The 144,179-nt window shown below is 33.2% G+C and overlaps 2 protein-coding genes, 1 long non-coding RNA gene and 1 other non-coding gene across 5 annotated transcripts in view; 2 read left to right on the top strand and 2 right to left on the bottom strand.

The window, feature by feature from the left end:
• The window catches only part of LOC128546099 (ficolin-1-A-like), a 6,283-nt gene extending 6,166 nt beyond the window's left edge, over window positions 1–117 (top strand). The window contains exon 2 of the mRNA XM_053525543.1: window positions 1–117. This exon is cut by the window's left edge and continues 137 nt beyond it. Within this exon, the coding sequence (XP_053381518.1) occupies window positions 1–117 (117 nt within the window).
• Window positions 118–75,553: 75,436 nt separating this feature from the next.
• Window positions 75,554–87,004, bottom strand: LOC123562165 (mucolipin-3-like). Of its 2 annotated transcripts, none has more exons than XM_053536495.1 (15): window positions 86,825–87,003; window positions 86,644–86,717; window positions 85,796–86,008; window positions 85,276–85,372; window positions 84,714–84,808; window positions 82,101–82,230; window positions 81,524–81,641; window positions 80,389–80,479; window positions 79,890–79,989; window positions 79,589–79,701; window positions 79,161–79,337; window positions 78,791–78,904; window positions 78,377–78,499; window positions 77,648–77,863; window positions 75,554–76,376 (listed from the first exon to the last, which is right to left on the bottom strand). In XM_053536495.1, exons 1-15 carry the CDS (start codon window positions 86,844–86,846, stop codon window positions 76,050–76,052), a joined length of 2,010 nt encoding a protein of 669 aa, XP_053392470.1. In that variant the 5' UTR covers window positions 86,847–87,003; the 3' UTR covers window positions 75,554–76,049. The 2 variants fall into 2 exon arrangements, with proteins under 2 accessions (XP_053392470.1, XP_053392471.1); XM_053536496.1 differs by having other exon boundaries at window positions 76,104–76,376; window positions 77,748–77,863; window positions 86,825–87,004.
• An 11,149-nt stretch (window positions 87,005–98,153) lies between these two features.
• On the top strand, window positions 98,154–100,408 carry LOC128548478 (uncharacterized). Its single transcript, XR_008367073.1, has 3 exons — window positions 98,154–98,752; window positions 99,612–99,719; window positions 100,077–100,408. It is a non-coding gene; the product is annotated as an uncharacterized LOC128548478 (long non-coding RNA).
• An 18,138-nt stretch (window positions 100,409–118,546) lies between these two features.
• Trnag-ucc (transfer RNA glycine (anticodon UCC)) lies at window positions 118,547–118,618 on the bottom strand. Its single transcript has one exon. It is a non-coding gene; the product is annotated as a tRNA-Gly (tRNA).
• Between the last annotated feature and the right edge of the window lie 25,561 nt (window positions 118,619–144,179).

The raw sequence follows: 144,179 nt of genomic DNA, 5'->3' as shown, positions 1-144,179 counted from the left end.
TATGGCACTCCTGGACATATTTCGAGTTACAGTAATGGTGAAGGTGGCTTTACCTACCGTGAGTTTCAGTTATTACGAATGTTGCGAGAATCTTTCATGATGTTCAGAAGAGTGTAAAAGTATCAGTGCCGTCGGTAATCGTTTAAATGAAAAATATAATCAAATAAATGTAAACAGTTTGAAATGGTGTGATAAAATTCCACCCGTTCTATTTTAATACAACCTAGAAATTATTGTTTGTTTTTGTATTGAATCTTAAATTTAGTGTAACAATAATAGACATGTTTATCAACAACTGTATGATTGAATCGTTCAACATTTTTTTACAAGACGCCTTATTAGAGTGTTGGAATCTGAAAAGATATAATAAGACAGAGAGCAAAAATGAATATAGATCAGGTAAATATTTTACTAAGGCTAGCCACATTGGCAGTTGGAATAGGCTTGACACAACTTTTCAAAAGTATTTCAACACTGTAAATAAATAGTAAAATGGTCATTGAGAACCCCAGCCGGTCCGCATCAAAGTCTTTATGAAAACACAAGAGCTTCCTGACCGTGCACTAAGCATTAAGAACACAGCTTTAGTACGGATAAGCCTGGTTAATCAAGTGACTTGATAGCATGTATCGGCGGGGTGTTATTTTAATGAGGCAGCACAATAAATTTGAACAGTGTTCTCACTGCTACAATGAAAAATGTTCGTTAAATGATTGAACAAAATTCTACAAAATAAATAAATAAATAAATAAATAAATAAACCGGGAAACACTTGCACACACGTAAACACTATAATGTTAACTGTGGGTAATTTCTGCATTCAAGATAAAAAAAATAAATTGCATTAAGTCACTATAATCAAGATAGGTTAAAAACTCACATCCTTAAAAAGTTAAGTCATTTTACGTATACTTTTAATTGTAGAATCAATACCCTCAGATGGATCGCACGTGATGTATGATGAGTTTTTAAAGCCTCTCGCTAAACGTTTACATGGATTCATTAATCCTTATGACTCTAAAATTGAACAAAATACAAATATCTTTATTACAATTTTAGATTAAGAGCGTCAAGGTGCAACACTTCTTTGGTCGTTTATTCCACTAACGACCCATACTAGTAGCACAATAGCATGGCAATCAGCACATGATCTTCGTTCTATAACTGCAATCCAGATAACACAGCTTTAGACCATGTAAAATAATTTGAAATCATAGTATCGTACACACAAATGTCAATATAAGTACGTATATGATGTTGGTGTCAATATGTAAATACGATGCCCACCTATGAAGGCACAGACGACCGAAGATTTATCCATGGCAAAGGAACAATTTCGAAACTTTATCTCCGGTAGTTCAAGCTGGTATTTTCCATCGAAGAAATAACAGAGGCTGACTCATGTCCAGACTTTCAACTGAAAGTCGCATTTGTTTCAACGGAGGTCACTCTCTTGATAAAAGATCTTGAAGTACTTCAGCCTGCTCAATTCCAATTTTCATACATTAATTTGATGGCCGTTTAAAACCACGTTGTCAACCTCGGTAGCTTAATGCCTATATCACGTCCAGGGCCAGAAGGTCAGTTTCAGGATCAATTCATAGTCTTAAAAGTAGATCCACTGCGGTGGTCCCCAAACCATTCAAGACCAATATTCTTTTTCAATGTTACACATAATGTAAAATGTACTTGTGTTTGCGAAGAACGACAACTCTATATGATAAACTTGAACTTTGAAATATTTTAGTAGCTATAACTCGATCCGAAATATTCTTATGTAGTGTTGTTCTTGACGACACTGCTTGCACAAATGTTAAAAAATAAAGCTTTCAACTTTTCTTTAACGTTGAAAAGCTTTGACTGTTGAGTATAACGGTGTGTGGCGAGGAGGTTTCAAATTGTAAGATTATGTTACTTCCAATGTTTTGACTTCTTTTAAAAAGCTTTAGATTATAAGATTCCTTCACTGGTTGTAGGTTTATATAGGAATATTTAGCTTTGTGCGACAGTTTATGGGGAAACGAGGTTGTACAGTTCAATTTACCCGCCACATTCAGACAATTTAGACTTTTGATGTAATATGTTAGGATGTATTGCACTTGATCAATGCATTACATAAAATAATAAAAATTATAACTCTACCTGTTTCAATTATATGCATAAATATAAAATACAGCATGAATGCATTTAAACATAACGTGCATGCCGTTCTTATTTGCAGCAACATCTGATTGTAATTGAGGCACACTTAATTTCTGTGAAACTTCTTAATTAAGTGTGACATATGCATGATCTCAATGGTATCATTCGTTCCAGGAAACTGTGTACGGTTGATAATAAACACTTTTTGAATGGCTTGCCTGTCAATAGTCAGAACTTTTACCCCTTAGTCCGACCGGCAAGCAGCACCATTTCAGTGTTTCACTGCATGGTTTTAGTAGCATTTTCTTAAGGTTTGAGCCTATGTTGAACTCCAGACTCGTCAAAAGCACAAACTATTTGTTTGTTTGTTTTGGGTTTTTAACAGTATTTCTACTATGTAACGGCAGACATTTAAGGTAGTTCTGCACGTTCAGATCGAAATTTTTTCTACAATGTAGAATTTGATGAAAACCTAATTTTTAAAACTTCAGAATATATTTAGAAAACTCAGCAAATAAAAAGAGGTCGTGTGCTTGATTTTTAGCTCACCTGAGCAATGCTCAGGTGAGTTTTTCTGATCGCTCGATGTCCGGCGTCCGTCGTCTGTCTGTCGTCTATCAACATTTAGCTTGTGTATGCGATAGAGGCTGCATTTTTCAACTGATCTTCATGAAATTTGGTCAGAATAATTACCTTGATGAAATCTAGGCCGAGTTTGAAAATGGATTATCTGGAGTTAAAAACTAGGTCACTAGGTCAAATCAAAGAAAAACATTGTGTATGCGATAGAGGCTGTATTTTTCAATTAGTCTTCATGAAGTTTGGTCAGAATAATTACCTTGATGAAGTCTAGGCCAAGTTTGCAAATGGGTCATCTGGGGTTAAAAGTAGGTCACTAGGTCAACTCAAAGTAAAACCTTGTGTATGCGATAGAGGCTGTATTTTTCAGTTAGTCTTCATGAATTTTAGTCAGAATGATAACTTTGATAAAATCTAGGTCGCTTTTGAAAATTGGCAACTGGGGTAAAAAACTAGGTCACTAGGTCAATTAAAAGAAAAACGCTGTGTATGCGACAGAGGCTGTATTTTTCAATTAATCTTTATGAATTTTGGTCGGAATGATTGCCTTGGTGAAATCTAGGCCGTGTTTGAATATTGGTCATCTGGGGTTAAAAAGTAGGTCACTAGGTCAAATCAAAGGAAAACCTTGTGTATGCGATATAGGCTGTATTTTTCAATTGATCTTCATGAAATTAAGTCAGAATGATAACCTTAATAAAATCTAGGTCAAGTTTGAAAATGTGTCATCTGAAGTCAAAAAGTAGGTCACTAGGTCAAAATCAAAGAAAATCATTGTGTATGCGACAGAAGCTGTACTTTTCAATTGATTGTCATGAAATTTGGTAAGAATGATTGCATTGGTGATGGGTAGGTCACTAGGTCAAATCAAAGAAAAACCTTGTATATGCGATAGAGGCTATTTTTTTGTCAATTGATCTTCATGAAATTTGGTCAGAATTATTGCCTTGATGAAATCTAGGTCAAGTTTGAATATGGGTTATCTTGGGTAAAAACGTAGGTCACTATGTCAAATCAAAAAAAAACTTTGTGTATGCGATTGAGGCTGTATTATTCAAATGATCTTCATGAAATTTGGTCAGAATGATTGCCTTGATAAAATCTAGATTGTGTTTGACTATGTGTCATCTGAGGTCAAAAAACGGGTCACTAGGTCAAATCAGAGAAAAACATGTGTATGACATAGAGACTGTATTGTTTAACTGATTTTCATGAAATTTTGTCAGAATGATAGCCTTGATGAAATCTTGGTCAAGTTTGAATATGGGTCATGTTTCTTCAAAAAGTAGGTTACTAGGTCAAATCAAGGAAAAAACGATGATGAAATCTAGGTCAACTTCGAATATGGGTAGTCTGGGGTGTTTCTCAGGTGAGCGACCTAGGGCCATCTTGGCCCTCTTGTTTGCTAGACTGATCTGAAAAACGTCACGCATTGTTTCATAACGAGAGTCTATGGGAAAATCACAAATTTCGTAACATAACGCGAATAGAAATTTTTCTGCAGTGTAGATTTTAATGAAACTTCTCACAGTTGTAAATAAAGGTATGGTCTATAATGTGGTGAAATAAAATGTATAGGCCCGTGTGCTTATTTTAAGGTAATTTTCAGATATTATATTGAATTGTTTAACGTATCAGATGTTTTAATATCATATTTTATCTTTAGAAAAATAGTAACACTGCCATTGTAATAAATGCCATTGAATCATAAAATGATTTCATTTCCGTAAGCCGAATCCATGCTTTATTCTACGTTTTCCGGATAAATGACGTTACGCCATCACTTCCGGTTTATCAAATGTGCAGAACTGTCTTAACCAGTGTTCCTGGATTCTGTACTGGTCAGTACTCTGCAGCAAATCGTCACGAAGAACATACGACTCGTCCGGGGATTTAACTCATTTCCCGTCATCTAAATTTTTACTTTTGAGCTACGCGGGCGGGCATAGCACAAACTATGAAGCGGCGATTTATATATTTATGAGCTTTTTAATTATTACAACTGTAAGCTATTAAATTCGTGATAAAACCCGCGTTAACACGTGCAGTTTTAACGGGTTTTATTAGTTACGTGGTACATTTAGTAGAACTGATACAGACACTGATGTTTCAATGCCGCGTCCTTCATACATAAACATTCACTTACAGAGTTATAACGATCAGTATAAATATTTGCTTTGAAAGAAATGACAAGAATAAATTATGAGTTACTGTGTTCAGACAGTGTAATTGCATTCTCCAAATTGGTATCGAAAATAATACTACAGTATATGATAATTCAGTTCATATCCATTTAGCACATTTCTTAATTTCTAAATGAGACGTCTGTCAAGTTAGACTGAAACATTGAAGAAATCCCCTATTAATACTCTTAAAACTCTCTTTGTGACGCAAATACAATTAAACATATTTAAACCACAATAAGATCGTTATAATTTTAAACCATTTCTTAAAAAGTGCTTGAAGAGGTTTTAACAACGAAATTGTACATAAGTTGATTATTTAATTGCATTTTGATTTATAGAGTAAATTGAAATAATTCTTTGACATTTATAAAATAAAAGAAACGGCATATAGGTGTATACATGCGTACCAGATATATGTTATAAATGTAAATATTTATATACATATCTAATTAATACTTAATGATTAACATCAGCATGTTGTCTTTTTAGCTCATCTGAGCACAAAGTGGTCAGGGTAAGCTCTTGTGATCAATCACTGTCCGGCGTCTGTCCGTCCGTCGTCAGTCCGTCCACACTTTCCTTTAAACAATATCTTCTCCTAAACCACCTGGTCAATTATGATGAAACTTCACAGGGATATTCCTTGGATAGTCTTCTTTCAAAATTGTTCAAAGCACTGAATTCCATACAGGACTCTTGTTGCCATGGCAACCGCAAAGAAAACTTTAAAAATATTCTCGTCCCAAAACCACACGTCCTAAGGCTTTGATATTTGGTTTGTAGCTTCATCTAGTGGTTCCCTACCAAGATTGTTAAAATTATCCCCTATGGTCAAATATGCTCCTGCCCAGGGGGTCACTTTTTATTGACTTATATAGGAAAAATCTTTGAAAACCTTCTTGTCTAAAACCACAAGGCTTAGGGCTTTGATATCTAGTATGTAGCATTATCTAGTGGGCTTCTACCACGAATGTTCAAATTTTGCCCCTATGGCCAAATATGGCCCCTTGGGGTCACATGGTTAATATAGACTTATGTAGGGAAAATCTTTTTGTCCAAAACCAAAGGACCCTTGGCTTTGATATTTAAAATGCAGCATCATCTAGTGGTTCTTTACCTAGATTATTCCCTAGGATAAAATATGGCCTCGCCCTAGGGGTCACATGGTTTATATACACCTACATAGAGGAAAACTTTGAAAATTGTATTGTCCAATTCCATATGGTATAAGGCTTTGATATTTGGTATGTAGCATCATCTGGTGGGCCTGTAGCAAGATTGTTAAAATTATATCACTAGGGTTAAATAGTCACTTATTCAAGTCCGAATAACACTTTGTTGTTAAAAATAAGTTAGAAATTTGAACAGACGTATCAGTATACCGTATTTTCCGGACAATAGGCCGCTGCACCGTATTGGCCGCAGCCGTATATTTTAACTATATCAGAAATAAAATTTAACGTATAGGCCGCTTCGGCATATTGACCTATACACCACTAAGCGGCGAAGATAACCATGCCATATAAAAACTGTCCTCGATAAATAGTCGTTGAAATAGGTTGTATTTTTAGGTAATTACACGTTTTAATCTGTCAGATGCATTGAACTGTTAAGTCCGAATGTAAGTTTCTTGAGCTGTTTATAAAGGCCCTCTCGGCAAAATTGTCCATTCTGTACATTTAACATGATTCGATAGGCTTTCCAAATGCAAATGAAAAATTAAAACTGTTGCATAGGCCGCATGAAAGACCCAATACAGAAAAAAATAAACTGACGTATAGGCCGCTTCGACGCATAGGCCGAACCCCTGAAAATTTCTATTGTCCGGAAAATACGGTAAGAAATTTAAACCTACGTCCCCTATAATTGCGAAATATACTTTTTACCATTATTTTCTCAAATATGTCAAACTCCTCTTCATAACAAAAGTTCATAACACTAGTTTTACAATTTGTACTCTGAATTCTTAAGCACTCCTCAATAGATACTTGAAAATGTCATTTCTCCCCTGCAGCAGAGCATAAGGATAAAGAAAATTTGTTTATGAAGTTTGAAACAGAAAAAAGAATTGCAAAGACATGAAATACTTCTTGACATTTCCTTTCATTACATTTTATGGGTAGTTTATTCAATTTTGGAACGATATCGCCCGACCAAGAAGACATATTGTCTGTCCACAAGGAATACGAAAACCATTTAGAAGTTACAAACATTAATATCTGATTATGATATCACAGCTTGGAGGTAAATTACATAATTAGTTATCAAATTCAAATTACGATAATGAACCCTTTTAGGCAAATATTTTCCTCTTTGAACTGCGGGTTATGTCATACTTTGCTTTCAATACTCTTTAAGTTGCCAAACTTGGAATAAAAGCAAAGCAAATACAACAAAATAGTCCTCCAGATATGTGTTCAGTAGGAAAGGGCACGTAACAGTTTGCTTTAGTCCCAGCAGGTTAAGGAGTCACAACTTTCAAAATGATAGCAGGTTATTAATTTATTTGGTAGATGTGTTATAAAAGTCAATTAGTCTTAATCTGAAACTGAAACTGAATAATTTGATTAAACGCCTATTTCTATACAATGACATATTCAATGGCGTTGTACATAAAAATAATAATAACAGTACTGTAATAATAACGACAGTAATATTAATAACAATCATAACAGCCTTATTTAAACAAAAAGGCATGACCGCACCCTTCCCCCTGAGGTTATTGTACCCCTATTGCGAATAACAGTGCTTAAAGCCTTACATGGTAGACGGGCTGCATATAGAGGTTCAAACCCCAAGTCGAGGCCTTGTTGCTTATTTGTAACAATTTTATAAACTTCAATTTTATTTTTAAATCTTTTCAAAGCGTAAACATCACAGTGTGCGGCATTTTATAAACTTTCGTTAAAAAATAACTTCACAAACAGTACAATCACTATCATTTCTTTTAATAACTCCTATCTAACGGTCAACAATGACTTCAAAGTACAACAAGTTCGGCATACAAACGACAAAATCTAATGTCTGTTCATGTATATACAGTGTACTGTATGCATTTTATAGTCAATTTTCAACTAACGAAAATTCAAGTGTGGACAGAAGTTAATACTTACCCCAATGGGGCATCAGTCAGTTTTTGAAAATGAAATGTAAGGGTACTCTGGAAACACTGAGCACAGCCAGAGTCACACAACGCAAAGTAGACCAATCACAAATACAAACTATAACGGAAAGATATAGCAGACGGGCTGGTTCAAATAGAAGTCAACAAGTACCTTTTATTTATACAAAAAATATAAAAAGGGCATTGGGTAAAAGGAAAGGGGAGGGGAAAGGGTAAGGAAAAAGTCGGCATATAGGATATAGATTGAAGGAAAGACCACCTACATACGAGACAATATACAATAGCATATACAACGAAACAAACAAACTGTTAGTTGAAAACATGGGCACCACAGCTGAAGGTCAGTAAGCTATAAAAAGGAAACTGGATGTCTAAACGCGTTTGGTGCATGCCAACTAACATTTAAATCTCAAACTTAAACGAAAGTATGTTTTTTTTTTTAATTGGATGCAATTCAGATGTGGCAATTGTTTGTAATACAACAATCAATAACTTGAAATGCCAAGACTTGGGGTACAATGTGCCACTTCCCATTTTTCAAATATTTGTAAGAGAGTAACATTAATTTGACAGAATAAAATTGCCGATACACCGATTTTTTCTTGGTTCCCTGTGCTTATCCGTTTTGTTGCTGTATACCATCAACTTTGCAACAAGGTGCCATATGACGTACTAGAAAGATGTTCTTAGTCGGCACATTTTTGTTACGTAAAATCACGACGAATTACTTCTCCAATTCTCCAATGATGTATACTTTGTCACCTTCATTTCGGTTGACATTTATTGCCTCACAGATTGTAATAATGCCGGGTTTTGCTATAAATTTCACAATTAAATGCATTTATGGAAAACGCTACCGGACAGAATTTCAAATAAATTTTAGTAAATATTGAACACTCCGTTGTGTCTGGATATATAAGAATAAATTAGAATTTCGGCTATACTTCTTGCGGCTTTTCCCCAACAGCACACTGAAAAACTACGTTTTTGTCCGTATATCTGCGTTATAACTCGGCATATAAATGAATTGATTTAAGTATCCAGTGGCCTTTTTCCACATAAGAAGAAATTGGAACAATTTAATAAATGTGATAGTTCTTTTCACGCGTAAACTGAAGCAGAATTAAAGAGAATAGTTTATCCTATAGTTTTTTTCCTATCATAGAATTTTTTCAAATTCATATATATGATAGGAAAATTTGTGCTGAAAACAATGAACAAATAAAAACAATGGGTCACCAGGCTTGTTTTTGTGAAAAATTGTTTTGAACACACCCACTGTTGCTGAAACTGCCAGCGATTTTTCAACATTTTCATAATCTTCTGCTTTTTTATAAATACCAACTAAATATACATCAAGACAGCACAATAAGGTTTATTCTTTTTACAGATTTTAGTATATACTTATTTGATATCATAGTCATATTTGTAATACTATATCCTTACAATAATGGGTACAAATGAAAAAAAGTGTTGTTTCATATTCACTTTTGTGAATTTTTTTCAATGAAAAATATCCATAGTAAAGAATATTTTTTTAAATTTTGAAAAAACTGTTTCATAGAATTTTTTCCTGTTTTTCTTGTGTATAAATAATTGTATTGTGAGCATAAAAATGGCTAAAAATGTATGGGTCACCAGGCTAAATTTTATGTTAAGACCGCTTGAATACAACACCTGTTCGGACAAAAATGGCGCGAACCTGACCAAATTGATTACATGTATATCTGCTAGAAGTTAAAAAAAGTTTTAAAAATTCTTAATTCTTTCTATGATTGAATACTTAATAATCTGAAAGGTGATATTGTTTTATCATTACTAAGTCAATTGTCTTCCATTATATGAACAACAGTGTCTTTGTACTAAAATGCGATGTGAAAACACAACCACAAAAATGGCAAGATACCTGTCAGGAATGATACTTGTCAATACAATATAAACCATTATCTCGCCTCCTACAAGTTTCTTGCATTTCTATTGGTCAACAGGCGTCACGTGGTGACAGGATATATTCCATATCCTGCTAGTACATTACAGATATGAATTTTGATTAAAAACAAAATGGCTGCCGCATCGCTAGGGTAATTAAAAACAAGTCAGATTATAAGCCCAAGCTATAGATATCATTTCCGAGATAAAAAAAAAATTAGTGTTTTCTTGCCGCTCTTCTCTAATTTAGGCTCGTGAAGTGAGTGGAAATTATATAGAAGAACAGTAACTCTGTATGGCACGGCCGCAATTGACCTTGACCGTTGACAGGTTGAAATGTTGTTTTAGTAAACTCATCGAAAAGCAAAGGAATTAACACATTTGTAAGACAACAGTTTGTTGTAGGATCATTTAATCTACCTGCAAGATAAAGGATTTAACAGGAAACGGGACTAAACTTTCTAAAGCGGAAGTTTTAAGACATTCTGACATCGTCTAATCTGATGATTTTTCGAAAGGATGGAACGTAAAAATTTTTCAAAACAAGTTCATTACCTGTATAAATGAGCTTCTGTGTTTTGTGATTCTGTCAAAATACAGTTCATTTTTCATTTTATGGCTGGTGTTAATCAACTATAATCAAAGCATGAAAACCAGGGAAGATTTCAGGATTCCAGTCTGCACTGTAAGTCGCTTTATTAATATAAAAATTGTGTCAATCAGTACAGCGAGGATGTAAAAGGTAGTCGACAAGATAAAATCGTTACACTGCTTGTTGGTGACTGGATACGGGATATACGCTGTCTCAAAAATCCATATCAGACTCCAGCTTCGCTCTCGCCTGATATGGATTTCCTCGACAGCGTATATCCCGTATCCTGTCACCAACAAGCAGTGTAACTAATAGTCAGTGTTTTTGTTGCGACCAAGAAAGAGCGCTACTATATTTTATCTACTGTTTTAGATTAAGGGCATATTAGAATCGAAATAACTTATAGCAAAAGAGTATTTTAACACTATTTATACACTCGGGCGGTAATACGTCGTATAAATTATTACGCCCGACGTATATCCACCAATCGTGCATAAATAGTGTTAAAACACTCTTTTGCTATAAATTATTTCTTAAATAAATCATACTTGTGTAAAATGTCATTGTTTTAAATCTCTACAAGCAGTATACAACACAGTTAAGGCCTGTGTAAGAAACGGTTCTCGTTTTCAAATGTATTTAACTGCCCTGTTAGATCAAGGATGTAGCTGAGTCCGGATTTGTTTTGCTTATTTGTCAAAGAAGTAGCATCAGTTGTAGAAAACTGTGACAGGGTCCTTTATAACAATTTAAGAATTTATAAAAATATTTGTAGATAATGTTTCAGACACAGTTTTAGAATTACTGTACAAAATTCGTTACAATTAATGTAAAACAATACTGTATAGATTTTCTTTTTTAACGAGACAAAAATAGCTGTTTTTTTTTAGTTTAAAAAAAAGACTGTGGTCAGTTGAATGAACACGCGAAAACTAGTTTTATGATGACACCCGTGTTGAAACGCTGAATCCTTTTATGCACGCTATCGGTTTGAAGGTCTCATGTCGTATGTCATTGTTTAATATGGGATAATGCATGGCTTTAAAAGCTAAAGGGGTTATTGTTTTTACATTTGAAAGGTTTGAATGATATATATGCCTCTGCCATTCGAAATATTCGATACTAATGTTGTACCTATTTTAATTTATGGGTCTGAATTATGGGGATGCTATAAAATGGAAACTATTGAAAATGTACATGTGCAAGCATGTAAACGAGTTTCAAAGACTACATTTAAGTCTTGTGATAAACAGTCGTGATCCGTTGTATATACAGCTCAAAAAGATGAATCAATTATTTGATAAAGACTTTGAAAACAATCGGAATAATTTATCAAAATGTTAAACAGTTAAGATTTCTTATCGCGCATTTAATGCAGATGAACTGAAGCAAATGTTATTGAATGACACGCGATCATCGTTTGATTAGAGCTATTTTCTTTACTTGGAAACCAGTTTGAATTAGACGCAATCTAATTGAAGAATTCAACGCCCCGATTGAGCCCCAAACCCGCATCGGGGAGGGGCAAGTATGATTTTACAAACTTATTTTAGTTTGATGAAATTTCATTTTTTTATGTTTTGGATGGTAAATAATTAAGTTCATCATAGTCTTTACTGATGTAATTGTTAACAAGATATTCCACCTATAATTTATTAAACTTTTATTGCATTTAACCTTTTAGAATTCGAGTTTTGTTCAGTACCAGCATCCTAGTTGTCTAACTCTTTGAAATAGTGATATTTACAATTCTAACACGATCCGATTCATTTTCCTATTAAACAAAGAAGGCTGAAAACAGTGAATTATTATACAACGATTCACTGTTCTGACGTCACAATTATTACGTCAAAGCGTCAAACGGCATAGCGGCGCGCTGGAAAAGAAACCGATTGAAAACGGGCAAATATTTAATGAATACCGTCAAGGATGTACTTTAAAGTCCTTGGTAACATGTTAGAATCGAAATCATATATCTCATTTTGCTCTTGAATAAAATCATTGTTTGTCGTTCAGAGGCGTATTATTATATCACTCGGGCTGCGCCCTCGTGATATAATTCCTTTGCAACTCCATACAATGATTAATTCAGCGACAACTCACTAAATGAGATATATTATTTCTTAAACACAATACCCTGATAAATTTAAATAAATTACTAAGACCATTAAATCTAGTGTGATACACAAAATGCAGGATTTCAATTTTCAAATGAACAACTGAAAATTACTCTTATTGTAAGATACCACCAAAGTAAGGTAATATATGTATAGATTTAAGTGTTTCAGGCAAAAATGTGATAACTCTAGAAGAAATAATTTAGCTGTAAAATCCATTTTAACGTTAAAGCAATGTCGTGTCATGCACACATAAACATTATCTTACAAAGCAATGACTGTCATTATACAAATTGTTTTGAAAGAAATGACATCTACGAATAATGCTTTGTTACATGCAGACAATGTTAATGCATTCTCCAGACTTAAACGAGAAAAAATAATTTCATATCTTTTCAGTACATATTTCTAGAATTTCTAAATGACTCATCTGGCTAATAATAATGGAATTTGATTTTGATAATACTGAAAACAACTACCAAAATATTACGATGAACCTGGTCATATACTGTTGTTTTGATTTAAGATAATGCTTAAAATATATATTAGGTTTTTGATAATATTACATCATATGCTTTTATAACGGCCTTGCTATTGTCCCGTACTGGTCGAAGGCATAGGAAAAATAATAAGGCTACATATGTATTATAAAATCACTTGGTTATATCATATGAGTAGGAGATCACCTTAACTTTTTTCCTAGGGAAAATACAAGAAAGACCACCTTAAAAGAGTGAAAATAGGCAATACGTGTGCATACGGACGTCGTAAATTCATGTTATGACGTCATAGTCTATAAACGATTTTTAAATTATAATATCTTTAAAACTGTTGCAATTATATCAACGGTAGGCAAGAAAATTTATCTAATATGACTGCTTGAATAAGGGAGTTGTTTCCAAACCCTCGGGACACAGTGGATAAAAAATCGTTAGCTCTCGGTTTTTCTATTACACGATGCCCCTCGGGTTTGGGAAAATCCTGTTTTACACAGGCAGTCATATAAGATTCTTATGCTCTCATACTGGCTCAGATGAAATCTATACTGCTTCAATCATCTGTTTCAAATGATATTCACAGTTTATTTTATATTTTATCCAAAATTGCATACATGAATAATAACAAACTAGATAGCCAGCTTAAAATTTTCAATGTCAAAACAAATGCCAACAAATAAGATCAAATGTTTTGTGTCTAGCCTTTCGGTCCCGCCATTTGAATATTTCATGAATACCAATTAGTTTTCATCATTTCCAAAACATAGTGTTGGAGGTGAAAGAAAGGCTTTTTGAATTTTAAATATGTGTCAGTGGTATTAGATTGAAAGTTTTGCGATTTATCTCAGCTTTATTCCATTGCCATAAACATAAATGAGAATAAGGAGACAACTATTAGAAAGCTGTTCGCTTGTTCTGGTTGGGAAAGAGGATTTCTAATTTTCCATAAAAAGGGATAGGAACAAATAAGCCCCCATTTGTTAAGTCAAACTTAAGGCTGAAGTAAGTTTCATAGCTATTAGTGATGAATTATCTAGCTTCTATACCAGAAATGTTATCTGCAAATCTTCAAATAATATATATATATATATATATATATATATATATATATATATATATAGATAGATAGATAGATCACATTTAAATAAGAAGTCAATTTTAAAAAAGATCAATCGTTTCAAGACTACACTGGGGTTCTAATTATAAACCATTATAGCGGCTTTCAAATTAAAGTAAATATAGCATGCTATAAATTTAGAACGTATCTTGTGAACCATATCTTAATTAATTATGGTGAATGATATTGTTAAGGCCTATAAATGATCAGAATTACAGGATTAAAAGGAAACTGTATAGCCTGTTTCAAATTAAGACTTTCTTAAATTTCGGTTTACCTTTTCCCAGTTTACGTTGTTCTTTTGCAAATTTTGCAGGAAAGGTTTATACCTATTTGAAATGTTACTGATCGTCTTAGAAACATCTGAAGACAAAGAAACTTTATTTATGATGTAAGTAGCACATAATATAATTGTAGAGACATAAACATTTCTCAACATTTTCGTTATTACATCAAATGGTATGTTAGTCCCTTTGGGTACAAAGTTAACCTTATCAGAAGACAGTTTGTCTGTCCACATGGAATAAAATATCCATTTAGGTGTTATTAACAGTAATTTGTAATTATAATATTCGAAGCTCGGAGGGGAATAACATAATTTCTACATCATAAATCAATTGTAAGATTTCTGATTTAATACATGCATTGGGGCTACTAATTCTTGTTTGGCAACTCCTATAAATCATTCATTGTCGTTGATATATTAAGAAATGTATCTTTCAGTAACACTAGTATTATGTCTTTGCAATTTTATCTATTAAAATCTAACTCAGACAAAACCTTTTTATTGTTCCAATCTGGAGCGACGCTTAGAAAATCAGAGGGCGTTGGATGTGGTGGAGAATGCACTTTACACCATGATGTACTTACTTATAATAAATTTTTCCGTAGTTTTTATTTACTTTGAAACTAAGGTCAGGAAGTCAATAATAAAGTTTACTATCATCATAAATAGTGTACAACCTCCAGTGAACAGTATTCGTATACAAATGAAAGTAAATATGCAGGGATAGCTCTTTTAGCTTCTATATATCGGATGTACAGAACAATAAGCAAATGTTGGTGAAATAGAAGTGTGCATTGCGGCGACGAAAAAAGAATTAATAATGGTGATGAAAAAGGAAAATGGCCGACAAACACACATCATGCAATGGACGACTACTTATTTTTAAACTGGAACATCGGCGCGGAGTTAACATGCATAAGCGTTTCCTTCCTTACTAGGAGGCGAACTAATCATTTTAATAACCGATTATAGCTGGAACATATTCTCGGTGAATCTTCATAAATACTAAGATAAGTTTAAATGAAAAAACGGTATTTGTTAGCATTTAATGAATGACCTCATCTTTTGTGTAACCTTTCAAGTTTTAAACTACTGACTTCTTCCGTTTTCGTTCTTGCCACTAGTTGTAAAGTTTTGCGACATTTTACTCCATTTTAGAACGCAGAACATTTTCTAAGCGTTCTAACACCAGTTCGTCACTGTGAACGTGTTCTCTTTCCGAGTCGAGGCCGATATGGAAAGGAGGAATAAATATTGCCCCATTTGTTAAGTAAAACTTAAGTTTGGTCCAAGTTTCATAGCTATTGATAATGAATAATCTAGCTTCTATTCCAAAAATATTATCTTCAAATTTTCAAATAAAAGATTAAAAGCACATCCGAGGCCGGTTGGATAAGGTCGATAACGTCGAATCACTTGTCACCTCTGTAGGCCTGTAGCTATGTATTAATTATCACATTTAGTTGTAAACTTTTGTGACATTTTACTCCATTTAGAACGCAGACATTTTCTAATCGTTCTAACACCAGTTCGTCACGGTGAACGTGTTCTCTTTTCGTGTCGAGGCCGCCATAATGGTTATTGTGACACATTTAAATCAAACAACTACATTCCATCTTAACTGGCCAAAGAAGACCCTATCGCGTTATTTAGTAAGACAGGGAAGTACCACAATCCTTTCACAATTACTCTAAATACATCCATTAAAATGGAAAGGGTGAGCCAAAGTGAACCACAGGCCTGCAGTCATATATCCTCAAAATAGTACAACGATAAAGACATCGTAATTTCAATGTACTGTAAAGTATTGTATTTGTCGCCAATCTATATTTAAAATATTCAGGGTGGCCGGCGCATGTGACTTTTCGATATCGTACACACAGGGAATGTAGCTCTCTTCATGTAACACTTCTCGTTGTAATTTCCTTGTTACCGGAATAATTTTAATAACGTAACAAATGTCGAAGACAGAAAAAAGAGTGTTTTACTCTACACAAGCACACAACTTCTACCAGACTTTATCAATACTGTCCTAAACAGTCCGCCCAAACTCCAGCTGCATTGTGAGGTACTCTCACACGTATGCTCCGTGAAAAACATTTGGGCGAAGTAATTGAGAAAAGTAATCATAAGTTTTTGGCGGACACTTTGTGGGGAGGAAAGCATCCATTTTGCAGTTTTCGGTGCTTTTCATTATGTTAAAATCTGTCAAGTATTAATGAAATGATAAGCAAAACAATTAACCTGAATCGGGCGATTATCCCCGTGTGTACGATACTGAAAAGTCACGTGGGTTGGCTGCCCTGATATTGGCTGAAATAACAATCATTACCTAATACTTTGAATATCAAGCTGAAAAAAGAAATTGTTGTCATTGCAAGATCTGTCTATAGGACCTGTTTCTGTTTGATTAGCAATATATGTTTTGTAACAAACCCCTAGTTGAAAGGCACATTAATGAATTATGTAGAATCATTATCATCATGTATTCTTAGACTAATAACAGGACACGCTTTCAAATTCCCAATCTAGATATATAATGAGGATTTCCCAATAGTTTATGAATATAGATTGAAAAATCAGGGCAGCAGATGATTGCTATTTGCAATAGCTTATACTTAGATGGCTTCCGACAAATGGCGCGTATACAATGACCGATCAAACATTTCGTGAACGTTTGCTTTATAAAGTATATTTGTGTATACATATGTATCAAACTTTCTGAATAGTGACTCGAGGAAGTTTAAGGTATATTCACTGAAATAATACATTACAATAAATAATGATGGCGATACACGTCGAAATTAGGTGTTATTCTTCATGTAAAGAGCTGTCTATTTTGGAATAAAAGTTTAGACATTAAAACAACCAAACTGGCATCGTCATATCAATGTTCTTCATGAGTGCCGCGATGCTCCATCATGTCATAACATAATATAGTGGACGCAACTTGACCCCTATGGTTGACCTTTGCATTATAATATATAATAAGGCACAACCTACTATTGAAAAGGAGTGTACGTAAAACACGAGCTGCACGAGAAAAGGGAAACATAAATTTGTGTAAATATAAATTAGTGTATTGGAAAGTTTTAACTGATCAAATGTAAGTATATATACTTTGATACTGCACTGTATATAAACTAATTCCATATAAATATACATGGTTGCCCTAAGCACCCTTGATTTCTACAATGAAATAATCGATATGAATAATCAGCCTAAGGTCAACCATCGCGGTCAAGTTGCGACTATTATATTTTCGAACAAAACCTTGTGCAACTTTCCACAGCGAGAAAGGGAATAACTGAGTAGTCGGTTAACAACGGTTAAACAAAATTTGCTTATTATATGAGTTGCCATATTTCTGCTTTAACAAATGTACATGTTACATTTGATCCGCACTCGCATATGGTCTTGACAAGTCTAGTCGGAACTACTTATTTTGGGAGAAACTGTTCCGCATAACCCCTTTAATGAAAGGCAAGTCTTATTTTTATGCATTATGTATACTCACTTGGATTATATTTACATTTAGGGAGAAAAAAAAAACAGTCCAGAAAGTTTAACGTTTCCATAAATAATCACTTTGCTTTATAACATGATAAAGTAACATAATTTCGTACATATGTAGATTTCTTGTGTAAGATTTAAATATATTTCACATAAATGTCAATGATTTTGTCGCAGTTGTTACAAATCAGATGCCAAAACCGTTTCCGAGATAGTTAAGACCAGAATTAGTTACAAAACGTTAACAATATAGATATTGTACTACATCAAAATACAGGATACAACAATTCATAAATAGAAAAAAATTACACCTTCTAAGCCCAGTATTTGATTTTAAGTTATGAACATCGTTTAGTATTTTCTTAAATATCAGGCACACTAACCTAGTAACAAAAGTCATTCCAAAGATATCATTGTGCACTGAAATGCATCAGCAATGAAAAGTTTGTACATTGCATTAGAATTTCAATAATGTGTAGGATTTTGATAACCCGATCCGTAAGCATAGTTCGGTGAGTAGTCACCATTTGGAACTCTGGGCAAGTCGAATACTATCCTTGACCATTTGAAACAAAAATGATGTTATTTTCCTTCTGCCTGTGCTACATTTACGAAAGGCAAAATATGTCTAAGGAGAACAAGTCAATACTGGTTTAGAAACTTTACGTCAGGTTATAAAATTCAAAATAGTCTTTGTTCAAACATGGTTTTTATTTTTAATTTATTTCAGTCAAAAATATACTTAAGGTTTATGCATTGGTTAACATTCAGGGTAATTATGTCGCGTACAGAATACTATTTCATATAAAACACAAAAATGACATTTGATCTGCAGAAATGAAAACTCAAATCCCCGGATAAGATTACTGAGATATATTATAGCTAAAAAACATTGTGTCTGATACAGAACAGAACGAACACTTATTCATGATTTATAGTGGTACGCATCAAACAACGTCCATATGTCGTTTCTCTGTTTCCTAAAAGCACAAACAACTCTCATTTGTGTTTTGCGGCTATAAATCATATTTTGGCGTAGCCATTTGATACAGACTTTCCTGTCACATTACATGAAACAAATTGCGCAGTGAAATGGCATAAACATGCATTATTTATCAATTAGCGTAGATGACACAATGCAGATATTTTTAATAAAGTGGATGCTTGTGAATAAAAAATATAAGTGATGTTCATTGTCTCAACAGTTTTCTGTTTGTCTCAACAGCTTTTTCTGATTGTCATTGGTTTGTTGGGGTCTTGGATTTTCTGTGCTTGCAAATGGACTTTTTTATAAATTTGATTAACCTATACAATTTTCTGTAAATCCATTGTAGCGGCCGTAAAAGTCATATACAAACACAGGTCACTCGTTTGCGATAAAACTGCTGCTGGAATTCACAGTAATTATTTTCCCATTGTAATTTATTCTGAAACATTTTTCAGGGTGTGAAACATACATACATCAAGTGGCCTTTAACGCCTAAGTGTGCGGTATGGGTATTAATCAGTTTAATTTTCACATTTAATACATGTAGTGTTATCAATTAGTGTGAAGCTTGACAGATCCTAGTATTGACGTGCATTAATTTGATTCCATCTGGTGACAAAAGTTCCAGAATTGCCGTTAGCTTTTCATAGCAAGCTGTAGCATTGATTAAATTTCTTTCGTTTTCATTTTTATATAACTCAGAGCCTGTGTATACCATAACAGCGTCATTTTTGATTGTCAGTACATTTTCAAATTTAGTTAGATTATAGGCAATTATTTCTGAACCCTTAAACATTTGATTGTGATAGTAAGCTAAACCCATCGTAAACTAGAAAACTCCTTTAACATTGATAAGGGGGCCTCCGTGGCCGAGTGGTTAAGGTCACTGGCCTCAAATCACTTGCGCCTCATTTTTGAGGCTTTTAATTCGTCATGTGAGGAAGCCAGGAAGATCGGTGGTTTTACCCAGGTACCCGCTCGTGATGAAATAATGCACGGAGAGCCACACTGGATCTTCCTCCACCATCAAAGCTTGAAAGTCGCCATATAACCTATAATTGTGTCGGTGCGACGTTAAACCCAACAAAAACAAAAAACATTAATAAGCTAGGAATAATGAATTGAAATAAATAGATATTAACTTATTGCTGACTATCGTTACCGAACACTACATTTGTCTTTTTCAAAGTAATTATTAATATATTAAGTTTATGTTTAAAGCTGAATAGTTGAAGAAATTTTGAATTTACCAAAAAAATAGTTTGTATCGGTAAAACATTCAGTTTCGAAATTTAAGGCATAACTTAGCTTATTCTCGTAAAAAAAGAGAGTCATTACTAAAGTACTGGTCATCCGTCGATTTGTGTTTGACGAGCAGCCTTTCAACTTAGTATTTTGTTTTCTAGAAAGCGGATCTGAGATGTGTTTAAATAAGGACTAAGCTTATATTGCAGTCGAGCTAAAATCATTAAATCTAAATTCAAGAAATTTTTATATGGAAATAAATGATATGAAAAAAATGAACAAAGCTTAACAAAGAAGCTCAATTAATTTATATTTGAATGGGTTTTGACTTACCTGTTTACTGAAAAAAATCACACAAGTTTTCATACATGTAATGGGCGTCTTTGGTAAAATTACAATTTCGATACAATTGTCATTAATAACTGAGATTTTTCTGCAATGAAGAATTTGATGGAACTTCATATAGTCGTAAATAAACATATAGTCTATACTTTGGTGAAATAAAATATATAGGTCCCTTTGCTTGCTTTTTTAGATATTTACCTAAGATTGAAGAGATCCGCGGTAAAATGACTCTCTGTACTTGGATTCAGTACTGTTTTATTTTCTGGTCCTTTAGGATCATGGAGTCGATTTCAGTATCAATTTAATAAAATTTCGCTTAAGACAGTAAAAAATGCACTTTCCGTTAGCTCTCATGAACAGACTCAGTAAAACCGATTCAGTTTTTATTTTACACGGTTGCATTGTATTCATCCAAATGATCTTCTTAGAAATTGTATTCATAATCCTTCACGCAATCAACGGCGTACCACTGCAGGCAGTGAATGTCTTGACAATATATTATTAGTGAGAGAATCCCAGTAACAAAGTTCCTCACGAAATGATATTGTTCGTCATTCTAAAACATTTAAAACATTGAAATACAACATCTAATTTAAGAAATAGTTATACGTAGTAGCATTGTTTTGCGATTTTAAGTTTCATGGACAAATATATGTCATAATATCGGTTGGAGACGTTATTCAAAAATGGTTTAACATCGTCGGAATTATAGAAGCATAGATGAAAATGTTCATTGTTATAAAATATAAGTAAATATTTCCTGTTGTGATCGTTTTGGTAGCTTCCAAGGGTAAACTATCGTATCTCATTACAGTAACAATAATTTTGATGACAATTTAAGCAAGATTTTTGCACGGATAATTTATTTTATGCACCGACCATTTCGACTACAGGTTACGTTTATTATCGCTATACGTGCCGACGGTCTGTTTAATTGGTAGATTTATAGGAACCCTTAATCGTGTGTATACTGTCACATAAACTGAATATAACGATTTATGTTGCATATCACGAAAAAGTTTAAATCATGTCTCAAATGTTTGTTCGAACAAGGATTGGTGTGAATGTGAATGTATTAATGGAGTAGTTCAGTGTTTGTTTATCAATCATTGTATTGACCTGTCTGTGTTACCAGATGCTTGAGTAAGTATCTCCATATAAGCTTTATAAATACTTTGATTTAAGGTCCAAAATATTGAATCACTGCGCAATTTGTATTCTTGGAAATATTCGCAACTTCATACTTTACCATAATTAGCTGATTGCAAAGCACTTATTTCATATTTTATACTTTCAGTTAAGTATGAAACAAACAATTTAAAAACAAATTAAGTATATGGGTCGATCCGAAAACTGCAAAACTGATTAAGACTTAGCCTTACATTTTGAGAAAAATAAACAAGACCAGAAAGGTTGTTTCACATGAAAATTGAACAGCATGTAAAACATGTATAGTAATCTACACAACAACTGTCAATTTACTGATATATACTTTGAATTCCGGAAAAGGGCGACAGAATTTCAGATAGTTAAGCGCCTTTAAAACTCACCATTTCAAAATCTGTTACATATCTTCGTTTGGATGCGTTTGCAATAATTTCCCAGTGCTGAAATTTCACATAACTAGGTTGAACGTAGTTTTCGGCAATTGTTTATTTAATATTTCTTTACAAATTGTAATCGTTTTCAAAGGGGGCACCTTTTCGAGAATATTTGAGCCGCGCCATGAGAAAACCAACATCGTGGGTGTGCGACCAGCATGGATCCAGACCAGCCTGCGCATCCGCGCAGTCTGGTCAGGCTCCATGCTGTTCGCTAACAGTTTCTCCAATTCCAATAGGCTTTAAAAGCGAACAGCATGGATCTTGACAAGACTGCGCGGATGCGCAGGCTTGTCTGGATCCATGCTGGTCGCAAAACCACTATGTTGGTTTTCTTATGGCGTGGCTCATTTCAAGTATCCATCAAACAGGACAATACGGCAGAAAATGCAATGGTCAAGTAGATTGTTGGTAAAGATCTTGTTCGTTTCTCTAATATTGCTGTGCTTTGAAGATATACACATAAACCATAATATTCAAATGCAGGTCCATTTTAGATGGATAAATGAAGGAAATGAAATCATAGATTGAATAAAACATACCATATTAATTTTACATTAATATGTAAGATTCCTTTCAGAACAAAAGTATACATAAGAAAACATATATACAATGTTATTTGCAATTTTATGTTATTAGAATATCAATTTTCACTCCTAAATATAAAAAACTACATTTTGTTAAAAAAAGATACAGTTATACAATCAGTTTATTCTAATATTAATACTTTGAAATAGTACTGGTTTACTGAGCTTTCAAAGTTTTAATTAAATTTATTATACATTGATGTAAAAAAGGTATAAAATCATGTATAAGAAAGATATGTCAATATGTCTTACATACAAATAATATAACATACATAGATGCTGTTTAATAACCTTGGAGTTTCTTTTTATAATAATCTTAAGATCGCATGAATTTATATATGAACTAATATTTTCAACTCAATATGTTGAGATAACGGCGATTTACAATATCTAAATGGTTACACTTGTCCCTTGTCAAAGACTTTGTTTGAGTGAAAAATAAAAACTTCCTTGATTCTGCAGATGAATGTTTAATATGAACTTTGATGAATTACAGTATAACATGAAAGCAAATTCATTCCGCAGATATTGCGGGATCAAACTAACTGTATCCGTCTTCGCCTACGGTATAAATATTAAGGCCATTAATTTCTCAAGTAACATTTTGGAAATCATTTAAGAAGTTTTATTGCAAGCATACAGAAAGTAAGCTTATTGATTCAAATTTGAAAGAATGTTGTGACAACACGCAAACAACTGTAGTGCCTATTTTTTCATGGCTATTAAAGTTTCACCGCCGCAAAATAATGTACATAGCACAAATGTTTTCTCACACATTCTTTTCCACGGAAAAGAATTTAATCTCTATCAGTGTAAAAAAAGTTTGGATTTTTTTCTGCCTATATTACTGAAACTAAATATGAATTTTAAGTATAGCAAGGATAAAATAAATACGTTCTCTCTAATACGAAGGCCATTCTGAAAATAATGACAGTCGTGATGAAATATTGTTAACATTATGTGTACAGATTTCAAATGTAGTTTATCCCTACAAAGTTGCCTTTGACTTCAACGAAAAAATCCAAGCGGTGGACACTGCAGAGTAGTCTCCCCTCGGTATGGTCTAACGTATATGTAACTGAAAAATACCAGCCAGTGTGCTTTATTTAATAAATATTTGTACCCAGTCAGCAGGAAATAGAAAACAGTCACAAGAACTTAGATCATGCGAATTAGTGGGATGATTGATTTGCACTACATTTTCATCTCTCAGAAACTTTTGAACGATGGCACTTTTGAGAGCGCAGCTGGAGACACTGAAAACTTGTCTTTGCATGCATCTCGTTTAAATTTTCCTTTAACAGCTTTCAGTACTTTGTCTCTTTAACTGACTTTCCTTACCGTATAGATATTAGTACAACGGCACCCCATGAGTAAAAGAAGATGGAAGATAAACCTTTTTGACACTTTTTGTACTTTTTACAATAACTGGCCAACGTCACCATTTTGCAGTCACCGTCTGCTGCTAACCCAACGCTTTTAGGAGCTGTGACATTTGAAATTATCTATATCTGAGAATTTGTTCAGCCTTTTTAAGCACATCTGACATTTTGACTTTTTGTTTCTCGATTAACATGTGAGGCACCAATTTGGCACAAACCTTTCTTAAACCCAAGTGCGTATTGAGAAGCTCACGAGTTATCCCCTTTGACATGCAAAGAAAAGACAGTTTAATCGTATTTTATTTGCTCTTTACATATTTACAATAACAAAATATATGCCCAGCACAAAGATATAAAGCAAAAGTTCTTCCAGCATTGATTAATGTCCTCACCTAACAAAAATAAACATATAAAAGTTGATCGGCTGACAAATAACCTAAAGCAGCAAAAGACAATGTGAGTGAGCAACAGTTATGTTTTGATTGTTTTAAAACCTAATAAGAAAAGTAGAAAATGGCTTGAAGAGGATGAAGAAGTTGATGTCAGTTTCTACAAGGATAAAGAACAAGTATTAGAGCCACAAATGATAAAATTGAGGACTATCAATGAAGCTCTAATTTCAGTTTTTTGTACGATTTTCATAGCTGCATGTTTTTACATACTATATATGATTATACCTGATACAAAATTAAATATCTCTGAAACGTTTTCAATTTTACTTTGCAGATAATAAAGGAATTATTTATGTACGAGTGTCTTTATTTTTCAAGCTTCTACGAAAACGCGATTTTTATAGATTTTGACGATAATAACAAATACAAAATGAATTAATAAAGTCCCATATAAGCTGACTGCTACACAGATTAATGTAAGTGTAGTTGTTAATACAACATTCTACTTGTTCATTACATTCTGAGATAAAGATTTTCTTAAACTGCATTATCAATTAATTACGTTTATACAACTTGTCTGACCCCGATTTTTTAATTGAATGACAGCAGTTTTGTGCAACACGTGGAAACAGAGTAATGAAAAGTATGGTCACCGTGAAGAATTTAAGGACACATTTTAAATGGCATAAAAGTGAGGATAATTGTATTTTTGTCGGGTTTTGGTAATTGACAAATTTCATTTCATATTTTAAAGATGTTAAAGAAAATACATTTTCAAAACTTTGTTAAAATTAATAATGAAATCATTTCTAGGCCCTGATTGCAAGCAACTCGACTCTGTTACCATAATCGTTTAATGTATTAAAGGGAATATACTCTTTTAGTTTTGGAATGTGGCCTTCCTTGGCCACCATATCTTTTCATACGCACTACTTTGTAAACAAACTAAATACCTTGTTTTAGTTTACGGTATGCAAAATGAAAATAAAGATAGTGAACTTATTTCACTTTTTTTTTCTTTAAATTGAAATTTGTAGGTTATTGATAAATGTTTGGACAAGGTAAAGTTCTATTATTTTCACACAAACATATTAATTGTTGACTTTGAATGTTCTCAATGAGTCGTATGTAATTCAACAATAACTTTCTTATTTGAATTGCTTTTTATTTTTATTTTAGTGAGCATTCCTTTGTGCACTAATAACAATTGAAACAGTATTCATTTCATGTACCGAAAACTTGTACTTTTTTGCAGATAAATTCTATCATACCCCACACACTTTTTCTAATTCTGCGTCCCCTTAAGACAATGTTATCGACTTCAGTAACTTAATGCCTATACTACGTTCAGGGCCAGAAGTTCTGTTTCAAGATCAATTCATGGTCTTGTAAATATATATCCACTGTTGGGTCACAATATGCGGTGGTCCCCAAACCATTCAAGACCACTTCCCAATATTCATTTTCAATGTTTCACATAATGTACAATGTATATGTGTTTTTGAAGAACGACAACTCCATATGATAAAATGGAATTTTGAAATATTCTAGCTCTAACTTGATCCAAAATATTCTTATATAGTGTTGTTCTAGATGGCATTGCTTGCACATATGTTAAAAGATAAAGCTACGTTGAAAAGCTTTGACTGTTGAGTCTATATATGGCGAGGAGTTGTTGAAATTGTAAGATTTTGTTAGTTCTTAAATGTTTTGACTACCTTTGAAGAACTTTAGATTATAAGATTCCTTCATTGGTTGTAAGTTCAGATAGGAATATTTAGTTTTGTGCGAATGTTTAGGTGGTAACCCGGCTGTACAGTTACATTAACCCGACACTTTCAGACAAATTAGACCTTTGATTAAATATGTTAGGACATACTGCACTTGATCAATGCATCACATAAAATATCATAATAAAAATTGTAACTTCGCTACCTGTTTCAAATATATGAATAGATATAAAAGACGGTATGAATGCATTGAAATCATAGCGTGCATGTCGTTCTCATTTCCAACGACATCTGTTTTTAACTAAGGCACACTTAATTTTTTAATTATGTGTGATATATGCATGATCTCAATGATATAATTTGTTTACAGTTGATAATATGTACATTTTGAATGACTTGCCTGTCAATAGTCAAAACCTTTACCCCTCTGTCCGGCCGGAAAGAAGAAAAAAAAATAGTGTTTTATTGCATGCTATCAGAAATAATTGTCTTAAGTTTTGAGCATATGTTGAACTGCAGACTCGTCAACAGCACAACTATTTGTTTGTTTGTTTTGGTTAAGCGCCGTTTTTTCAACAGTATTTCTGCTATGTAATGACAGAAAGTAAAACAGTGTACCTGGATTCTGTTCTGGTCAGTAGTCTGCAGCAAACCGTCACGAAGAACATACTGCTTGTCCGGGGATTTAACTCATTTCCCCGTCATCGGATTTTATTTTTACTTTTGAACTAAGCGGGCGGGCATAGCACAAGCTATAGAGCGACGATTTATGTAGTTATAAGCCTTTTAATCATTACAACTTTAGGCTTTTGTATTGGTGATAAAACCCGTGTTAACACCACGCAGTTTTAATTGGTCTTGTCAGTTACGTGGTACCTTTAGAACTGATACAGACGGTAATAATTCAATGCCGTGTCATTCATACATAAACATTTACTAACACAGCTATAACGATCAGTATTAAATTTGCTTTGAAAGAAATGACAACAACAAATTATGACTTACTGTGTGCATTCTCCAAATTGGCATCGAAAATAAAAATACCGTGCACGATTATTCAGTTTCTATCCTTTTAGCACATTTCTAAATGATCCGTCTAACCAATTAGAATGAAACAATTCCGCTATAATTAATCCTCTTTAAAATCTCCTTGTGACTCATATACAATTAAACATATTAAAACCATAATCAGATCGTAATCGTTTTAAACCGTTTTTAAAAAAAGTGCTTTAACAACGAAACAGTTACATGTACGATACCATGTCACGCATCAAAATAATGCATTAGTTCTTCAAAACACAATTATGAAGCTTTACTGTGTGACAACAGGCATAGAAAATATAATCTGTTTACTAGACCTTTCAGACGCACAGAACGCAACCACGCAAATTAATAGCAGGCTTAGTTTGATTGTAGGTTGTTCATAAGAGGTAATGAAATATGCATCACCCCTCACGTCCCTAGCACTGGCTTAATCCGAATTCTATTAAAACTGAATGTACCTCAAGAACAGGTCCAAGGATCCTTTTTACGGCACTTAAAGACTGCTGTTATGACAGTAAATAAAATCTGCCAGAACATTCTTTGGAAGCATAGACTGCAACCAAACAAAATGATAGCCACCCATAGATCCTGATTTCGTTGTTGACCTATACATAGAGCGACATTCAGTCGTTAAAGTAATTTAAAAATGAAGGAGTCATGTTGTGTTTAAAGCAAATGGAAACTAAAAGGTTATACTGAAAACTTTGAATGTCAAAACAAATGCAAGTATTCAGATCAAATAATATTCAACAGATATTTAAGAAATGATTATTTCAGGAAAGACCATAAATTTAGCATCATTTTCGAAACATAAAGTTATTCAGAGAAAAAAAAAGTTTTGGAGTTTGAAATTTTAGATTCTTATTAAAGCTGATTGCGTATTGCCTTAGCGGGGTATGCATACCATGAGGAAGAATTGACCTCATGACCGATATTGCAGAAAATCGATATCAGGGGAGACAAAAGCTATTTGGTATTGGTAAGGTGACCGGTATTGCGATGTCGATATCTACTGCCTCCGGGTATTGTCACCTGGATGTTTATTTCAATATCAAGTGTAATAAAAGAGAAGGTTTTTCATAAGATAATTAAACAAGCTTAATTGAAATGTTACTGGAGTTACAAACTATGGAAAAGGGATTTTTCATTAGCAATAAAACAAGTCATTTTTTTCAAAAGAATGTTGTAATTTTCTGAACCATATTATTCTTAACATGTTATTTTATAATAATTAAATTATTTTTTTATATCAATATAACATATCTATCAGCAATAAAAACCATATTTTCATATAAAATTATTTCATACATATTCTTATATAAGAAGAATGTATATTTTAACATGTTTTCGAAAAACAATGTAACAAATCGGGTGAACATTACTATCTGTAAACCATTTAGATTCAAGTTAAAGGCAAATATCGATGAAGTCTTTTATTTTTATTTTTTCATTTTCAACCAAATCTGAAATGTAAATGACCCTTAATCTCTAGAAAAAAGGAGGTTCGTACCCATAGACACTTCCTTTTATATTTATATAGCACTAGCATTGATATTTTTACGGCGTCTCCCATCTATAAAATATGCTGTTGTTGAAAAATAAAATCTGACATATATATTTAAGAAATATGATCTGATTTTACATTGTTTTAAATAACGCTGTCTTTAAGTATAATATGTGTAAAAGACCTAAAAGACCTAGGTACCACCGTCACATTCTCCCCCCCCCCCCCCCCCCCCCCCCCCCCCCCCCCCAAAAAAAAAGAAGACCGAACCATGTTTTATACGATTTTATAACTTTTACGGCCATAACACATTCTTGTCCAAAAAAAGAAAAAAAAACAACAACAAAAAACAAAGACAAATATCAAACAGGGAAGTCACAAAATACAAAATATTATACCTGCTGCCACTACCACGTCCATTCTTATGTCACAAAAATACATACGTAAGTTATTTTGTTTTTTTTTCTTTTAAACAGCTGTTTACAATTTATAATTACACAGGTGTAGGTTTTGAATTATTTTATTCTGAAATGGTTGAACATCACACGTATATCAATTCAGTAATTCTTAAAATATTGGCAAAATAGGAAGTTTGTAAAATTAAAAAAACAAAAGATAGTGGCAATCAGCGTGGTACAGGTATTTTGCCGTATTTAAGCAGACATGATTCATTTTAATATAACTACACATATTCCACCAATATATGAAAACTGCTTGCAAAATAAAAATATGCGAAAGATTAAAATCGCATGATAATTATACCTTGTAATTACAAAAAGAAAATACCCGTAATTCAAAACGCAATTATAGCCTTATCAGTGTTATAAACGTCTGTGTTGTTTTAACATTCCTTATTTAGAGGTAATTGGCAAGTTTTATTACAGGTCCAATAAAAAGGATTTATGCGTGATGCATATAACATATCTTGAATTGAACATGTACAATTAATTATGAAAGTAAGTTAATCACGACGACATTTATGATAACTGAATAGATCATGAAACCAGGTAAAATTTTCACGAAAACAAAAATATATCATTAAGTAACTGAAGTAAAATTCAATTCTTGTATTATTTAAATGCAGATATTATTTACATTGCAAAAACATTCTTGTACCAAAAAATGCTCCGGACATAATTAAATATTCCAGCTTTAATTTGATTAAGGCGGACCTTGAATTTATTTACTAAAAATTATTAAGTAAAATATATACAAAAAAATCTGTATTTTACTTTTTTACGACAGTTTGCATTTGTGATCCAAGGGTCGTTAGGAAAGCTCTCTCTTTTAATGTTTAATTGACATAATTGGCATAACTGACACTGATATTTAAATGTATATGAAATAAGGCGAGAACAACAACATGAGAAGAAATGCGCGTCTCTTTCTTTTTAGAACCGAAATATTAATTGCAATATTTAATTGCATTTTTTATATTGTTAATTTGTGATATTAACACAAAATGAATTACTCGCGAAGTAAAATTACATTAAATGATTAAATCATTACTTTAACGTTTTGATCACAATACCGCATGTTCACGCGGCATACTATAATATCGTCTGCTTATGACGCTACAACAACAACTTCGCGCTGAAGTTAATTTTTCTTCGAAATTAGTGAAAATAAACCGTCTGAGAACGAATCAAATTTTTATTTCACAAAAATGAAATAAATATCATTCAAAAGATAAATTCAATGAGAGTAGGAAAGTTCTTGCACCTAAGCTTTCATATCAATGGTTTTATACAAAAAAATGTTTGAAGAAACGCATGTATGAGATTTTTGCACATTTTATATGGAAAAAAGAAGGGAAAAAATGACGAAATGATGGCATCAAACTTCATGCGAAGAACGAATCAAAAATTAAGATAAAATTTAATTTAGAAAAACCTTGTGATGAATCAAATGTTGAACTTTGGTAATATTTTTGCATCTAAGGTTTCTTATTTTTAGTAAGTTTGTTATTAAGTAAAATGTGTACATGCCCTTCTTATTTCTATATAGAAAATCTGACCGCTATCGATTAGTGGCCGGAGGAATATTCTTCGGTATGATTGGTCCGATTATGTTCCAGGGTTATTTAGGATAGATAGATTCTATCAAAACCTTGTTTTAAAAGCGCGCATTTAAATGACGTCACTATAGTAGTAGCCATTAGAGATGGGCCGACAATCGGCGACAATCGAATAATCGTCGGCGTTGCATTCATGAGCGCGATCGCCGACTTCACTTTTCCCTGACCGATTAATTACTTGGCACCCCAAACGGATAATTTAGTTGTTTCTGACCTTTTTCTTTCTGGTACTTACTGTCTTTGAGGCAAATACGCTAAGTGAAACTATTCTACGTAAAAATGGCTTCCTCCAAAGTCTCGAAAGAAATTGAGTTCATCTGTGATCACCCAGATTTTGGAAGATATATGGCTTTTACAAAATTAAGCTGGGAAAAGCATCAATCTAAACTCTTGACATTAGTATGGCAGTATGCATAGCAAGCATATTAGCAAAGGTATTTTTGATTTTGTGGGACTGAAATCATTCCAGTCGTTATCAAGAATTAATAAATCGTTAATACTTTTTTTGCTCCCTATGATTTTAATTTAATAACACAATATATCACAGGATAAGAGTCTCTGGTGAAATTGAGACCAGTACCTGATTTGAAGTTTACTGTCTTCACAAATATTTTACTTTTATGCTTTTAACTTACTTGTGTTTATGAAGGGATATAATAGAAATAGGATATTTGATGTATGTGTGGTTCATTTCTTAAGTAATGACATAAAACATACACTGTGAGGTGAACTTATAGATATGCAACTAGAGTAACCGATTATCCGATTATATCCGATTAATCGAATCGGTTGGCTTGTCCGATTATGCCGATTAATCGGTTGGCAAATCTAACCGATTTGCCCATCACTAATTCATATGCCGAAAAAGAATCAGATTTTAGTGTAAATAAAATATGTCAAAAGATCCTTTGGAAGAAATGAATGCAGTCAAGCAGACTAGGTTTGACTAAGTTTTTTCATGAGAGGTAAGCACACAAATGACTTACTTTAATCATAAACATGTCAATCGGTTGAAGCAATTTTAAACATGCGAATCATTAAAGACTTATAATTTCGCATTTAATCTAGCAGAATAGACTTATAAAATGACATGTAATCGCGTTTGATTATGGTAATTATCTTTATTCGGAAATTAAAGGAAGCATTAGATTCTATTTAAGGAACAATTCTAAAATGCTTGAAAAGTACGGAGTCAATAACAACAGTTGAAACGAGAATTTATCGTCTGGTGTTAGCTGTACGTACGTACCTTACATATGCAAAGCAGGTTATCGGTAAAATATTTTATAATTCTTAAGACTGTGATAAAGCAATTTTGCTTATAACAAAATAATCTGGTTTTAAATGACAGTTTTGGTCATTCTCGAAAATTTATTTGAATTTATTTAGACTTACTAAAATGTCACATCGTCAATGATCAAAACATGTAATTTTGATAAAGGTTAATGTAGTGTATACTAATGGTGTATCAATTAAATTTGCCGTGAAAACACAATGCAATGTAATTAAGCATGTTATAGTTCTATTAAACATTCCTTTAGTTCAATATGATAACCCGCTGTCAAGTTCACATTTGTTGAAATGGTCTTCCTCCACCATAGAAGCTCGAAAATCGCCATATGACCTGAAATTGTGTCGGTGCGACGTTAAACCCAACAAAATAAATAAATAAATAAATTATATAAATTATATATATAAACAAATCAACATATTTTACACCATGTTAGGTCAAGATGTATACTATTGACATTAAAGTAAGCAAAACTAAACATACTGACATACAGAGCAAATTTATCACTCTCGTGAGGAAATCTCATTCGATATTCAGATTTGTACAAAAACGCTGTTCTATCCAGATTTTGGACATACCAACAGTTGACTGTAATAAAATCTATTGGAATATCCATTGAAAGTGCTGAGTGCACAAAAGCAATAAATAAATAAATAAATAAAAATAGAGGACTCGGCTTGATAGAGTCTGTTCGTGACAGGGAATAAAAAATAGCAACGCTCCTCATGCCTCCTAGCACTTGTTTTCGCTGAATTATTTTATAATAGAATTAGCTTAACTCAATGAGCCGCTACACGGCTTCATGTCGTGTCATTCATACATAAATATTATTTTACAGGGCCATAGCTGTTACCGCGTGAACTTCTTTGAAATGTATTCAATATACAATTATATTTTATTGCATGCAGAAAATGTAATTTCATTCTCCAAATTAACACTGAAAGAAGCATTCAAATCCTTTAAAGGCAAAGAAAATCTCCTATATAAGTGACCCCCCCCCGCCCCCCAAATACCAGACTTTTTAATCCCCAATATACAAGATCCTGTCTGGTCCAGTCTGATAAGGGTCCATAAAACCCCTGTAGCCTTGACATGTAGCCTAATTATTGTCAGAGAATCATAAATTTTATTGCCTACAGGTAAATTGGTTATTTCCTGTGTTTTGCATTTTATTAATTGAAATGCTGTTGTTTTTTTTAATCTTGTTTTTCAGAATGTACACAAAATTATTTTAATTGATAAGATACTAATTTTGATTGCTCAGTCGTGTTGAGTAATACCCTGGCCAATTAAATTATAACTCTTATACCAAAACAATTCTCACTATAAAATAATTATTCAAAACTTAATAAGAGAAAATACAAGTTTGTTTATTCAATGATTATGATCTTTTTATCAAAAGTAACAAAATAAAAACGAAAAAAAAAATTATAATTGCTGGATTTTATTAGAAATTGAAGAAGTGTTCAGTTGCATTTTTAATAGATAAAGAAGGCATATAGACAGAAGGATGTTATATATTAAAAATGCTTAATTCCTCTTGTGTTGTCTAAATAATGTTAACGTTCTTTTATGTATAATAAAATCCAGCAATAAAGATATATCATTGTTCAAAATACACAATAATTCATTACTTCTAAAAGCTATGTGCCTGAATGCATTTTTTATATTTTTGATAATAAAAAACAGCAATGTTAAAAAACTTACTTTATTAAAAATATGATAAAAATACTGTTGTATCTTATCACTTTTCTTATTTAGCCCTAATTCAATCAAGCTTTCTAAACTCGTTATAAAGGTGAGAACTGATTTGCTATCAAGGTGAGAAATATCACCTGCAATTTATTTACTGCACAGTAGCTATACAGTAGCTTATTATGATAAACAGAAGCAAGTCTACCAATGGTCCCGACTTGTGTATTGGCCCTTATCGCCAATACGCAGACCTTATCATCTCCATAGGCCACATACCAGGCATACCAGAATCAGTGTCTTTAAGTATACCTCTAAATATTCCAAACTACTCTTCTGGCCAGTAATATTAGACGTTGCAATCTGTTTTCAAAAGTAACAAAAAATGTAGTAATTTACAATGCAAAGGAGGCTCTGTCCTGATTTCATTGTATAAACTAGGTATCATTCTAGCATTTTGCAAAACGAAAAAAATATAATTATATTGTATTTTTAAAATATGGACCAACATTGAATCTACAAAGGTCCGCTTGAAATTCAAAATTTTAAAATAAATTTCGGCAGATGAGATATAGTTTTAAGTGTTTCGGGCAATAATCTGATAACTCTAGAAGAACCAATTTAGCCGTAAAATCAATTTCAACGTTAAAACAATATCGTGTCATGCACACATAAACATTATCTTACAAAGCAATGACAGACATTATACAAATTGCTTTGAAAGAAATGACATCTACTAATAATGCTTTGTTACGTGCAGACAATGTTAATGCATTATCCAGACTGAAACGAGAAAAAAATCATTTATTATCTTTTCAGTACATTTCTAGAATTCTAAAATACTCACCTGTTTAATAATAATGGAATTTAATTTAGATACATACTGGAAACAAAAAAATAATGCTATGATGAATTAAGATAATGCTTAAAATTCATATTCTTGATAATATTGATTCAAATGATTTTATAGTGACCTTGCATTTGTCCCGTATTGGTCGAAGGCCGAAGGCGTAGAGCTGGTACAACTTCCAGAGGACAAATAAGGTTACATATGTATTATAAAATTACTTGATTATTTCTTCTGGTTAGGAGATCACCTTAACTTTTTCCTAGGGAGAATATAAGATACACGTTCGCATAATGACTCAATAATTTGACGTCCAGTAATAACGCAATTGGACACAAGCGATTTCCAATTAATTATGTCTTTGAAAATGTTACAAAAATAACATTTTTTTTTTACATGACTGCCTTAGTACGGCAGATGTTTTTCCAACGCTCGGGACACATAAGATTAGAAAAAACATCGCTAACACTTGGTTTTCCATTCCACGCTGGCACTTCAGTTTTTTTTTTAAATTCCTGATTTACACAGGCAAATATATATGATCCTTATATTCTCATGTTGGCTCAGATGAAATGTGAACTGCTTTTACACAAGCAGTAACATAAAATCCTTATAATGTGGAAAGGATACCACTTTAAAAATGTAAAAATAAGCAACACTTTTGCATATTGAGGTCATAATTTGACATCGTATTATGACGTCATAGTCTATAAACGATATTTTTAAATTATAGTAACTTTGAAATTAAATCAATGGAAGGCAAGAAAACCGATATAACATGACTGCATGAGTAAGAGAGTTGTTTCCCAACCCTCGGAACACAGTGGACAAAAATCCTCGTTAGCACTCAGTTTTCCATTCCACGTTGCCCCTCGGTTTGGAAAATCCTGTTGTAAACAGGCAGTCATATAAAATCCTTATATACACATACTGGTCCAGATGAAGTCTGAACTACTTTCTATATCTGTTTCAAATGATATGCACAATTTATCTAATATTGTGTCCAACATTACATACATGAATAATAACAAACCAGATAGGCCAGCCTTAAATTTTCAGTGTCAAAACAAATACCAGCAAATGAGATCAAATATTTTGTGTCTAGTCTTTCGGTCGCGCCATTTGAATATTTCATGACTACCAATTAGTTTTCATCATTTCTAAAACATAGAGTTGGAGTTGAAATAAGCGTTTTGAATTTTTAAAGAAGTGTTTGTGGGGTTAGATTGAAAGTTTTGCGATTGATTCTCAGCTTTACTCCATTGCCATAAACATAAATGAAAATAAGGAGACAACTATTAAAACGCTGTCCGCTTGTTTTGATAGGGAAAAAGGATAAAAAGGAATAGAAATAAATCAGCCCCCATTTGTTAAGTAAAACTTAAGTCTGACCCAAGTTCCATAGCTATTGAAAAGAATAATCTAGTTTCTATTTCAGAAATGTTATCAGCATATCTTCAAAAAAATGAATCCGAAAAGTACCTCCGAAGTCAATACGATAAGGTCGATAACTTCGAATCACTTGTCCCTCGCCACTGTAAGCCTGCAGCTATGGAGCTGCAGTTATTTATATCATTTAAATGATGAGTAATTTTTAAAATGTAAAAAGAACATTTGTTTCAAGATTTTGCAAAGGATTCTACAAAGTTATTAGATATTTCTTTTATTTTAAACTAAGTATATCGTGTTATAAATTTAGAGCTATCTTGTGAACTATATCTTAATTAATTATGGTGAATGATTTTGTTAAGGCCTATGAATGATCAAAGTTACAAAGTTTGTTCTAAATTAAGTTGATAGAGGCTTTGTTAAAGTTCGGTTTATCTTTTTTCCAGTTTATTTGTTCTTTTGCAATTTTGAAGAAAAAGATTTTGCTATTTGGAATGTTACTGATCGCCTTAGAAACATCTTAAGACAGAGGAAACTTTATTTATGATGTAAGGAACACATACTATAATTGTAAAAACATAAACATTTCTTAACATTATCCTTTATTACATCAAATGGTTAGTTTAGTCCCTTTGAGATCTAAAAGTTAACCTTATCAGAAGACAGTTTATCTGTCCACAAGGAATAAAATATCCATTTAGATGTTGTCAACAGTAATTTTAATTATGATATTCGAAGCTCGGAGGGGAAGCACATAATTTCTACATCATAAATCAATTGTAAGGTTTTGATTTAATACATGTGGGGCTACTTATTCTTGTTTGGCAAGTCTTATACATCATTCGTTGTCGTTGATATATTGAGAAATGTATCTATTAGTAACACTTAGTCTAGTTTTATGTCTTTGCAGTTTTATCTCTTAATATCTAAATTAGATATAAACGTTTATTTTTTATTTCAATCTGGAGCGACGCTTAGACAATCAGAGAGCGTTGGACTGGGTGGACAAGGCAATGTACTAGACACCATGATGTACTTGTTTAAAAATTTTGTCCGGAATTTTTATTCACTTTGAACTAAGGTCAAGAAGTCAATAATAAAGTTTACTATCATCACAAATCGTGTATAACCTCCTGTGAACAGTATTCGTATACAAATGAAAGTAAGCATGCAGGGATGCAGGGATGTGAAACAGCTATTTTGTTAACATTAAGAATCTATTATGGTTTGTGTTACTAAGCACCAAATGTAAAACGCTAAAGTACGTGTAGTAGTTTTGAATTATTTAAACTGTCCAACCAACGCTTAAGTATATCCATTTAAACATATAAGGACATTAATGTGAGCGAAGCAAAATAGCATTTGGTTGAAGATTCTATGTTATCCTTGCTAGGAGTGAAGCAAGGTTTTATAGTTTCTTTAAAACTGTTGTTTATGGAGGAGTTATTTCTAGCCAAACTGCCAACTTCTCTTAAAGGATATATTTGAATCAAAACGATTATTATAACAATATTTTCATTCATTGCGGGTTATCAGTAGGTTAGTGAATAGGGTAAAAACATTACGAATGAATTGTTTGTTTGTTTTGGGTTTAACGCCATTTTTCAACAGTATTCCAGTCATGTAACGGCGTGCAGTTAACCTAACCAGTGTTCCTGGATTCTGTACCAGTAAAAACCTGTTCTCCGCAAGTAACTGCCAACTCCCCCACATGAATTACCAGAGGTGGAGGACAAATAATATCAGACACAATGTATTTTATCAAATCGTCACGGAGAACATACGCGCCGCCCGGGGATCGAACTCGCGACCCCGCGATCTGTAGACCAACGCTCTCCCTACTGAGCTAAGCGGGAGGGTACATTACGAATGAAGCGAGTGAAATATGTTTGGGTAATTGGGAGTAAACATGCTTAAGCGTTTCGTTCCCTACTAGGAGTAAGTGTACCCATTAACGCTCTCCCTACTGAGCTAAGCGAAATATGTTTGGGTAATTGGGAGTAAACATGCTTAAGCGTTTCGTTCCCTACTAGGAGTAAGTGTACCCATTTAGTATAAGGATATCAATGTGAGCGAAGCAAAATAGTATTTGGTTGTAGATTCTATAAAAGTTTTATAGTTTCTTTAAAACTGCTGTTTATAGAGGAGTTATTTCTAGCCAAACAACCAACTTCTCTTTAAGGATATATTTGAATCAAAACGATTATAACAACATTTTCTTTCATTGTGGGTTAGCAGTAGGATAGTGAATAGGGTAATATAAAACATTACGAATGAAGGGAGTGAAATATGTTTAGGTGATTCTTAGATATCCTTATCGGAATTGATGCCTGTTAATTTTGAAGTTTAAAAGTGGGACCAGAATATTCATTTTATGCAATAATTAGGCCCGAATATTCATTTACTTTACTTACGGTTCCACCTCGATTTTCTCGATTTTAATGGCTGTTATTGTCTATTGTTTGACACGTTACACATTTACGATATGTTTCCATCTACTGAATCTGTGAATAAACTTTGAATAACAACAACATAAAACCGTTTTTTATATTATCTACGAAAAAAGAACTTTTTACTTGAGAATATCGGTGTAATTTGTGTATTTGAACCACAGGCTTTAAGCGTATAATACTACCTACTGAAGCGTTCAGTTATATTATTTGTTTATGTAAATAATTTAAGATGCAATGCAAGTTGAAAATCTTCTTAGGAGCTTTAAGATTTTTAATAACTATTTTAGCTCGCTCCTGCTTATCGGATGTACTACAGAACAATATGCAAATGATGGTGAAAAAGAAGTGTGCATTGCGGCGACAATAAAAGAACGAATAATGGTGATGGAAAAGGAAAATAACCGATAAACAAACATCATGATAAATGGTTATTGTGACACATTTATATCAAACAAAAACATTCCATCTTAACTAGTCAAAGAAACCTCTATCGCATTATTTAGTAAGACAGGAAAGTACCACAATCCTTTCACAGTTACTCTAAATACATCCATTTAAATCTGGAAAATGGGAGTCAAAGTTAATCACAGGTCTGCAGCCATATATCCTCAATATAGTACAACCGTAAAGAAATCGTACATTTAAAGAACTGTAAAGTATTTATCGCCAATCTATATTTAAGACATTCAGGGTGGCCGGCTCATGTGACTTTTCGATATCGCACACACGGGGAAAATCGTTCTGTTAATGTAACACTTTTCGTTGTAATTGCCTTGTTACTTGATGAATTTTAATTACATAAAAATTGTCGAAGACAGAAAAACGATTCCTTTCCTCCACATAAGCACAATACATCTACCAGACTTTATTAATACTGTTCTAAACAGTCCACCAAAATTCCAATTCCAGGTACCCACACGTATGCTCCGTGAAAAAATAGCATTTGGGCGAAGTGTTTGAGAAAAGTATTCAAGAATGTTTGTTTACGCTACCGAAAAGTCACGTGGGTTGGCCACCCTGATATTGCCTGAAATAATAATCATTACTTAATATTTTCTATATTGCTTTAATTTTCAATGCTTAAAATACCAAGCGCAAACGAAATTGTTGACATTGCCTGTTGCAGTTTGATTAGCAATATACATGTACTTCTTCTGTAACAAACCCCTAGTTGGAAGGCAAATTAATGAATTAATATACACATGTTGTATTCTAAACACAGACCACAAGGAAGATTGAATAAGCCTGATAAAGTTCAATCATTTATACATTATAAGTAAGCCTTTTCTCAGTAATGCAAGGATCATGTTATCACGCTTTCAAATTGCCAGTCTAGATATATAATGAAGATTTCCCCGTAGTTTATGAATATAGATGAAACAGTCAGAACAGCAGATGATTGTTATTTAGAACGGTTGTACTTAGATGACTTCCGACAAAAAAGTGCGTATACGGTGACCGATCAAACATTTCGACTTTTGTTCTATAAAGTTTATATGTGCGTACATATAAATGAAACTTTTTGAATACTGTCTCGGAATAAATTAAAGCATATAGGCTGAAATAATACAAAATTACTATAAATAGTTCAACTATCTGAAATATGTCGCCATAGCAACCTATCATTACGATCGCGGTACACTCATTATTCATGTAAAGAACTGCCTAGTTTTGGAATGAAATTTTAGACATTAAAACAGCCAAACCGGTTTTGTCATTTCAATGTTTTTCCGGTGTGCTGCAATGCTGTATCATGTCATTACATATTATTTACGAACAAAAAAAAAACAAAAAAAAAATAAAACCCAAAAAACAAAAACAAACCTTGGCAACTTTCCACAGCGAAAAAGGGAATAACTGAGTAATCGGTTAACAATGCTTAAGCACTTTTGCTTATTATATGAGTTGCCATATTTCTGCTTTAACAAAAGTACATGCTATTTTGATCAGCGCTCGCACATGGTCTTGACACGTCAAATCGGAACAAATGCAAATGTAATGGCATTTTTGGTGCTGTTCATATTTAAAAAAATTGTGTACAAGTGCTGTTCCCGTGAAATACTTTCAAATCGAGAGAACCTATTTCGCTGAACTCATTTATTGAAATACAAGTCTTATTTTCATATATTATGTTCTTACTTTGATGATATATACATTAAGGTAGAACAGAGAGCCAAGACAGTCTAACGTTTCCATAAATAGTCACTTTGCTTTAAAACATTTCGTACATAATTATGTAGATTTCTTGTTTAAGATTTTAGATATATATTTACATAAATGTCAATGATTCTGTCGCAGTTGTTACAAACCAGATGCCATAACATTTTCCGTGAAAGTTTAAGACAAGTATTTACAAAACGTTAACAAGTTAACAATATATATCTTGTACTACATCAAAATATAGAATACAACAATTCATAAATTGAAAAATGTACACCTTCTAAGCTCAGTATTTGGATTTTAAGTTATGCACATCGTTTAGTATTTTCTTAAATATCAGGCACAATAACCTAGTAACAAAAGTCACTCCAAAGATATCATTGTGCCCTGAAATGCATCAGCAGTGAAAAGTGTGTACATTGCATTAGAATTTCAATATTTTGTAGGCTTTCGACAGTCAAATCCGTTAGCACAGTTCGGTGAGCAGTCACCATTTGGAACTCTGGGCAAGTCGAATACTATCCTTGGTCATCCGAAGCAAACATGATGTTAAGAGTCATTTTTCATCCTGCTCAGCTTCATTTGCGAAAGGCAAACGATCTCTAAGGAGAACAAGTCAATACTGGCTTACAAACTTTACGTCCTCCAAACAGACTTTGTTCAAATATAGCTTTTTTTTATTCTTAATTTATTTCAGTCAAAATATACTTCAGGTATATGCATTAGTGAACATTCAGGGTAATTATGTCGCTTACAGAATAATATTTCATATAAAACATAAAAATGATATTTGAGCTCGAGACATGAAAACTTAAATCCCCGGATTAGATTACTGAGATATATTATAGCTGAAAAACGAAATATGTCTGAAACCGAACAAAATGAACAATTATTTACGGTTTAAAGCAATACACATCAAACAACATCAATATGTCGTTCTCTTTTTCCTAATAGCAGAAACAACTCACCCTTGTGCTTTGCAGTGATAAATCATGCCAATGTTTTGGCATACCCAAATCATATAGACTTTCTTGTCACATTTTATGAAACAAATTGCGCTTTATAATGCCGTAAACATGCATTATTTATCAACCAACGTAAATGACAAAAGGCAGGCATTTCTAATAAAGTGGATGCTTGTGACTGAACAATAAAAGTGATGTAACCGTTATTGTTTGTTTTCAATTTTTCTCATCTTTTTCTGATACTCATTGGTATGTCGGGGACTTGGATTTTCTGTGCTTTATATGTTTGATTAACCTACACAACTTTCTGTAAATCAATAGTAGCGGCCGAAAAGGTCATATAATATTCAAACACAGGTCACTCGTTTGCGGTAAAACTGCTGCTGGAATTTACAGTAATTATTTTCCCATTGTACTTTATTCTAGAAAATACTTTCAGGGCGTGAAACATATATATATCAAGTGACCTTTAACGCCGAAGTGTGCTGTGTGGATATCAGTTTTAATTCACATTTATTACATGTAGTCTAATCAATTAGTGTGAAATTGACAGATCCTAGTATTGGTGTATATTAATTTGACTCCACATGGTGATAACAGTTGTAGAATTTTCTTTAGCTTTTCATAGCAAGCTATAGTATTGATTCAATTTCTTTCCTGTTTCTTCTATGAAGTTCAGAGCCTTGGTATACCATAATAGCGCCACATTCGCTGATCAGTACATTTTATATTGTTACACTTCAATTCCCTAAACCACCGTTTAGTAATCGGTTTTGTCTGCTTTTGAAATTGTGCATTGGCGGTTATTTCCTAACCCTTAAGCAAAAATATATTTTTTATATTCATTCGGTAAAGACAGTATATATTTGATTGTGATAGTAAGCTAGAACCATCGTAAACTAGAAAACGCCTTTTACATTGATAGATTGAAATAAGTAGATATTTACTTACTATGACTATACACATCATCGTTACCGAACCAAATTTGTCTTTTTTCACAGTAATTAGGTTTAAGTTAAAGGAAATTTTGATTTTACTAAAATATAGTCTGAATCGGTAAAACATTCAGTTTTGAAATTTAAGGCATAAGTAAGCCTATTCGTAAAAATGCATTACCAAAGGGGTCCGGCGCATGAGTGGATTAAGTTTTAATGACTTATTTCAGTGTCCTAGAGTGATAGTCCTTATATAACTACTCTCTAGACAATGGTTTTTACAATTCATAGACTATGTTTACAATCACTTTCTTTATATGGCCAGGAAAAAATAACTCTGTCATCTATTTTCCCATTCAAGCGTTGCCTTTAGTTAGCTAACACCATCAACTTTTAAAATTTCATAAGCACATTTTCATATCTTTATCCGTTATTCGACAATCCGACATCGTATGGTCTTCATGGTCTTCTTATAAACTGTTTTCGTAATCCTCATCGCAATCAAGGGAGAACCACTGCATACAGTGAAAGTCTTGACAATGTATTCTAAGTGAGACAATCCCAGTAATAAAGTTCCTCACGTAATGTTACTGTTTGTCATTCTAAAACATTTGAAACATTGAATTACGACATGCAATTTGAAAACAGTTATACGTAACATCTTTTGTTTTGGGATTGTTAGTTTTGCGGACAAATATATAACATACGCATATCATAATATTGATTGGAGACGCTATTTAAAAGTGGCTAACATTGTTGAAGTAAAAAGTTATAGAAGCATAGATGAAAATGTTCATTGTTATAAAATATAAATAATGTCAAACTATTGAAGTTTATGGTGGTTAAATATTTCCTTTAGTGATGTTTTTGGTAGCTTCCAATGTTTAATTACCCATCTCATTACAAATTGACAACTGACAATTTAAGCAAGATGTTTGCATGGATAATTCATTTCAGGCACCGACCCTTTTCACGTCAGCTTCAGATTACGTTTGCTATCGCTATATACGTTCAGACAGTCTGTTTAATTGGTAAATATATAGACATTAATCGTGTGTTAATTGTCACATATAATGACGGACAATATAGGTACATAAAGTGTTTACTCAGATATTTTGATATCTTTCTTTCCACTATATCATAAACTGTTACACGTTACTGTTACATGCAATTTTATTTTACCTCATGGAGTAGAATATCATCTATGACATTTAGATGCACAAAACTGCGTTATTGCTAAGAATAATAGAATTATTTTAAGATGCTTATTCTACTATAGTACTGACACAGAAAATAATAAGGTCGCATGAATTTATATCTGAACTAAAATGTAATATTTAAAACATGATATGTCGAGATAACGGCACTTTTCAAAATTTAAATTTTTACAATTGTCCCTTGTTAAAGACACGTTTCAAGTATATTGAGAAAAGTAAACACTTTTTAATACAGCAGGTGTATATTTATAAGCTTTAATAAATTACAGTACTGTATAATATGAAAGAAAATTCATTCCGCCAAGAAATTGCGAAATCAAAGTTAGTGTCTCTTTCTGCGTCTATGGCATGAATATTGAGGCTATAACCTTCACTAGTAACTTTTTGGAAATCGTTTAAGAAGCTTTAGTGCAAATAAAAAGAAAGGACGCGTATCGATTCAAGTTTGGAAGAATGTTGTGATAACACACAAAGAACAACTGTGCCTATTTTTGTTTTGGTAACGAGATCTTTCTTAGCAATTAAAGTTTCACGCACGCAAAATGATGCACAAAGAAGATAAAATACAAAACCTCTTTGCAATTATTGATCTACTGTCATCTTTTTGCAGCCACTGTCTGCTGTCATCACGACGCTGCGTCCCATTACATGTATATCGAAGTCTCATCTCCTGTTAGGAGCTGTGACTTTTGCGATCATCTAATCCTGAGAAATTTTTCAGCGTTTCTTTTAGTACATTTGACATGACTGGCCCTTTGCTCCTTGGTTAACATGTGAGGCACCCATCGGACACAAACCAAGTGCGTTGTGAGAAAATCATGAATTCTCTCCTTTGACGTGCCAAGAAAAGACTGTCTTGGACACCGAGTACCTGATGTCTTTATCAATCAGACGTTTTACAGCAGCAGTGTTCTTTGACGTGTCATTGTTGTTTTAGATCTGCCCAGACAAGCCTTGTCTTTAAGAACTGCCTGACCATTTTTTTGGATTTACGTGCACACCTGATACGCCGCGTATCTGCCTTGCAGTTATTTTTAAAAAAAACAAACAAAAGAAACAAAAAAAAAAAAAAAAAAAAAAAAAAAAAAAAAAAAAAAAAACATACTTTAATGCACGCTCTGTTTTCAGATTTTGTTTGCTTTCCATAGCTATATTTTTTGCTTAGTGAAAATATATGACAACACCTAGGATAGTGATTTTAGGAGATTTTAATATATGATGGTTACAAAAGAAAAGTTTTCTATATAAAACCTACTTCAATGTTTTAAAACTTTTTAACCTTGATCAAGTTATTACTGATGCTACCAGGGTTTCTCCAAATTCTCGCACACTCATTGACCATATTTTGTGCAACAATAAAGAGAAAATAGTTCAATCTGGTACAATTCCAATTGGTATAAGTGATCACTTCATGACATTTTGTACTCGCAAAATTGGCAAGGGTCTTTTTAGAAAGCATAAAACTGTTAAAATAAGATCAATGCGTAATTATACAAAAGAAGATTTTGTACAAAAACTTACTGAATCTGACTGGAGTTCATGCTTTTATGCTCAGTCTGTTAATGATACTTGGGTGACATTTCAAAATATTTTTCATGATGTTTTAAACATTTATGCTCCAATAAAAGAGGTGCGATTGAAGCAAAGAACCGAACCCTGGATGACTGCAGAAATCCTTGATGCAATCAAGCTCAGAGATCAGGCTTTATACAATTTTCGGAAGCACAATACGTCTGACTACTACAAAGAATTTTGTAAATATAGAAATATCGTACAATATTCTGTTAGATCTGCTAAGCACAATTATTTTGCTAGTAAAGTTGAAGAATATAAGTCTGATTCAAAAGGTCTGTGGCGACATCTTAAAACACTTGGATATAAGTCAAATTCAAATGGTAGCTCAAATATTGTACTTAATATTGACAATGAAATATGTCATGATTCTTCAACAATTGCAGACCATTTTAATCACTTTTTTACTACTATTGCTTCGAATTTAGTAGAACGCTTGCCTAGTCCTTCAAATATTTTTAGCACTTTTTCTGAAAATTTTAAATCTTTTTATGCCGACAATGTTAAAGATTCCTCTTTTAAGATAAAGAATGTCTCTGAAACGTTTGTACATAAGGAACTCTGTAGGCTCAATGTTTCAAAAAGTACAGGTCTGGATGGTATCCCTGCAAGATTTGTTAGAGATGGTGCAGACGTTCTTAAACTCCCTATCACTTTCATTATTAATCTCTCGATTGATTCAGGTTCTGTTCCTGACGACATGAAGTCGGCACGGGTTTCTCCTATCTATAAAAAGTCATCTCCTCTAGAAGTTGGTAATTATCGGCCAGTCAGTATTCTCAGTGTGGTGTCTAAGATCTTAGAACGCAGTGTCTACAATCAGTTTTCTGAGTACTTAGGTCAACATTCCTTACTCTATCAGTTTCAATCAGGTTTCAGGTCATCATACTCGACGGATACTTGTCTCATTCATTTGCAGGATCATATTAAGGAAAACAATGCAAAAAGACTGTACACTGGAATGGTTATGCTGGATCTCCAAAAAGCTTTTGATACTGTGGATCATGGGATCCTATGTGATAAACTTAAACACATGGGAGTTCAATCTATTGAATGGTTTCGTTCGTATCTTACTGATAGGTCTCAGTTGGTCAACATCAAGAAGGTTCAATCAGCTCCAGCAAAGGTTACTTGTGGTGTGCCTCAGGGGAGTATACTTGGCCCCCTGTTGTTTTTATGCTATGTCAACGATATGTCTTCTTGTGTTGAATCTGACTGCAAGCTCATCTTGTATGCAGATGACAGTATCATATTGTTTTCACATACAGATCCAAGTGTTATATCGGATAAACTTGGTAAGGTCATGGAAAATTGTTCGACGTGGCTTGTTGACAATAAGCTATCTTTGCACTTGGGCAAAACAGAATGTATGTTATTTGGATCAGTTAAAAAACTTAAAAATGTCAATTCGTTCAAGGTTGTCTGCAAAGGTCGTGATATTCCTTCTCAAAACAGTGTGAAATATCTGGGTGTGGTACTTGACCAGTCTCTCTCTGGTGATCAAATAGTTAGTTCAATCTTGAACAAGGTCAATGGTCGAGTGAAGTTCTTATATCGTCATTGTAACAATCTCAGCATTCAAACTAAGAAAACACTGGTTAATGCTCTGATTCAATGTCATTTTGACTATGCATGTTCATCTTGGTATTCTGGACTTTCAAAGGCATTACAACATAGGTTGCAGGTTACTCAAAATAAGGTCGTTCGGTTTATTCTCAATTTGCCACCAAGGTCATCGGTGACTTGTGATACTCTTGAGATGGTCAATATGTTAAGAGTTGAGGATAGGGTCCGACAACTCCGTCTAAATCATGTTTTCAATATATTCCATGGCAAATCCCCAGAATATCTCAATCATAACTTTCAGAGGGTGTCATCTTTACATACCAAAACAAGATTCAGCCAACTAAATTTTATTATTCCAAAAAATCATAATTTTGTAGATAGTACATTCTTTTTTAATGCTATACATGACTGGAATAATCTGCCTGATTCTATAAAAAAGATAAAATCTAAAAACTGTTTCAAACAAGAAATAAGAAAAATCTGCATAAATGTGCGAGGCAGAGACAAAATGGTATTTTATAGTGTAAATTTTTAGAGATATTTATATGTATAGGTCTATAGATACAGTTTCAGTTTTAGTTTGTAGATTCATTATTTATTTAGAATTTTTACTGATTGCTTTTTTCCCATTCATCGTACGAGAATATAAAATGGCGATTTACTTACTAATTATATAATAACAATTCATTTTTAGCGTTTGTCTATTTTTACAGGATATATAATTTTAGGGACCCCATTGGAAATAAGTGATTAAGTTTACTTTAATGGGCCATCCCAGGCTATAAGATCAAATTTGCATATGATTAGTTATTAATATCATATTCTTAGAATAATTGTCTTTTATATTGAATACGTATATGTTTATGTGATGTATGATATTTTAATATGATATTATATTCTTATGATCTTATAACCTGAATAAAATTGAATTGAATTGAAGTTATCAATAAGATTTTGAAGGGTTACAAAGGAGTCATTCATGTATCAGCTTTGTAAATCATGAGTTTATTGCTTGGCAAACTTCTAAGGAAGGGTGCGATTTTCATTATTTTTAGAATAGGCTCTCCCAAATAGCTGTAACATATTTGATAACATATTTATGCCTTTTACTTCTCTATCCTACCTTGTCACAGTGTATCAAATTAGTATATAAGCGAGTTAGTTTTTGGGTAAAAAATCATGTGGTTTTTGTAAGTTGTAGAATATTTACATTCTTAAATAACTCAGACGAAAGTTATTTTAATTTCAGTTTGCAACAAATCCGATGGTTGGTAAATAACCGACCATGCAGAATCTTTAGAACTGATTCAGTGCATGTGCATTTCAATCAAATCCAGAAATTCAAAAGATATTTGAAGTACTTTGCATAAATACGGTGTCACAAGATTGATTTATTAGAGACTGTATAACCATTCCATCTATTTCAATATCGCTTATTTGTATGTGATCTGCTTTATTTGAGATTTCTCAATTTCAGTAATAAAGCCTCTTTGTGTGCGATCAATAAAGCTCTGAGGACGTCGACCGTCTTTTCTGCAGCTACTATAAATATCATGTACATTTTACAAAGACATCAAATGCAGGCGTTCTCCATAAAAATAGCTTGCACAGTTTTGAGTTATGAAATTCTATTAACTCGTTAATATGTTGATGCCTTGCCAATGGCATGTGTATATATCGCACAGTTTTGTTTCATGAAATGCTAGTAACTTGTTATAATGTTGATGCTTTACCAATGGCATGTGTATATATTGCACTGTTTTGAATTATTGAATGCTAATAACTGTTTATCATGTTAATGCCTTCCTTATGTATATACAGCCTGTCATACATGTAACAAAGAGACCTAATACTTGTATATCATTTTAATAATATAATATACATCCATCCAGGAAATCAATAACTGAGTCTCCGTGTTTAAAAAAAATCAACCAGTTTGATGCTCTAAATGTTTAGCTACTTCATTGGCGGGACAGACAATTATGTTAATCTGTCTTTCAAATCATATATAAGCATCATCTGTGAAGTCAGAATTGTCATTGTGGTGCAAGTGATGTAACTTTGGTTGGGTCGTTTGAATTGCAAAACTGTTGATCCACTTTAGATAGCCAGTCCTCTTAAAATATTCTGCGACTTACATTTTCATTTTCGTTTCTTTATCAATATATCTTCAAATTCGTAAAGCTAAGCAATTTCATTTATATGGATTTTAGCTCATTTCTCGATTTTATGTTACACTAAGATTGCTCAAAACGTGAACACAGCTCAACTCTAACAGCACTTTAAGACCAAATTGAAAGCTTTAAGTCTGGCACTCATGTCAAAATATATAACCATGTTGGTAAATCGCTAACTTAAAGTAAAATAATAGCCAATCCGAGGACCTCAAATCTGATTTCAAGAGCATCAGAAAAATGTATTCTTCTAAATCAATTCTCCTCCTGCTTCTGATACCAATTATCTTACTGCTTCTTATACCAATTCTTTGTTTGCTTGCTTCTTATACCAATTCTCTGCCTACTTCTTAAACACATTCCCTTCCTGCTTCTGATGCTAATTCTCCTTCTGCTTCTGATACCAATCCAGCTCCTGCTTGTAATACCAACTCTCCTCCTGATTCCGATTCCAATTTTCGTTTCTGCTTCTTATACCAATTCTCCTGTTGCTTGCTTTTTATCCAAGTTATCCTCCTGTTTCTGATACCAATTCTCTTCCTGCTTTCTTTAGCGATTCCCATTTTGCGTGCTTCTTATACCAACTCTCTCTCTGCATCTGATACCAGTTCTCATTCTGCTTCGGATACCAATTCTCCCCCTGCTCCTGATGCCAATTCTGCATGTTATACCAACTCTCCTCCTGCTTTCGATGAAAATTCTATTTCTGCTTTTTATGCCAATTCTTTTTTAGCTCACCTGTCACCTGTCACGTGGTGACAGGTTGAGCTTTTGTAATCACTCATAGTCCGTCGTCCGTCGTCCGTCCGTCCGTCGTCCGTCCACAATTTCCTTGTGAACATGATAGAGACCACATTTTGTATTTTATTATAATGAAACTTACACTCAACTTGTATGGCATAATATCTCGATTCCTTTCGAAAACTGGCCAGATCCCATCATGGGTTCCAGAGTTAAGGCCCCTTAAAGGGCAAAAATTTGCCATTTTTGGTTTGTGAACATGATAGAGACCACATTTTGTTATCAACTTAAATATAACTTGCACACAGATTGTATTGGCATAATATCTCGGTTCCTTTTGAAAACTGGCCAGATCCCATCATGGGTTTCAGAGTTATGGCCCCTTAAATGGCCAAAATTTGCTATTTTTGGCTTGTGAACATGATAGAGACAACGTTTTGCAATCAACTTTGATAAAACTTGCACACAACTTGTATTGGCATAATATCTCGGTTCCTTTCGAAAACTGGCCAAATCTCATCATTGGTTCCAGAGTTATGGCACCTTAAAGGGCCAAAATTTGCCATTTTTGGTTTGTGAACATGATATGGGCCACATTTTGCAATCAACTTTAATAAAACTTGCACACAACTTGTATTGGCATAATATCTCGGTTCCTTTCGAAAACTGGTCAGATTCCATGATGGGTTTCAGAGTTGTGGCCTCTTAAAGGGCCAAAATTTGCTATATTTTGCTTGTGAACACGATAGAGACAACATTTTGCAAACAACTTTAATCAAAAGGTCCAAAATTTGCTATTTTGGCTTTTAAAGACTTCATTTATGGTTCGATTTGATACAACTTCAACAACAATAAATCTTTGATTCCATGATGAATCTGTCAGATCCAGTCATAGGTTCTGGAGTTATTTTATATCTGATTACCTCCCCTGATTTTAATCAAAATGGATTTATATCAGTAAGTGCTTATAGTATTCATTTGAAATTTCATAATTGTCATTAGTTGGACTCAGACAATCAGGGTAGATAACTATTGACTGATTTTATGTCAAATCACCTCCCTTTATTTCAAATTAAAATGTGTATATCTCTGTAACTAATGAAGATACTGATCTGATATTTGATATAATGCCATCACATGGACTTGGACAATCAGTGAAGATACATATTGACTGAATTTATGACAAATTACCTGCTTTTTATACCAATTATCTTCCTGCTTCTTAAACCAATTCTGCTCCAGCTTCCTTTATCGTTTCTCCTCCTGCTTCTTACACCATATGATGTCCCGTGCTATTTCAACCTTTTTGTTTTAAAGCAATCTCTTCCAAAGACAATTGTGGCTCACTGAAATATGCAACTGATACGTATTAATCAGATGAAATGAATCTTATTTTTTTATTATTCTCAGCATATAGCACTTTGGTATTGTTTTATGTCAATATATTGTTGTTTTATACCTTTTTGTATTAACAAAACATCATAAAATGTCGTGTCTCATCAAATATTTACTTTAGTTATAAATTCCCAGAACATAAATCATGTTTCATACCGTCGTAGACTGTCAGCCTGGTGCCGGTTTGGTCATAAACAATGTTCAACATGTTTACTTAATCGAATAGTTATCCTGTGAATACAAAGTCTGCTTCAGCAAGATGTGTCTGTTGTCGCTTGTTTTCCAGTGACAAATATTCGTTGACTCCCTTCCCCCAAAACACTGCAAACAGAAGACACAGTCAATATGTACCTACATGTATATGTACATGTAAATCTTGAAATGTTTATTTATAACAAAAATGTTTAACTTTCATTATTATCTTTGGCTTGTGATGGTAGCAGTGCCGTGACGAGTTATCATTGCTACGTATTGACCTCAATTAAAGACGCCACGACATTGTAACGGCGACCATAATTCAAAATAATCACTGCAAATTGTAGAATCTGATTAACCAATTCTTATGTTAAGTATTAAGTCACAGCAGCCCGATATTAAAACAGATTTGTAATGCGATTGCACACGGTTTGCTACTATTTACTTAATTTGTAAATATCAAATCTGATTCAAATTGACATCGTCACCATGTCCGAACTAATTTCACAGATATAATTATCTTTAATAACAGAAAGACACAAACATATAAGTCACAGCAGCCCGATATTAAAACAGGTTTGTAATGCGATTTGCACGCGGTTTCCTACTGTTTGCTTTGGAAATATCAAATTTTACTCAAATTGATATCGTCACTCTGCCCAAACCAATGAACCGAACATGCAATGAAACCCCTCAAATTGTAGATCACAATATTCATTTCAAAGATATATATTCAATAATAGTAAGACACAAACATATATGTCACAACAGCCCGATATTTAAACAGGCTTGTAATGCGATTTGCACGCCGTTTCCTACTACATGCTCTGTAAATATTAAATTTTACTCGGACTGATACAGTCACCATGTCCTAACCAATAAACCGAATCGCCGGTGAAACCTCTCAAATTGTAGATCACAATATTAATTTTACAGATATAGCTTGAATAATACGGAGACACAAACATATAAGTCACAACAGCCCGATATTAAAGCAGGCTTGTAATGCAATTTGCACACGGTTTGCTACTACGTGTATTTGCTTAGTTTGTAAATATCAAATCTTACTCAAATTGATATCGTCACCATGTCCGAACCAATGAACCGAATCGGGTCTAAAACCATGCAAATTGTAGATCAGAATATTAAATTCGCAGATATGTCTTCAATAATAGAGAGACACAAACATATAGAAGTCACAGCAGACCGATATTAAAACAGGTTTGTAATGCGATTTGCACACGGTTTCTTACAATGTGCTTTGTAAACATCAAATTTTACTCAAATTGACATCGTTACCCTGCCCTAACCAATAAACCGAACCGGCGGTGAAACCCCTCAAATTGTAGATCTTAATATTAGTTTCACAGATATATCTTCAATAATAGTGAGACACAAAAGTATTTGTCACAACAGCCCGATATTAAAACAGGCTTGTAATGCGATTTGCACGCCGTTTCCTACTACTTGCTCTGTAAATATTAAATTATACTCAAACTGATATAGTCGCCCTGTCCTAACCAATAAACCGAATAGGCGGTGGAACCCCTCAAATTGTAGATCACAATATTAATTTCACAGATATAGCTTCAATAATAGGGAGACACAAACATATAAGTCAAAACAGCCCGATATTAAAACTGTCTTGTAACACGATTTTTACACGGTTTGCTACTATTTGCTTAATTTGAAAATATCAAATCTTACTCAAATTGATATCGTCACAATGTTCGAACAAATGAACCGAATCCGCGCTTAAACCACTCAGAATAAAAATATTAATTTTACAGATATATCTTCAAAAATAGAGACACAAACATATAAGTCACAGCCGCCCGATATTTAAACAAGTTTGTAATGCGATTTGCACGCGGTTTCCTACTGACTGTTGGCTTTGTAAATATCAAATTTTACTCAAATTGATATCGTCACCCTGCCCTAACAAATGAACCGAATCGGCTGTGAAACTCCTCAAACTGTAGATCACAATATAAATTTTACAGTTATTTCTTCAATAATAGTGAGACACAAACATATAAGTCACAACAGCCCGATATTAAAACAGGCTTGTAATGCGATTTGCCCGCCATTTCCTACTTCTTGCTCTGTAAATATTAAATTTTAGTCAAACTGATACCGTCGCCCTATCCTAACCAATAAACCGAATAGGCGGTGGAACCCCTCAAATTGTAGATCACAATATTAATTTCACAGATATAGCTTCATTAATAGGGAAACACAAACTTATAAGTCAAAACAACCCGATATTAAAACAGGCTTGTAATGCGATATGCACGCCGTTTCCTACTACTTGCTCTGTAAATATTAAATTTTACTCAAACTGATACAGTCGCCCTGTCCTAAGCAATAAACCGAATAGGCGGTGGAACCCCTCAAAGTGTAGATCACAATATTAATTTCACAGATATAGGTTCAATAATAGGGAGACACAAACATATAAGTGACAGCAGCCTGATATTAAAACTGTCTTGTAATGCGATTTGCACACGGTTTGCTACTATTTGCTTTGTTTGTAAATATCAAATTTTACACAAATTGATATCGTCACCATGTCTGAACCAATGAACCGAATCGGCACTGAAACCACTCAAATTGTAGATCAGAATTAATTTCACAGATATATCTTCAATAACCAATGAACGGAATCGGCGCGGAAACCACTCATTTAACAAATTGTAGATCAGAATATTAATTTCACGGATATATCTTCAATAATAGAGAGACACAAACATATAAGTCACAGCAACCCGATATTAAAACAGGTTTGTAATGCGATTTGCACGCGGTTTCGTACTGTTTGCTTTGTAAATATCAGATTTTACTCAAATTGATATCGTCATCCTGCCCTAATCAATGAACCGAATCGGCGGTGAAACCCCTCAAATTGTAGATCACAATATTAATAATAGGAAAGATAACATTCTTCCTCGGTGCAAGTGATTTGATGATATATTTTGTGTTTATTTCAATGTAAATTTAAATCAGAATTATTTCACTGATTTAACAAATTTAATTTTGTGTACATTTGTATATAAACACGTACTAGTACAGGATTGTTATCAACATGTGTTGATTTTAATGATGTAGATAACAATATATCATATACATGTATTGAACGGCTAGTCGGCCAATATACGAAAACTTTTGCATGAGTTCAATTGAATACGTGCTTTTTAACCATGATTAGATGACGTAATGAATTAATTTCAGTCACATTTTACAAACAAACTGTGGTTTTGTATATAGACCAGTTATATAGCACAAGTATGAACCCGCGATTTAAATAATAAGTTATTAATAACACAGACATAGATGAAGTTTCGTGGTAACTAAAACATATAAGAGAATGTCATTTACTGATTGCAAATTTAGAAATTGAGCGATGTAGTAATTACTTATTACTGGTCTCTATTAGGCTGGTCGTGCTTAAAGTGAAACTGCATATAGTATTAAAACTTACACATTTCTGTTATATCAAATAGATTAAGGAACCATGACAAAAAGTAAAAAAGTATGATACAAAAGTAAATAAATCTCCTTTTTATATCAACTAACGCCATTATTCCTTTTGTCGATTATTCAAATATTTTACAACCATTAAATGCCAATGACAAAAGATGTTTTGTTTGTGCTGACAGCACCGATAAAAGTTTCTTATATTGAATCGCAATTTATGCGGTCATTTACCGAATGAGACTGGAAGTTAAGCAGACAAAATGCTTTCACAGGAGCTATCGTTTGTTAATCTTATGAATTTTTATTACTCGTAGTCAAATTTCCCCCAAAGCAGACTACTTTCGACTGTATCTAGCGTAAAGAGATTTCCCCTCGATATTATTGTCTAGGAGTACATTTTGGAAATTTATTCCATATTGAGAGAAATATGTTGACAAAAACATAGGAAAATTGAACCAAAAACAATGATGCTGTGATATCATTTTATTCATTCTAGGCCCTCAGTCCAATTTTAAAGTCACAAAAATGCACATAAATGCGTACAATTTACGAAAGAGCAAAATTTGGTTTAAGGCAAGTACAATTATGACAAATCACAACGTAACTTCCTTTTTCCTGTCATATCTTGGGAATTTAAATTTGGATTGCTATATACTTGATCATACAATAGTGAGTATATACACCTCTGTATTATTATAAATGATATTTGCTCTTTTATTGAGATACTTTTTTCATCTGTATTTTTGGGACTTTACAAAAATGTGTAGGGATTGAATGAATGATTAATGTCTTTGCAAAAACAATGATTAAGTTGAACTTAAAATATGTTGATTAACAACATACTTGTCTAAATGTGTACGAGATTGGATAGACGACAATTGTAAAAGATATCGCAAAATACCGCGGGAGCGTTAAATGTTCCTAACAGACTTAGATAATTTAACATACTTTATGTCTCAGATTAAAATGCCATATGAAGACTCGAAACGATACACGAAATAGAAATATTAATAAAGCTTGAAACTTTCTTCTTAATCCCGAGACATAACTATTTGTTTGTATAAAGTTAATTGCGTATGGTGAGGAAGCCATCAAGCTGGCTTACGGAAGGCCGATGGTTCTACCTAGGTGCCCACTCATTATGAAATAAGTCACGGAGGGGCACCTGGGGTCTTCCTCCACCATCAAAGCTGAAAGTTGCCGTACGACCTATGATGGTGTCGGTGCGACGTTAAACGCAACAAAAAATAAATGCGTATGTATTTGGATACAAGTGCTGTTAAACCCAAACGAAAATGAAGAATGCAGTAAAATTACAAACTCAAGGTTATTTTTGAAACTTTATTTGTGGGTACATATGTACATCATGTATAGTGTTTACTATGTAGAGTCTAAGCGAAGACATTAATTTAATAATACGCAATGGTTTTTGGATAACTCGAAATTCATTTCATGTCGGAATATATAGCTAAAAGGATCTTTGAACATTTGATCATGTACATGTAAGGGTCGACTTTTTACCTCAATGATAACAGGAAACATCAATATTTAAACGTTACGGGAAACTACAGGAATTTTATTTCAACTGATTCATGCTGCTACATGAATAAATAAATGAATCACGTTTAAGTGGTTCCAGCGGGAGAAGATTGGAGGCTTCAGTGCGCATTTATATATATTCGTCATCTTTTGATTGAACATTCAATTAGTTTTTTTTTTCAAACGATTAAAGCTAAAGATCTCTGAAACCTAAAGGCGGTTGTATGAAAAGGAAATCTGAAATATTGCGAATTTTCTAGTTGTTCTACGCGATATTTGAAACATCCAGGCCAAATAGTTGATGATTACACATGTAGAAGCAATGTAGACGTTAGGCAATGCCTAAGCAGAACAAAAAAATGTAAAATTATAAATGAAAGTTTTTTATAAAAAATTATTTTAATTCCAAACATAGCTGCAGATATCGAAGTATAGAAACATTTGGACAGAAGGTACTTAATACAATACTGATATATAAGATATATAACTTTATTCTGAGATTTAGCAAGCGTCATTGGCTGTAATGCTTCGCTCATGAAGTGTCACAGTGAAATATTTTTCACTATCTGTCAAATCATTTGTTATATCTCTTGTCTACGAGCACTAGTCTGTGTAATGTCAATTTTGACAGACATAACGTACAAGTAAACATTAATGCAGACATGCTCCTTCATTATTCCCGAAAGCTGAAGTGTTTTGTTATTAAGAATATTCTAAGTGCATAAAACTGATATGGTGGCAAAATGAAATTGGCGGTTCTATTTCAGATATATTGCACTACCGTTCTAACGGTTCTAAATAAGAGATAAGTTCAAAGTATCTCTCTTTTGACGTAAATCAAGTCAAGTTTTAGTAAACCGAATATAAAGATAGACATTAGATATAGACAGGTGACATCAATGAATGATTGTTTCGAGTTTTAAGATGCAGTATATTGCATGAATATCACATTCTAACTCAATGAAGAAATGTTTGCATGTAACAGAAATATACTTGGCATTTTGCTGTTAACGCAGCAGTGTTTGGATCTCGAAGCAAACTATAGCATGGTGTTTATATATTGGTTTATAGTATATTATTTTGTTTTTGTTTTTGGAATAACTGGAATAAGTAACTACAGCTATTAAAGCATATTTCAATCTATTTACATTAGAGTAACTATTTGGAATAGTTGACGCTGTTAAATCCAAAGACAAAACGTAATATACATGATAATGATTAAATACGACGGTTCGAAAACAAATATAGATGATATTTGAATGTCGCTGTTGCAATGTGAGGTTTTTTGACAATATAATTTAAACCATTTTGAAGCGATAAAGAGTGTCAAAATAGACCTTTGGAACATTCCTGTTCCAGAAAATATATTTATTTAAATTGGTCATTTGTTTTCGCGAGAACCAATGATTCGAGCTTTGGTACTTCTACGTAGATATAAAGATTATTGTAAAAAGGACTGATCACTACCAAATCAAGTATAGCCCTGCAAATTCTAAGCTTACGTTTTTGTACAGAAAACGTGATTTTCCTATATGGCATCTTAAGAAATTATTGATAATGTCCATTGGTCAATGTCATTTTGACTTTGCTTCTACTACTGTCTGGTTTCATAGTTTGACACAGACACTGAAACAAACAAAACAAACAAGTTACAGGACACTCAAAATAAGTTATTAGATTTGTTTTGAACTTCGATTACATGACCCACTTTGGTAAAGAACAATTTCCTTGTTTAGTTATCAGATGTAAACAGAGTTGACCAGATACCTCTTTGTTATGTTTTTAAAATCAACTCCAGCATGGCTCTATCATACATGAAAGAGCATCTTATTTTCCCAGCCAGTACAATACCTAACTACTATACCAGATTCAATGTATTTGCCGGTGTTACATGTAACACAATTTCAAGTGATATTAATAAGTTGTAATTTACAGAAAGTGATCGTGTTTTAATACCTACGATTAAAGGTTTTGCTTCTAAATCTTTTTCTATCATGATTGTTCTTTGTGGCACAGTTTGCCTCAGATATCAAGGACATTGAGGTTTTAAAAGTATTTAGGCCCAAAGACAAGGAATATTGATTAACGCAGGATATCTCTGCATATTTTGCTGTATTATTAATATTTTGTTTTCAGTTTATACAGAGTTACAATTACAATTGTTAATTTGTTAATAATTGATAAATTTATGAAACTCAGGATGAAGCCATTAACATTTTCTAGTCAGTATGCATTTTGACTTATTTTTATTTGTTAGGTCTAACAATAGTATACATCTCAATTTCAGTTGAATATAGTAGAACTCTTCAAAATAATTTGACGACGTTACAATAATATTGCCAAGTTTAATTGAAAATAATCATTATATTTTGACATATAGGAATAAGAAGTAATTACTGGTCGTTTTTATGTTTTTGTTCAACTTTTGTTTGAAGCCTTTACGACATAATAATGAGGTTCAGCAGTACATATATTAAACCTCACACGACTGGTACTATCTTTTTCACGGATTTGTTCAAATAGTCACCGGTTATCCACAAAAACTAACAACTTCCACACGTAAATCCAAGGAAGAGGAGGATGGATGACCTTTTGACTTCTGTTTTTAAATTATCAGTATCAGAGAAGGAACATCCGCCTTGGCTAAGAACTCAAACCTACGACCATTTATTAATAACATTGTGAATTACCTAGCGAGCCATCCTGAAAGGCCTTTCGCTTTTTAACCCAAATGTCTATCCGCTTCTTTCACAAACATTTCCACAATGTACTGGGATAGCAAAAATTGTACGGGAAAGATAAAAGAAAGAATTTAGAAAAAAACATCAACGACCACGCAGAATCTTTAGAACCGATTCAGTTCATGTGCATTTCAATCAAATCCAGAAATTCAAAAGATATTTCAAGTACTTTGCATTAATACGGTGTCACAATGCAAAATATTGATTTATTAGAGACTGCATAACCATTCCATCAATTTCAATCTCGCTTATTTGTATGTAATCTGCTTTATTTGAGATTTCTCAATTTCAGTAATAAAGCCTCTTTGTATGTGGTCAATAAAGCTGTGAAAACGTCGGCCGTCTTCTCTGCAGCTACTATAAATCATGTACATTTTACGAAGACATCAAATGCAGGCGTTCTCCGTAAAAAATGGCTTGCAGTTTTGAGTTATGAAATGCCATTAACTCGTCATGATGTTGATGCCTTGCCAATGGCATGCGTATCTATTGCACATTTTTGAGTTACGAAATGCTATTAACTCGCTATAATGTTGATCCCTTGCCAATGGCATGTGTATATATTGCACAGGTTTGAGTTATGAACTGCTATTAACTCGCTATAATGTTGATCCCTTGACAATGGCATGTGTATATATTGCACCGTTTTGAGTTATGAAATGCTATTAAATCGCTATAATATTGATCCCTTGCCAGTGGCATGTGTATATTTTACACAGGTTTGAGTTATGAACTGCTATTAACTCGTTATAATGTTGATACATTGCCAATGGCATGTGTATATATTGCACAGTTTTGAGTTATTGAATGCTATTAATTCGTTATAATATTGATGCCTTGCATATGTATATATAGCCTATCTTAACAAAGAGACCTAATGTATCATTTTAATAATATAATTTACATCTAGGAAATCAATAGCTGAGTCTCCGTGATTGAAAAAAAAACCCAAACAATTTGATGCTCTAAATGTTTTAGCTACTACAGTGAGGTACAGACAATCTTTTAAATCATATATAAGCATCATCTAGGAAGACAGAATTGTCAGTGCGGTGCAAGTGATGTAACTTTGGTTTGGTCGTTTGAATTGCAAAACTGTTGATCCACTTTTGACAGCCAATCCTCTCAAATTATTCTGCGACTTATATTTTCTGTTTCGTCTCTATGTAAATATAACTTCAAATTCGTAAAGCTAAGCAATTATATTTTTAAGAATTTTAGTGCATTTCTCGATTTTATGTTACACTAAGATTGCTCAAGACGTTAACACAGCTCAATTCTAATAGCACATAAAGACCAAAATGAAAGCTTTAAGTCTGGTGCGCATGTCATAATATATGACCATGCTGGTAAATCGCTAACTTAAAGTAAAATTATAGCCAATCCGAAGACATCAAATCTGATTTGATGAGCATCAAAAAATACCAGTTCTCCTTTTGCTTGCTTCTTATACCAATTCTCCTCCTGATTCTGATACCAGTTCTTTTTCTGCTTCTTATAGCAATTTTCCTTTTGCTTGCTTCTTATCCCAGTTATCTTCCTGTTTCCGATACCAATTCTCTTCCAGCTTCTTATAGCATTTCCCCCTTTGCTTGCTGCTTATACCAATTCTCCTCCTGTTTCTGATACCAGTTCTGCTTCTGCTTCTTGTACCGATTCTTCTTCTGCATCTGATACCAGTTCTCTTTCTGCTTCTGATATCAATTCTCCTTCTGCTCCTGATACCAATTCAGCTCCTGCTTGTTATACCAACTCTCGCACTGACTCCGACACCAATTCTCTTTCTGCTTCTTATACCAATTCTCCTTTTGGTTGTTTCTTATACCAATTCTCCTCCTGTTTCTTATACCAGTTCTGCTTCTGCTTCTTATACCGATTCTCCTTCTGCATCTGATACCAATTCTCTTTCTTCTTCTGTTATCAATCCTCCATCTGTCCCTGATACCAATTCAGCTCCTGCTTGTTATACCAACTCTCCTCCAGATTCCGATACCAATTCTCTTTCTGCTTCTTATACCAATTCTCCTTTTGCTTGCTTCTTATTCCAATTATCCTCTTGTTTCCGATACCAATTCTCTTCCTGCTTCTTATACCAATTCTCCTTTTGCTTGCTTGTTATACCAACTCTCCTCCTGATTCCGATACCAATTCTCTTTCTGCTTTTTATACCAATTCTTTTGTCTGCTTCTTATTGCTTCTTATACCAACTCTCCTTCTGCTTCTGATACCAATTCCCATCCTGCTTCTTAAACTAATTATCTTATCGCTTCTTAAAACAGTTCTGCTCCTGCTTCCTATATCGTTTCTCCTCCTGCTTCTTACACCATATGATCTCCCCCAAGCCCTATGTTGTTTCAACCTTTTTAGTTTAAAGCGGTCTCTTCCAACGATAATTGATGCTCATTGCAATAGGCAACTGATACGTATAAATTAGATGAAATGAATCTTATCTTTTTATTCTCAGCATATAGCACTTTGGTAATTTTTCATGTAAATATATTGTTGTCTTATAAAGTTTTTTTTTTGTATTAACAAAACGTCATAAAATGTCTTGTCTCATCAAATATTTACAAAGTTATAAATTTCCAGGACATAAATCATATTTCATACTGTCGTCTGGTGCCGGTTTGGTCATAAAAAATGTTCCACATGTTTACTTAATCGAATAGTTATCCTGGGAATATAAATTCTGCTTCAGCAAGACGTGTCTGTTGTCACTTGTTTTCCTGTGACAAATACTCGTCGACCCACTGCAAACAGAAAACACAGTCAATATATACCTAGATGTATATGTACATGTAAATCTTGAGGGGGCCTCCGTGACCAAGGGGTAAAGGTCACTGACTAACAATCACTTGCCCCTCACCGATGTAGGCTCAAGCCTCACTCGTTGTGTTGAATTCTTGAGTTAGTCATCCAGCTAGCTTACGGAAGGTTGGTGGTTCTACCCAGGTGCCCGCTCGTGATGAAATAATGCACGGAGGGGCACCCGGGGTCTTCCTCCACCATCAAAAGCAGGAAGTCGCCATATGACCTATACTTGTGTCGGTGCGCCGTAAAACCTAACAAAAAATCTTGAATTGTTTAATTACAACAAAAAATGTTTTTTTTTTCATTATTATTTTTGGCTTGTTATGGTGACAGTGCCGTGACGTGTAATCGATGCTACGTATTGACCTCTATTTAACACGTCAAAACAATGTAACGGCGAACACAATCTAAGAATAACCACTTCAAATTAAAAGACCAACTGCAAATAGTTGGATTTGAATACCCTTACCTCGTGTAATCTTTGGTCTGTTGGATCTAATAATAACACAATTATTGCCTTATTGGTTCTGTCGATATGAAGGTATACACTTTTACCATGACGAAGAATCGTTATATCAACCTCGTTTAAGGCAATAATTATACAAGTTTAATGTTAAGTAATAGGGAAAATAACATTCTTCCTCGGTGCAAATAATTTGATGATATAGATTGTGTTCGTTTCAATGTAAATTTAAATCGAAATTATTTCACTGATTTAACACTATATGCAATATTTTTACGAGTGGCGTAAATCTTGGTGTTCAGAAATAAAATATAGTTCGATCTTATATGTAAGACAAATATTTTTTTTATGTTATGGTTTTCATTGATTTTAACAAAATTATACAAATTTGCCCGTTCAAAGTCACATACATTGCGTCATGACTTTATAATGTTGTGACGTCATAATATCTGTGTTGAAAAATTGTTAAATAGTTCTATGAAGTTTCAAAATTTCTTATACATTTAATTACGACGGAGTGTATATCTTTATGTTCGTATAGGTATATATTATGTTCGTATAGGTATATATATACAATTATATCTTACGGAAGTACATTTTCTTAAGAATTTCTGATAATTTATAATTCATATGCCGTCGCATTCGAGTGTAATTCCATACCAGTGAAAAATGAAAATGTTATTTTACTGCTCTCAAATAGTGAAATTAACACTTTTATTTCACTGATATGTTCCAGTATTTCACTGAAAAACTTTAAAAGAACATATTACGTGGTTTTGTGTATCACAGTATTATCTATATCATTTTCGAAGGTTTTATGTCCGGTCGAGAATTCCATACAGCCTCGAATATTAAGCAACTTGCAGAAGTATAAAAAAAATGACATCCTGCACAAGTTCTTGACAATATGTAAATGACTGTTATCGATGAAACAGCTAAGTAAATATGACGTAAAACAACCAGTCTATTGTATATTGCACATTTTCCCAGTTGAAGTATAATTCAAATATTAGGATAGACTTTCTCAGAACTTTATAATGCTTCCCCAGACTTGTAGCAGATGAAAAACCACGCAAAACGTCGCGTTTGTTTTTGTTATAATAAACATTAGTGAATGCATAATGGTTTTAAGGTAGTTCTGCACGTTTGATAAACCGGAAGTGATGGCGTAACGTCATTTATCCAGAAAACGTAGAATAAAGCCTGGATTCGGCGTACAGAAATAAAAATAATTTTATGATTTAATCGAAACCTGTGAATAAATTTATTACAATGGCACTGTTGCTATATTTCTAAAGACAAAATATGATATTAAAACATATGACACGTTAAAAAATTCAAAAAATGTCTTAAAATTAGCGTGAAATGTCCGGTTCATTTCAATCTTGGTCAAATATCTCAAAAATAAGCACACAGACCTATACATTTTATTTCAACAAATTATAGGCCATATGTTTATTTACAACTGTGAGAAGTTTCATCAAAATCTACATTGTAGAAAAATTTCTATTCGCGGAAAAGTTATGAAAGTTATGATTTTCCCATAGACTCCCATTATGAAATATTGCGTGAAGTCCAAATTTTTCAAATCAGTCTAGCAAAAAATCAAGCACGCGACCCTATCTTTTTTATTTGCTGAATTTTCAAGGTATATTCTGAAGTTTTGAAAAATCAGAGTTTAATCAAATTCTACATTGTAGAAAAAGATCGATCCAAACGTGCAGAACTACCTTAACTAAGATATACCCCACTTTACCCATGCAACATCACATGCGTTGCGGCATGACGTCACAGTGTTGTAAAAATGTTTGTTACAAAACTTGTTGTAAATTTGTACATACAAATACGTACTATTATTCTATACCTATTTTATCTATCCAATCGCGAACGTTCATTTGCAACACGTGACCGTACAATATATTACGGTATTTGGATGCACGTGCGTACTAAAATCCTGTATTTGGACGCACGCGCGTACAAAAAATCCTGTATTTTCTGTATTTGGACGGTTCAACACTCCCATGTTACACAAACGATAAAGCCCGAAACGCGTGAAAATGATCCGAATGTAAATCGGATGAAGTAGGCGCTCTATGTACAGAGTTTGATTATGCGTCTTGAAATCTGGATTTAATTTGAGTTTTTTTTTGTTTACAACACACAAAAACAATTCAAGGGATAACAATGCTATCTGATTTAAATATTAAACGTTCATTAATAATCAAAAACTTAAAAAAATACAGTAAAAAGGATCATCAGATGTCGGAAAATTTGAAAAGTCGCTTAAAGAAGCCTTTCCGGACAAAACCTAGAAATTGGTATTAGCCCTGACTGCCTGAAGCTACCTCAGCAGTTTTTATTTAACGGTTAAGAAACAAAATGGAGAAGATTATGAATGGCAACGGACGGGCGGTCAGCATCCAAAACATGTCTGCTCTATAATTCAGTTTTCGTCGGATCTTCACCAAACTTGCTGACAATGTTTGTGGGCATTACATCTCGGCCAGTTTCGATAACCAGTCAAATTGTAGCAGACACTCTTTGATTATAGTCCTTGAATTACTCGAAAAACGGGGAATTTAGCCTTGTCCGCTCTTTTAAGTCGAACAGTTTTCATCCGATCTTCACCAAATTTGCTGACAATGTTTGTGGGCATAATATCTCAGCCAAGTATTATTACCACCCAATTCGCCAAATGGCTGTTGTAGGGAGGTTGCACCATATACTTTTTTTAATGATGTTACGCAGAAAAAAACCAACATTCAATGAATTACGTATATTACGTATGAAGTAAAATAAATATAGAATAAAAAGGTTATTTAAGGTCTAACATTGTTCTGTATAATATATATTTGCACTCATACCAAGCTGGGAAAAACTAAGAAAAGGCAGGAATATAATATTCAGTGAAACATTTTTAATTTAAACTATTATTTTGGTAAGATAAAATAGATATAGAATAAAAAGGTTATTTAACATTGTACTGTACAATACGAGATATATTTGGACTTGTACCCAGCTGAGAAAACCATATTGAACTCGCCTAGCGGCTCGTCCAATATGGTTTTCTCAGCTGGGTACTCGTCCAAATATATCTCCGTATTGTACAGAACAATGTTAAATAACCTAATAGTACAGCATTGCTATTGACATGTGTTGATCTTATTGATACAGATAACAATATCATATATATATATGAATTTAATGGCTAGTCGGGCAATATACAAAACTTTTGCCTGAGGTCAATTCAATATGTGTTTTATTATATGACTTAACGAATTAATTTACATTACATTTTAGAAGCAAAATACGGTGTTGAATATAAACCAGTTATATAGCACAACCATGAAGCCGCGATTTATGTAACGAGTTATTAATAACACAAACTTAGATGAAGTTTCATGGTATCTAAACCATATTAGAAAATGTAAGTTACTAATTGCAGTTTTGAAAAATTGAACGATATAATAAATCATTATTAGACTTGTCGTGTTAAAACTGAAACTGCATATAGTATTAAAACCTTGCACATTTCTATAGTATCAGTTAGATTAAGGAACGATGACGAAAAGTAAAAAAGTATGATACAAAAGCAAGAAAATTTCTTTTTTTTTTATATAAACTAACGACATTATGCCTTTTGGCGATTACTCAAATATTAAATTTTTATTACCATTAGATATAAAAAGGCCAATGACCAAAGATGTTTTGTTTGCGGTGACAGCACCAATAAAAGTTTCTTATGCTGAGATTACGTTTAGTAATTACAATTTATGCGGTCATTTACCGAATGTGACTTGAAGTAAAGCATACAGAATGCTTTCACAGAGCTATCGTTTGTTTATCCTATGAGTACATTTTGAAATTTCACCCATATTTAGAAAAATATGTTGATAAAAGCATAGGAAAATTTAACAATAATGCTGCGATATCATTTTCTTTATTCTACGTATACGGCCTCAATCTAATTTTAAAATCACAAAAATACACATAAATGCGTACAATTTACGAACTAGCAAATTTTGTTTTAAGGCAACAAAAACAAACTTATGACAAATCACAACCTAACTTCTCTATCCTGTCATATCTTGGGAATCTAAATTTGGATAGATATTTGATCATACATCAGTGAAAAGTGAGTATCTACACCTCAGTATTATTATATATAACATTTACTATTTTTACTGAGATACTTCTTTTATTTGTATTTTTGGGACTTAAGGATGTACGGGCGTTTTTTTCAGGATATCCGCCATTTTGAAAAATGTTTCTTCGAATATTGCTTTTAAACAAAAGTTTTGCCAAAAATTAATGCTAAATAATTAAAATATGGCTAATAATGTACCATTTAACCAAATATATTATGCTTTTTGCGAAAAAAAATAATTTCACCCTTATTTTTGGCTGGCATTTGCCTAAAATTGACGTAAGATTTACAATGGGGTAGGGGTAGGTAATTTCAAATATCTATTAAAGTTGCTCAGGTTTGATTTTGATATTTTTCTGACTGATACATATAATGTTAAGCTATAAATCTAATAAAAGTTTTCAAGATAGCACTTTATATTATCTAGAAAACATAAATTAAAACAAAAAGAACAAAAATATCAAAATTCACCACTTTTTAACAGTTTTTTTCTTAATAAATCTCTAAGATGCACGGTGACCCCAACTTTTTTTCTTTCCATTTTGAAGCATTTTTGTGTGTCATAAATGCTGCAAAATATTTTGAAAATCTTAACGTCAGAATTTTTTTGTAGATCTAAATACGTTTTTTCCATTGAAAATAAAGTGGGTGGGGTAATTATGTCAACATGTAAAAATTAAAGAGATTTGTTAGTGCCATTTATGCTTATATAATACTGACATCGTCATATATTCATATTAACCTGTAAGACCTGAAATCCCTATAAGATTATATTTAATTAAGTAGGATATTATATGTTTTATAAAGTACCAACATTTTTTCAATTTTACAAAATTTCAGAAATGCGTAAACAGTGGGCGAAGAAAATACCCTATAGAATTAAAACGAGTTCGGTGACCTATGTTTTTTCTGCTCTTGTTTGTCTTAGAAACTAATGTTCTTCAAGCTCACAGGGTATGAAAAAATTCTTAACTTTAGAAAAAATCGCTCGTACATCCTTAACAAAAATGGATAGAGATTGAATGAATGAATAATGTCTTTGATTGCAAAAAATGATTACGTGGAAGTTAAGGTATGTTATTAACAACTTATTTGTCTAAATGTGTAAGAAACTCGATAAACGTCCTTTAACAACTGTAAAATATATCGCAAAATACCGCAGAAGCTTAGTATATTATGTTCACATGTTCCAACAGACAATTCATCATACTTTATGTCTTTGATTAAAATGTTATAGGAAGACTCCAAACGATACGTGAAAGAGATTGTAGTAAAGTTTGCAGTTTACACCTCAGTCCAGAGACATGAATCTATGTTTGTATAAAGTTAATTGCGTATGTATTTTGGTCACAAGTGTTGTTAAACATAAACAAAAATGAAGAATGCAATAAAATGACAAAGGTCATTTTTTAAACTTTATGTGCGAGTACATATGTACATCATGTTTAGTGTTTACACTACACTACTATCCGGGAAGAGGCGGGGGACATTTATAATACGCAGTGGTTTTTGAATTTCATGTTTGCGGCATATATAGCTAAATGGTACTTTGAACATTTGATCATGTACATGTAAGGGTCAACATTTTACCTCAATAATAATAGGAAAAACATTAATATTTAGATCGTTATGGGAAACTGCGGGACAGAATTGTTTGAACTGAGGCTGTAACTACATGAATAAAAAAAACGAATCACGTTTAAGTTGTTCAAGCAAGAGAAAGCTAAATGCCTCAGTGCACATTTTAAACACAATCTTGTGCCAATGTAGATCATGCCAAAGTTGAAATGACTTGTCTGCGGTTTTTACCATATATATACACTACGAGATTCGTTTTCTTTTAATTTAACATTCAATTAGTGTTTGCAAACGTCTGAAGCTATATATCTCTGAATCTTAACGGGGCTGTTGGAAAAGGAAAGCTGTGATATTGCGTCACAATGTACGTTTCCAATGAGTTATGTCCTTTAAGATACCCGTGTAGCATACGACGACGTGACGTATCTAAGCAATTGAAGCCAGCCGAGCTTTCTTTTAGCTGTTCTACGTGATAATTGAAACACCCAGTCGAACAGTTGATGATTACAAATATAGAAGCAATGTAGACGTTATAAAATATCTGAGCAGAACACAAAAATGTACAATTATAATGCAAGTTTCTTATGAAAATTCATTTTCATTCCAGACATAGCTGCAAACATTAGGACAGAAGGTACATAATGAAAAAAAAAGTTTCTTTCAAAATGAATATACAGATCAGCTCACGCGGAAAACCCACTTTCCGTTTTTCCTCGAAGGAAAAATCTTACATAGCGAGGAATTCCTCCGAGTACTGCCTAATTCTGACTCGGAGTACCGACTGTTATAGTTTTATTACTTTAGCGGAATTTCGTCGAGTCACTCCGAGAAATTACTTGACGGAACTCCGAGTCTGTAATAAACAATAAATCGGTCATTTCGAGTGCCGCGAGATGATTTGACGAAACTTCGAGGCAGAATTTCCGTACTTGGACGGATTGTTTTCATATAATTAGCTTGTTCTTTTAATTGAATGTATGAAACTTTTGTGAATTTTGATATTGAAATAGTTTCTGACCATGCGAATTAGATTAAGAAGTATATTTATGTATAATAAACTAAACTATTAATCATACGAAATTAAACAAACTTTCAAATCACCGCCGTTAAAGGCAAGTGATTTGTTAAAATTTGATATTTAAATAATTTCTGACTTTGCGAATTAAATTTAGGAAAAATGTCATGTAATAATTTATGCACTAAATTAAGAATAATTTATAAATAGATAAACTTTAAAATAACACCCGCTAAAAGTAAATTGTTTTGTATGATATTGAAATACATGCGAATTAGATTTAGAAGTAAATTTATGTAGAACGGACTAAATTATTAATCATATATAATTAAACAAATTTCCAAATGAGCGCCGTTAAAGGAAACTGCTTTGTTAAATTTTGATATAGAAATAATTTCTGACTTTGCGTATTTAATTTAGAAATAAAGTCATGAAAATGAACTAAATTATGAATAATTTATAACTAGATAAACTTTAAGAATACGCCCGCTAGAAAAGTAAATTGTTAAGTATTAAGAATTAAATAAAACTAAAAATAAATTCAAATAACTGCCGTTAAAAGATAGTGATTTGTTAAATATTACATTGAAATAAATTCTGACAGTGCAAATTAGATTTAGAAATAAATTGATGTAAAATGGACTTAATTAGAAACTTTATAAGACTAGATAAACGATAAGATTATGGCCGTGAAAGAAAAGTGACTTTTATTAATTAATGAAAATTATAGAAGAAATGATTAATTTTCATTATGGAAACGGTCTTTCTTTAATTCATTCATTTGGAAGGAATTATAAATAGGATAAAAATACTACTGCCGTATCCACTCAAAAAGTGATAAAATATCATAAGTTAACAGAAAAAAAAAGGTTTATTTTAAAGTAAGATAAAAATACTACAGTAATATTTTTATTTACAAATTCTTTGTTATTTCGCTTATCACTATGTAAAATATAATCACTCTGCTCCGAGTAATCTAAAATCTGTCCTCGAAGTTACTCGAAGGCCCATTTAAATTTGTATAGGTAATTAATTATTCGTCTCGGAATCACTTGAAGGAATTCCGTCAAGTGACTCGGAAACAAAAGAAAAAATACAGGTGTGTGTTCCGCTAATTGGATTTCATCTCGAGTCACTTCGAGGATTTCCTTCGAGTGACTTCGCATAAATCCTCGGAGTCAGATAGCGAAATTCCTTGACGGAAAATGGCTGACTCGAAGAAACTTCGAGTCGGAGCCTTGGTACTCGTTTTGGCCATCCTCCGAGGATCGAGTAGAATGGGTTTTCCGCGTGAGCTGATCTGTATATAACTTTATTCTGAGAGTAGGCGTCATTGGCAGTAATGCTACGCTCACGCAGTGTCACAGCGTAATATTTTTCACTATCTGTCATATTATTTGTAATAAGTCTTGTCTACGAAACCTAAATCACAAAATAGCACTAGTCTGGGTAATGTCAATTTTGACAGACCTAGCGTAGCATTAGACATCAATGCAGACATGCTCCTTCATTTACTCGTAAAAGCTGAAGTGTTTTGTGATTAGGAATATTCTAAGTGCATAAAACTTATATGGTGGCATAATGAATTTGGCAGTTCTGTTACAGATATATTGCACTACCGTTCTATCAGTTCTAAATAAGATGATACTTCAAAGTACCTCTTTTTTGACATAAATCAAGTCAAGGTTTAGAAATCCAATTATGAAGACAGATATTAAATATAGACAAGTGCCATCAATAAATGATTGTTTCGACTTATAAGTTGCAGTAAATGGCATGCATAATTATCATATTCTAACTCAATGAAAAAATGTTTGCATGTAACAGAAATATACTTGGCATTTTGCTGTTAAAGCAGTCTGTGTATGGATCCCGAAGCAAGCTATAGCATGGTGTTTATATATTTGGTTCATAGTATACAGATCAGCTCACGCGGAAAACCCATTCTACTCGATCCTCGGAGGATGACCAAAACGAGTACCAAGGCTCCGACTCGAAGTTTCTTCGAGTCAGCCATTTTCCGTCAAGGAATTCCGCTATCTGACTCCGAGGATTTATGCGAAGTCACTCGAAGGAAATCCTAGAAGTGATTCGAGATGAAATCCAATTAGTGGAATACACACCTATATTGGTTTCTTTTGTTTCCGATTCACTTGACGGAATTCCTTCAAGTGACTCCGATACGAATAATTAATTACCTATACAAATTTAAATGGGCCTTAGAGTTACTTCGAGGACAGATTTCAGATTAATCGGAGCAGGGTGATTATATTTTACAGAGTGATAGGCGAAATAACACAGTATTTCTAAATAGAAATAATACTGTAGTATTTTATCCTACAAACCATTTTTTTCTGTTTACTTAATATGATATTTTATCACTTTTTGAGTGGATACGGCTGTAGTATTTTTTATCCTATTGATAATTCCTTCCAAATGAATTAATTAAAGAAAGACCATTTTTATCATGAAAATTAATCATTTCTCCTATAAATTAATCATTTCTCCATTAATTAATTAATAAAGGTCACTCTCCATTCAAAGCCATTATCTTAACGTTTATCTAGTCTTACATAGTTTCTAATTTAGTCCATTTTACATCAATTTATTTCTAAATCTAATTTGCACTGTTAGAAACTCTCTTAATATTATATTTAACAAATCACTATTTTTTAATGGCAGTTATTTGAAATTTTGTTTAGTTTTATGTAATTCTTAATACTTAACAATTTACATTTCTAGCGGGCGTATTTTTAAAATTCATCTGGTTATAAATTATTCATAATTTAGTGCATTTTCATGACTTGATTTCTAAATTAATTTCGCAAAATCAGAAATTATTTCTATATCAAAATTTAACAGAGCAGTTTCCTTTAACGGCTCTCATTTGGAAATTTGTTTTATTATATATTATTAATAATTTAGTCCGTTCTGCATAAATTTACTTCTAAATCTAATTCTTCGCATGTATTTCAATATCATACTAAACAATTACTTTTAGTGGGTGTTATATTTTAAAGTTTATCTATTTATAAATTATTCTTAATTAAGTGCATAAATTACTACACGACTGTTTTCCTAAATTTAATTCGCAAAGTCAGAAATTATTTAAATATAAAAATTTAACAAATCACTTACCTTTAACGGCGGTGATTAGAAAGTTTGTTTAATTTCGTATGATTAATAATTTAGTTTATTATGCATTAATATACGCCTTAATCTAATTCGCATGGTCGGAAACTATTTCAGTATCAAAATTCACAACAGTTTCATACATTCAATTAAAAGAACAAGCTAATTATTTAAAAAGCAATCCGTCAAAGTAAGGAAATAATGACTCGAAGTTTCGTCAAATCATCTCTCGGCACTCGAAATGATAAATTTATTGTTTATTACAGGCTCAGAGTCGCGCGAAGTGGCCATAAAATACCGGAAATCATTATAATGTTACCTGTATAATTTCGACTCGGAGTTCCGTCAAGCAATTTCTCGGAGTGACTCGACGAAATTCCGCTAAAGTAATAAACTTATAACAGTCGGTACTCCGAGTCAGACTTAGGCAGTAGTCGGAGGAATTCCTCGCTCGCAAATTTTTCCTTCGAAGAAAAACGGAATGTGGGTTTTCCGCGTGAGCTGATCTGTATACATGTACTGTATGGCACATTATACATCCCAAGCTAGGTTTCGAGGTGATTTGAAATCAGCGACCTTAAGCTGAAGAAGAATATCTATGTCTGAATGTTTAACGCAAGATGATTTTATTCTTCTTTTACTTCGTTACTCGTAATATCTTTTTTTAATATGTAGGACACACTCTTTTAAACGGTAATAGAGTTCACAATTTTGAAACTTGTATGTTGTATTTTTTTTTCTTTAAACATCTCCTTTTTAAAACTGTTTATTTTTCAATTTGTTAATGATAATTAAATCTGTAAAAAGATCATTTGGAAGCAAATAATGCAACCAAGAAGAATAATAGCAGACTCGGTTTGTTTGAGTCTGTTCATGAGAGGTTATGGAATTTGAAACTCCTCTCATGCCCCTAGCACCGGCTTAAGCGGAACTCTATTACACATATGTTGAATGTACCCCATGATCCCAAAGGACAGAAAATATAACAACATTCAATCCAAGTACGGGGATACATTATAACATCTCTTCAGGTAATATTTGTTGAGAAAATTTTACAAAATTGCGTACTGTTCTCGTCCTTGATTTCGGTGATTTTCTTTTAATTTTTAGCTGGCAGAGGACGTAAGGATCCGTTACGTATACTGAACCAAAGAGCTAACCCACCTTTTGGTATTTTGCAAATAGTTCTAAAATGAATGAAAGTACATTTCTTCAATTAAATGGGCATTTATAATCAATATTAACATGTCAAAATTGCAATAGTATTAAATTACGCAAAAGTTTACTGACAAATCCCAACTTGGTCCCTGTTGTTGTGTATAAGGAATCATAGCGATTGCTTATATACTTCGAGCCTGCAATACATGCTGCTGCTCAATATATCATATAGTTCCTAGAGTCGTCAGAAAACTTGAAGAATGACTACGACCCAACTGTTTTGAGACATACCGCATGTTTAGTGTTCAACCCGTTTACAGTTGGACACTACGCTTTCCTCTTTGATTGTGTCTGACGGAAGAGGGGGAGGACTCTATGATAAGCAGTTTTTAAATCCTACCAGGACTAAACTGTTTTGATATCTGTCTTCTGGCCTGTTTCGTCGTGCCCTTAAGGGTGTTTCTCTTGTTGCTCTGTCTTCTGAAAAGGCATTGAGTACATACGCTTTTGGTTCTAAAGGTTTGCTTTTTATATTTTTATACACGAGCATTTTTGTGTTTTACATATGCCATGCCTTTTTGTTTCCATTACGTGTGTTAGAGATTCACCTGGAGGGGATTACTTTTATTTACACTGTCCCGTGTCTTTGGAACATGGTGGGGGTAAGAGTGAGGTTGGGTGCGCACCATAAACCGGTTTAAGCTCCCCAGTGGTGTTTTTGCCACTGACCGTTCCAAGGCGGTGCCCTGCTGTGTTCCTTTGTTTGTTCGTTTTGTCCTCTTGTGTAGGATTTGTGTGTGTGCGCGTGTATGTGTGTGTGTTCCTTTGTTTGTTCGTTTTGTCCTCGTGTGTTGGCTTTGTGTGTGTGCACGTGTATGTATATTTGTGTGTGTGTGTTTGTGGTGTGCACGTCTGCGTGCTGTAGGTTTCGTTTTGGGGAGGCTGCGATTTTGGTACGTGGCATTCCCTGTTTGATATTTGTCTTTGTTTTTTCGTGTACATAGGGAAAACAGAGATAGAATAATTTTAATACTATTTTTTCATAAGCCAGTACCAGTAATTTTCACCAGATCTAAATTTTAAAAATACTAGTTTATTAATAAACAAAAGCCGCCGTAGAAAAAGATATTTACGACGTCGCTTATTAAGGTGCCGCCTGCCACAGTCACAATTCAATAGCAGTTCAGGCCGAGAATTTTTCTCTTGAAAATTGCACTAAAACCTTAACAGTTGGTCAAATTATCATCAACATAGAAGCACATGATGATTTAAAGTACATACGCCGCTTGTAAAATGTTTGAGTCTCGTTTAGACTGAAAGCTTACCCCAAAATATTGAAATTTTATAGGCAGTCAAACTCCATTAAAACACATATTTACAAAGACAAAATCTAGTTCTTTTTGAAGTACAATACGTATACTGCAACATCCTATGGAATTTTTGTCGAAATTGTTCCTGGTTGTTGCATTTGACACTAAAAGACAACCCCATGTAAATTTAATTTAAAATGTTGTTTGTACATAAGTTACTGACCACAGCTAGCTAGGTAAACCAGTACACATCGATTGTTCAATGCAACACCACTACACTAACTCTGTTGATTAATATTGGGTGATAAGATAGCTTTTCATTGTACAGTCAACCTATAATATCACCTGTTAATATAACTGTAAATTATGGGTGAACAGATAAAAACAAATTGGATAAATTGATGGTGCTTGGATTTTTGTGTATAATTCAGTAACCAGGTAAACTTTCAAAATAAATTCCCTAAGACTGTGTTCTTCACGGTCTGCTGTACAATTGGCTGCAAATGTTTTTTTTTACATGATTGAATATATATATTGAGTTTGACTACATGTAAAAGTTTGTCATTTTGGCCATAGAAAAAAAAAATATCGAATAAAGGCATAATACAAGTAGTGAAATGCAAATCCTTTTATGTGCATATGTTCAAATTGATATTTAGAACATATTATGACAAAATTATTGACTTTATTGTTACCACTAAGTTATCTTTTATTTTAATGAAAATTTGCATGTAAAATTTTGAGTGAAATGGCCGCCACTGTAGCGATGCCTTAATCGATAGTTTAGTAATTTGAACAAGATATTCGTTCGAGTTGACTAGCAAGGAACATTTATTGATAGTTTTTAACAACTCTATTGAAAAACCTTGCGTTTGTATATATAATATAGCAAAGACATAAATGAAACATGAACAACAATAAGTTACACTTCTGTAGGTAAGACATTTATACCAAAATGTTAAACATGGCGAAAGAAAAGAAGCCTATATACACATTGTAATTAAAAACGACTAGAATGATGTCATAATTTGTTCAATAATTCACAGTGATTTTCAAGCGATTTGTAAAATGGTAAAGTCATAATTAAATAATTCTCTACTCACTTCGTTTTATAATACAAAGATAAAATACTTAAAAATGAAAGAACATTGGAAGCAACAGCATTCTTTTGGCGCATCTTTGTACTCTATAAATGACTTCAATGTTAATGGTTTTAACAACTTCCCATCGTTTTCCTGTTTATCTACACTCACAATCTTTAACAATTCATATTTTAATTCTGTTTCCTCAGCCGAACCTGACCCACGTTGAGTCAAAAGACCCTTGATAGAAACGAGTAAGTTATTGCTCGAAGAATCATATTTTGTAAGATAACGACGCACAGCTTTTTCCACTGGTCGCACATCTTTCTCTTCTTGCCTATTTGCATACAATTCCTATAAACACACAAAAATATATGTAAAAGTGTAAAAGTTTTGCATCATATCTATTCACTTGAAAAGAAAATACGAAACTACATATATTCCTCGGGATGTAAAATGGATTAAATAACCATAATTAAACAATGATCAACATCTAACGTAACGTAAGCCAATTCTCAACCATCAGAGATCCAAAAATAGTCATATAAAAGGATATTTTGTATGCGATCATGGCTTGGATTCAGGACCTGAATCAGACTGTTATTGTGAGCTATTTAAACAGCGTAATGTCTATCAGTTTTAACTTACAGTCGACATCGTACTTGCGACCACCTCTATTTAGCGATTTTTGTATTTAACGACCGGTCAAAATCCAATCTGACTAAAGTACATCTCCTATTACGCTACGCATAGGATCTGACAACGAGCTATTGATGGCCTCGTTCTGACAACCCTTCCGCTAGCCAATCAAAAGCTACCTTACAGCATTCTGTAAGCTTTATAAAGTCTTGGGTTTTGATATCAACAATTTTTAAGTCGAAAGATTTCAGATAGCCGGTTAGCTCAGTCGGTAGGGCACTTGCTCTGTAAACGAGAGGTCCCAGGTTCGAGCCCTGGATTAACTACAAATTTTTCTTTCTCTTTGACATTCGAACAAGTTGTCTGATTGGTTCAAACAAAATAGATTTGCGAAAATAAAAATAGCAATATTGGAAATCCAAAATAAGTAGAAGACGAATGTGAATGGGTCGTTTTCAGATCTTCGTTTAGAAGATCAAGTACTTTAGTCAGATTGGGTCAAAATCCCTCCCGAACGTTTTCAGTACATAAATTAATTCCATTAAACGATGTTTTATTAAACGACTAGCGGCCACATTAATGTAGTTCCGACAGATAAAATATTCGACAGAAGTATCTATTAAGCGACCGGGTACCAAAATTCTACCGGACATTTCTTCATCTGTGTAATTAGCGAGTACGTTTTGCACGTGACTGAATGCAATTAACCTTTGTATCAGTCGAACTGACAAACAATCTAGCCATAATTTTCACAGTTTGTGGACTTGGTAAAGTGTTCACGATGTTAAAACAGACATTTAAACCATGCATGTATGTTCATAATAAATACAGTTACATTAACAGTTAAAAATAACTTTTCTTTTCATCTGACTGAAATTCATTAAGAGGCCATTCCATTGAGAGACCACTTCTAACAGCACCTTGGGTGGTCTGTTAACACAATGTCGAATGTATGTATTTCTTTGAGACCTACACATAATGTATACCTTAATAGCGTCGTAGGCATTCATGAACAGCGCTATAAGTAAATTTATAACAACGATCGAGAAGATCGCCACATATAATCCGATATAGAACCGTGAGAACCAGAATATCCATCTGCCTCCACTCTTCTTGCTTTCAAGTATCGCAAGCGTTGCATAAATTTCATCTCCATTCACAGTAGCAAATAATGTTTCTGCAGCTGCCTCAGGTGTACGAAACTGAAAAAAAACGATAATCGAGTTAATTCTTGTTTTAATTGTAAATTGTAAAAATATGTTACCCATTGTTATAGCAACACATAAATTGTTTTTAACATTTCAGGTAAAGAATATCAACTGTATGAGCAGTTATAAGAAAGATTTTTATCATCTAATTAAGAAATGATAAGTTTGTGCTGGATCGTGAAATTTTCCTGAAGCAGGGATATAGTTATCGTAAGGAAGTGAGTTCATTCAGACACATTATTTATTTCAGATTTTAACGAACTTTATTTTTAAAAAAATCACACAAATATGATTCCGTTTCGGTTCTATCATTGCTGTCTTTTGCAACTTTATTTCATTCCAAATATATGTTTTCTTTTCCAAAAACCTTTTTTTTTAACTTTCACAAGTCTAAGAAAACTGTCGTAACTCACTGAAATAAGAAAGAAGTTAAAAAAAGTTTTACGTTCAACCCTTGAAATGCGTAACTTAGGAGACAATGTTCAATGTCGACAAAGTATAACCAACCTTGACATGGTAGGGTCCCATGACGACATATCCACATACCCAGAATCCAACAAACAGAACTGTCACGCAGATGAGATATGCCATAACATCCCAGAATGCACGGTATAAGGTACTGAATAACAGCTGAATAAAACATTTATAGGTGATATACAAAGGATTTGATATTAGGAGTAAAATATGTTTCATCTGCATATACGCCATATATCTCTAATTATTTTAGGACAATTGACATTCCTTACAAAAGTTTGTCTGAAATTTCACATTTTTATTGAACTGATGGACAATATATAGACAGGTACTAGCACCGAAAACAAAATCATATTTAGTGTGTGTTTAAGTTTTCAGTGCATTGACTTCCATATGCGTTTAAGTAGCTTTGAATTACATAATTATAAAATAAGGTAAAAAGCTTACATGAAATTTAATGTTAAACTTGAAGAATCTGAGTATGCTTGTCCAAGCGAAGACACAACCTATACCAAGCCAGACTGTTTGGGAATCGAGCGTTTCTATCATCAACTCTCGGTCCTGAAATATAAACAGGTATGTTAAATGTATCACAAAATTTCGTTTATCTGCAATTTCTGTCAGAATGTATCAGTATTGTAAATGGTAAAATAAACACGATGTTTTCTTGGGCTTGATGTTGTCATTATTTCTGATTTTACCTGGTCACGGATTCTTATAATGTATTTTCTTGTTGAGCCTTTGCTTGCGGGTTTGAGGAGTGTTGAGCATTTTACTTCCTCTTCCTGTAAGCAATTCATTTTTGAATTCGATTTACCTCTGTTTTATACGTAATAAAATCTGTAGCAACAAGTGTGAGAATGTCTGAAACAATCACTGTGATATCCCAGAACTTCAAGAATCGAAAATATTCCGACGGAGGTAAGTCTTCCTTTTCTTCATCCCGGTGCCCGTAGAAGTCCTTGATATGCTCCTTCATGAACATTTTTGTTTTCTGTAAACATCGAACCAATATTGTTGACTCACATAGACTATCATATTTTTATGAAATACAATTTCCGTCTAATGTTTACATATGCATCATTTTTAAACAATACATGGTGCCTGAAAAAAATGTGTATTTTAATACAGAATTGAATCATTATGAGCGTTTCCGTGACAACTACTGTTAATGTAATCATTAAGAACTTAAGGTAGCGGATACACTTACAAAAACTTTCAAAACAAGACAAAATAATATATTACCCAATACACATACAGTCCAAAAGAAATTGCAAGAAGAGTTATCACTAGAGATATGACACAGAATGCCATCACTGCACCGCCGACCTCCTTTAACGTGCTTTTCAGCTCCCAATCTTAAATATAAAAGACTGTGCTGAAAACATTCACATGCTAGCAAGGTTTTAGTTTAAGAGAAGGCATTTCATGTTACCTAGTATCTGATACAAAAGACAGAAGTCTAAAGTCTGAAGCCTGACGAATGTTTCAAAGAAGGAACTGCAAAAATAGCAATAGTAACAGTAATACTATTAAAGAAGCTCACCTTCTAAAGTCAGGTTCATGGTTTTACATTCAATTCTTGTGGTATGAGTCTCTAGGTCTACATTTACCTGACCGTTATTGTCCAGGTCCGTGTATATCACCTATCAGTTATAGCATGACATATGTCATCATTTTTTCTAGTTCATTGTATATGAGTATGATTATTATACATGTTCATACAATTACAGCATAATTATAACTTATAACATACATTAGGTATTTGTGCATTGCATAATTATTATACGTAGCAAAGAATCAAACTCAAATGTTTCTATTCTCTACACATTTAGAAATATCTAAAAATTAAAAAAAAACAAGTAATGGAAATACAAAATTTATATGCTTTACATTCAATTTTGTGTAGATACTCTTCTTTTAAAAACAGACAACAGAGTATACCAGAAAAAAAAACGATGGACTTCGATATTGTCTGTCCTTTAAAAGTATCAAGGACCGTTATTTACATATATTTACTAAAGCTAATCTGATAAATATGTTACCTCTCCCTTAACTTGTAAACATGTTGCAAGTTTGCTATCCCTGTGTAAACGTACAGAGTGTAACGAGAACTGAAGAGTCGTAGACAACATCCTGAAATTAACCATCAAAAACAAATTTTAATAATGTTCATAGACTGTACAGAGTGAAACGTATGAATAATTCTGAAATAAACCATATACTAACAGCTATTAATGGTGTTCTGGGACTGTAAAATAGTGTAATGTATGAACAATTCTGAAATAAACCATATACTAACAGATTTTTTTGATGTTCTGGAACTGTACAGAATGTAACGTTCTAACAATTCTGAAATGAACCATATACTTTAAGCTATTAATGATGTTCATGGATTGTACAGAGTGTAACGCATGAACAATTCTGAAATAAACTGTACACAAACAGCAAACACTTATGCTCAAGGACTGTACGGTTGTGTAACGTAAACAGAAGAGTCGTGAAGAGTAATTAGAACTGAAGAATTGTACACATTCTGAAACTGACCATAAATAATAGCTATTTATAATGTTAATTAAATGTACAGAGTGTAGCGTATAAACAATTCTGAAATAAAACATATTCAAACAGCTATTAATGATGTTCAGGGACTTACACAGAGTAACGTACGAACAATTCTGAAAAAAAAAAACCATAAACTAACAGCTGTTAATGATGATCAGGGATTGCACAGAGTGTAACGTATGAATAATTCTGAAATAAACCATACTAACAGCTGTTAATGGTGTTAAGGAACTGAGCAAAGATATTAGTCTTCTGTAATGTTTCACTAAGTCGTATTAAGTGTTGCCGCTCTTGGCATTTCTGTCAATACTCACGCTTATGTTACCGTTACGTGTGCAAATGATTTGCCACACGGGGAAATCTACACTCTCCTGTAAGTTTGGAACATGGCGGGGATTAAGAGTGATATTTTTAGTACATTTAATCGGGTTCCGAGGCGGTCTCTTTATTTATCTGCATTGCCCTCATTGTCTTTTAGTATGCAATGTCTTGCTTTAACGGGATATGTTCTGGGACTTTTGGATCTTGATCTTCGTTTTTGTTAAGACGTATTTTTTCTTCCTTTGCAAAGGAATTTTTATCCAAATAGTATGATGTAAAGAAAGTCAGATTTACCTTTTCATAGGCTGCGACAGGTTTAGATGTGCAAATTCTTTTGTTACATTGTAACTGTATACAGTTTTGTTGCCAACATTAGTTGATGTCAAACCTGCATCAGTCGGGAATGTAATGTCTGAAAAACATACTGTTGATTACAATAGTCAGGCAGCTTTTCTATCAGAATGGGCAAAGTCACAGATCTGAACTACAATCAGGTAGTTTTACCTATTAGAATGGGCAAAGTCACAGATCGGAACTACATTCAATTAGCTGTACCTATCAGAATTGGCAAAGCCAAAGATTGGAACGACAGTCAGGCAGCTGTACCTATCAGAATGGGCAAAGCCACAGGTTTGAACTACAATCAGGTAGTTTGGCAAAATCAAAGGTTGCATTAAACAGTTGTGCTAGTTGTTACTATCATTTAAGACAATAGTTACTATCATTTAAGACCTGTAACACTTTATTCTGCTCACTTTATAAGTAGTGTGATTCTTCTGTAACACAAACTAAACATTGATAATACATTACGTGAATAATCATATTTGTAATGATTAAAGACTTTCTTTTCTAAAAATGTAACACTAAATACCAAAAGTATTTATTCCTTCATCTTGTGTGTCACCAAAGCCCGGAAATGTGAAATATTTTATTGTTGCAGTCATTTCGTCCTCTTTCATTCTAACATAATATCCTATAGCTTCCTCTTCCGCATTGTAATACTGTAAAAAAAAATGAAATTTAGTAATAAACGTACGACTCTATATGACAGATAACTTCAGTATTGCGTTTTTTTTTAAGAAATTAATACATGTACATTTTTACCGAGAAAAGTAAACTTTACATTGTACATTATCCGTCTGCATTTTTCGTTCGGTATCTGTTCTTGAAAATACAAGAGTTAGTCGCCCCATATCTCAAATGAAGATATATTAAGAATATAAGGAGTCTCTGTACTGTTCTACATTTCTCTACAAATCAAGCCAAGTCTAAAGTGACTAGAAATCCCTCCAGTCAGACATAGTGAAGTGCAAAATGTAAATAATATATTGAGTAATTGTATGTTATCTCTCCATGATTGTGCAGTGCATTTTATACGTCGCATGGAATGCCAAACCCGACCTTGATGGTTTATTATCATTCGGCAGTGGTAACATGTCTCTCGGCTGTGGTTACTTGTCATTCGGCAGATTCGGCAGTGATTAAATTTCATTCTACAGAAGTTAATTTTGATTCGGCAGTGCTCTTTGGTCATTCGAAAGATAATACTTGACATTTCGTCAGGGGTAACCTTTCATTCTGTTGTCACATTACACCAGTATGTGGTATTTTATTTTTATTCTGAGCTTCGATGTCAATCGGCAGTTGTTACATGCCATACGGCAAAGGTAACTTGTCATTCGATAGTGAGCAGGGTATGTATATATATACACGGTTACCATGATACACATGTGTACATGAAGAGTTGACTATATGGTGCGTAAAGTATACATGTTTGGTGAGTAGATACATCCGTGTATTACTGCCGATTATGGTACACCGTGAGAACAGTACACTTTACGTGCACATGTGTATCTAAGGAGTAGGGTGCATATGCGTACGTGGTGAATAGAGCAAACATAATATACATGAAAAGTATGATGAACATCTGTACATGTATACCCTACTGCTCATGTACAGATGTTCATATATATATATATATATATATATATATATATATATATACATGATGAACAGGTTTCACATATATGCATGGCAAATAGGTCACACACATATATATGTTGTAAGGTGCATGTATATATATGCGTACCTTATTCACCATGTACATTCTTGTACCTTTATGCGTAAACATGTTCTCTGTCCACCATGTAAAGTGTACCCTCCCTACTCATCATTTATATTTTTCACTTAATATTAACCAGTCGGCTTTATAACCACTCTATCTCAGATAGGACAACAAATGCCTATTTAAGCAAAAACACAACATTTTCTCTGGAAGTTAATGGCGTGTGTCTTAAATAAAAATTGTGCATGAAGCATTGCATGGTAGTTTGGAAGCCGATTCGTCATCACGGGGACATAGTTTTACGTAGACTTTCTTTATTTGTTCTTGTTTAGATAATTATAACAACAAGTTAGCACTGCAGAATGACATTGATCCGCAAAAGAATGAAAATGCACAACACCATAATGAGCAGTGACAACATCAGAATGAAAAGTTACCACTGATAAATGTCAAGTAACAACTGTCGAATGACAATTTAGCTGTGCTGATTGACAAGTTATCACTGCTGAATAACAAAAAAAAAAAAAAAAAAAACATTGCCGAATGGCAGATTACTGCGAAATTATAATATGCATGGGGGTTATTTTCGTGGATTTCTTGGTTCAGTCATAAGAAAATGTAAGAACAAGTAATCTCATTTAATGATACAAATTTCATATCCCCATGAAAAAGCCGTTTAGACCAAAGCTATGAAACATCATGCACACATCAGAATGAAATTGTACCACATGATAATGCAAAGGGACAACGCCAGAATGAAAAGTTACCACTAACGAAGGATAAATTCGCAGTGCCGAATGACTAGTAACTACTGCCGAATGACAAGTGACACTAAACCAGCAAAGTCGTATTTTGCGTTCCATATATTTGTAAAATTACTTTGTTAACTATATAAAACTATTTGTAACATAATGCATAACATTTCTTGTCGTATTGCATGTCATTACACATTGCACAATAGTATCTGAAGCTGATGCAAATTACTTATTGACAGCTTGTTTTATACAAAGGGTTGTAATGTAATATTCAATGATCTAAGTCGGTCATTGACTATTCATAATTAATGTTATTATTTTAACATCCGCCTATAAATAAATTGTACCATGTATTTGCTATTATTATAATTTTGGTACGTATTTGGTACTTGAATGACATTTTTCTTGAAATTAATTAATTTTGAGTTTGATTCATATAATCTATACAGATGATTATTACGTACATGTATTCTTATTCGTCGTTTTGGTTTTTCAGCTAAGTAGTAAATATGTCAAGGATTTAAGATAACGGGAATAAATCTTAACCTAAGAGCATGAAATATTTTATCAAATATTCGCGCAATGTGAACTGATAGATAATGTATCGGTGTCCCTACAAATCTATTTAATGTTAAATAGTATAAATAAAGCTGTATGCATGTACCCGGCTGACTGCAAAGTTTATCCCACTTTCTAGGTCGTCTATTGTATACACAGCGAAATCTCCGTGCGCTGGTGGATACGGCAATGTTTCCCAACCTAATATAAATAAATGTTTTAAAGCGCGAAGAATACAGGGCAGGGATCAAAAATATTGTTATGGGCTCCGCATATTATCTTGTAACAAAAATTACATTAGTACTCTATTTGATGAAGACAACCAGGGTAAACATTTACTGATAACATAGCTGATTCATTGGATTTGGAGTAAGATTGCAGCCAACCACTTACGACAAGGTAAAAAAGCAGGAGCAATGACTTACCAAAGAAATAATGAAGAGATCTCAATTTGTTGTCACGAGATTTCAGGAGAGTTCATGTTCTTAATAGAATTTCACTTCTGTTTAATTTTGTGATATAAGAGAAAACAAATTATAAATTCTATCCATTTTTCTGGATACTTTACCGAGCATTAATTTCTCAATTATAATGTTTAATAAAAACACAAATCAACAGTAACTGCTGGACAATTTAATTATTCAATAAGCAGTAATGAAACTACGCACTAGCAGTCCATCCTTGCAGTAAGAGATGTCTTAATGTCAGATGACCTCTGTTCACAACCGAGCTGAAGTTACCGCGATCATAGCTGAACTTAAAAATCTAAAACAGAACATGAGAATTTCTAACTACGTTATATAAGGCATAATTTCAATTTTGATGCCGTTTCACTTAATATTTCAGAACGCAAACGTCTGGCTCAGTAGACGGGTAGTTACATTCAACAAATTACTGATACACAAATCCACTCGATCTATCTTCTAGTTATTTTTCCTAACGATGATTAAAAGAACATGATTCTACGTAGCCAGTGTAAGTCACCAGGATGGTAATCATTAAAACCTTACCCTTCCCACAAAGCGCATTCTTAACCTTAATGTGGCATTTTGCGATTCCCTAAACATCTAAAATAGTACACAATTTTACCTATAATATAAATGTCGGATTAATCACCTTCGAAGAAACCGTTCAGTAACGACATCTGAAGATAAATGCTCTCTTCATAGGAAAATCAAAGGAACCTACCTGATCAGTTATGAGTGAAACTTTGATGACTTGTATCAAAAAGACAAAACAGTAGATGAGATGAAACGAACATGTATTGTTCTTCCATTTGAATGCTGCGTAGAAGTACAGTTTCAACAACTTTCGAAGGTGTGTTGCCTCATTTATGTAACTCTCGTCGGCCTCCTGTTTCTGTTCTTCGTGTGAGGGAATACTTGCAGTGTGTACGCGTTCGTTGTTAATGAAATAATTGAATTTGTTGTCAGATTAAAACACATGCTACCTGAAGATTTTTCTTTATTATTACCTAGAGTACTCAATGGCAAATGACACAGGGTTAAAAAGATTAGAAATCTACAGTACAAAAATGTTTATATTGTCGAAACATATACTGAGCTGTATGTACAGCTAGATATAATAACGAAGCCATTACATATCCATAACAGGTTTTAAATAATTTGATATGAAAATTTAACATGAATAACAAACAAATATGCACGTCGCATAATAACTTACACTCCTAAGAAACACTAGTAAACCATGTATTTAAAAAATCAGCTTCCTTCTACGTTAACCCTCTCCATAGAAATATAGACAACAGTAATCTAGTATACACTTACTGAGTGACTTGCCGATCTTGAAATAGGTATAGTATTGGCCCTGGTCCATCGGTCAATGGTGTTGACTATTGACTGGCTAGCCATTCAATAGGTATTTTATTACATTAGGTCAGAAATATGTTTTCGCAGTTTTATATCTAGATTTTTGACTTGAAGTCCAGTAAACATGTTTTGAATATGAATTTGTCTTACAACACTAACTGAAGACCTGCGATTTATAAAAGGAGTCATGTAAATTATCATCATACCTTGTATACCGCTATTCTCTTTATCTGGACACGTTTTCTTATCTCCGTCGATCACATGTCGAATTTCAATCGATTCTACATAATACAATAAAGTCTATGTTACTAGATAGAAATGTTTAGTGTCCTATAAAAGGTAATGCATATATAACTTATCTAAGTACAAGTCTCAAATAACAACTTACCTGTTTTATATTTTGCAGACATTTTCAAATTTGTTTAATCCCATCAACTGCAAAGAGAACATGCATTATCCCTTATACAATGTAGTACAAAACAAACGGTTGATTTTAATGTGTGTTTGTTGTTCTTTTTTTTCAAATTACCGAATGTTCATACCTTAGATATTATACTTGATTTACACAATCAATAAACAAACTGATAACAGCAGAGATATGATTGTAAAAACGAGTTCACTCAATATGTACAAATGGATTCAGAATGCACGAGTTATATACACATTTTATTTTATATGAGCTGTAGCATGGTAGAAAAAAATGCCCATTCTTTATCATTTTATCATTTTTGAAGATCTGAACTTAGATTTAAAGCGATGAGATATTGATACTGATAAAATGTCATTTGAAGGTAAGTGACACCCGAATTCCCTTTATGATCGTTTCATAAAGTATTGACGCATACCTCTTTTCATTTACTAATTATTCATTAGACCAGGATAGTCCGTAAATAGCCAATCGCAGAGCAGACAGGTACCCGTCTATATTTCATATACAACAGTAGCGTTGTATATATATCTGGGGAAACTTGGGCAAAAAAGCGTGAATTTCGTGTAAATTTACCATCTAACAATACAGGCTAACGCCGGAGTTAAATGACCTTGCAATATTCTCACCAGTTATCAATGGGATAAAAGAATATGACTGACTTGAAGGTAAATTCAGTTGACAACGTCTAAATATTAATATCGTAAAAGTGACCCCATGTTACTGGATATCACTAAAATTGAATAACAATAAACTACATATTGTAGTGTAGAACCAACTGGGTAGAAACGTAATTTACACATTCACCGAAACGTTTCCAACAGTTGTAACTTTTTATGTTCACTTGTTACAAAATAGACATGTCAGCACGATCCTTACATTTGCAAACAACTGGATGCAGTTGTTCGAAACTTTAACAGGCGATTGAGTTAACGGTCGATTAACTTTATCAGTAGATTTCGACAGTTTAGAAATTTTTAAAAAAAAATCAAATGTACTTGTTAAGGATTATAAACACTAAATCATCTTTACAGTAAAATTAAAATATCATACTAGTGTTTCCCACCAACCAAGACTAGTATCTTGAATAGAAATTTAAGAGGCGGTTAGTTTAATAGCTTAATGCAGTCGTCGTGGGTTCGAGCATCAGTGGGGTCACGACCATGACTTCTCATATGACCTCAGTACTGGTTTTCATAGGAAACGGACTCGAGAGTGGTTACAATAAGCTTAAAGCTTTCATCACAATCAAGCTAAAACAAATTAGTATAAACTAAACTAAATTAAATTACAGCCCGTTAAAGTTTCTAACAACTTGGCCCAGTTAGAAAGTAGAACAACTACATCATTCTTACAAGAAGGGCACGATATAGTAAAAGGTGTTCGTAGTCCTACGAGCATCTACGCACTAACTATATCCTGATAAACAAAATAAATGAATAAAAAAATAACTAAATAACTATCTATCTATCTAACTAACTAACTAAATAAATAAATAAACACCGTCACTGGTTCCTGTTTAAATAAGAACAAAAAAAATGAATATAACCATAATTATTTTGTCACTTTCACCGATTGTTGAAAAGTGACTTCTAATAGTAAAGGCCATAATTTTATGGCTGAAATGCCAAATAAAAGAAAAAACTCGCAAAGAATTGATTTTTTGTGTAAATAGTTTACAGGATGTATGTAACAACATATTAAAAGTATCGGAAAGTATCATGATGCAAAATGTCTATTTTGGGGTAAAAATGTTAAAAAAATAAATGAAACTGTGGATTTCTGGAATCGACCCATAGCACCAGAATTATGCATCTTAAGAGATCCAAATTTGGCACAACATTAGGTTACTATATTGTACAAAATATAAATTAATTAGAAATTTTGTAAAAAGCAAGATGGCGTCCTAAATCCAATATGGCCGCCATAAAAATCGACATTTAAACCAGAATTATCATTGATTTTATGTCAAATTGTCTCATATCATTGCTTTTACATACAATAAATTGATTATTGTTATATGCAGCTTAAGATGGATAACATACTGCCAGAAGATTCAATACGGGGCAATAGTGAAGTATACAGACAAACTTTTTGAGTAATTCAGCAGTAGAAATTGTCGTTAAGCAGCGGTTACAAAACTTCCTTATTAATTAACAAAACATGTATGAGTACAATTATTTGTTTTCTTAGTAGGATCATTTCCCATCTTTCTTAGTAGGATCATTTCCTATCTGATAATCATCTTTTTGAGAAAAATTACATTGAAATTGTTTACAGTTCTGTTTTCACTAAATAGAAAAATAGCGCGAAATAGATGATAGTTGCATAATGGCGGATTCAAATAGTCCTCAGGTTTTGTTTCATTATTTTCTTTTCAATTCTTGCTGAAATCACATGACAGATCTATACTTGATCTGTAGGTAGCCTTTTCATAATGAAATAATAACATTACAGAATTTGCCATGTATACTTAGATCATACACCACCTCTACAATCTGGAGTCTCGATCATTGTTAGCTAATTTTGTAGTTTGAGTGTTTGACTGAAAATATTTTCCTGCATCAAACATGACCCCGACTTTTTATATATCTTAATTCAGAACTGACAATATTCTTTAAGAAAATGTAAGTTGCAGACATTTTACATTTTAAATTGGTCCTGGTGTGTGCTGCGGCCATTGCAAATACGTGAATTTTATATAGAATAAAGAAAAACAACTATTTAGTGTGTTGTATGTGGTTAATTACAGTGACAACTTGATTTCATCATCACACATGATGTTATATACAATAGTAAAAGGGAACCAACAATTTATTAGAAATACACCTCTGCTTGGTAAGTAAATAAGACAGATTACAATGAAATCATTTTCTATCCAGCGATTGATGTAAACACATTGAGGATTCAACTTATAATTTATTCAAGTACCTTAAATGAGCTATTAATTGCAGCTAACGTGAAATGGCAGATAAATTACATAAAAGAAGATTTGAGACTAAAAAAAGAGTTGCAGTATTGTAACTAGGTTTCGAGCTTTAGGGCCAGCACATAGAAATTAAACCTTTACGGGATAGACGATAGCAAATACAGGCTGAGCATTGGAAAGTTGAGACAGAGACGTTTGGTTTGGTAATCTTCTGAGTCAGTAAGAGAGTTCCAGCTCACAGACGGGGTTCAACATTCATACCAATATGGTGGTTAATGCTATATGTTATAGCATATAAACACTGAGCATCCAAGAGTCAGGGCAATCATACCGAGTTGCAACTTCAAGTAAGAGAACATCGGCTGAACATCTATGTGAAAACACATCTGTGGATGTCTCTGAATTATTTTTTTGTACTTTTAGCATGTGCAGATGTTGAGTTCTGCTCAACCCGGGGCTGAGGGCGTGGACGGTAGCATGCATTTTCACTACCGTCCATGAACAGGCTCAATCAAACCGAGCCTGCAACATTTTCGTGTTTGTTGTGTTGAGCAACCTGTGGAGTTTCCATTTTTTTTCTATTTTTGTATGTTGTCCATTCAAAGACATTGTCTGACGGGAACTTCAACAAAAAGACCTGTCAAATATAGCATCCACAGCCTATAGAAGTTTGAGCTGACTATCATTAGTTGAAGGTTGTTAGTTTGAAACATTGAGTGATTTTTGCCTGATCCCTGAAATTATCTAGCTCATAACCAGGGATACAAATTAGCAGGGGCCCAGTAGCCCATGGCTATATAGATATTGGGCTGGGCCCCTAAATTGTTTGAGAAAATGCCTATATACCTAATGTTAAATATTTATTTTTGACAGTCTGGGTCCCTAAATAAAAATAGCTAGTTTGTATCCCTGATAACTGCAATTATTTATGAAATATTGGAACACAAATCATTTAGGCGAAATAGTTAGAGAAAAAAAATATATATGAGGTATATGGTTTCACTAGCTCTACGTGTTTTAACAAAGGACATCCTACATAGTTTTTCAGTAAGTCTGTTACAATGTTTAAGATACTAAAGGCATAGGCACTCTCCTGGGTCATATAACTCACATTTGACATACATAATATTGATATATATATGCTAGGTGGAAGTGTTGTTATGATATAGGTTCTTCTGCTTTTGCAAAGCATATTTTTGTAAAATGTTATCAATTTATGTTCTTGGTAAAGGTTATAACACACTTCATAGCCGATCTTCTTTATTCTTTACAAAATTTATATATTTCCAATGACTGTAGCACACATCAGGACCTATTTTAAATTTTTATAACTCACATTGTTTTGCAGAATATTGTCAAATACTAAATATAAAGAAAAAGAAAAAAGCATGAGTCATGTTTGATGCTGAAAAAATATTTTCAGTCAAACACACATTTTTTAAATCAGTTAAAGAATGAGACCCTTAAATTGTAGAGGGTGGTGTATGGTCTAAGTATACATGACAAGTACTGTAGTGTTATCATTTCATTATGAAAATGCTACCAACATGTCAGGTATAGATTTGTCATGTGATTTCAGCAAGAATTGAAAAGAAAATAAGGAAAATAGTTCTACAGAGCAAAAAATAAAATCGAGGACTATATGAATCCGCCATTATGCGACTACCATTTTTCGCGCCATTTGCCTATTTAGTGTCTTTATGCCTATAAGATAAACTTGTTTCTCTAACATTGTGCAAGTTTCATTTGAAATGTACAAACAACCCAGATGCATGTAAAAACACAAGGTTATAGTCTGATACCAACAGGGTCTAAGGTTTTATGGTAATTTCAGTAACGTATGACAACTCGTCAAATTTTGGCAAAAATAGCTGTCACAACATAATTTTCAATCAGTTATCATAACTGTAGCCTACTTTTGCCCTGTTTTGTAATTTTCTACTCGGATCTGTATACAAATTACACATTTAAGCAGTAACTGTTAAATATGTTGGTTTTACCTCTGACTACTAGAAATCAGTAATATTTAGGATACCAATGTGCAGTTTTTGAGAAACAATACTGTACAATTAAAACATTAAAAATGTGATATTTTTTGAGTTGTATCAATATTTAAGCAAAATTGCAATAATTCTGTCATTTTCTATCAATTCTAGTCAAAGAAAACCTTTCCCATGTGGCCAGATTTCATTTTTGTGCCCTTGTATGTTACAGCACACTAAATAGCTGCTGTTCTTCTTTATTCTAGATAAAATTGTCATATTTCCAATGGCCGCAGAACACATCTGGACCTACTTTAAGTGTCTGTAACTTACATTTTCTTGAAGAATATCCTCAGTCCTGAATAAAAATCGGAAGAAAAGCGGGGATCATGTTTGATGCAAGAAAAATATTTTCAGTCAAACCATTTCAGAGCCATTTTCCTATTCAGTGTATGTATTCCTAAATGATCTATGGAGGCCATTTTGGAATCGGGAAGCCATCTTGAATTTGTTTAAGACTGAAGTTTGTGCGTTTTGAAATAAAATGTATGTATGTTCTATGATGCTAGTAATTTTTCACACTATTTGAAGTTTTTGAAATACTTAAAACGGTTTTCCCGTATATTGAAAATTTAATGGCGGCCATCTTGGATTTTGGCGGCCATCTTGATTTTTTTTAAATAATCTTGAGCTTAATTTTTTTGTGTTATAATTCTCTACTAACATGCAAAATTTCGCTTTCTTAATAAAAACAATGAAATTATTATGGGTCGATTCCAGAAATTCATAGTTTCAATTATATTTTTTAACGTTTTACCCCAAAAAAATGCATTTTGCACCATGATACTTTTCTATACTTTTAGTATGTTGTTACATACGTCTTTTAGAATGCTTACACCAAAAATCAATTCTTTGCGAGTTTTTTCCTCTATTTTCATAAAAGGCCTTTACTATAATAGAATCTGATAATTTGTATATGATTATGTATATTACCAGTAAGCACTAGTCCATACTTAAAATACCAGATTACTTCAAACAACAATATTTCTTTTTATCCAACATGTTTACCTCCGATTTGCTGTCAGCCTTTTTTGTAGTTTCGGAACCTGGCTATCTTCTTGAATCAACATATCCGTCATCGTGTTTCGCCAACATGCAAACTCCTCACAAAAACTAATTGTTCAGCATGCAGCTCAATTTTGAGTATATTTGAGAAATCTATATTTAACAGGCTGGGCACATCTCCCAATCGGGTTAAATTACCTTGATCGGGGTAATTTACCCCGATTGAGGTAAAATGATAACAAAAGAACCGTAAAATATCTTGCTGATCACTCATTTCCGTGAAAGTGCGAGTTTTCTCCCCTATTGCTCAATATGTCAAATTGGAAAACATTCCTAAATTAACAAGAAAATATAAATTTGGATGCTGTATTAAATGCGCAATTTGGGTTAAAAAAACTCAAATTTTGGGAATCGACATGCAAATGGTATCAAAATCACCTTTTTAAGTCACAATCAATGAAAAAAGTTAGCTAGGAAGACGTCAATGTTACTGAGGCAGCCATTGTTGTTGTTGTTGTTCTCAAGCCGTGATGCACAAAAGCAAATATTCTATTGTTTTATAATTAACGTACAGGGTGTTCATATACACTTTTTACAACTTATTTTTTAAATGCTAATATAATTAAGTAAATTAGCATTGTATAAATAAAGTTATAAAATAGGTAGCTGATAACTATTGCAGGCCCGCTTGCATAGTTGAAATACTACATAGAGGTCTATAGCATATATGATAAACTGGTTTATAATCTATGCCATGTACATAATATCTATCTTTTTTCCAATAATGTCAGACGCCTCACGGGGTATATGTGTTGATAGAACTGGAAATAAATGAATAAAGCATGAAATACGTGATTTTGACTTTGTTTCTTTTCTTATTAATAACCGTTAATATGTATCATCTGACAGGAATACAGCGACAGTGTTACATGTGCATATTCATATATACAGTATATATATGTATACAGTTTCTAAGTTTACATTAGGATTTTTCCCCAGGTTTTTAACAGAGTAAGTTTCCCGTTTCCCACGTAACAGTTTAATCAATTTTCTGCATTTTCTGCATTATTTAAGTTGGTATTGGACAAAGACTGCAAACAGAATTAGTACTGAGATGTAATAGTTACCTTGTATGCAATCTTTAATGTTTATTTTGAGTACATTTGATACTATTTAACAAGAGATATTTAAATAGTAATTTTGTAAATAAATGATTTTTACTTAATTTTACCACACATAGAAAAATAATCCTTGCATTATACATTGTCCTTGCCCATGGTCCTATATGTTGTCTGTTATGTTGCAGGTAATTATGTCGAAGTGTTCTTGTAAAAACCACTGTGAATACAGTGAAGGGAAAACATTTAGAGTTCTTAAACTTTCGTACAAAAAAGATAAAAAGTGAAACGGTAAAATTTATGAAAGCAAATGTCATTATACCTGAAAGAGCAAATGCTGTATGTGATGTTTGTGCAAAATATGTGCAAGAAAATTTAATGATCGAACCTAGTGCTAAAAGGGTTAGATTACATGTAAATGAAAACCACATCAGATTAATACAAGATATTGAAAGTGGTAAAGTACCAGAAGAAATGTTGGCTGCTTTTGCTAAAGCAATTGGTAGTACAATTTCAGATTCCATTTATAATGACGCAATAAGGATATCCGCCTTATATAAAACAGCATCTTTTCAAGATGCTTTCAAGGTCAATGATTGGATAAACGATAGAAATAAAGTGTTGACTTCCTTCCTTATGGCAGCAGCAAATATGGCAACACCTGAAAATAACATTAGAAAAAATTTGTGCCTTGCTGGCTCCATTGATTCCCTGTACAAAGCAAGATATTTACCTACAATTGCCCCGGTCCATTTTTACAAAAAATTGATATTTTACTACATAACAGGAAGTAAATATGTTGTAAGAATGAATTCTGTGCATGCTCCTGGCGGTAGTTATACTTGCATTAAAAATTGGCTTAAAAATTTATGCCACCGGAATGAAAAAGCACCACAATGTAATGACACAATAACATTTTTTGACAACAATCAGGTGGTTGCCCGCAATTGGAGAGTTAACTTTGACTATAAATGCAGGGCAAGTGTTATAACAAATTTGATCCACATTACACCAGCCATTGATTCCAAATTACAGCAAAAAGAAAACCTTAATCCAAACAAATGGCTGTATCATACTCAAGACCCTATAGCAATTATTGAAGAAATTAAAAAGGAAATGAAGTTTAATGGCGAAATGTTCCAAAATATCAGAGATCAAATAATAGAAGGAAGGATAATGAAAATCAAGGCAGATATGAAAATTTGTAATGGAAATTTTGTGGATGATGTAGACATCAAAATGAATGGTAATACTTAGTTACTTTTTTGATAAATGATATTAATAATACACTCCATTGGACTGTAAATAAATATTCTAACATGGCTCGATTTGATTTTCAGTTAAACAAAGAAGAAAACCCAGCTATGTATATTCTGCGATAAACAAGGGTCGGCGCGCGAGAGCATTATGACGTCAATTATGACGTCAAATTGCCGCATGACGACCGATACATTACTCCTCGCGTAAATGAAGCCCATCATAATATTTATTAAAATATATCAATGACCATGTCAGAATGAAAACAATCAAGACCTTCTTGAGATTTATCGTCTAATTTACCACGGTTCATCGTTCAGATGCTTCAGTATATAACCACTCGGGCTAACGCCCTCGTGGTTCAATTCCTACGCATCTTAACTCTGAACCGTGGTAAAAGAGACGATAAACCACTCAAAGGCCTTGATTATTTGTTAAATATATCATAAGCTATAATCTACACCAAAATCATCCTAATTATCATCTTCTGCGGCAACATCTTCATCAATATAAATAGACAATTGAAATAAGTTATTGTTTTAAAGTAATGTAACACGTAAATGCCTATTATAATTAGTCTTATAATAAGTAAATCCAAGACTATTATTATTTTGCTTGGTTCATATGATCTTACATAATTTTTCATAAATACATTAAATGTATCATTGACATGAAAAAGATTAAAATACTTAGATTTATGTTAACTTTGTTTATGTAAAAACATTTAAGACGGAATTGTAACAGATGATAACGCAGATCCGGCTGACACTTATGACTGGGCTCCAAGTAAGCATCCCATACAATCACCCAAGATTGCTGTTGGAGAGCCATCCATGTGCAATCCTTGTTCTTACAAATCTGTAAGAAAAGTTCTAGAGGTAATATAATAATTTAAGAATGTCACCATAGTATAAAAATATTGTACTTAGTATATCGAAATTTCGACATACGTAAATCGAAATTTTACTAAGTAATACGAAATTTCGATTACAAAAATAACATACATATGTCAATAATGCTCTTCAATACGTTCTCTTCTGTTAAAACAGTTATTAAGTTTATATCAGTATGGTAGCATATTCCTTAATAAGATAAACATATCAGTTTCGTGTAAACATTAGTTTTTCATGAAAACTTTAATATTTTTCGTGAAAGATTGGCCCATTTTCGCGAAAGTTATATGGTTTTCTTATGCAGAAGTAGGTACTAACGCAATTTTTTGTCCCTTAATATTTTCAGTTCTTTCCCAGTAAATATGTTACACATTCGCGAAAATATTTTATGCTTTTGTTTAAATCTCGGTACTTGTTCGCAAAACTTATCTGGTTATCGTATACAAAAATATGCCACAACATATGGTGGCATATTTCTGCATTCACTTAAGCAGATAGTTTTCGCTATAATTTTTACACTTAACGTGAAAATTAATCTAAAAAAATCACGGTTAAATTTTTTGCGAAAATTTTCTTTTTAACGAAATTTCATAACATTTTCATGAAATTTTTATGATTATCGTATGTAGAAATATGCCACCATAACCATACTCCAGGAAGTAACGACCTTATGTTATTATTGAAGCACATACAAACAGAAACAATAGGAGACGAGAAAAAGTGGACGATTGTCGGATGTGATGGTCTTCCATACACAATTGGGTCTAGGCTCATCGAGTCTGATAGAAATCTACAAAACATTTTGATGTTACCAGGAGCTGGGCATATTGAAATGAATGCGACAAAAGCAGTATTTAAAATTCTTTGGGATGTCTGCCTTGAAGAACTTTCAAAAATGTTAGGTTTCAGGACACCCAGGGCACTTTTATGTAGCAAATTATGTACTGACCACCATAAGGCATGGTACATACATAAAATTTACTTCAATGGTACAATGGATGAAATAATTAGACAATATCTAGTTAATTGTCACCAGAGTAATATTGAAATTTCTTTAAAAGATTTTTATATATACATTTCGAAATCTACAACAAACACTAGATTTTTATGTGATTCTTTGTTTAATGTGGTTCTATCTCTTTTTGTTTATCGCGCTGGAATAAGGAAAAACAATACTGATTTTGTTATGGCAGGTAGATCAGTGTTTCAAAAACTATTTTATGTCACAAACATGACAAATTATCAAGAAATAATATTTAAAGATTTAAAAACTAGAAGTATAGCACCTGATGAGGTAAAAAAGTATCTACAAAATATTGAAAGTTACTCGGTTAGTGGCATTGATTGTAAAGGTGAAGGTGGAGATTTTATACTTGAGGCTGTTAACAAGAACACCAAACAATGGTTACCACCTGGAATCACCACAGAAAAACACTGGCTTCAAGTATGCAGAAATGTTGACAGTTTAAAAGAGGTGATTTTTAGCTAGACTTTTCAAAGAATAGTACAGCTATTGCACTCAACCGTGCCTTGGCGTGCACGACGCACAGGCGTCCAGATTTGGTTAAGTTTTTAAGTATGTGAGATGATATCTTAGTACCCACTTATGGGAATGAATTGAAACTCCACACACTTATCCACTGTCATGAGCTAATACGCACTGACGTAGGTACCATAAACCTGTGTCGCATTTTTAAAAAACATATGCCCCTTTTTGACTTTCATATTCATTAAATTGACAAGGCTGTTGAAAAGTCGAGCGCTGCTGTCCTCTGACAGCTCTTGTTATAAAATTTATACTATCGGGTATAACATTAATCATTTCTATTTTTTTATTAAGTGTTTATTAAAAATGCTATATACTTTTATATATATTTATCAGAAAACAATAGTCTTCTCTTATGGAATTAAATAATATTTTGTTGATATTTAGATAATTAAAATGTTTATGTTTATCAATGAAATTAACAGAAAGACTGTATCTATCTAATAATATTTAACTACAATGTTTATACAATAAGGATAACATTCAGTTGCAGCAAATTTGTCTAGAGAGTTCGGAATATATGACAGAGAAACAGATAAGACGTACCACAGGAAATTTCATAGAGAAATTTTAGAATGGCGGGTGAAATTACGTAAATCAGAGTATCTTTCTAAACACAAAGACGGTGAAATGTAAGTGCATAATATGCTTATATAAGTAATAAGTTCATTCATTAAATGTACCTTTTTTATTAATATATTTATTAAACAAAAAAAATACACTTATTCTTTTAATACTGTTAAAGTTAAATATTTCCTTAAAACTGATTTTATAAAATCACACAATACAATACATTTCAGTCAACATACCTCATTAACCGGAAGAAAGCTTGACAAAGAGTTGATTCTATTTGAGAGGAAATGCAATGAAAACATAAATACATACCTAGATAGTGCATCATCTGGCCAAACGCCAAAGAAAAATTTGAGTATTTCACCAGTGTTTGTAACTGAAGAGGACAGAAACAAGTATCATGATATAGGAAGGAAAAACAAAACCGAAATCATAGTCATTGTAGACAATTTAATTCATGAAATAAGAGAAATGGGTAATTTATCTGAAGCCATCCAACTTGAACATCAGTGGGCGAAAATAAAAGGTATATGTTTTAGAGGAATTTTTTTATATGCGTAGGACCATAATATTTTATGGTTTTTACATCTTTGTCATGTTTGTAAACGAAACCAACACACAATGAATGAACCCAATAATTACAGTTCTCAACTTCGCACTTTAGCCAGTTGCAGACCTTTTTCTTTCCAATTTGTGTGTTATCACATACTTTACAGTTGTTTACTGTGCTATGGTTGACCTTTCTCCTCTTTCTTCCTGTGTCCACGTTTAGTTGGTTTTCTTCCACTGGTTGAATTTCAGGAGGAGGTGGGTATTTGGCCCCACTTTTAAGTTGTGAGTCCACAGCTGATACTGACCGGGTATCATTATTGTCAACACATTCTATAATGTTATATTGAAAGAAAAAAACGCATTGATAGTACAGCATGTTTGTCATCTCATTAAAACGAAAATACTCAGATAAAATGCAAAAAATAATTTAACGTAGTTCTTGAAAGAAATTACATTAAATAAACATGTTTAAATTGATGGAAGGCCGTATACACATACATTTGTTACAATTAAAGCCTATGTAAAATAATTGGTAGTGTTTAACCTACACTATGTAATACGGTAAAATAATATTTTTATTAAATACCTTCATCAGCAGTCCAGCCAGAAGTGTGGAACACACCCTTGGAACCATTCTCACATTCCCACTTTGCAAACCATTTAGTGTTGGTACGTTTTTGCAAGTCAGTCATCTGTGAAATTATATAATTATAAAAAGAAAAATGTATATCATTATGTGTAATACATTTATACAAAATGTATGAATTACTTGGAACATATTTGAGAGAAAACAATAAAATGCAGCTAGCAATGTAATATTTTCATATACGCAGTAAACACCAAGAATGAGATTCTGCAATTTTATAAAGAAGTAACCATTGCATTAGAGGATGCCACTTCAATACAGACAGCATGTGACCTAGAATCGGACTCAAGCGACGGTATATGTCATATGAAACATAACTTTACCTTTTGTAGTATAGTAGCTTTTCTCTTGGATAAGCTCTTGCTTCTCGCAACTGGATCTTCTATGTATTCCGTAGAGATGCGCCCTGTGTGGTGTGTCTTCGCTGTACATTCCTGACCCTTTATATTCTTTCCGGGGTTAATGTTTCCGGATATCTTATTTTCCTATTACAAATTAAAACATTTCAGATCGAAATCGATACAGGCTTTAAAAATAAGTGTCTATTTTATACTTGAAATGACAACGTACCCTGTTATACATGTATTCACATTGCATATTTAGCTCAAATTTAGCTTACTGTATATTTAATTTAATATTTTATATTTTTCAGAATCAGACTATGAAGATTTGTAATATAACGATGTAACAGAGCAGCATAGATCTAGTAGGTTAGGATACTTACAGACATGATGTTCACTGTTGTCACAGGTCTATCGAGTACTGTGTATACGCTCGGGAAATGTATGATTGTAGTCATGTGTTCTGTGTAACTTCCGTTTATGATTTAAAATGCAAGTTTATTTTTTTTTATAAAAATTTACAAATTCATAGAAAACATTTTTACAAACACCCTATACTTTGTATTAATAATTAATAATTTCCAAGAAAATGCTTTTGTGCATCAAGGATTGACAACAACAACAACAAAAATGGACGTCTCAGTAATATGCACGTCTTCCTAGGTGATTTGTTTGATTGATTATGTGTTGAAAAGGTGATTTTGATACCATTTGCATGTCGATTCCCAAAATTTGAGTTTTTTTAACCCAAAATGCGCATTTAATACAGCATCCAAATTTATATTTTCTTGTTAATTTAGGAATGATTTCCGATTTGACATATTGAGCAATAGGGGAGAAAACTCGCACTTTCACGGAAATGAGTGATCAGCAAGATATTTTACGTTTTTTTTTGTTATCATTTTACCTCAATCGGGGTAAATTACCCCGATCAAGGTAATTTACCCCGATTGGGAGATGTGCCCAGCCTGTTTAACTGTTTAGCATTTGTGACTGCAAATGACTCTAAATGTTAATGAACGTTAAATCTTAGTAAATCCGGTATTTGAGTAAAACTGAATTTATACAAATAACCTGCATTCTTTCATATGCCCTACTGACAAACTAGCGCTAACGGTACAAAGATAATATCACTCTTATAAAAACACGTTAATCCAAATTTCTATACAACGCCTGAGGGATTTTTTAATAATTGCAGTTTTTATGTCACGTGGTCTAAGTCGGATAGACAACTCGTGCCGTTGTCTACGGGATTTATACAACTCGCTTTGCTCGTTGTATATATCCCGTAGACAACGGCACTCGTTGTCTATCCTATACGTGACTACAGAAAAAAATATTTTATAGCGATATATGTAGTTTGAACGATAGCTGAATTCTTGAAGAGCTATCTCTTTTCTGCGGCTGAAAGGGATATCTTTCTTTCTTTGTAATAGAGATAACACTCATAACAGAGATTTGTACGGCGTACCATTTAGGTCAAAAGTTTAAAATCGCTCATTCACGTTCAGCGTGTATATTTACAAGCTCAACGTACAAATATACACGCTCAGCGTATAAATATACACGGTCAACGTGTATTATACACGCTGACCGTATAAAATACACGCTGGGTGTATTAATTCACACGCTAAACGCGTAAATTTACACGGTAAGTGCGTATATTTGTTGACCGGTTTCCAATATTAGAACTTGAACGGAGCGATACCATAGTACACGCTTAGCGTGTCAGTATGCACACTGAGCGTGTAAATTTACCGCGTATATTTATGCGAATTTTGAACCAGTGCGAATGTGTAGTACAATTCGGATGTGCATATAAATGTGAAATATGCACGCTCGTTTGTGCTACAAGACGCTTAATTTGCATGATTGGTCTGGTATATACTGTGGTGGTTGTTCGTTTAAATTCTCTCTACCTATGAATATCTATAATTATTTTTTTATGGAGAATCAACTGAAACAGACCATTTCTGGAGAATTGAAAGGTTTTCATTCACAACACACAAACATGGCACGAAAGTCAATAAATGTAAATTTTTTCTTATACTTTGGTTGATAGCATTAATAAAGTTTCTTTAGAACATGGGCAATTAACGTTAAGAGTTTATGTTAAATAATTGTAAAGATAAACATTGATTAATATATATATAATGTATTTAGATAGAACTTAAATAGTTGAATAGTAAAAAGTAAATAGAAAATAAAATGGTAGTTATTGAAGAGAACTGCTGTTGTTGCTGAAGTTACGTAAAAAACTATAACACCAAACCTTGAGCGGCGGCTTCATTTGTATGTGAAGTTTATCGTGAAAACTATAAAAAATAATAAACAATTTACATGTAATTATTAAAATGATAAAAATTTCGTACTCTATCGCTCAAGACACTTAGTGTAGCCTGCACGTATTTAGTTTGTAATGCCCTTTTTGTAACAACCAGTAGGTTTGGGACTATTAATATGTGGTATTATAGTAAGACACATTGGGGAATCATTCCAATAACATGACTAAAACAGTATCTAAAATAAAAGTAAACGTTGTAAATAAGCAATTACTTTTAATTGACATTACCTCTTGTCCTATGGATAATTACTGAAGATTTCTTTCCAAGTTCTAGTTTCCGTTTGACATTTGAAAGTCAGATAGAGTATAGGCAGCTGGGAATAATTCGTCACTCTTCAAATCTGTTATTTATGAGAATGTATTGTGGTACTAATACCCAAAATGTCAAATGGCTAAGAAAAGACTGGTTCGCATATTGGTATGTTAATTATGAATTGCTCAGATACATAAATATGTTTCATTTCATTAAAATACGACAAGTAATCCGTTGGGATTTTATTAAATGTTTCTAAATGGTCTTCTTATATTTCAGTGGACATCCGGGAATAGCAGATACGTTGTACTTTCTTGCAAACGACATTGTCAGGAGCCACTTGAATATTTTATGACTCGAGTGGCAAAGAAATCGTTTAAGTAATTCGGCTGGATAAAAGCATTATAATAATACCATGTGAATCTGTGTATGAATTTGCCGAGTGTAGGTTGTCAATGGCAAGACAAGACAACCTATACATTCTTGAGTTACTACTGTTATGATCAAAGCTTTATTCAAACATTTTACCTACAACTTTCCTTTTGTGAAATGAACAATATTTCTAATTGTCATTTCAGATATATTTTATCAAATCGTATCTGCACAAATGGAATTATGAATTGGAACTTTAGTTCAAATTTGACATTTATTACATAACGATTGCAAATAGAGGTACGGAGCACAACAAATTTAAGTATATAGCCGCCTTTAAACAGCACATTAGACTAGATAAATTGTTCTCTTACCTTTCTGAATACATGATATATCTTTTATTACGTAATTTGTTAACGTGACTGGCCCTCTATTTCAATCTTAAAATCAAACGCAAAATCAAACAAACCAAGTTATAAACCACGCCATTGTGGTAGTTTCAGTTATACAAACAATGTCTTTGTATTTATTATTAATGCTCCGAAAGGGGTATGTTCAGCTTTACTGAATTATGCAGCAAAATATATTATCGACTTTTAAAATCTGTTTATCTTATTTTGAAAAAGTTATGGTTCTTTTTTTAATTTTAGTTCGTATCTTCCATATCGAATCAGTCAGTTGGGAAATTTTTTAATTCATATTTCTTTCGAAAACGTGTTCAAGACTTTGAAGGTATCTAAAGTTACAAAAACGCAAGAACGGCACAAAACCCGAAAATGATTTTTTAATGAAAATAAATTAACAGGATAGTAAGTGATGCCCTTACATGTCATCATACATATTGGTCACATAATGCAATGTTATTTCTTTTCTAAACTGTTTCTTCAGAAGAAAAGAGATCTTATTTCGAGATCTACCATTCGAGTATTGACTGTCGCATATATTCTATGGCTTTAAGCCTGCTTATCCAATCTCAATGATTACACTTAGATCTTACAGACAGGAACAATTATGGTCTGAATGTATCTCCCCTGGCATATAAAATCTCTCGGAAGTAGGCTCTGTTTATTATTTATTTATGCTGGTCTATAGAAAATATATTTACAGTCGTCTAGAATTTACCATACTTTGTTTGTCATTGTGGTTTGATGTATGTATATGCTCAGAAAGTTTATAAACGTGAACACATTGCAAATATTTCGTTTCGCATTTTCTGTGTGATCATATTATGCGTGATCATTATTTTGCATTTAAAGAGAAATGTTAAGTTATTTTAAAATTCACGAAACCTTCGCAAAAACTTAAACTTGAACGATAATCATGAGTCTAATGAAATTTTATAACATATGAAAGACAGTATTCCCCGGATATTAAAATGTAAAGAATTGTGCAAAGACAGTTACACACTGCAGATTGTATTAATATGACCTATTAACACTGACTTTTGTATTCCCTACAAAGACTTACATAGAGACAACACGCACGTTGTCAAATGCGTCTAATGTTATAATACTACATACGTACCCAATAGTTTTGCTATTCTGTCATTGCAATGATTATTGAAATTTATCAAGTGATTTGAATTTATTTCAAAACGGGAGTCATTTAACTATTCTAAAAAAATATCCAGGAATCTGTGTGACAAAGGTTTAATCTTATTTAAAGTTTGAAAAATCAACAGGAGTAACGTGAATATTGAACACACTTTTGGCAACAGGTTTTAATTCAGGTTAGCGGAATGAAAATGTTTCTGCATTTGTGTTGACATGTGAAAATTAATAATTTCATCATAAAGGAAACAACGTTACCATTAATTCTGAGTAAATGTATATTACGATTTGAATGATACTGTCCTAAAACGTTCTGTTCATTTTAATTGAAAATCACCGTAAGCATTTTTTGCATACCACTGCTTGGCTATATAAAACAGATGAAAGTGAAACAAAGCGCATATCGCGAACTACTGGCTTTTACGTGTCAGTAACATTTGTATATTTTGCAAGCATGAAATTAGCAATCTTGGTATACTCGTCTATAAACGTTAATGCATTGTGCATTGTTTAGAACCCTTTGTCTCAAAAGAAATATAGATATTATTAATTACACTGCTTGTTGGTGACAGGATACGGGATATACGCTGTTGAGGAAATCCATATCAGGCGAGAGCGAAGCTCGAGCCTGATATGGATTTTTGAGACAGCGTATATCCCGTATCCCGTCACCAACAAGCAGTGTAACGATTTTATCTTGCCGACTACCTTTTACATCCTCGCTGTACTGATTGACACAATTTTTATATTAATAAAGCTACTAACAGTGCAGACTGGAATCCTGAAATCTTCCCTGGTTTTCATGCTTTGATTATAGTTGATTAACACCAGCCATAAAATGAAAAATGAACTGTATTTTGACAGAATCACAAAACACAGAAGCTCATTTATACAGGTTATGAACTGGTTTTGAAAAACTTTTACGTTCCTTCCTTTCGAAAAATTATTAGAAAAATTATTAGACGATGTCAGGAATGTCTTAAAACTTCCGCTTTAGTCCCGTGTCCTGTTAATTCCTTTATGTTGCAGGTAGATTAAATGATCCTACAACAAACTGCTGTCTTACAAATGTGTAAATTCCTTTGCTTTTCGATGACTTTACTAAAAGAACATTTCAATCTGTCAACGGTCAATCGCGGCCGTGCCATACAGAGTTACTGTTCTTCTATATAATTTCCACTCACTTCACGAACCTAAATTAGATAGGAAAAATAAGAACGGCAAGAAAACACTATTTTTTTTTTATCTCGGAAATGATATCTATAACTTGGGCTTATAATCTGACTTGTTTTAATTACCCTAGCGATGCGGCAGCCATTTTGTTTTTAATCAAAATGCATATCTGTAATGTACTTGCAGGATATGGAATATATCCTGTCTCCACGTGACGTCTGTTAACCAATAAAAATGCAAGAATCTTGTAGAAGGCGAGATAAATTGTAATTCTTGTTTACATTCAAGACAATGTATTTTAAATTTGCTTGCACTCACTTACTGCGGACCTTAGTGGAAATAAATGCCAATTTCACTCTTCAGTTATACCAGACAAAACGTCAAATTGCCATTGGACATTTTCCTTCCTCAGATATCCCCATAATGATGGATTCCTAATGTGAGCTGTGAGGCACATAAATTGTTAAACATCAATGGAAGAGTAATAGGGGCGAAAGTAAAAAGAGGCGAATGCTTTTCCTTTATAACCATCATATTGCTTTTATATACAATTCATGTACGTAGTTTATGTTTAAAATGTCTTAGATAACTATTTTATTGGTTTGAAATGAATGTATAATAGCTAATTTTCACAGACGCTTAGGTAACATATATCTTGATAACCACTATTATAATATTGGTTTGAAATAAATGTATGTCAGCTATTTTTCACAGTAACTTAGGTTCACTACATCTTTTTAATCACTATAATTATGTTTGAAATAAATGTATGTCAGTTTATTTTCGCCTTAGGTAAGTTTAATAAAACGGTAACAGACTTAAATGTTTATTTTTAATATATAATGATGTAACTTTATATGAAAGGTAGCCAGTTGGAGCAAGATGATTGTGAATCATGCGGCCAACCTTACACTATTTATTGCATAATTGTTTACCATTATTGGCATATTTAGTCCTAGAAACGTTACCGGTTGAATACATTTTTATGAAATAAATTCTTTTTAAAGAGGAAGAGGAGATATTCAAGATCGATTTATTGTTTTGTTTGCTGCTGTTCAGTTTTGTTACACCTGCTTTTTCATTACATCAACGTGTCTGTGCACCACAGACCAAACCTATACGTTTCATCGACTATTAGCACCAACAATGAACCACATACAGACATAAAGGACATAAAAAGTAACTGCCTGCAAACAAATCAGTCCTTAAAATATATCCTTTACGTATATTCATGCGGAGAATGACTTAAAAATTTTCAAATGATACAAATTCCTTGATTCGCCAGTGGCCCCGCGTTTTAATTTCATTTGTTCCGCTCCTAATAACTCACAGGTAAAAGTAGTAATTTATGCATTTATATTTTGATATCTAAGATATTATACTTGCTCAAGTATTTAACATAAACAGAACAAAAGATACATTAAATATCAAGATCACAAGACGCAGCAGCCATTGTTATATTTGTTTATAGATTAGAATAGTTTGGTTTGATTGCCACTGTGCTAATATACTTTTTATTTTGTAATTAACGCTACATCAAAACAACAAGAATTTTATTAAATGTTAAAGATCAATAAGTGAACATTTGTTCCAGTAACATGAAACAAAGAAAAATGTAGAGAGTACCACTATCACTGGTAGAGTTCAATATTCTTGTTATGCATTATAAGCGTACTCAGTAATGCATGGATCATGTAATTAAGCCTTTAGATTTCTGCCCTAGATATATGATGGAGATTTTCCATTGTTCATGAATATAAATGAAAAATCAAAACATTATCAGAAGGCTTCCTAGAACGGATGTCATTCAGATCACTTTTGGCAAATAGTGTTAAGAATTCTGGAAAAACGAAAGTTAGAACCAATATATCTTTGTCACTTAAGTATATTTAAGATTTTAGCAAAACATGTACAAATGATATTGAAATATAGGACTTTGAGATATTTTTGTAGCAATTTTAAGATTGAACGGAAAATAAATGGATTATCCTCCAAAATCTCTTTTACTGACAGGCAAATCTTAATTCTCTACATTATCATATATATTTACTGGGATGCAACGTATTGAAAAAACATTCTTGATAACCTTTCTGTTCCGAATCAAATGATATTTATTTACTAAACGAAAATAACATTCAATACATAGATTTACATTAGGACAAAGTATCGTTTGTTTCTTTCAAATTTTCCCCATAACCAATTCAATACAGTTATTTGCTTTAGAACAACATAATAAATTATCAAAATTGAGTACATAAATAGATTACGTGGCCTCATCTTCATATATTTCTCAGAAATGTCAATTGTCATTGTTTTATTACGAACTTTTGGCACTGAGAATATAATCCATGAAAATAGGAAGAAGACACGGTTTCGTCTGCTGTCAATGGTTGTCTTAAAGTTAAAAAGGACAACGCAGTACTGGCAAAGAACCCGGTAAGATCCGTGGTAATAAAACTTCAGGACAGACTGTGCTCAAATCTTATTTTCATTTTTAACATATATCAATCAAATATTTATTTTTGTTGTGTGTATCAGTGAATAAAACTTTGATTATTTCGCCTACAGAAAGTTTAATCAACTGTCGCCACCATTAAATTGAACACATCTTTAACAAAAAGAAGTTTGAACTTACGTAGACAATAATACAGATGGTTTGATGCAATACAGTTGTATTCAAAGTATTTCTGTATGAGTAATATATATAACCGTGTTATACTCACCCCTTAACATGACTGGTAACATTTTCCGAAGAAGAGGTCAACTTTTCATAGTCAGCTATATTGTTAAGAAAGCGCTTTGTCCTGTTTATTGGTTTGTCAATATAATACCGCAGTTGTTCTAAATGATAAATAAATAAATAAAGTATTCTGACGAGAGGATGTCCGCAAAGCACAGATAACACCATAAGTGTCCGATTTAGACACAACAGTCATTAGATAGATCAGTATGGCATCTATATCTCTCTACTTTGCCTAACTATTTGTCCCAGGAAATAATGTAAATAACTTCATCAAATAATCAAATGAGTAAATTGTCCTAAGAGAAAATGTTATCATTTACTGACTCAATATTGTGACATTTTTCACTACATGACCGACACACTTATAGAATAGGCACGTTTTCCACATAAAAGAGTTTAATAAATGAACAATTGATAAGTAGGAATTGTAACGACGACAGATATTCGAACTACTACAGTTGGCGTATAATTTATTTTAACGAAAACAAACTTATTGTTAACAATGTGGGTGCATTTTGGTTCGAATTTGTTTTGACTGTAACTTAAAATCATAAAGCAACCGCCGTAGAAACATATAGCAGACGAGATGCTTCAAATGCGCACCAACATTACAGCTTTCATGATATTAACTCAAAAGAAGAAAGAAGGGAAGGAATATGCCGGGATAGGCAGGGGCCGGGGAGATGAATGGGACAGAAAAGTATCAACACTGATCAATATCTCCGCTGAAATTTTCTTTGATAAACACGTTACAAGTTACAAGATGGAATGCTTGTAGACAAATTATAAACACCTATGTTTTGATAAATATTCTTCTGAGATGAAATGTTAAATTGTTTTGGCAAAATGATATCCTTTCTATTGGGGTTATAACAGTTAACAATGAATTTGATGCTAGCTCTTGATATGTAAGCAAACATTTTATATTTGTTCAGACAGGTCATTACTCGTGAACTGATTTTATCCTAGGAATGTACGTTCTGCATGCATTTTATGTTAATATTAGGATCGTAAAGTTAACATTTCCTTTATAGTGACCAAATATAAAACATACATAGCATAGATACCTTTTCCAAATAACATTACTATTTTTATACAAGTTAAGATTATCTTGTCCGCAAATTCAAAGGAGTCACAGATCAAGCATTACGTATCTATATACAAATTGAATGTAAAACTGTCAAACGAACAGCAGTTCTATACGAGACAATATGTATTCGGATTATGGCAGAATTTGCAATGAAAGCAACTGTTAATCAAATTTCAAGTAGAACTTAGTGTGTGCTGACCTACCAAGCGCTATATCTAATTCTATTTCTGCCGAAGATAGACAAATAATAACTTTTCTATTATAACAACATACTTCTTCTTCTTGTCGTTCGCAATAACAACATACTTCACATGCAAAGGTTCGTTTGTCTGACAATCATGCAGACAATAAATTAATAAGTTTCAACATTCCTAGTCAGTGACTGTTTTTTGCAATAACAATTAAAAAAAATAGTACACCTCCGATTCATCAGTTTCCTTATACAGAAGGCACTTCGTTTGCTTTTTAGTATCCCCAATAAGAAGCCGCCATTTATTTTCAATTTTTCATGCCACTATATTTTCTATTTTCGTAGACTTATGTCACAACGATCCGTCATCTAATGTCATTCGCTAGAACATTACATCTTGTTTATCAAGCTGAAGTTCAAATTAAACAAATTTAACGTTAGGTTAGGAGCGATGCATCACTCTCTTTTATATGGTATTGATAAAATAGGCACAAAGACCATTCACTACATACCAGTGCTAAATTTATGTGAATCACTTCACCACACGCAGAGATATTCAACCAAACATAATTATCTAGAACAATTGAATCAATCTAATTTGATTCGGATGGCACTGAATAAATTGGTCACAATTATTGAGAAACAACCTTAAACGAATTGTCTTAGGGCCAATGAAAGCGTTTTACAGCAGCAGCAGGAAAAAAGGGGGCCTCAGTGGCCGAGTGGTTAAGATCGCTGGCTTGAAATCACTTGCCCCTCACCGATGTGGGTTCCACTCTCACTCGGGGAGTTGAATTCTTAATGTGAGGTAACTACCATAGCTTTCTACAATCTCTTTCTCGTCGCCTTCACTTCGACCCACCATTTTTGTTTATCTGCACCTTAGATCAGCGTCTGCAAAATTATCCTACCTAGATATATTGTCCTACCTGCTCCGAACTGTTATCCTAGGACTAAAACCGCGAGAAATTTTAACTTAAATTTCGTATGTGCTTACATTTCGTTAGTCTGTCAACCTGCCGTGAAGTACTCTACATGCGAAATTTACACGATATTTATCGTTCAAAAACTTTCGGGGGGATCGTTAAATTTCGCAACTACGCGTATTTCTTGACCTAGAGAGAAGCGATAATTATCGCGTGTTACAAGCGAAATTTAAGGTGGCCCGAAAAGGACACCATAAATACCCGATCAGAGAAGTAACATCTGGTAGTTACACAGAAAGCAAAGAGGCATGAAGGTAAGACTACAGAAATCAGCATCTTCTTCATAACAGTAACCATCGCCACTGTACGCAACATATTTTTTATTAAATGCACTGCTGAAGTTACAATAACCGACTAAATAGTCATCATAGTTACCATTGAAGTGTATGTAAACGGCTTTTTATTACTATGTTTTAACTGCTTTTATTCACAGCAATATTAGATAAAGGAGCAACTGAATGCCGACAATAAACTTAATCGGCCATGTAGTTATAAACTCGTTATGAAAATTACATCGATACGATCACCATACTGCTGAATACACTGTGACTGCTTTAACGTATAGCGTAAATTCAAATATATAACTTCCGTGAGTTTCGTATTTTTCCGTTCGTTGATTGTTTCCTGTATGTTGTTCATGCTTGTTTAAACATCATTTTCACCAACACAATATCTAAAGGTAATTATCATACCAAGTCCGACTATTTTTGCCTTCAAAATGTTCTTAATAAGAACAACATGATACCATGTTGTTCATATTGTTACTTTACAAAACAGGTAGTCACCTATTTCTTAATTAGTTGTCGTAGAAACTTAATTGCGCATGGCACAAAACCACAGTTTTCTGTTAATTCTCCCTTGGTAATAAACCTGTTCATACTTACGCTATATAACTACTCGATGCAATATCCAACAGAGTAAAATCATGTTCTTAGCATTTCTACCTAAAAATAGTTACCACTGGTCGTTCATTCACCTGATATACCAAGTAACGCCAAATGTAATTTCCCAAGTAGACAGTTATATTTAGACAGATACATCGCAAAAAGGCGTCTATTCATAGCAAATCTCTTGATTCGTGTTATTTGGAGGAGAATACGAAAAAAGGGAGAGTTCCTATGTCTGAAAATAACGGTTTTGTTTTTATGAGCGTGTGTACATTTCTTTAACAGCCGTTGAGGTATCCAGTATTGGATGTGTGAGGCTCTTGCTCCATGATTCTAGTACATATTTTAGTATTCTTATATTCTAACGGATTGTATCCAATGGCAGCAGTAAATATTCAGTCAATAAAAAATGAAACTGGTCAATGTCACTTAAAACCTATGTACTTCAATAAAACGGGACCTCTATTGCTCAGATGTTTAGGCACTTGATATTGAATCCATTGACCTTTACCGATGTGGGTTCGAAACCTAATTTGGGGTGTAGAATTCTTCATTGGATGAAGCTATCGACCCAGCTGGCTTATGGTCGTTGATGTCCACTCATTCCTGAAACAATGTGCGAGGGTGGAAACCGAGGCCTCCCTCAAAAAGCCGAAATAAATCACCATATGACATAAAATTGTCTCCTCCAGTCTTAAATAAAAACAGTCAGTCACAGGAAGTGTTAGATAAACGTGCATTAGACAATGTAAAAAATTGAACTTCACGTTGTTACTATATACACTGACTGCTTAATTTCATCTGGAAAAAAATCAGTTTTCAAAACTGTTAAAATGGGAAAATCGAACGTTGTTTTTTCTAAACCTCAACGTGAAGTTTCCGTTTTTTTCCAACGAAAACGTGCTCCTTTGAAAACTGAAAGAAAAAACAATGGTCTTTCGCACCGGTGAAATACGCGATTCAAATATTACATTTCGGTATATAAAGCGTCTTACATATGTCAATCCCCGCAAGTTCGTGATCACCGGAAGTTCGTGACTTTCATTTAAACATTACCGCGCGTGCACCTGCGAGATGAAAACAACAGACGATAAATAGGTCATGACGTCAAAATGTCACCGTAATATTTTCCTCTGAAAATGCGCTTTATATAGGTTAATACGCATTGTTCAATATCAGATCATTAACAAAAACATATGTTCTACAATTCCCAAACATTTTCCTTGTATTAACACCATTTTACACCCCCAAAACCACAAATAAATTTTTACGAACCTGTTCGTCTGATTGGTTTACATTTTCACATTGACAGCGTCGTTTAGAAATAAAGCTGTGTTTAAGGCCAAATTAATAAATCCTGGCCAATTGTACCCATTCCCGTTTACCTACAAGCAAACAGAACTTATTTCCTTTTTTTTCAGGCAAAGTCAGTGCACCTGAAGCACAAGTACAGAGCATATTCGCCCTCAGCTTTTCAAAAGTGTTGTAGAAAATTGAACTCCTGTTCAGAGCAAGTAGTATGTATGGGATGCCCCAGCAGACTCTTAGAAACAGGGTATTGGGCAAAATAGACCCAGAGTGTGTAACCATTGGGAGTGAACCAACATTGAGTATGTATGAAGAGGCAAAAATAGTGCAGCATATCAAAACTATGGCAGTCGATGGTTATGTTTATACCATGCAAGAATGTTCAGACATTGCCGCTGCGTATGCTGTTAGTCTTGGAAAAAGAACCAGGGACAATCCTTTGACATTAAGGTGCATGGACGATTTTCGCAAGCGTTGGCCAGAAGTAAAAGTTTCTAATCTTAGAAGTGTTGAACATGTCAGAGCTAAAATGGCTAGTGAAACAACAGCGAATGCATACTTCAGTAACTTACTTGACACTCTCACCAAATATGACCAACTTGATAAGCCACACAGAATATTTAATGTGGATGAGATGGGAATATCTCTTTATCATAAACCACCCCATATGATTTAGGGGCCCACCTGTAGTTACTACAGGTAAAAGCAAAACCATAACCATACTAGGTTGTGAAAATGCTGGTGGCATGGCTATACCTCCTTATTATGTGTTCCCTAGGAAACGTATGCTCCCTGAACTTCTTGCAGGATCTTCTCCGGGTACAGCTGGCACAGTTAGCGAGTCAGGATGATCTTACAGTGCAGTATTTAGGAAATACATTGAGGAGCATTTCCTTAAGTACTTACCTGGTGGTAATAGCAAACCTGTTCTGCTTCTTTTGGATGGACACAAGTCCCATGTTTCAGTAGACTTGGTGGGCAAACAGTCATAACATTATAATTTTTGTTCTTTCTGCCCACACTTCACGCATACTCCAGCCCCTTGATGTAGCAGTGCTTGGTCCGTTCCATGCAACAATGAGTGTTACAAGTTTATGCGTGTTACTTCTGCTACTTCTGCTACCATCACTAGACAATGTTTGCAAGCTTGCATGTAAAGTTTACGTAAAAGCATTGTCCAGTGAAAACCTTCAGTCTTCACAAAGACTAGAATATTTCCCTTAGACAAAGGTGCAGTTGCAAGAGAAAGTCTTATTCTTGCAGTAGTGTTTCAGTGTGACAGTATGGACACTGAGAATGCTGATACAGACAGCCAGGCTACAGTTAAAGGGGGTAATTTATTGGGAGAGTAGATAGCAGGGGATTTTCTGTTAGAAAGAGAGTTGACTCTGAAAAAAGTTAAAAATGAAAAAGCAAAGCAGAAGCCAAGAAATACTATGAGTAGGATTGTGTCTGGGAAAGAGGTAACAAATCCGTCTATACTTGAATCTATGAAACAACTTGAAGTAAATCAGAAAGGTCATAAAACGTTACAGTCAACGAAATGCAGTTCAGTGAAAGGTAAATGTGTAAAAAATGTAAATTTGAATGTTGAACCGCAGCCTGGTCCCTCCCTCATTAGAATAGATGATGACCCATCTTCAGATTCTGATACTGGTCAAGTTAATGAAAGTGAGCTGTGTTGTGTTTGTTTGAGATTAGAGTCCACTGGACTGGCCAAAAAGAAATCTATTCTATTTGTTCAATGGGCACAATGTGATGGTATAAATAACCATGTTCCATGTAAACACTGGACTCACCTGTGCTTCTGTACTAGTAAGAAAAGCTTTGACAAAAATGAAAAATTCTTTTGTCCTCACTACTCTTCTTCTAACGAAGAGTAACTGACTGATATATTTTGTAAAGAAATATAGTCTCGCATGTTTGGCAGTTACTGTTTAATTGTTAATTATTTGCAGTTATATCTTAAACAAACAACACTGAAAACACTTTTAATATGTATATTGTGGCCTAACAAGGGAGACTACTTCTAATGTCACGAACTTAGGGAGGTAATTCTTATGACAGTATGGAACATGGTGACCTACTTTGAAGTATTTTTCTGCGTCAATTTGCTGGCATTCTAATTTGGATCAACGGAACTGGTGGAAGAAAATAGATTCTATTAAGAAGTAAGTGCAAATTGGTAAAAAAAAATACTCCATTGTGATTTATAACATGATGCGTTGTTTGTTTATATATAGTCACGAATTTCCGGTGGGCTAGGATACATAAACAACATAAACATAATACCTTGTTCAAACAGAATATTCGACCTATTTGTATTATCATTTCGATGATCATTTCATCATAATTCATCAAAAGATGTTCAGATCGGCAAGAACCCACTCCTTCCTTGCGGATTTATCATGGAAAAGTCATATGTACTGTATGAAAAGGTTATAGTTCGTAGAATATTGACCAGAATTCGATATTTGTAATAATTAATGTCAGTTCATAATGCTGATAGCATTAATGTCTTTCACAAGCGACATAAGGGATCTCTGTGTCATCCACTACTAATATATATCATTGTAAAGCAGAGATTTACTCAGTATGATGCATTCATTTACCACAAACCGGACGGGACAATAACTATGATTTAGGGGCCCACCTGTAGTTACTACAGGTAAAAGCAAAACCATAACCATACTAGGTTGTGAAAATGCTGGTGGCATGGCTATACCTCCTTATTATGTGTTCCCTAGGAAACGTATGCTCCCTGAACTTCTTGCAGGATCTTCTCCGGGTACAGCTGGCACAGTTAGCGAGTCAGGATGATCTTACAGTGCAGTATTTAGGAAATACATTGAGGAGCATTTCCTTAAGTACTTACCTGGTGGTAATAGCAAACCTGTTCTGCTTCTTTTGGATGGACACAAGTCCCATGTTTCAGTAGACTTCAGAATTCGATATTTGTAATAATTAATGTCAGTTCATAATGCTGATAGCATTAATGTCTTTCACAAGCGACATAAGGGATCTCTGTGTCATCCACTACTAATATATATCATTGTAAAGCAGAGATTTACTCAGTATGATGCATTCATTTACCACAAACCGGACGGGACAATAACTCAAACAAACAAATTATAAAAATGAAGGAAATGTCAGTATGTCATATGTGCAAGAATATTTTACAAGCCTGATATTTAAAATCAGAACTAATGCTACGTATTGAACATGAATATTCAAGCAAGTAACTAGCAAAATACATGTCTAACCATATCTATATACAACGTGTGTACCATTTGAAAGACAGTTTCATAGCATATAGGTGTGTGCGTGTGTGGGGGGGGGGGGGGGGGGCGGGGGGGGGGGGGCATTTCTCTACATTATATGACTTATTACCCGTATAACCAAGTCATCGTATTATTAGATGCAAGATACAGGTACTGTAATTTATTTCATTGCCGTTAATGTTGACTAACAGTATAACAAAAAGTCGAATGAACTGTTTCTTATTCAAAATATCAATATATGTTAGGTTTGACGACAAAATCTATTAACTGGGCTCGTGAACGGTTTCAAGACCACAAGCCTCTTAAACTTATGCAAACACATCAGGTTTAAGATCAGTATGTCATTGTAAAGCAAATGTTACGACCTTGAGACAGGTATGTAATATTTTTTATTTGAAAAGAGATAAGCAATAGTATAACTTGAACAAAATGTGATAAAAAATGAAGGAAATGTCAGTAGGTCAGATGTGTAAGAATTTCTTGCATTGTTCACATTTAAAATTAAAACTTATTTCACGTATAACATGAATGACTAAGAAAATAATTATCACTAATACACGAATACGCTGTATATTGTGACTGAACATAGGTTCTTTTATTTCAATATACAACATTTGCAACATTGAAAAAAACATTTTCGTAACAAAGGGGATTGGCGAATTTCTATATTAAATTTGACTGTGTAACATTCTTATGTGTTTGCCTTCTCATTCATTCTGTTTAAGATCATACACTGTCTTTGCAGATTGGTTTCGATCAAATTAACAAGAGCATACTAAGTTACATGTTTCCGGTATAACCAATAAAATCTGAAAAGTAGATAGTCATAGTATCATTAGATGCAAGATATAGTAATTTATTTCATTGCCGTTAAAGTTGTCTCACAGTACAGCAAAAAGTCGAATGAACTGTTCCATATCAAATATTAATGTATGTAAGTTTAAGTCGATAAACTCTAGCAACTGGGCTCGTGAACGGTTTCAAGACCATAAGCCAATACGACTTATACAAACAAACCAGCTTCAAGACAGTATGTCTTTGTGAAGCTAGTCACCAGTTTGTGACGTTTTCCATCCGGTAGTATAACTCAAACATGATATGATAAAAATGAAGGAAAGATCAGTAGGTTATATGTGGCAGAGAATCTTTTGCAAGGCCTACATTTACTGATCAGAACTTATAAATATCTATGCAAGTAACTAGCAATTTGAAAATACATGTTTGCGCTGTACATTGTGACTTAACATAAGTTTCATCATTTACCTCATTTTCATAGAATAAAAAGGGGCGGGGACATTTCCATAGGAATATGCCTGTGTAACGTCCTAATGCGTTTGCCTTCTATTTCATTGTGTTTAATATCACATATTGTCTTTGAAGATTGTTTTTATTGTTTGCAAATTAACATCAGCAGATCTAAGTGGTATTATACCAATATAACCTTGTCGTAGTAACACTAGATGCAAGGTATAGTAAGTTATTTCATTGCCGTTGATTTTGACTCACAGTATAGCTATGATCCATAATTAATAGATCAATGTATATAAGGTAAGTCGGCAAAATCGAGTAACTGGGTTCGTGAACGGTTTCAAGACCACAAACCACTACGACTCATACAATCAAACCAACTTTAAGATCAGTATGTCATTGTAAAGCTATCGTTTTGAACTTGACACCGGTATTAACATTTTGCATTTGAATATAGATAAGCAAAGAGTAAGGCTCTAACAAAATATGATGAAAAAACGAAGGAAATGTCAGAAGGTCAGAGTATTTTGCAAGACTCACAGTTTAAATTAAATCTTATACTACATACTGAACATGGATACTTAAGCTAGTAACTAGCAAAATACATGTCCACGGTCCATGCCAACATTATGAGTGAACTTCAGTCCAACCCTTTCGATATACAACTTGTGTAAAATTTTTAACACACTTCCATAGCATATTCGGGGTGGGGATCGGGGAGAAATATTTCTATATAAAACTGTGGAACATTCTAATGTGTTTGCCTTCTCTCTCATTGTGTTTAAGGTCATATATTGCCTTTGTCGATTTATTTGTAAATCAACAGCAGCATAACTAATTATTGTACATGAATATGTAAGCAAGTAACAAGCAGAATCCTGTGAACTCTAAAGTGTTTGACTTCTTTTGCATTGGGTTTTAGATCATATATCGACTTTGAAGATTGATTTTGTTCATTGACAAATAAACAGCAGCAAATCTATGTGGTATATTACCCGTAAAACCAAATCATTGTATCTTAAAATGCAAGATATAGTATTTTTCATTTACCTTAACGTTGACTAACAGTATCGCATAAGTTAAAAAAACTACTCCATATCAAATATAGACGTATGTGCAGTAAATCGATAAATTATTCACTATTTCTGTCGTTAAATCAATTTGTTTGAAAAATTCACTTTTTCAAGCAGGGCCATTATTTTCATTTCAGCATGAAAAACAAACTATGTATTAAAGCTATATCATTATAACATTAAGAAACAAGAAAAAAAGAAAGCAGTATCAATTGGTTACCATCTCTTCAATCCATGTATGGCCCGCTTTTTCAACAAACACTGCTTTAAAAATAAAACATTTTGCGTCGGCCGGGAATCGAACCCGGATCGACTGCTTGGAAGGCAACCATGCTAACCTTTACACCACCGACGCAACTGAATAATAGAGGATATAAGATCATGTGAATTTTGTTTATTCAACTTGATAAACTTATATGAGTTTGAACATGTTGAACTAGATCAGGAACACTGAGAGAAAAAGAACAACTCTGCAACTATTACTCAGCATGCTATAATTAGACTTACTTGAACGGGAACAAAATGTAGATTAATGATCCGGAATTTGCAAAAAACCGATACAGTCAAAGCCTTTCAGCCAGGAATTTCTTTTCCTAGTCTGGATCTAAAAATTGTATCAAGGAGTATAATTTCCCATGTAAAAGAATATGCAGTACAGCAAATCTTATTTGATTTATGTAAACCACTTTATTTTCTGATTGAAACACACATTTTCCTGATTAATTCACTGGAAAATACATTCTTTGACAAAACACTTATTTTCATAAGTTTTTTTTGTGTACGTTCATTGGAATGCACCTTATCCACTGAAATATTAAATTTGCATCTTTGTTTTCGGAAAACTGGTGATTATTGATTTTAGGATATTTTATGGTTGTTTTTTTTCGAAAAAAATTGTTCTCACATGTCTCAAATTGAATGTAAAAATTTACACATGCCACAAAAATTGAGTTCATTTCTGAATTAAACAAAGACACCGTAACTGACTTTCCACAATTTCAATATATGTAATATTCTAAACACATTTTCGAAGATTATAGGGGCATTTCTATATAACATTCTAATGTGTTTGTCTTCTCTTTCATTTGATTTACCAAATTAATTCTTAAACATAATACGCACTCATTCAAAGGAATACTTACAAATATAACGATTATAAATACCTATATATTTCATCTGGGAAACTCGGATGGACCAGAGGTAAGGGCACATGCCCTTCTAAATGTCAGTTTGTGAAGATCGGGTTTACAACTGCGGTACTGTTTTATTAGTCACTGAATTAAGTTTGTCTAGCATTTCTCTGCATGGAAAACTGATTCGCTGTCACTATCCTGTTTCTGAAGGGGGTGTATGCATCTCTTGCGCAAAACAGGTACATAAACGAGTAAAAATATATGAAAGGTAAATAAATGCGGTTCTAAAATATCTGTATTATTTATAAACAGTTACTATGTTTCAGTAGTATTTTACCCGTATAAACAAGTAATAGTACAATAGATGCAAGATCATTACGATTAATGTTGACTCACGGTATGACCACAAGTCGAACGAACTGTTCCATATCAAATATCAATGTAAGTTAGTTTAAGTCGATAAACTCTAGTAACTTGGCACCTCAAGTAATTTGGCACCTCAACGGTTTCAAGACCACAAACAACTACGACTTATACAAACTAACTAGCTTTAAAATATAGTATTATTTAAGTACGAACGTTATAACTATATTTAATATAATAAAAGACGCTTATATTTGTCTGGTTAACATTTATTTATTTTTATTTATTTGGGTTTTACAGCGCACCAACACAATATAGGTTATATGGAGCAAAACAAGACTACAAATTTTGGTTCCACATCTCATTAACATCGAAATAAAAACATGAGGTATGGAATCAAAATTTGCATACCTGCTGGAATCATAGAGATACTGCAAAACCAAATGTTAAGACCCTATTAGTCGCCTCTTACGATCATGCAAGGGTATATTAAATAGATAGCGTTTATTCATTTCATAGTATTAATTTAATGCACTTACGGGAGGTAGGGATCAAATAGCTTATACGCCACTGACACCGAGTGTAAATCAAGCTAAATTAAAGTTAGTTAGAACATTAAGCATTTCCTTAAAATATTTGAATTTTGATATATGTTCACACTTGAATATTTTATGACTCCAGTGGGAAAGGAATATTTCAAGTAACTCGGCTGGATAAAAGCATTATAATACTAACCTAGGTATAAATTTGCAGAGTGTAGGCAGTCGATGGGAAGAGTAATGGTCAAAGCTTTATCCAAACATTTTACCTACAACTTTCCTTTTGTGAAATAAACACCATTTTCTTATTGCCATTTCAGGAATATTTGCAAATACAGATACGGAACACATCCAGTCGAAGTTTAAAGCCACCTTTAAACAGCACATTAGACTACAAAGTTTTTTCGGCATCATAAAACTAGATAGCATGGTTTCTTACTTTTCTGAATACGGAACACATCCAGTCGAAGTTTAAAGCCACCTTTAAACAGCACATTAGACTACAAAGTTTTTTCGGCATCATAAAACTAGATAGCATGGTTTCTTACTTTTCTGAATACTTGATATATATTGTGTTACATAATATGTTAATATGATTGGTCCTGCATTTCAATCTTAAAATCAAATGTAAAATCAATCTAAGGAAGTTATAAACAATGGAGTTTCAATTAATGTAAATGCAATGTCTGTGTAGTTATCTATATTCTTGACATATAAAAACTGTTTACATTTTTTTTAAATGCTATCCTTTTTAAAACTTTAGCTAACATCTTTCATATCGAGTCAGTCAATGAGGGTAATAATTACTTCATATTTCTTTCAAAAACGTATCAGACCGCTTACAAAAAAGCAAGAACATGCGAAGAAAGGGTACAAAACCCGAACACGTTTCGATGCGGACGATTGAACAGAATGGTAAGTGATGTCCATGCCCTTGCAGGTAATTTATTAAACATTTCTCATATATCCTTTCGGCTACCGTAGCAGACTAATACGTACCATAAAAACGGGGGTCGCTATTACCGCTATCATACACCGACTGACTACCGCAGACGCCTAAAACGTACCATTAAAACGAGGGTCTAGATTACCGACATCGTACAGCGTAGGACTACCGGAATTTTTTTATTTTTCTTTGTATCTGGGGGGAATTTGAATGCTTTTTATTTATTGCAGAATTTGATCTGAAGTGTAAACTTTCATTTATGTTATTAACAAAACGTTATAAAATCGATTAAACTAATAAGTTAAATCATTCATATGACATACTAAATAATATTACGCAACAAATTACAGGTCTCCATAAAATTTAAAAACAAAACCAAACGTCTCGTGCGCAATAATGTTCTAAAATCATTGTTATCGCAATTTGTTGATAAGAAAATCCTTTTCAGACAATTAAGGGATCATTACTCTCCAAAAATACCCATTAGTTTTGATGGTTGCTCGTCGCGGTAAATACGGAACTCAGTTTTTAAAACTTAATTAATTACTCATTTTTACGCTACGGTATTAAGAGCTATTTTACTACGTCTGCATTACGCGGCTACGGCATTCTAGAAGTCTGAAAAACACGTGTCTGCCACAGATGCGTTTTGTAGACTTTTCACCAGTTACTTCCACTGTGGCACTACGGTAGTTCTGAACTTTTTTTTCATGAAATACAAAATTTCACTGTGGTAATCAGAAATAGTGTACATTTATACACTACGGCAGTAATATCTTAAATTGTTATTGCACAATGAACATACATATATACACTGTGGTAATTCTCTACAGAACGCTTCATCGTTCTTTTTTACGCCGCAACGGTAATACATATGCACACATCGCTTCTTCCATTTGCATACTAGACGTGTGTAAATATATCCACTATGAAAGTATTGTACTTTTCAAATTTAAAACTCAAACTTTAGGTAAGAATGCATTTAAATTATCCCAAAGTACACAATGGTAATTTTGTCTTTGAGCTCCATGCATTATGCATTATAATGAGTGGATACTCCAGAATGCTTTATAAATGCTACAGTATTCAGTGTTTCACATGTGCCTTTGTATACTCATTATATTAATTTATAGTCTGAGTCCGTAATGTAGGAAATACATTCGTGCACTTGTAATCTCTGAATCCTCTACCTGACGGAGGGTCGCAGGTTCGAGCTGTGCTACCGACTAGGATTTTTTATGTGAGAAAGTAGGCAGTTGCTTTCGGACTTTGGCGTCTAATACTGGTCTTTCCCAGGAACGATGGTTAGTTGAACTGGCTGCCTGATATAACTGGAATAATGTTGAAAATGGCCGTAAATTCAAACAAAAACAGACTCTAAAATTATCTCTTTCCAAAACCGTACATGAATGTGCTTTCGGTGAAATGAGATCTTATAATTCTTCATTATATGATTAAACAATTGATACCTTAATTGTGACTTTAAAGAAAAGTATCAACGGAATACAGCTCGCAGCTGGGATACACTCTATTTTAGATATAATGCTATTAATAAATTCAGTTATTTTAAAATCTGTCTGAAAGTCAGTAAGGCATAACAAACTTAGAAAAAGACACTTTTAACTACTATTATAAGATTTACCACGAAGTGTCATTCGACATTTTTGAGTTAGTTTTGTTTTGGCATTTGCATCGTATACACCACAAAAACAGATTATGAATATGAATAAATTTAAATGAACCTTAATAACGTATAGTTGACGCGTTTACATGGTCCGATCCGCTGACATAACTTGTAGGCAACTAAAAGTAAAATGCAACAAAAACATTTTTATAACAGAAAATAATAAGATAAAACAATAAAATTAACAACTGAATGAAAACACTACAGTACAGGCAATCTCCTATGAACCGGTATGAGTAAGAAGAATCATATATCAAATGCTACACAACCTAAACACCGTATTTTGGACTAAATTTTATGATAGACAGTCTACCTATACTCCGATCCGGAGAAACGGGTAGGAGACTAAAAGTAAAACATTAAAAACAAACAAAAACATTTGACAGAAAATGAAAGAATAAATATATTTAAACGAAAGCAAGTTGTAAAAGCTATGACAGATGAGGATAATTCATTACTTACAAATCATCGCAAAAGGTAACATAGAGCATATGTAATGTTACACAAAAAGTTCACTAAAAGTCATGAAATAATTTCTATTTTTTGTTGAATTTGTACTGTAGTCCGTTTAAACTGAGTAAGAATGAAACAATTTTGTCAACAACTTACGACAATAACCGTTAATCTATATATACATGTACTTTTTGAATAGCCCTCTAAAGGCAAGGTGGTGGGGGGGGGGGGGGGGTAATTAGCATTGTTAAGGACGCATAGAAAGATAAAATGTCCAAAATTCACTGTGATAAACATGTCATCGGTATAACTGTTTATTAAGTCAGTTATGTGTCTATATTTAATATGCCCGGTTGTATGATTATTATTTCTATACCATATTACAATGTATCAAAATTCACAAGAAGCCAAACTTTATGAAACACGTTTTTCTTGAATATCAAAACTTTAACTTTAAACCCTTTTCCCTTGAGACAGCTGATATTAGAAAAGTATATTGCATGTGAAAATAAATTATCAAAAGATGTATCAATCAAACTTTCTCATTCGTACTAAAACATAACGTACATATACACACGACACAAAGTAAAAATGTGTACACCATGTAATGTTGTCACTAATCTTAGACACTGTCTGTATCCTGTACTAAGAAGATTAACCTGTTAAGAGCAGTCGAATATATAATGCAATAACAGACTTTTCCTCTTCTGACATGTTTAAATATTTCGAGAAATTTAACCCAGAGCGATAATTTGAGTACATTTTTGGATTTGAGCGATTTGTTGACTCAGATCCAGTTTATATACATGGAGTAAAAGAAAGTACGTTCACGTAACATAGCAATGACTCAATAATACCATGAAATCTTTAAAAATACTCATTAGATCAATATAACTTTTTAATAAGAAGAGAATTGTTATACCTGTGTAAATTGTCTTTACACTGCTTACAACCATTTCGGAGACCACCGGCGGTCTTTAGTTTCTTCGTACTGCAAAACTGACAAGCATTTGTTCGCCCTGACATTGAGATAATTTCATGCGAGTCTGCAAACTCTCGGTCAATGGTATCAACTACCTGCGTTTGTTTGGCTTTCCTAATTCCTGAACGGTAACTTTCCATACTCTAGCTAGCATGTTTCCATCTTTGATTTGACGTGTCATATGCTGTCCTTTGTTCATTGTACTAACCGAAGCCAGGAATTATAATGTATTACATGTATTACATTATTCCTGCCGAAACATCCTTCTGTCGGACTAATTTCTGTGGTTTCGAATCATATGGCAAGAATTTTCGCCCTTATTAAAAGACCCGCAAAGATGGGTTGAGCTGGCAAGGAACGCCTGTGCCAAAGGGATGTGTCTTGAAACACTATACGGTTCAACCAAATGTTCAACAACCTTCTTCGTTAGTTCTACTTTTTTTCCTCCAATATAAACTTTAAACTTCCAAAGATATGCAGAAATTGCATCTGCTAAAACGAATATTTTAAAGCCTGTCTTGAATACATACTATTAACTCAATGTTTATCTATTTATCTTTTTATACTGCATCACTCCTCTTTACTAGTATTACGTGCAGCTGCGCGCCTGTACAAGAATTTTAAATGTAGAATGGACAGGAGAATAAAAGTAATACACGATGTGTATTGCAAGCAAGAATACAGTTGATAATGTCAAAAGACAAGAAGGATTTACAGATAAAAGCAGTTTAAAGAAACAGGTCTATCATGTTAAGCATTGTGTGCAAGTTTGGTTACACCCTGCCTAAACTGGTTCAGGGTTGGGGCTTGCACAAGTTGTACTGGGAGGGAATTCCAAAGCACTATGGTGCCTGGAAAAAAAGAGTACTTAAAGTAATTACAGGGAGTGAGGATCTAGGTATAGGAGTGGGGATGCATATGTCTTGTTAGACGGGATTGGGGAGTGGGAGGGGCTGACATAGGGAGGAAGTGGTACAGCAACCAAACCATTCTGCAAATAATTACCACAGTAGACGTTTGCAGGAAGAACGAATTTCAATGTAGTACCACAGTGTAGTTTTACTCGTCCTGTACTAAGAACTATAGTAGACTTTTGTGAGAAACTTGAATTTTAAGGCAGTGCCATAGTGTACTTATACATATTTAATGAAATTAAGTGCACTTCCACAGTACTGAGAAAGTTACCCAGCGAAAGGATTATACTAGTAATCAAAACTTATCATGTAGGCATTATTTATTCCCCCGATTACCACAGTAGTTTAATGCGGGACATGCGAAACCAAAGAGAGTGCCGCAGCGTATTAATACATATTCACATAAAATAGCATGTACTGCCACAGTGATGCAGTGGCCGTTTAAATATGTGATTTTTAATAAATAACATTAACTGTTTGTTTAATCTGCATATAAATACCATAGTAGACTATTGCAGTAAACAAGAAACTACAAGTTGTGCCACAGTGTAGTTATACCAATAACCACACAATGGACATAACTACCATAGTGTAGCAACCGTTTTACATAAAAATTACCGCAGCATAAAAATGTAGTATATTTTTGTTAATTCCTTCTATTTTCAATTGCGAAAAAATACAATTTTTACACAAATACTGCATTATGCGCTATGGAAATGAACACCCCCATTTTTCTGGTACGTATTAGTCGTCTGCGGTAGCCCGCCTGCAAAACAGTAGCGGTAATGGAGAACCCCAAAAATATAGTCTGCATTTGGCGTCTCAGGTAGTACGTCGGTGTACGATAGCGGTAGTCGAAAGGATATATTTGTCATATAATACATTGTTACTTCTTCAAGCACAAATGCTTTTTAAAGTTGTGTCTTCAGAAGAAATGGGGCGTTATTTCGAGATCTTTAATTCCAATTTTGACTGTCATTGCTTTAACAAATCTGCTTATCAGATCTCAGTGAGTGTAGACAGAAGTGATTATTTCCTCCTGATATATAAAATCTCTAGACAGTTTATTATTTATTTATGCTGGTCTATAGAAAATACAATTGAGGTCGTCTAGAATTTAACATATATCTCAGCATTTAGTTTGATATATGTATATGCTCAGAAACTATATAAACGTAAAAAAATTTGCAAATATTTCTTTTCGCGTGTTTTGTGCGATCATAGTATGCATGATCATTATTTGCATTTATTGGGAAATGTTATGTTATCTTAAAAGACACGAAATCGTTGCTAAAACTTAAACTTGAACGATAATCATGAGTTTACTTATTATATAATTGAATTGGTCATTTAATAAGACTTGAGTTTATAGAATATGAAAGGAATGGTGCAAAGACAGTAACGCACTGTAACTAAAAGCAATGACTTTTGTATTCCCTACAAATAAATACATAGGAACAGTATGCCGGTTGACATAATACATACACAATATTTTACTATTCTTTCACTGCATTAATTTGCGCCGTAGCTAAGTTTAGTATAATGGCTGGCTTCCGTCTTAAATGTATATTTGATATGCAATGATGCAATTTTATATGATGAAGCAAGATGATTGTATCACATTTTAGGGCATAATTATTTACAGTTACTGTAGTTGTAATACGTTACCAGTATATCTTTATAAAATAATTTCCTTTGAAAGAGGAAGAAGAGACATATGAGATTGTTACGTGTCAACATAATTGTTTGTTTTTGCTGTTGTTACTTGCATCAGTTTTGTTAAAATGCTTTCATGTCATGACGTCATCGTTATTTTTGCATCTCGGACCAAAGCTGTTTAAAAAGCTTTTTAAAGTCATTTACATATGTACACATGTTCGTTCAAGTAAAGCAGGCTCCCTGCAAACAATTTTTTCTCAGATATACGGCATCATTACTTCAAACATCAAACATCAGTAACAACAACGACGACGATGATAATGATGATGATGAAAGTAGTAATGAGAAGGTTGATACATAAGTACAAATAACAACCCTATAAATAAAAGACGTAATAGATCATAAGTTTCAATATGGCCTTTTGTTAGTTTCTAACAAAAACATCTTTACATTTGTTATGTCCCAAACAATTGATATTCTGTGGAATAATATCGCATACCTTAGCACAGATCAATTGTCTTCGTTACTTATAGTTCTTTTTCGTTAGAATCTAAGCCAGTCAATATTTTCCGAGAGGAGATGAAGAACTAAATGCCGACGCAAACATTTGCGTATCATCGAATATTGGCGCAATCAGTGAATCAGATACGGACATTAAGTACATAAAAAGTAACTGTCAGTAAACAAATCAGTCCCTAAAATATATCCTTCACGAATTTCATGCAGGGAACTACTTAAACATCTTTAAATGATACAAATTCCTTGATTAAATTAAATTAAATTAAAAATTCGCCCGTTACCTCGCTTTTATATTTACTTATTCCGATCTATTAACCCAGAGACAGAAAGTGCCATTTTATGTATTTATATTTAATATGTAAAATATTATATTTGCTAAAATAACTAACAGAAACAGGACAAAATATGCATTAAAGACGCAGCCATAACCTTATTTGTTTATAGATTAAACTAGCTTGGTTTGATTACCAGTGTGCTATAGTGATATACTTTTTGTTTTGTAATTGACTCTATACTAAGAAAAACTAGAATCTTGCGAAATGTAATTAACCAATAAGTGAGCATTTGTTCCAGTAACATGAAACAAGAAAAATGTAGAGAGTACCGCTGTCTCTGGTAGAGTTCAATATTCTTATACATTAAAAGCGCACTCAGTAATACATGGATCATGTAATTAAGCCCAAAGATTTCTACCCTAGATATATGAAGGAGATTTTCCATTGTTCATGAATATTAATGAAACATCAAAACATTATCAGAAGCCTTCCTAGAACGGATGTCATTTTGGCAAAAAGTGTTACGAATTCTAGACAAACAAAGTTAGAAATAATATATTTTGTCAAAAAAAAAAACGTGACCGTGCAAATGATATTTAAATATAACGATTTTAAGATTAAACGGAAAGATAGAAGTTTTATCCTCCCAAAACAAACAAATATCATATCTTTTACTGACAGGCAAATCTTAATTTTATACATTATATAATATGTACTTGGATAACATAGGTGCGCATAGTACTGAAAAACTTTCTTGATAACTTTTCTGTTCCGAAACAAATGACATTTATTTATTAAAATCAAATAACATTCAATACATAGGTTTAGATTAGGTCAACATGATAGAGTACAGTTTGTTTCTTTCGTTCTTCCCCGAAGCAAATTCAATATAGTTATTTCCTTTAGAACAACATGATAAATAATCAAAATGGAATACATAAATAGATTACGCGGCCTGATCTACATATATTTCTCATAAATGTCAATGTCATTGTTTTATTACAATTTTCTGACATTGAGAATATAATCCATGAAAATAGGAAGAAGACACGGTGTCTTAAGACATTCGTCTTTCGTCTGTGGTTGACCTAAAGTTAACCTATACCCTGCTAAATTTCTATAATGAATTTGTCCATCTTTCAGTTGGACAGTACATAAACAGTTAAAAGGGGTGCTTATAAAAACAAATACTGACTGAATAGTGAACAGTGCAGATCTTGATCAGACGGAAGGGATATGTAGGCTGACCATGATCTTCATTGGTCGCAAAGGCATAATCAGTCGTATCCAGAATGACAAGGGTTAAGGAGAATAGGTCAGTACAAGCAAAGAACCCAAAGATCAGTGGTAATAGAATTTGCGGACAGACGCTGCTCAAATCTTAACTTTTATCAATCAACTGTTTATTTTTGTTGTGTGTGCTAGTGAATAATATTTTAATATTTCGCTTACAGAAAGTTATATAAACTCTCACCACCATTAAATTGAACACATTTTTAACAAAAAGAAGTTTGAACTTACGTAGACAATAATACCGATGGTTCGATGCAATACAGTTGTATCCTGTTTATTGTAAGTATTGTATATGAGTAATATGTATAGCCGTTTTATACTGTGCCCTCGGTATGACTGGCAACATTTTCCGAAGAAGTTGTGAACTTTTCAATGTCAGCTATATTGTTAAGAAAGTCCTTAGTCCTGTTTATTGGTTTATCAATACCGCTGGTATTCTAAATGAAAGTGTTCTGACGAGAGGATGTCCGAAAAGCACGGAGAACACCATAAGTGTCCGATTTATAGACATAACAGTCGTCAGATAGATCAGTTATGACATCTATATCACTCTACTTAATATTTGTCTCAAGAAGTAATGTAAATAACTTCATCAAATAATCAAATAAGTCAGTATAAGTCAGTTGTCCTTAGAGCAAATGTTATCATTTACTGACTCAATATTGTGCCAATTTTCATTACATGTACACACTTACAGAATAGGCACGTCGCTAAGTAATTGTTTTACTGTTATTGTTCCATAAAAAAGAGCAAAATAAATGAACAATCGATTGGCAGGCATTGTAATGAGGACAGATATTCGAACTTCTACAATTCGCGTATAATTCTTTTTTTTAACAAAGAAAACAAACTTATCGTTAACAATGTGGATACACTCTGGTTCGAATTCGTTTAGACTGTAATTTAAAATCATAAAATACAGGAGTAAATTTACACAATACACATCAACTCTCTGTCAAGCAGCCAACCACAGAAGAAACATATAGCCAACGAAATGCGCACCAACATAATAGATTTAATGATATTAACTCAACAGAAGAAAGTAAGGACTAAACGTGTCGGGGTAGGAAGGGGCGGGGGAGATAAAGCGGAGGGAAAAATATCAGTACTGATATACGAAGCAACAATGCCCATAACTGTTTTATATGAAACAGTACGAACAAGAAACAAGTTCAGTTTACCCTGAAACGATCAATACCGTTTGATAACGGGCAGCGGAGTTCTGGATGTGTTTTAGGTATGCCTACGTCACTGTCACAGTAGATGAAATTTAACTTGATTGACTACACAGTAAAAATAATACCTCCTTGCAGAGTTACGCACTTATACAAGAAAGAAACGAAAGATATACAAAATGTAGATGTTCATCAAAATTGAGAGTGGATATTTACAGTTGTACATTTATTTTTCTTCGCAAGCGTAAAGTTAAGTAGGGGCCCCTGAAGTGACATGAGACATAACGTAATGTTAAAACGTAATATGACGTAAGAAATGACTTTATGTTGGCGTCTATACGTTACATGCGTCAAAGAGTTCACCGTTTCAAACAAGTTTTCAGTCTTATCTATCTATAGTCATAGTCAATTTGAGCTGATAAGAAATAGGTACATGTATATAATCATTTGTCATTAAAGCGGTATGATGCATTTGGCTCATGGAATCTTGCCTTGGCCAAATTGTTTCGTGCCAAAATACAACATTGCAAATCAAAGTACTGTTGTAATTATAGTTTGTGCATACTAAGAATATAAATGTATAAGGTTTTAGGAAGCTAGGAAGCAATTGAGGTTTACGTCTATATGAAAATATAACCTAAATTATTATAAAGAAAGGTGTATACAGTATTAATCACGTTAATCACGTGCAATATAAACGCACAAAAAATAACTGAAGTATTATTGATGGAATGTCAGTTAAAATAAGTAATAAAAGTAATTAGAGATTAATCAACGCATTTTGACGAGAAATATATAAATATCTACTGCAATTGACAGCTTCATCAAAATGCCTAGGAAATAGTTGTTCCTTAAATCGTTAAATTGTCGTTGAAGTGTGTATCGCGCAAATTTTATAAGACTATAATTATATAAAGGTTATTTTTTTTAAGTTTTCACAATGAGAATTGCTCCTTTACAGATCAAAATCAATGTGCTGTGTGTCACTGTTCGAAAGACACAACATGTTACACATTATGTTTCGTAAGAACATTAAAATAACTGCACACATTATTGAAAATATATGACAAACTTAAATAGAAATAGCTAGTCTATTATTCTACTATTACAAGTACTCAAGAAGGGCACAGTGTCGAAACCAAGTACAAAAAATAGTCGGACACTTAATAGCAGGAGTTTGCCAATCCATTTATTACGTTGTCAATTTGGACAATCTCTCCGCTGACATTTTCTTGGATAAACACGTAATAAGTTACAAGAAAAAATGGTTCTAGACGAATTACAAACAACTATGTTTGATGAATATTCTTTTGAGATGAAGTGTTAAATTGTTTTGGCAACTGCCTACTTTATATGATTAAGAAACTCTAGGAGGCGTAGTGATATACTGTAAATACATGTACTGTCCTTTCTACTGGAGTTATAACAGTTAACAATGAATTGCATTTTGTTTTTGGTGCTAGCTCTTGATTTCATGTGCGTTTGTAAGCAAGCATTCTTCATTTGTTCAGGCAGGTCATAACCCGTGAACTGATTTTTATCCTAGGAAGGTTCTGCATGCATTTTATGTTAATATCAGGATCGAAAAGTTAACATTTCCTTTAAAGTGACCAAACATATATAGCATGGATACCTTTTCCAAATAACATTACTATTTTAATCCAAGTTAAGATTATCTTGTCCGCAAAACAATGGAGTTTCAGATCAAGCCTTACGTTTCTATATACAATGTAAAACTGTCAAAACAGCAGTTCTATACGAGACAATATGTATTCGGATTATGGCGGAATTTGCAATGAAAGCAACTGTTAATCAAATTTCAAACAGAATTAGGTGTGCTGACCTACCAAGCGCTATATTTAATTCTATTTCTGACGGAGATAGACAAATAATAACTTTTCTATTATAACAACATACTTCACATGCAAAGGTCCGTTTGTCTGACAATGGTACAGACAATAAATTCATTAGTTTCAACATGCCTAGTCAGTGACTGTTTTTGCAATAACAATTAAAAAATAGTACACCTCTGATTCATCTGTTTCCTTACACAGAAGGCACTTTGTTTGCTTTTTAGTATCTCAAATAAGAAGCCGTCATGTAAAAGCATTCATTTATTTTCAATTTTTCATGCCACTACATTTTCTATTTTTAGTAGACTTATGTCACAACGAGCCGTCACCTAAATGCGTTTATACTGCCAAGTGTCATTATTTCTATATAACTGTTTACAATGAGTAGGTGACATTAATAGAATAGAGTGTTTTGGATCTGAAAATAACTTAAATACTGAGCAAGGACTGAAAAACTGTTCCTAAGAGTCACACTTTATGAATCATTTACGAAAAGAAGTGCATAATACCAAAAGTAAATATTTATAATTGTCGTATGCCTCGATCAAGCCAGGATATTCTGGGAATATTTTTGTTTCTTTATATAGCCTCCTCCTCTCGGGAATAAGTGTGCCTTCCGTATTTAAGTGCTTAATTTTGTTTACGTCAAATCACCATCCGGAGCCTCGGATGAGGTGTAAATGACATTACTGACTAACTGACATTGACTATTGATATACATGTATAACACAATTGCGCTTCTCCTCTCTGTACATTCTGTTTAGAAGTTAATGTACCTTGACATAATACGCCAATATTTATCAATTTTACAAAATACAATATTCGTTAGAATATTACATCTTGTTTATCAAACTGAATTTCAAATTAAACAAATTTAACGTTAGGTTAGGAAAGTGAGTGAGTGAGTTGGGTTTTACGGAGAATCGACACAAAAAAGGTCATTTATCGCCGAATAAAAGTTACACTGATACCATTAATTGTAAAGCATATCTAAAACAAAGTTAAAACGTATTGCTCAAACAATTCTTTTAACAATTGAACATCATAGTATGTATTGCGCTGTGGTGCGAAGTCCACACAGTCGATTAAAATATGTTTAATAGTAAGCGGTGTTTGACATGGTACACATTCTTGTTGATCTTCATTGTTCAGAAGATAAGAATGAGTTAAACGGGTATGACCTATTTGACAACGAGAAAGAACAACTTCTTCCCTGCGAACAGATCTGTTCCCTTGGTGCCATTCACCTAAAGTAGGTTTTATATCACGAAGTTTATTGAACGAAGCATTGTTCCACGATGATTGCCATTTAGTCAAAATGTACTTGTTTATATTTGGCCTAAAATAAGTATATGGCAATTTCAAATTAGATTGTTGTAATGAAAGCGATTTCTTTGCTGCGGTATCAGCATCCTCATCTCCATAGATACCAACATGACTTGGAATCCAACAAATATAATGGACTTTCTAAATGAAAGTTCATAAACCCTGAGAAGAATATTTTGAATTAAGGGATTTTCCATGTTCTTGTTGTAAATTGGTTGTAAAACTGAAAGAAAGTCGGAAAAGATAATAAACTTTTCTTCATTATATTTTGAACTAAAATTTAAGGGTCACATCAATAGCTTTTGCCTCGGCTGAAAACATTGTGGCGTTATTTGGCAAACGTAATTTAGACTGATGAAGGTGGCTGACGGCAGCACAGCCAACTTTTGAATCATCTTTGGAACCATCTGTGTAAGTTGGGAAATGATCATTGTAAGTCGACTTGATTTCATTAAATTTTGGATTTGAATATTTCACGATTTGTTTCAGACTTTCTGAAGGCAGATTTCATATCAAAAAGAACTGTGGGACACTTAAGAGTCCATGGTGGCGTATCCGGTACTGAATTCTCTTTTATATAATCGAATTCAAAGTCTGTTTCCTTCATAGAAGTGTTGATCTGAAGTCCAAAAGGTTTAATTTGTTTTGGTTTTCTCTCATATGAATCAAAGTACTTAGGTTTTGATATGATTTTATGAGCAGGATTGGATTTATTGGCAGCCACCCTCAAAGCATATTGCAATGAAACTTTTTCACGCCGGGTGTAAAGAGAGGGTTCGTTTGCTTCAGCATACATGCTTCCAACAGGTGATGAAGACGAAGACCTTGATTATGGATGGTATCCAACATTTGTAACTAAGAGTTTCTTGCTGAACCATAAACAACACAACCGTAATCAAGCTTGGATCTAATCAAAACTCTATAAAGTCTTAACAAAACCTTGCGATCGGCTCTCCGAACAATATTTGAAATTACCTTTAAAAGATTCAATGATTTCAAACATTTGGCTTTCATGTATTTTATATATATGAGGTATAAAATAATTTTTTTTTTTATCAAAGATAACACCAAGAAATATTTCTTCGTCAACAATGGGTATTTTTGTACCATTGAGGAAAAGTTCAGGATCACAATGTTGTTTCCGTAATTTACAAAAGTGGACACACTGAGTTTTCGATTTTGAAATTTAAAACCATTTTCCATGGCCCAAGTTTGAACTTTATTCTAACACTGCTGTAATTGGCGTTCAAATACGTACGCGTACACATATATTTTGAACAATAGCATATCAAAAATTCATCGACATATAATGAACAATCTGTCCCTGGTAACAAACATTTCACAATATTAATAATTTTGATGTTAAAAGTGTAACAGATAAAATAGAACCTTGTAGAACTCCCTGTTCCTGCTCAAAAGAGTCAGAAAGGGTAGAACCAACACGTACTTTAAAATTGCGATCAGATAAAAATTGTGATATAAAAGTTGGAAGACGACCTTTTAAACCTAAGTCTTGAAGGGCATTCATAATACCATATTGCCATGTAGTTTCATAAGCTTTTTCTAAATCGAAAAAGACAGACACCAGATGCTCTGTTTTTACAAATGCATCACGAATAAAATTTTCCAGTCGAACATGATGATCAGTTGTGCTGCGCTGCGAGAACCGCTTGAAAATACGTTATTAGACCTTGAGATTCCGGATACCAAACAAGTCTAGAATTGATTATACGTTCTAGAGTTTCACATAAACAACTAATAAGGGCAATCGGTCTATAATTGCTGGGTTTGTGCTATCTTTCCCAAGTTTTGGTATGGGAATAACAGTTACTATGGCTTTTCTCCAGGAATCTGGAGAAATACCGGTTTTCCATGTAATATTGTAAATTTCAAGGAGGAGGTCTAATGATTCTTGTGGTAAATGTTTTAAAATTTGACCTAGAAGTAAGTTTGGAAACATATGAATGCCACGACTTTTTCTTTGCTTGTTTTATAGTTCTGCGAGCCTTTGCTCTTAGAATCTTAACTGATTGTAGATTGTGTTTTGTCGGCCGTATATTGAATTTTTAATGGCCGCTCTGCGTTTTCGGACAGCGGTCTTACAATCATCATTATACCAGGGCTTATTTCCATGTTTACCATTTCTTAAAGTTTTCGGAAAGGACTTGTTTGCAATATCGGATAAAATAACAGAAAACCGATCAACAGGATCATAAACATTAGTGAAATTCTCGAAAGTCAAATCATTTTACATTACGTTTGAAATTGCTTCCAATCAGCTTAATTAAATTTAAAAAATGAAGGGTCGTCTGAAGGCAGATTGGGAGTATTTGAAATAACAATTGGAAAATGGTCACTACCGTGCAAGTCATCTAGAACTTTCCAATCAAAATCAAGGAAAATGTTCATTCGACAAATTGGTAAGTCAAGTGAAGAAAAGTTACCTGTTGCAGGATGAAGGTATGTTTTAGTGTTTTCATTGAATAAACGGAGGGCATTTCTTTCAATAAAAATTTCAATAATTTCACCTGTAGTGTTGCTGTCAGAACAACGCCAAAACTCATGATGACCATTAAAATCTGCCATAAGCAAAAATGGCTGTGGTAATTGTTTTATAAGATTGTCAAGGTAAAGTTTAAATTTAGGAGGTATATAAATCGAGCAGAATGTAATTGGTCGATGCAATGTAACATTTAGTGCAACTGACTGAATATTTGCATTTAGAAAAAATTGTCTGTGTGGACATGCATTATTAATAATTATAGATGTGCCACCAGAAGCTCTGTCAGTATTAGTATCAATGAAGTTACACATTGAGTAGTTTTTGAAAGATATTTTGTCGGTTTCTTTTAAAAAGGTTTCACTAAGGCACATAATTGAAGGATTGTATTTTTTAGGTTAGTTAGGAGAGATGCATCACTCTCTTTTATATGATATTGATAAAATAGATACAAAGACCATTTCCTACATACCAGTGCTAAATTTATGTGTATCACTTCACCACACGCAGAGATATTCAACCAAACATGATAATCTACACCTTACCTACAACGTTAAATTATGGTCAAAGACAGTAGTTGTTTTACAACAGCAGCAGGAGAAAAATGGCAGTAAATATTCAACTACAGCGTACGATAATGACAGACAATGATTCACTGCAAGAAACGATAATTGAGATTTTCACTGCTGCAGACGATAGTTGGCAGTAAAGATTTTACCGTAGCTTACAAACACGTACGGTAATTGTTTACTGTAGTTCTCATTTAATGGGTGTCATTTTCGGGCCACCTTAAATTCCGCTAGTAAAACAACACAATCATCGTATAGTTGCGAAATTTAACAGTTCTCTCGAGGTTTAGTACGCGATAATTATCGTGCTAGGAACCTCAGTCAGTATGTAATACTGGCGTTACAATCGTTTGTGAAAAATCGAATTTCGTTTTGTACAACAACATAGTTTCTTGTTTTTCCAAGGAAGCCCATTGATCGTTCAAAGATTTGTCATCAATCATTACTTCAATTATCGTTAAGTAATTGTACGTCATTACATTACACATAATAAGGTACTTGATATCGAATCCCCTGACCTTTACCGATGTGGGTCCGAAACCTCACTTGGGATGTAGAATTCTTCATGTGATGAAGCTATCCAGCTGGCTTATGGTCACTGATGTCCACGCATGCCTGAAACAATTTGCGAGGGGGAAACTGGGGCCTCGCTCTACTGTCAAAAAGCCGAAATAAATCACCATATGACATAAAATTGTGTCGGTGTGATTTAGATCTTACCCGCCCCTACCCCATCACTAAGTAAAAAAAGTCAGTCACACGCAGTGATAGATAAACGTGCATTAGAGAATGTAAAAAATATAAACTGCACGATGTTACTACATACATTGACTGCTTTATTTCATGTGAAATAAAAACAAAAAAACAATGTGCAAAACTGTTAAAATGGGAAAATCGAACGTTGGTTTTTCTCAACTTAAAGTTTCCTGTTTTTCCAATCAAGCTCATTTATCGTTCAAAGATTTGTCATCAATCATATTCCTTCAATTATCGTCGTCTGTAGATGTACGTCATAAAATGACTCTTTATAAAACCCTTAAGAAGCATCATTGCATTTAAAAAATAGCGTTATACAACATATTAAATAACTTCATTAATCATTGGATGACTTGTCATGTTTTCAGTAATTATTTTGATATATTATCTTAGATTAGATAATGCTGTCAAGTCACTATGATCACTATGACTTTTTTCTTAACCACAAATTATCTTTCTCATAACCAAACGACCCTCAGTTAGATGTAGTGAAATAAAACGTATTAAGAACTGCTCTAAAAGTGATTTTGAAAGTCAGATCTAAGTTAATATTATAACAACGAAACAAAACGTGCTTCTTTGAAAATTAAAAGCTAGTCCTACGCACTGGTGATATACGCGATATTCAAATAATATATATCGTACATGTATATATAGCATTTTACATAGAATAGAAAATATGGAAATTCAACAGGTCGTTCAACACGATAAAAACGAAAATGTTGCAGGCTTGGTTTAAATGAGCCTATTCATGGACAGTAGTGGAAATGCATGCTACCGTCCACGCCCTCTAGCCACGGGTTGAGCAGAACTCAATATGTATAGATGCTGGAAGTAAACAAAAACAATTTGAATTATCATATCGTCTCGATCAACATTTTATCAAAGTTTATCAGAAGATGTTTAAATCGGCAAGAACTCACGCCTATCTTGCGGATTTAACATGGAAATGTCATATGTACTATAGGTAAGCCTGCCTGCAACATTTTCGTTTTTGTCGTGTTGAGCGACCTGCGGAGTTTCCATTTTTTTTATTTTATAGTTTGTAGGATATTGACCAGGTTGCTGTATTTCTAATAAATAATGTAAATTCATAGTACTGATAGTATTAATGTCTTTCCCACGCAAGATAAGGGATCTTTGTGTCATCCACTACTGATATAGATCACTATGAAGCAGATTTACGCAGTATGAGGCATTCAGTTACCACAAAACGGACGGGACTATAACTGAAACAAACAAAGGAAAATGTTAGTATGTCATATGCGCAAGAATGATTTGCAAGCCTGACATTTAAAATCAGAACTTATACTGCGTATTGAACATGAATATTAATTTTAAAGCAAATAACTAGCAAAACATGTCTAACCATTTCTATATATAACGTGTGTACAATTTGAAACACAGTTCCGTAGCATATAGGTGTGGCGGCATTTCTATATACTATATGACTTATTACCCGTATAACTAAGTCATAGTATCATTAGATGCATGATATAGTAATTTATTTCATTGCCGTTAATGTTGGCGGTCAGTATAGCTACAAGTCAAATGAACATTTCCTTATTCAAAATATCAATGTATGTAAGGTTAGCCGATAAAATGCATTAACTGGACTCGTGAACGGTTTCAAGACCACACGCCACTAAGACTTATACAAACAAACCAGCTTTAAGATAAGTTCGTCATTGTCAAGCTAATATTACGACATTAACACCGGTATTTAACATTTTGCATTTGAATATAGATAAGCGCTAGTAAAGCTATAACAAAATATGATAAAAATGAAGGAAATGTCAGTAGGTCAGATGTGCAGAAATCTTTCGAAAGGCTCACATTTAAAATCAGAACTTATGCCGGGTACTGAACGTGAAGATTTAAGCAAGTAACCGGCAAAAACATATTAACAAAAATTAATACATAAATGTATATAACGTAAGTCTGTAAAATCCATTAACTGGGCTCGTGAACAGTTTCAAGACTACAAACCCCTACGACTCATACAATCAAACCAGCTTTAAGGTAAAGCTATCGTTTCGATCATGATATCGGTGTGTAATATTTTGCATTGGAGTATAGATAAGCGAAAGTAAGGCTCTAACAAAATACAATAAAAATGAAGGAAATGTCAGTAGGTCAGAGTATTTTGCATGGCTCACAGTTAAAATTAAATCTTGATTGTGATCAAACTGACACCTTTTCGATACACAACATGTGTAATATTGTTAACATATTTTCATAGCATATTCGGGGTAGAGTTCTGGGAGGGGTATTTCTATATAAAATTTGACTGTGTAACATTCTAATGTGTTTGCCTTCTTTTTCTTTGTGTTTAAGGTCATATATTGTCTTTGCCGATTGATTTTCAAATAAACAGCAGCATAACTAAATTGTATATAACCAATACACGGCTACTAAACGCTAGCGCCACCACCAAATTGTGGTGATAACGAAAAGAGCTATCGACATTTCCGTGGTGCAGCTATCGCCCGTTTCTACTTGTAAACACGTGAGTAAAATTTATATTTTATCTTCTATTTTTATTGATAGAACTTTTTTCGAAAATCAGAGAATGTAGTTCCGTGTAACAACACTTTTACTGCAGGTTGGCTGTGATTTCATTAAAATAATATGCAAATTGTGGTGTCAGGAGCTTTTCTCCCGAATCTGACAGTGGCAAATTTTCATATCGGCCAGTATTCGAACACCATTCTGATGTATAGACACACTGTAAGAACATACCTGCGCATGCAAATGGTGTAGAAATGATAAATAACTATATAAGCACACACCATGAATAATAGAATCTCAGGTTAGAAGAAATATACCAGGATTTTTAAAAGTGGTGGCGCTATAACTCTAGTGATGGCGCTATACAGTAGTGGTGGCGCTGTTACGGCATACATAATACGAACTGCTAACGCATCCGGAACAAAACAAACACCAACATTCTCTAACTGATAATTTTCCTGCAAGGAATTATGTTATTAAAGAAAGAAAAACACGATCATAGTTTATTTACCTTGATGAAACATTCTCTATCTAAGAAAAAAAAAAAGAACAAAATACTCACAGACCCTTGGGACTCTTGTAGTCAAAGTAAATATTTTCCATTGTTTAAAACGTTACTAAATGTAGAATTATTTCTAACCTTTAAATATTCTACTTAAATACAAACCTAAGTGTACTTTAAATTCAGGTCAAGAAAAATAGCAGCAATACTTTTATTTCAAACAAAGATTTGTGTCCAGGAAATAATCTGAAGATAGTGTAGAATTTATTTGTTATATTAAGATTCTGAACGTTACTTCCCTTTGTTTTTATACGTCGTTTGCATGTCATTGTAAACAAAAGACCTTACTGTCACAATTCTTTCTGAAAAGTGAGTACAGTGCATTTTCAGTTCCAATCGATTGAATATGATTAATCAATAGAGCTTAGATGTACAATCTGTCAAATCCATATACATGTAGATTATTTTGCGATCATGTAGAGGTTACTACATGTATTTTGTTGAGTAACGTAATTTGGGTGTAGTGTGAGATAGGTTGATAACATCCATTATTGTAGAAATTTCCGTGGCTTGCAGACAGACATTTTCATGTATTAAAATTGAATATATCAGCCACTAATCATATATAACAGCGCCACCACTACTGTATAGCGCCACCACTTGAATGATAGCGCCACCACTTTCAAAAATAGTCGTGTTTTAATATTTTACTGTATGTTTCGTAATTCTTTTGTGTATGGGAATAAGTGTAATTCATTTCTACACCATTTGCATGCGCAGGTATGTTCTTACAGTGTGTCTAATCATCGGAATGGTGTTCGAATACTGGCCGATATGAAAATATGCCACTGTCAAATTCGGGAGAAAAGCTCCTGGCACCACAATTTGCATAATATTTTAATGAAATTACAACCAACCTGTTGTAAAAGTGTTGTTACACGGAACTACATTCTCCGATTTTCGAAAAACGTTCTATCAATGAAAATATAAGATAAAATATAAATTTTACTCACTTGTTTACAAGTAGAAACGGGCGATAGCTGCACCACGGAAATGTCGATAGCTCTTTTCCTTATCACCACAATTTGGTGGTGGCGCTAGCGTTTAGTAGCCGTGCAATAAAAATGTGGAAAACCACATGTCGCCCAACACGACATATACGATAATGTTGCAGGCTTAGTTTGATTGAGCCTATTCATAAGTCATAGTATCATAAGATGCAAGATGAAGTAATTTATTTCATAGCCGATAGTGTTGACTAACAGTGTAGCTACAATTCCTTATTTAGATTATCAATGTATGTAAGGTAAGTCGATAAAATCTAGTAACTGGGCTCCTGGACGGTTTGAAGACCGCAAGCCACTACGACTTATACAAACGAACTAGCTTTAAAGGCACTCGCTACAGTTTTTTCGGACGGGTCGATATTTACCCCAACACCGTGCCAATTTTGTTTCGATGTAGCTCACTGCAGACTTGGTGCAGTCTTCTGCGCATGCCCGGAAGTGATTATCTAATGTCGCGTACGGCAAAAAATCGCAAATTATTGTATGTTCGCATGCATTTAATGTACAAAATGCATAATATATTGATTAAAGGTAAGGGCAAGTATCACCATGGTTACAAAATATATACATTTAAAGTACTTCTAGTTCAAATTGCTTCAATCCGACATATACTGGAGTCTGTTATTTATACCAGCGCTCAAACTCTGCATTGAGTCACAGCTGTTTCTAATCCCGTACCGTACATTCGTAAACTATAGGTTTTGTTAAAAAAGGGGCGGAAACTTGCATCGTTCTATGCCATCAAAATGCTTCAGAAACACCTTAAAATCCGCTTATTAAGAAATCTGCCGTTTGATAATTTTATATATATATTTCTAAGTCATTTGCTCAAACACTGAATGAGTATTTCGTAACAACCTGCGTTGTATAAATGCCCGCTACACCCCATCTCGTTGTAATTTGATTTAAGCGAAATCTAATATGGTGACCTATCAATTTTCTTTTTGTTTTAGATTAGGTAGACATAACCAAAGGTATGTGCAGAATTTGATTAAATTCTATTATGTGAAACTCGATAAAATAGCAGAAGTTCCAACATAAAATTGACAAAAATATGCAAAAATAGCCCTTGGGTCTGCTGAACAAGTATTCCTTTCTTTACAAAATCATGTTCTTTTGATTTCTCTGAGCATGTTTCAAATAGATATATTGTTTTCCATTATAAAAATGCTTAGATAATCAAATTTATGCTGATTATTGTACTTTACTGAAATATATTTTAGGATTACAGAAATTTTGAAAAATGTTTAAAATAGCACCATATCTAGGGGCAAATTATATTGAAACAAAGCTTGTGACCTAGTATTTTATTTCATTTTTCAATACATCATAACATGTTCTTTTAACACAAAACATTTCATCAAAATCTATTATTGAGAAAAAAATACGAAACTGTAGCGAGCGTCCTTAAGAGCGAGCAGTATGTCATTGTAAAACTGACGTTACGACCTTGACACCTGATACGTAATATTTTACATTCGAATAGAGATAAGCGATAGTAAAGCTCTAAAGAAATATGATAAAAAAGAAGGAAATGTTAGTAGGTCATATGTGCGAGAATCTTTTGTAAGGCTCAGATTTAAAATCAGAACTTATGCCGCTTATTTTACATGAATATGTAAGCAAGTAAAAAGGAAAATACTGTGAATTCTAAAGTGTTTGCCTTTTCTTGCATTGTGTTTTAGATCATATATTGACTTTGCAGATTGATTTTGTTCATTGACAAATACACAGCAGCAATTACCCATAAAAACAAGTCATTGTATCTTAAGATGCAAGATCTAGTATTTTTATTGACCTTAACGGGTAATAACAGTATACCTACAAGTCGATAAAGAAAACTAGTCCATATATAGACGTATGTAAGGTAAGTCGATAAATTATTCACTTTTTCTGTCGTTGAATCAATATGTTTGAAAAATTCACTTTTCCAAGCAGGGCCATTATTTTTATTTCAGCATGAAAAACAAACAATGTATTAAAGCTTTATCATTTTAACATTAAAGAACAAATACTTCGAAAGCAAACGAAAGCAGTATCAAGTAGTTACCATATCTCCAATCCATGCATGGCCCTTTTTCAACAAACACTGCTTCAAAAAAAAAAAAACATTTGCGTCGGCTGGGAATCGAACCCGGATCGACTGCTTAGAAGGCAACCATGCTAACCTTTACACCACTGACAAAAAGAAATTTGAACTTACGTGGACAATAATACCGATGGTTTCATGCCATAGAGTTGTATCCTTTTATTGTAAGTATTGTATATGAGTATTATGTATAACCGCTTTGCACTGTGTGCTTGATATGACTGGTAACATTCTATGCAGAAGTGAACTTTTCAAAGTCAGCAATATTATTAAAAAGGCATGCCTATTAAAAAATTGCTTTCTTCTATTTATTGGATTGTCAATACCGCTTTTATTCTAAATGAAAGTGTTCTGACGAGAGGATGTCCGCAAAGTACAAATAACACCATAAATGTCCGATGTATAGACATAACATTCGTTAGGTAAATAAGTTATGACATTTTAACACTCTACTTTGCCTAAGTATTTGTCTCAAGAAATAATGTAAATAATCAAATAATCAAATAAGTAAATGGCCATCATTTACTGACTCAATATTGTGCCAATTTTCACTACATTTACACACTTACAGAATAGGCGCTTCGCTAAATAATTGTTTTGGCATATAATCTATTTTAACGAAGAAAAAGTCATATCGTTAATAATGTGGGTACATTTTGGTTCGAGTTCGTTTTGACTGTAACTTAAAATCATAAAATACAGGAATAAAGTTACATCAACATACATTGAATCACTCCCTGCCAAGCAGACAACCACAGTAGAAACACATAGCCGACTAGATCCTTCAAATGTGCACCAACAATAACGT

This window comes from Mercenaria mercenaria, chromosome 2 (assembly GCF_021730395.1).
Source record: "Mercenaria mercenaria strain notata chromosome 2, MADL_Memer_1, whole genome shotgun sequence".
Lineage (NCBI taxonomy): Eukaryota > Metazoa > Mollusca > Bivalvia > Venerida > Veneridae > Mercenaria > Mercenaria mercenaria.
This window is presented reverse-complemented; position numbering and strand designations above follow the sequence as displayed.

Coding starts and splice junctions, on each gene's coding strand:
- LOC123562165 (XM_053536495.1), bottom strand. CDS start 86,846: ATGTCTGCAAAATATAAAACAG. Junction 84,809..85,275: donor ACTGCAAGGATGGACTGCTA/GTGCGTAGTTTC, acceptor TATTTATATTAG/GTTGGGAAACATTGCCGTAT. Junction 79,990..80,388: donor GTTTACAAGTTAAGGGAGAG/GTAACATATTTA, acceptor TATAACTGATAG/GTGATATACACGGACCTGGA.